Source organism: Coregonus clupeaformis, chromosome 40, assembly GCF_020615455.1.
Source record: "Coregonus clupeaformis isolate EN_2021a chromosome 40, ASM2061545v1, whole genome shotgun sequence".
NCBI classification, from domain to species: Eukaryota; Metazoa; Chordata; class Actinopteri; order Salmoniformes; family Salmonidae; genus Coregonus; species Coregonus clupeaformis.
The window spans coordinates 20,080,297-20,224,475 of NC_059231.1; the positions used below are offsets into that span (position 1 = coordinate 20,080,297).

General features: G+C 43.6%; 3 protein-coding genes and 1 long non-coding RNA gene across 12 annotated transcripts in view; 1 reads left to right on the plus strand and 3 right to left on the minus strand.

Annotated features, from left to right (window-relative positions):
- The window catches only part of LOC121555071 (coiled-coil domain-containing protein 141), a 70,593-nt gene extending 22,736 nt beyond the window's left edge, over positions 1-47,857 (minus strand). The window contains exons 1-23 of one of the 3 annotated variants that reach the window (XM_041868856.2): positions 47,353-47,857; positions 41,172-41,294; positions 36,575-36,766; positions 32,054-32,162; positions 31,301-31,554; positions 30,362-30,481; positions 29,885-30,091; positions 28,505-28,677; positions 28,030-28,171; positions 23,270-23,389; positions 21,634-21,825; positions 20,659-20,835; positions 18,287-18,466; positions 16,285-16,410; positions 15,818-16,006; positions 15,019-15,180; positions 13,223-13,372; positions 1,528-1,668; positions 1,194-1,391; positions 812-995; positions 478-590; positions 248-379; positions 1-54 (exon numbers count right to left, since the gene is read on the minus strand). The exon at positions 1-54 is cut by the window's left edge and continues 131 nt beyond it. In XM_041868856.2, the coding sequence (XP_041724790.2) occupies positions 1-54; positions 248-379; positions 478-590; positions 812-995; positions 1,194-1,391; positions 1,528-1,668; positions 13,223-13,372; positions 15,019-15,180; positions 15,818-16,006; positions 16,285-16,410; positions 18,287-18,466; positions 20,659-20,835; positions 21,634-21,825; positions 23,270-23,389; positions 28,030-28,171; positions 28,505-28,677; positions 29,885-30,091; positions 30,362-30,481; positions 31,301-31,554; positions 32,054-32,162; positions 36,575-36,766; positions 41,172-41,294; positions 47,353-47,457 (3,543 nt within the window). In that variant the 5' untranslated portion in view covers positions 47,458-47,857. Of the gene's footprint in view, positions 55-247; positions 383-477; positions 591-811; positions 996-1,193; positions 1,392-1,527; positions 1,669-13,222; positions 13,373-15,018; positions 15,181-15,817; positions 16,007-16,284; positions 16,411-18,286; positions 18,467-20,658; positions 20,836-21,633; positions 21,826-23,269; positions 23,390-28,029; positions 28,172-28,504; positions 28,678-29,884; positions 30,092-30,361; positions 30,482-31,300; positions 31,555-32,053; positions 32,163-36,574; positions 36,767-41,171; positions 41,295-47,352 lie in introns of all 3 variants that reach the window. The other 2 variants (XM_041868857.2, XM_041868855.2) reach the window with 2 other exon arrangements.
- A 4,912-nt stretch (positions 47,858-52,769) lies between these two features.
- LOC121554952 (SEC14 domain and spectrin repeat-containing protein 1) lies at positions 52,770-114,793 on the minus strand. 4 transcript variants are annotated; one of them, XM_041868668.2, is made up of 20 exons: positions 114,520-114,793; positions 112,839-112,891; positions 112,599-112,676; positions 108,163-108,271; positions 104,488-104,578; positions 91,424-91,537; positions 74,743-74,856; positions 74,253-74,347; positions 74,054-74,109; positions 70,293-70,396; positions 69,982-70,083; positions 63,575-63,697; positions 62,303-62,497; positions 59,120-59,234; positions 58,718-58,877; positions 58,435-58,516; positions 58,140-58,262; positions 55,080-55,271; positions 54,638-54,768; positions 52,770-54,477 (listed from the first exon to the last, which is right to left on the minus strand). In XM_041868668.2, exons 3-20 carry the CDS (start codon positions 112,651-112,653, stop codon positions 54,189-54,191), a joined length of 2,250 nt encoding a protein of 749 aa, XP_041724602.1. In that variant the 5' UTR covers positions 112,654-112,676; positions 112,839-112,891; positions 114,520-114,793; the 3' UTR covers positions 52,770-54,188. The 4 variants fall into 4 exon arrangements, with proteins under 4 accessions (XP_041724602.1, XP_041724599.1, XP_041724601.1 ...); XM_041868665.2 differs by having other exon boundaries at positions 69,973-70,083; XM_041868667.1 differs by lacking the exon at positions 114,520-114,793 and adding an exon at positions 114,295-114,313 and having other exon boundaries at positions 69,973-70,083.
- Positions 96,810-101,009, plus strand: LOC121554953. Of its 2 annotated transcripts, none has more exons than XR_005997818.1 (3): positions 96,810-96,928; positions 99,531-99,634; positions 100,464-101,009. It is a non-coding gene; the product is annotated as an uncharacterized LOC121554953 (long non-coding RNA). The 2 variants fall into 2 exon arrangements; XR_005997819.1 differs by having other exon boundaries at positions 100,513-101,009.
- Positions 114,794-140,771: 25,978 nt separating the features above from the next.
- Positions 140,772-144,179, minus strand: part of LOC121554968 (zinc finger protein 385B-like) — a 171,856-nt gene continuing 168,448 nt past the window's right edge. For all 3 annotated transcript variants that reach the window (XM_045212106.1, XM_045212108.1, XM_045212107.1), the window contains 3 exons: positions 143,742-143,926; positions 143,174-143,275; positions 140,772-142,798 (listed from right to left, as the gene is read on the minus strand). In XM_045212106.1, coding sequence (XP_045068041.1) covers positions 142,565-142,798; positions 143,174-143,275; positions 143,742-143,926 — 521 coding nt within the window. In that variant the 3' untranslated portion in view covers positions 140,772-142,564. The remainder of the gene's footprint in view (positions 142,799-143,173; positions 143,276-143,741; positions 143,927-144,179) is intronic.

A 144,179-nucleotide genomic window follows, 5' to 3' on the forward strand; every position in this document is an offset into this window, starting at 1 on the left:
GTTCATTCCCATGGTTAGTTCAGGAGTGTGTCCAGTTTCTTTCAGCTCAGACTGCTGAAATCATACATTATAATGTTCAATAAATGCAGGAAACCCACATTTCACACAGTATGAGTAAAAAAAAAAGAAATGTGAGACTGAAAATATATATATATTTTTTTACAGATTACAGATGTTGTCAGAAGTGGAATCCAAAACCCACTGAAGCTAACAAAATGGTGTACTGTTCCCTTATCAATAAACATACCACAACAAGAGACTCCTGGGGGTACATCTCAGCTTTCTCTGTTTCTTGGTTTGATTTTTTCTCTTGTTTGTTTTCCTCTTGTATGTCATTATCCAATTCTTTTATTTCAGGCTCCTGCTTCAAAGCCTCAGTCTGCTGAAATTAGAGAAAAATCACATATTTTCAATAGGCATTTTCCATTAAAATGACTGAGGAAAATAACCAGGCAAAAAAGCTTTTTTTTATCGTACCTGTAGTTTAGCCTCCAAATCCATCAATCCATTACATAGTTCCTTTATCGATTCCACTATCTCATTGTGTCTGATGACAGTTTTCTCCATATACTTCTTTCCCTCCTCAGCACCTGTACATTAAACACAGTTCATACAGTCCTCAATGCCAGTGTCATGGGCGTAACTTCCACTAAGGACAGGGGTACATGTCCACCCACATTTTGAAATAGCATTTATGTACAGTAGGTTATGTAGGCATCATTTTCCTTACCCCACAAAAAGCTGACCCAGACCCTAAAAATTCTGTCTAAAGTCAAGATGGTGGTTTATTGTGTGTGGTCTGTTTCCTTACCATGCAGATGGACAGCCAGTTCTGTGATTTGGCTGATCCTCTCCTCTTGCTGGGGCACAGTGGGCCAAACAAACTTCTCAAACTGCTTGTATAGAATAGACACTGCTTCCCTGGTCTTACACTGGGAAGAGTACTTCCCTACTCTCACAATTGTAGCACTTGCTTCATCACACCAGAAGTTATACTGAAATTCAAAAGCAGAAAAATTGTGAGACAACTGCAGCAGATATTAGGCAAACACAAAATAAGCTATATCCAATTCCTTGAGATTTGTGATGATTTTTGACAAGATGTTTGATGATTTTTTTCACAAAATGTTATTTTTCACAATTGGCAAGTAGAGGGTAAACGATTTATCTTCTTAAGTTTTCTCCATCCACACCTCCTCCATAGCTTGCTGCAGCTTTACGCTCATGTCCAGATTCTGCCTGTACTCCTCCACAGTCTTGTCAAAGTCCCCCAGCTGTCTCTGTAGCTCATTCACAGCATCCTCTATCTCTCTGGGGCTACTGCCTATTAGATGCTTCTCTGTGCTGGAAGTCACTTTGACTGTAAATACCTGCATCCGTTTCTGCAATACCTGAATGAAGATAGAAAGAGAAAGAGGTAAACAAAATATACATGACCTAGGAATAATTTCAAAACCATTGAACAGCAGGGGTTGAGGGAATTGTGATTTTTTTTTTGGGGGGGCTGGGGGACGGGGGGTGTCTCACCTGTAACTTTTCAACAAAAATCTCTATCTGCTGGATTTGGTTTTTCACTGCTTTCAGGTTCCTTGACTTGTCGTTTTTCTTCATATAATTGAACTTCAAGTTGTTGAATTTCTTCTTGAGGTCCTTGAACGACTCTCTCAGCTGAAATGAAAATAATCATGATCTATTAATAACAAATGTTTTCAATCAGAATACAAAACATTTCAATCAGTTAAGACATAAAAGCCTAAAATCATCATAATTCTGTGTTTCTTATCTGCGTTGACATCTAAATCTATTGTAATTCACTCCCTTTGATACAGTTACAGAACATTGAACATGTAACATCTAACAGCACCACCAGAGATATGGAGGAGGGGGAGGGTGGCTGGTTAGTGTATCCTATTTGGCAGGAAAACAGAACAGTGTAGCAGAGCAGGGTTGGATTCAGATTCAGTCAGTGTAGGGATTATTTTGGTGAACTTAATGGCTAAGACTGGAGACGTGATTTATACTGCAGGGCCATTTCTGTCCCAGCCGACGGCTTCTGCAGTGGTGTAGAGTCTCCGAATGGCCAGCTCATGTGTCAGACCAGGACAGCTGCAGCCTAACCAGCCTCCCCCTACATCCAATTTTGGGAACCTCGTATAACTATATTTTTCCCTAGCTGAGATGGGTACATGGGGAGTCTCTGTTTTACTGCAGAGAGAGAGAGAGAGAGAGAGAGAGAGAGAGAGAGAGAGAGAGAGAGAGAGAGAGAGAGAGAGAGAGAGAGAGAGAGAGAGAGAGAGAGAGAGAGAGAGAGAGAGAGAGAGAGAGAGAGAGAGAGAGAGAGAGAGAGAGAGAGAGAGAGAGAGAGAGAGAGAGAGAGAGAGAGAGAGAGAGAGAGAGAGAGAGACAAGGCAAGAAGGGCCTTCTATACCATCAAAAGGAACATAAAATTTGACATACCAATTAGGATCTGGCTAAAAATACTTGAATCAGTTATAGAACCCATTACCCTTTATGGTTGTGAGGTCTGGGGTCCGCTCACCAACCAAGAATTCACAAAATGGGACAAACACCAAATTGAGACTCTGCATGCAGAATTCTGCAAAAACATCCTCTGTGTACAACGTAAAACACCAAATAATGCATGCAGAGCAGAATTAGGCCATTAACCCGCTAATTATCAAAATCCAGAAAAGAGCCGTTAAATTCTATAACCACTTAAAAGGAAGCGATTCCCAAACCTTCCATAACAAAGCCATCACCTACAGAGAGATGAACTTGGAGTCCCCTAAGTAAGCTGGTCCTGGGGCTCTGTTCACAAACACAAACAGACCCCACACAGCCCCAGGACAACAACAACAACAACAACACAATTAGACCCAACCAAATCATGAGAAAACAAAAAGAGAATTACTTGACACATTGGAAAGAACAAACAAAAAAACAGAGCAAACTAGAATGCTATTTGGCCCTAAACAGAGAGTACACAGTGGCAGAATACCTGACCACTGTGACTGACCCAAACTTAAGGAAAGCTTTGACTATGTACAGACTCAGTGAGCATAGCCTTGCTATTGATAAAGGCCGCCGTAGGCAGACCTGGCTCTCAAGAGAAGACAGGCTATGTGCACACTGCCCACAAAATGAGGTGGAAACTGAGCTGCACTTCCTAACCTCCTGCCAAATGTATGACCATATTAGAGACACATATTTCCCTCAGATTACAGCGATCCACAAAGAATTCAAAAAACAAACCCAATTTTGATAAACTCCCTTATCTACTGGGTGAAAAACCACAGTGTGCCATCACAGCTGCAAGATTTGTGACCTGTTGCCACAAGAAAAGGGCAACCAGTGAAGAACAAAAACCATTGTAAATACAACCCATATTTATGTTTATTTATTTTCCCATTTGTACTTTAGCTATTTGCACATTGTTACAACACTGTATATATACATAATATGACATTTGAAATGTCTTTATTCTTTTGAAACTTCTGAGTGTAATGTTTACTGTTAATATTTATTGTTTATTTCACTTTTGTTTACTATCTACTTCACTTGCTTTGGCAATGTTAACATACGTTTCCCATGCCAATAAAGCCCTTAAATTGAAATTGAATTGAAATTGAATTGAGAGAGAGAGAGAGAGAGAGAGAGAGAGAGAGAGAGAGAGAGAGAGAGAGAGAGAGAGAAGAGAGAGAGAGAGAGAGAGAGAGAGAGAGAGAGAGAGAGAGAGAGAGAGAGAAGAGAGAGAGAGAGAGAGAGAGAGAGAGAGAGAGAGAGAGAGAGAGAGAGAGAGAGATAGATAGATAGATAGATAGATAGATAGATAGATAGATAGAGTAGATGGGGAGAGAGAGAGAGAGAGAGAGAGAGAGAGAGAGAGAGAGAGAGAGAGAGAGAGTTTCAAGAAGGAAACATTAAGGAAAGGCTTTTTGTTGTCCCACGGGACTGTACCATCTCATCAAGTAGCTGGAGTTGGGCTTCCAAAAGCAATTACTGTACAGCTACTGAGCCAGACGCTACGGAGACCTAACTGAGACCTTCTGACCCATTGATAACTAATAGAACCAAATTAAATAACCTTTAAAGAACTATAAGCATACCCATCAAGAAAGACTGTAGATACAGAAGAATAATTGGATTGGTTTTCTAAAAATATTGCGCTATTTCAAGATGACAGACGACAAAGATTCCCACGCATAATAGAAATATACTGTATGTGATCGTATACAAATGTAAGCAAGGTTTGAAATGATTATGATTTATTCAAATATTATATCTGTTTGGGCTTCTTGCGGTCAATTTGCAGTCTAGAATTTATGTTCCGGACCCCTGACCATCCGCTCAAGAAAAACATTGGCCTTTAGTTTGCAGAACCAGAGCAGTATGACTCTTGAGAGCAATAGGCACTAGGCCTAGACTGTGCTACTGTAAATTGAGGGTACAGTCTGAGAGCACGATCAGATTTAAATGGAGTCTCACCCCAGCTGATGAGCAGCAGCAACTGCCCCTGCTAATAAAATGCCATCTTGTCTACTCATCCATATTTAGAAAAGGCTGTTGGCTAGTCAAATGGACGTCTAAAGTTGACATTTTTTGCATTTTAGCTAAGCCTAAACCTTTTCCTAACCTGCTACGTTAATTATCCTAACCCGCTGCATAAGTTCTCCTAACCTGCTACGAAAAGTCAATCCTGGTCAATTCTGACATAAGCTGTATCCCATCTAGTCAAAACCCACTGACCCCTACAACACATGGCCTGTCTATTTCATGGAAACTTATGGCACAGCAAAGAGAGAAAAAATACCCTTCTTTCAATTTCTTACCATTACTGCTTAATACTTACTTATGTCATTAATATTAATATTAAATACTTAGTCGTTACTATTAAGAATATATTGATCATATCATCTACTTGAATTGTAATTCAATAGAAAGTCATATTTTTTCTGAATGTATCTTCTCATTCTTTATTCATGCACAACATTTTTTTTGTAGACTGGTCTGTAAGATTACATAAGACATGATCGGAGTTAATTCCATTTCAATTCAGTCAATTCAGGAAGTAAACTGAAATTCCATGCTATTTAATAAGGCAATTGAAATTGGAATTTCAGTTTACTGTACTTCTTGAATTGACTGAATTGAAATTATTGTCACCAACTTTGAAATACAGTGCATTAGGAAAGTATTCAGACCCCTTGACTTTTTCCACATTTTGTTACATTACAGCCTTATTCTAAAATGGATTAAATAAAAAATTGTCCTCATCAATCTACGCACAATACCCCATAATGACAGTGCAAAAACAGGTATTTAGACATTTTTGCAAATGTAAAATAAAAAATAAAAAATGAATACCTTATTTACATAAATATTCAGACCCTTTGCTATGAGACTAGAAATTGAGCTCAGGTGCATCCTATTTCCATTGATCATCCTTGAGATGTTTCTACAACTTGATTGGAGTCCAACTGTGGTAAATTCAATTAATTGGACATGATTTGGAAAGGCACACACCTGTCTATATAAGGTCACACAGTTGACAGTGCATATCAGAGCAAAAACCAAGCTATGAGGTCGAAGGAATTGTCCGTAGAGCTCTGAAACAGGATTGTGTCGAGACACAGATCTGGAGAAGGGTACCACGAAATGTCTGCAGAATTGAAGGTCCCCAAGAACACAGTGGCCTCCATCATTCTTAAATGGAAGAAGTTTGGAACCACCAAGACTCTTCCTAGAGCTGGCCGCCTGGCCAAACTGAGCAATAACGGGAGAAGGGCCTTGGTCAGGGAGGTGACCAAGAACATGATGGTCACTCTGACAGAGCTCCAGAGTTCCTCTGTGGAGATGGGAGAACCTTCCAGAAGGACAACCCTCTCTGCAGCACTCCACCAATTAGGCCTTTATGGTAGAGCGGCCAGACGGAAGCCACTCCTCAGTAAAAGGCATATGACAGCCCGCTTGGAGTTTGCCAAAAGGCACCTAAAGGACTCTCAGACCATGAGAAACAGGATTCTCTGGTCTGATGTAACCAAGATTGAACTCTTTGGCCTGAATACCAAGCGTCAAGTCTGAAGGAAACCTGGCATCCCTATGGTGAAGCATAGTGGTGGCAGCATCATGCTGTTGGAATGTTGTCGTTTTCAGCGGCAAGGACTGGTCAGGATCGAGGGAACGATGAACGGAACAAAGGACAGAGAGATCCTTGATGAAATCCTGCTCCAGAGCGCTCAGGACCTCAGACTGGAGCGAAGGTTTACCTTCAAACAGGACAACGACCCTAAGCACACAGCCAAGACAACACAGGAGTGGCTTCGGGACAAGTGTCTGAATGTCCTTGAGTGGCCCAGCCAGAGCCCGGACGAACATCTCTGGAGAGACCTGAAAATAGCTGTGCAGTGACGCTCCCCATCCAACCTTACAGAGGTTGTGAGGATCTGCAGAGAAGAATGTGAGAAACTCCCCAAATACAGGTGTGCCAAGCTTGTGTCATACCAAAGAAGACTCAAGGCTGTAATCGCTGCCAAAGGTGCTTCAACAAAGTACTGAGTAAAGGGTCTGAATACTTATGTAAATGTGATATTTCTGGTTTTCTAAAACCTGTTTTTGCTTTGTCATTATGGGGTATTGTGTGTAGATTAATGAGGGGAAAAAACAATTTAATCCATTTTAGAATACGGCTGTAATGTAACAAAATGTGGAAAAAGTCAAGGGGTCCGAATACTTTCCAAAATGACTGTAACCTTTTAGCAGTGTCTGGTAAATGTCTAGGTGTGTCTAGGTATGCTCAGCCAACTGTATGGTGTCCTTAATATAGTGGGAACGGAGAAGTATGTCAACCTGTATCAGCGACATGGTGGTGTATGAAATACTGTCACATGTATTCCAAGTAATGATCCAAGCAAGGTGATATATTCATGACATATTTACGAGCGCTCTACTTTCTCTAAGGAGGCAACAGCGGCTCCCTCTGCTGGCCAGATGAAATAACCTAACCAGAAAATAATAATTATGCCCTCACTTCTCAAGTGTTGGAAAATGTGTATTATTCAGTAGAAAGGGCCTTTCTAGGGTATGTATAACCAAGCCATGTGAGGTAACAGAAACACCCTAATGAAAACAACATTTTGATTGCAGTTATTAACAATGAAAACTGATATGGTGGTGAATTAATAAGAAATGGACCCAAAAATGTATATAAAAACAGAGCATCTCAAGTTGTATAAACACTTACATACTGACAACATCGTTCACTAGATGGAGGCAGAGGACAAACACATCTTGGCTGTGCCATAAATGGTGTGTTGGAGTAAAAATAGAGTTCCATGAATAGATTTGGAACAGGAAACATGATAAAGAAACTGCTAAAGATGTGTGTGCAAACTTTAGACTAGTACCACCCACAGGCCTACATATGACATGCAGATATAATCATTATTAGGCCAAGGGAATCTCTAATAAATAGGGGATTGAGGCCCTGGTATTGAGGCCTCTTATTTGGGTTGCGCTTCCACAGCTGATATGAGAGGAATCTGCTCTCCTGACTGGAGTAACATGAGACAAATGGCAGAGACAGGAGGATGGAGGGGGAGGGAAAGAGAGAGGGAGGAGAGGGAGGGAATGTCACTTTGAATATAGACCCTCTAGAGACAAGGATCACAGTCTGTCACGCCCTGACTCAGGGGACGCTTATATGTTGAGTCAGGGTGTGTATATTCCTTGTTGTGCTTGTTCTATGTATGAGGATCTAGTATGTCTAGTTCTATGTTGGCTGGTGTGGTTCCCAATAAAAGGCAGCTGTCGCTCGTTGTCTCTGATTGGGGACCATACTTAAGCAGCCTATTGGCACTGTCTAGTTGTGGGATCTTGTTCCGTGTAAGGTTTGTTTTCTGTACTACCTTGGACTTCACGTTTCGTTTCGTTTATTGTTTTGTCGTGGTGTTTAATAGTTAAAATAAACATGTATGCATATCACGCTGCGCCTTGGTCTGACCCGTCATTCAACGAACGTGACAGAAGATCCCACCAAACAAGGACCAAGCAGCGTGCCGAGAAGGAGCAAACACCTGGAACTCAACAGGAGGTTACGTTAGTAGATGTCCTCCTCGGTTGGGGGAGAATTACGGAGGAGGAGGCCGTCCGTTATCGGAAGGCGATGAAGGAAGATGCCCAGGTAGGAGAGGAGAAACGGCGCCAACAGTGCCGACGACGGAGACCCGAGAGGCAACCCCAAGAAAAAATGTTGGGGGGGCACACGGTGTGGACGACGAGGCAGCAGGAGGCCGTGAAAGGGCGGATCTGCAGGTTAGGAGAGGAGGCCACCATGTTACGGGGGCTGTTGGCTCAGAGGGAGCAGGAGTTATTCGGTCAGAGGGAGGCGCTACAGGAGGCTAAAAGGGAGAAGGAAAAACTAGAGGCACGGCGAGAGGAGCTGGTTAGGCAGCAGAAGGAGCCAGTCCAGTCCGGCCCGTTCCTGCTCCTCGCACCAAGTCAGTGGTGCGCGTCGCCAGTCCGGCCCGGCCCGTTCCTGCTCCTCGCACCAAGTCAGTGGTGCGCGTCGCCAGTCCGGCCCGGCCCGTTCCTGCTCCTCGCACCAAGCCAGTGGTGCGCGTCGCCAGCCCGGCCCGGCCCGTTCCTGCTCCTCGCACCAAGCCAGTGGTGCGCGTCGCCAGTCCGGCCCGGCCTGTTCCTGCTCCTCGCACCAAGCCAGTGGTTTGCGTCGCCAGTCCGGCCCTGCCCGTTCCTGCCCCTCGCACCAAGCCAGTGGTGCGTGTTCCTAGTCCGGTCCGGCCCGTGCCTGCTCCTCGCACCAGACCAGTGGTGCGTTTGTCCAGTCCGGCACGGCCCGTGCCCGTTCCACCGGTGCCTGGTCCGGCACCGGTCAGCTGTTCCACTCCGGAGCCAGAGCAGTCCGCTCCACCGGTGCCTGATCCAGCTCCGGTCAGCGGCTCCACTCCGGAGCCAGAGCAGTCCGCTCCACCGGTGCCTGATCCAGCTCCGGTCAGCAGCTCCACTCCGGAGCCAGAGCTGTCCGCTCCACCGGTGCCCAGTCCAGCTCCGGTCAGCGGCTCCAGTCCAGACCATGACGTCAGCCCCTCTCCAGGTTCGGGGTCTCCCACACCAGGGTCCAGACAGGGCCTGGCGTATCGTGGGAGGAAGGAGAGGAGAAGCAGCGCGCCGAGGTCCAGACCAGACCAGGGGCGCAACAGGGAGGCGGAGAGTGAGAGGTCATCACGCCCGAGGCGGAATGCCCACCCGGCCCCTACCCTGTTATGTTTATGTTGTGCGGTCGGAGTCCGCACCTTTGGGGGGGGGGTACTGTCACGCCCTGACTCAGGGGATGCTTATATGTTGAGTCAGGGTGTGTATATTCCTTGTTGTGCTTGTTCTATGTATGAGGATCTAGTATGTCTAGTTCTATGTTGGCCGGTGTGGTTCCGAATCAGAGGCAGCTGTTGCTCGTTGTCTCTGATTGGGGACCATACTTAAGCAGCCTATTGGCACTGTCTAGTTGTGGGATCTTGTTCCGTGTAAGGTTTGTTTTCTGTACTACCTTGGACTTCACGTTTCGTTTCGTTTATTGTTTTGTCGTGGTGTTTAATAGTTAAAATAAACATGTATGCATATCACGCTGCACCTTGGTCTGACCCGTCATTCAACGAACGTGACAGAAGATCCCACCAAACAAGGACCAAGCAGCGTGCCGAGAAGGAGCAAACGCCTGGAACTCAACAGGAGGTTACGTTAGTAGATGTCCTCCTCGGTTGGGGGAGAATTACGGAGGAGGAGGCCGTCCGTTATCGGAAGGCGATGAAGGAAGATGCCCAGGTAGGAGAGGAGAAACGGCGCCAACAGTGCCGACGACGGAGACCCGAGAGGCAACCCCAAGAAAAAATGTTGGGGGGGCACACGGTGTGGACGACGAGGCAGCAGGAGGCCGTGAAAGGGCGGATCTGCAGGTTAGGAGAGGAGGCCACCATGTTACGGGGGCTGTTGGCTCAGAGGGAGCAGGAGTTATTCGGTCAGAGGGAGGCGCTACAGGAGGCTAAAAGGGAGAAGGAAAAACTAGAGGCACGGCGAGAGGAGCTGGTTAGGCAGCAGAAGGAGCCAGTCCAGTCCGGCCCGTTCCTGCTCCCCGCACCAAGCCAGTGGTGCGTGTTCCCAGTCCGGCCCGGCCCGTTCCTGCTCCTCGCACCAAGTCAGTGGTGCGCGTCGCCAGTCCGGCCCGGCCCGTTCCTGCTCCTCGCACCAAGCCAGTGGTGCGCGTCGCCAGCCCGGCCCGGCCCGTTCCTGCTCCTCGCACCAAGCCAGTGGTGCGCGTCGCCAGTCCGGCCCGGCCTGTTCCTGCTCCTCGCACCAAGCCAGTGGTTTGCGTCGCCAGTCTGGCCCTGCCCGTTCCTGCCCCTCGCACCAAGCCAGTGGTGCGTGTTCCTAGTCCGGTCCGGCCCGTGCCTGCTCCTCGCACCAGACCAGTGGTGCGTTTGTCCAGTCCGGCACGGCCCGTGCCCGTTCCACCGGTGCCTGGTCCGGCACCGGTCAGCTGTTCCACTCCGGAGCCAGAGCAGTCCGCTCCACCGGTGCCTGATCCAGCTCCGGTCAGCTGCTCCACTCCGGAGCCAGAGCAGTCCGCTCCACCGGTGCCTGATCCAGCTCCGGTCAGCTGCGCCACTCCGGAGCCAGAGCAGTCCGCTCCACTGGGGTTTAGTCCAGCTCCGGTCAGCGGCTCCACTCCGGAGCCAGAGCAGTCCGCTCCACCGGTGCCTGATCCAGCTCCGGTCAGCGGCTCCACTCCGGAGCCAGAGCAGTCCGCTCCACCGGTGCATAGTCCAGCTCCGGTCAGCGGCTCCAGTCCAGACCATGACGTCAGCCCCTCTCCAGGTTCGGGGTCTCCCACACCAGGGTCCAGACAGGGCCTGGCGTATCGTGGGAGGAAGGAGAGGAGAAGCAGCGCGCCGAGGTCCAGACCAGACCAGGGGCGCAACAGGGAGGCGGAGAGTGAGAGGTCGTCACGCCCGAGGCGGAATGCCCACCCGGCCCCTACCCTGTTATGTTTATGTTGTGCGGTCGGAGTCCGCACCTTTGGGGGGGGGGTACTGTCACGCCCTGACTCAGGGGACGCTTATATGTTGAGTCAGGGTGTGTATATTCCTTGTTGTGCTTGTTCTATGTATGAGGATCTAGTATGTCTAGTTCTATGTTGGCCGGTGTGGTTCCCAATCAGAGGCAGCTGTTGCTCGTTGTCTCTGATTGGGGACCATACTTAAGCAGCCTATTGGCACTGTCTAGTTGTGGGATCTTGTTCCGTGTAAGGTTTGTTTTCTGTACTACCTTGGACTTCACGTTTCGTTTCGTTTATTGTTTTGTCGTGGTGTTTAATAGTTAAAATAAACATGTATGCATATCACGCTGCGCCTTGGTCTGACCCGTCATTCAATGAACGTGACACAGTCCTAAAAGCCCCAAGCTTGAGCTCTTGATCTGGTCCCTGTGTTTGATAAATTGAGCTCTTGATAAGGGGCCTGTGCTAGATAAATTGTGCTCTTGATCTGGGGCCTGTGTTAGATAAATTTAGCTCTTGATCTGGGGCCTGGGTTAGATCAATTGTGTTCTTGATCTGGGGCCTGGGTTGGATAAATTGAGCTCTTGATCTGGGACCTGGGTTAGATCAATTGAGCTCTTGATCTGGGACCTGGGTTAGATAAATTGAGCTCTTGATCTGGGACCTGTGTTAGATAAATTGAACTCTTGATCTGGGGCCTGGGTTAGATGAATTGTGGTGCATAACCCTGTTCCTGGAGAGCTACCGTCCTGTAGGTTTTCACTCCAACCCTAATCTAGCGCAGCTGATACTAATAATTAGCTGGTTGAATCAGGTTAGCTATAACTCGGGATGTAGCTCTCCAGGAACAGGATTAGAGTTAAAACCTACAGGAGGGTAGCTCTCCAGGAACAGGGTTGGAGTTAAAACCTACAGGAGGGTGGCTCTCCAGGAACAGGGTTGGAGTTAAAACCTACAGGAGGGTAGGTCTCCAGGAACAGGGTTGGAGTTAAAACCTACTGGAGGGTAGCTCTCCAGGAACAGGGTTGGAGTTAAAACCTACAGGAGTGTAGCTCTCCAGGAACAGGGTTGGAGTTACAACCTACAGGAGGGTAGCTCTCCAGGAACAGGGTTGGAGTTAAAACCTACAGGAGTGTAGCTCTCCAGGAACAGGGTTGGAGAGCCCTGACCTACACTAATAGACTAATTGATATAAAGCCAAAGGGTTGTTTCACCATCCAACCTTAGTGATCTCCTCCTTGAAGCTGTGTGTGTGTGTGTGTGTGTGTGTGTGTGTGTGTGTGTGTGTGTGTGTGTGTGTGTGTGTGTGTGTGTGTGTGTGTGTGTGTGTGTGTGTGTGTGTGTGTGTGTGTGTGTGAGCGAGAGAGGGTTTGACCTCAGATCAATTGAGCTCTTGATCTGGGACCTGGGTTAGATAAATTGAGCTCTTGATCTGGGACCTGTGTTAGATAAATTGAACTCTTGATCTGGGGCCTGGGTTAGATACATTGGGGTGCATAACCCTGTTCCTGGAGAGCTACCGTCCTGTAGGTTTTCACTCCAACCCTAATCTAGCACACCTGATACTAATAATTAGCTGGTTGAATTAGGTTAGCTATAACTCGGGTTGTAGCTCTCCAGGAACAGGGTTGGAGTTAAAACCTATGGGAGGGTAGCTCTCCAGGAACAGGGTTGGAGTTAAAACCTACGGGAGGGTAGCTCTCCAGGAACAGGGTTGGAATTAAAACCTACGGGAGGGTAGCTCTCCAGGAACAGGGTTTGGAGTTAAAACCTACAGCAGGGTAGGTCTCCAGGAACAGGGTTGAAGTTAAAACCTACAGGAGGGTAGCTCTCCAGGAACAGGGTTGGAGTTAAAACCTACAGGAGGGTAGCTCTCCATGAACAGGGTTGGAGTTAAAACCTACAGGAGGGTAGCTCTCCAGGAACAGGGTTGGAGTTAAAACTTACAGGAGTGTAGCTCTCCAGGAACAGGGTTGGAGAGCCCTGACCTACACTAATAGACTAATTGATATAAAGCCAAAATGTTGTTTGTCCAACCTTAGTGATCTCCTCCTTGAAGCTGTGTGTGTGTGTGTGTGTGTGTGTGTGTGTGTGTGTGTGTGTGTGTGTGTGTGTGTGTGTGTGTGTGGCGAGAGAGAGAGAGAGAGAGGGTTTCACCTCAGTGATCTCCTCCTTGAAGACACAGTAGTACATGTTGCTGATGAGGCTCTCTTCACACCTGTTGGCCTCAGCACTCCAGTTCACACAGCCTCTCTCCAGTCTCTCCAGACGCTCCTGCAGACGCTGCACAGAGAAACCTGAGGCATGCTGGGATGGCAGGAGAGAAAATGTTTGTATCATAGGATAATGATCAGGAAATGTAACAATCTTCAAAAGTATACTTCTAAACTCAGCAAAAAAAGAAACGTCCCTTTTTCACGACCCTGTCTTTTAAAGATAATTCGTAAAAAATCCAAATAACTTCACAGATCTTCATTGTAAAGGGTTTAAACACTGTTTCACATGCTTGTTCAAGGAACCATAAACAATTAATGAACATGCACCTGTGGAACGGTCGTTAAGACAATAACAGCTTACAGACGGTAGGCAATTAAGGTCACAGTTATGAAAACTTAGGACGCTAAAGAGGCCTTTCTACTGACTCTGAAAAACACCAAAAGGAAGATGCCCACGGTCCCTGCTCATCTGCGTGAATGTGCCTTAGGTATGCTGCAAGGAGACATGAGGACAGCAGATGTGGCCAGGGCAATAAATTGCAATGGAGACAGGACGGACAGCTGATCGTCCTCGCAGTGGCAGACCACGTGTAACAACACCTGCACAGGATCGGTACATCCGAACATCACACCTGCGGGACAGGTACAGGATGGCAACAACAATTGCCCGAGTTACACCAGGAACGCACAATCCCTCTATCAGTGCTCAGACTGTCCGCAATAGGCTGAGAGCGGCTGGACTGAGGGCTTGTTGGCCTGTTGTAAGGCAGGTCCTCACCAGACATCACCGGCAACAATGTCGCCTATGGGCACAAACCCACCGTCGCTGGACCAGACAGGACTGGCAAAAAGTGCTCTTCACTGACGAGTCGCAGTTTTGTCTCACCAGGGGTGATGGTCGGATTCGCGTTTATCGTCGAAGAAATGAGCGTTACATCCTCCTCCCTCATGTGGTACCCTTCCTGCAGGCTCATCCTGACATAACCCTCCAGCATGACAATGCCACCAGCCATACTGCTCGTTCTGTACGTGATTTCCTGCAAGACAGGAATGTCAGTGTTCTGCCATGGTCAGCGAAGAGCCCGGATCTCAATCCCATTGAGCACGTCTGGGACCTGTTGGATCGGAGTGTGAGGGCTAGGGCCATTCCCCCAAGAAATGTCCAGGAACTTGCAGGTGTCTTGGTGGAAGAATGGGGTAACATCTCACAGCAGGAACTGGCAAATCTGGTGCAGTCCATGAGGAGGAGATGCACTGCAGTACTTATTGCAGCTGGTGGCCACACCAGATACTGACTGTTACTTTTTATTTTGACCCCCCCTTTGTTCAGTGACACATTATACAATTTCTGTTAGTCACATGTCTGTGGAACTTGTTCAGTTTATGTCTCAGTTGTTGAATCTTGTTATGTTCATACAAATATTTACACATGTTAAGTTTGCTGAAAATAAACGCAGTTGACAGTGAGAGGACATTTCTTTTTTTGCTGAGTTTATTTATTATTTATTATTTCATTGGTATGCATTGTGCCTGTGAAAAAAAAAGTAAAGTTTTAAAAAAAGTAAAGTCCAGCACTTGGTGCAAGGGGAGTGCAAACATGCTCTCAGGGTCAAGACAAACAAACAACAGCGGTGAATGATGAGGTGTTGCCTTGCAGTCGCACCGACAGTGTTACTGAGAGATGGCCAACTTGTACAGGTGTCTGACGTGGCTGTGTGTGTGTGTGTGTCTTCTCACCGACTGTTGTACAGTGTTGCTGATATCTCCTCCCAGAGAGATAGCCAGCTTGTATAGGTGTCTGACGTGACTCTGTCTGTCCTGGTGTTGGATCAGCTGGATCTTAGCCTGGCTCGTCTCACTGAACCCCGTCACAGGCTCCAACATTAACAGCTTATCCAGCTGGGGACAAAACAATGAACCAATTAGGAGGCTGTTTATTTATTGCTATGATCCGAATCTATGTGTGTTTAATGATGTTTGCATATCACCAGCTGTTCAAGAATTGATTATAAAATTAGTAAGTAATGAGGTCTATTAGTGTCTTCTGTGTTATCTTGTCTGGGAAACCTGCAAAGCATGCAAAGTATTAATCTCTTATGGTACATTTCTGGCTGAAAAGGTCTGCGAGGAATCTCCAGGGTATCTCTTAACTGATATCCTGTGTTCTTTGGTGTCTACAGAAAAGCTAGATAGGTAAGTAACTCTCTGATAGTTACAATATTTATGTGACATTTCAATCTGAAAATGTCTGTGAAGGGCAGGGAGCTTTGATCTATTCTAAACTGATCCCATGTGTTCTCTCAAACACACAGCAAATATAGTTTTCCATGCCAGACCCAGACACAATGACTCTGAAGAGACTATAGCAAAGATAACACCCTCCCTGATATTTACAGAATGTAAGACTATGGGTGCGTCCCAAATTTCACCCTATTCCCTATATAGTACACCTTATGAGCCCTGGTCAAAAGTAGTGCACTATTCCATTGGGAATAGGGCGGTACACAACCCGCACACTTAGACTATGTGTTGTTACCTCGTCATAGAGCTGGTGGAACTTCACGGCCATGTTGAGGACAGACTCATACTCTTTGATTTTATTTTTCACTCTCTGATGAAGGTGAAGCATCTCTGTGACTTTCTCACTCTTCTCTTTGATAGGAATTCCTTTCAGCGCCAACAGTTCTGATGTCTTCACCATGTATTCTACCTCTGCATTCAACTGCTACAGGGGACATACAGTAAATAGAGATATAGTAGAATAATAATGCATATTTACCTATAGGATATCACATAATGGACCAGAACACAAATGTAGGCATGGTGTCATGCTACTTAGAGCCCCTGTAAAGATACTGTATAGATAAGGTCAAGTGTATACTAACTAACTACTAACACAGACTATTGGTACTATTGTAAAAGTATTATACATAATCAGACATAATAATGTTGTGATTTCTTCTACCTACTGTGTATGACATGCCAATAGGCTACAGTTCTTACCAGAAACTGGGGCTTAGCTAGGTTAAAGTTCTCCAGTAGCTTGGACACAGTCTGAAGATCACTTCCCAGATCTACTTTAGAGGTCGGGACAAGAACCTCCTCTACATTCTTTAGGTCATGAACAGTCTGTAAAAAAAAACTCAATAAAAAAAAAATAACACTTCTGTTCCAACATTGTATTCAGGGGGTTGTCTTAACACTAAATGAGATTGCACTTATGATAAATTGAGAATACATTTGTTGTGATTCAGGATATAGAGTACCAGTCAAAAGTTTGGATACACCTACTCATTCAAGGGATTTTCGTTATTTTTACTATTTTCTACATTGTAGAATAATAGTGAAGACATCAAAACTATGAAATAACACATATGGAATCATGTAGTAACCCAAAAAGTGTTAAACAAATGAAAATATATTTTATATTTGAGATTCTTCAAAGTAGCCACCCTTTGCCTTGATGACAGCTTTGCACACTCTTGGCATTCTCTCAACCAGCTTCAAGAGGAATGCTTTTCCAACAGTCTTGAAGGAGTTCCCAAATATGCTGAGCACTTGTTGGCTGCTTTTCCATACCATCTCAATTGGGTTGAGGTCGGGTGATTGTGGAGGCCAGGTCATCTGATTCAGCACTCAATCACTCTCCTTCTTGGTCAAATAGACCTTACACAGCCTGGAGGTGTGTTTGGGTCATTGTCCTGTTGAAAAACAAATGATAGTCCCACTAAGCACAAACCAGATGGGATGGCGTATCGCTGCAGAATGCTGTGGTGGCCATGCTGGTTAAGTGTGCCTTGAATTCTAAATAAATCACTGACAGTGTCACCAGCAAAGCAACCCCACACCATAACACCTCCTCCTCCATGCTTCATGGTGGGAACCACACATGCGGTGATCATCCGTTCACGTACTCTGCGTCTCACAAAGACACGGCGGTTGGAACCAAAAATCTCAAATTTGGACTCATCGGACCAAAGGACAGATTTCCACCGGTCTAAAGTCCATTGCTCGTGTTTCTTGGCCCAAGCAAGTATCTTCTTCTTATTGGTGTCCTTTAGTAGTGGTTTCTTTGCAGCAATTCGACCATGAAGGCCTGATTTTAGGATGTCTTAAAGTAATGATGGACTGTCGTTTCTATTTGCTTATTTGAGCAGACTGGCCAATAAAAAGAAAATATTAAGATGGGCAGTCTGAGATATGGCTTTTTCTTTGCAACTCTGCCTAGAAGGTCAGCATCCCGGAGTCGCCTCTTCACTGTTGACGTTGAGACTGGTGTTTTGAGGGTACTATTTAATGAAGCTGCTAGTAGAGGACCTGTGAGGCGTCTGTTTCTCAAACTAGAAACTGTAATGTATTTGTCCTCTTGCTCAGTTGTGCACCGAGGCCTCCCACTCCTCTTTCTATTCTGGTTAGAGCCAGTTTGCGCTGTTCTGTGAAGGGAGTAGTACACAGCGTTGTACGAGATCTTCAGTTTCTTGGCAATTTCTCGCATGGAATAGCCTTCATTTCTCAGAACAAGAATAGACTGACGAGTTTCAGAAGAAAGTTATTTGTTTCTGGCCATTTTGAGCCTGTAATCGAACCCACAATTGCTGATGCTCCAGATACTCAACTAGTCTCAAGAAGGCCAGTTTTATTGCTTCTTTAATCAGCACAACAGTTTTCAGCTGTGCTAACATAATTGCAAAAGGGTTTTCTAATGATTAATTAGCCTTTTAAAATGATAAACTTGGATTAGCAAACACAACGTGCCATTGGAACACAGGACTGATGGTTGCTGATAATGGGCCTCTGTACGCCTATGTCGATATTCCATAAAAAATCAGCCGTTTCCAGCTACAATAGCCATTTACAACATTAACAATGTCTACACTGTATTTCTGATTTTACGTTATTTTAAATGGACAGAAAAATTGCTTTTCTTTCGAAAACAAGGACATTTCTAAGTGACCCCAAACTTTTGAACGGTAGTGTACATTATATATACTTATTTGTATTGTACCTTTTTCAGTTGTTCTTTGTATTTCTTCAACTGTTTCTTGACGGACTTCATCTGACTGACGTGGAGCTGCCAGGAGGTCCAGAGGTCTGACAGATCCACCTTCTTCTTGTTCAGCTCCTCCATGGTCTTCTCCACCACACCGATGGCTGCGCTCACATTCAGATTCAGGTTCTCACTCACCTGACAATGTCAACATAAAGAATCCATTGGTATCAGGTACTGGATCTTATCTGTATCCTACAGCCCTTACGAAGGGCTCCTGGATGTTGGCGGAAGTTATTATTCCAAAGCAATGCTAACCATACTTATATGAAAATGCAATAATCAATGGTTGTAAGGTTTGTCTAATTTTGGCATGACCTCTGTTTTGGCATCATTTAGTTTTAAAAAGCAAAAAACTCCACAGTCAGGAACTTGCTGTTACGTTTGTCCCCCACGCTGTCATTTGAACCCAGAATCCAAAACATCACCAAGTCAGCCTTCTTCCACCTCAAAAACATCTCACGACTCAGACCCTCTCGCACTGAACCCACTGCTGAAACCCTGTTTAGTTCACCTCCCTGGTTAGTCTGTCCTTATATTTTGTGTACTTTTATATACTTGCTTATTTTAATGTGTGATTGTATTGCTTTTTATCCTGCTGATTATCTTGTGTATGTAAAGTGACTTGGGTGTCTTGAAAAGCGCTTAAAATAAAATGTATTATTATTACTTGTTAATTCTAAGATATACAGTGCATTCGGAAAGTATTCAGCCCCCTTGACTTTTTCCACATTTTGTTACGTTACAGCCTTATTTTAAAATTGATTAAATTGTTTTTTTCCCCTCATAAATCTACACACAATACCTCATAATGACAAAGCAAAAACAGTTTGTAGACATTTTTGCACATTCATAAAAAATAAAAAATATAAATATACATTTACATAAGTATTCAGACCCTTTACTCAGTACTTTGTTGAAGCACCTTTGGCAGCGATTACAGCCTTGAGTCTACTTGGGTATGACGCTAGAAGCTTGGCACACCTGTATTTGGGGAGTTTCTCCCATTCTTCTCTGCAGTTCCTCTCAAGCTCTGTCAGGTTGGATGGAGAGCGTCACTGCACAGCTATTTTCAGGTCTCTCCAGAGATGTTCGACCGGGATCATATCCGGGCTCTGGCTGGGCCACTCAAGGACATTCAGAGACTTGTCCAGAAGCCACTCCTGCGTTGTATTGGCTGTGTGCTTAGGGTCGTTGTCCTGTTGGATGGTGAACCTTCGCCCCAGTCTGAGGTCCTGAGCGCTCTGGAGCAGGTTTTCATCAAGGATCTCTCTGTACTTTGCTCTGTTCATCTTTCCCTCAATCCTGACTAGTCTCCCAGTCCCTGCCATTGAAAAACATCCCAACAGCATGATGCTGCCACCACCATGCTTCACCGTAGGGATGGTGCCAGGTTTCATCAGACCAGAGAATCTTGTTTCTCATGGTCTGAGAGTCTTTAGGTGCTTTTTGTTAAACTCCAAGCGGGCTGTCATGTGCCTTTTACTGAGGAGTGTGGCCACTCTACCATAAAGGCCTGATTGTTGGAGTGCTGCAAAGATGGTTGTCCTTCTAGAAGGTTCTTCTATCTCCACAGAAGAACTCTGGAGCTCTGTCAGAGTGACCATCAGGTTCTTGGTCATCTCCCTGACCAAGGCCCTTCTCCCCTGATTGCTCAGTTTGGCCAGGCGACCAGCTCTAGGAAGAGTCTTGGTGGTTCCAAACTTCTTCCATTTAAGAATGATTGAGGCCACTATGTTCTTGGGGACCTTCAATGCTGCACACATTTTTTGGTACCCTTCCCCAGATCTGTGCCTCGATACAATCCTGTCTCGGAGCTCTACGGACAATTCCTTCGACCTCATGGCTTGGTCTTTGCTCTGACATGCAATGTCAGCTGTGGGACCTTATATAGACAGGTGTGTGCCTTTCCAAATCTTGTCCAATCAATTGAATTTACCACAGGTGGACTCCAATGAAGTTGTAGAAATATCTCAAGGATGATCAATGGAAACAGGATGCACCTGAGCTCAATTTCGAGTCTCACAGCAAAGGGTCTGAATACTTCTATAAATATTTTTTTAATGTTTTTATTTTTTGCAAATATTTCTACAAACCTGTTTTCTCTTTGTCATTATGGGGAATTGTACGTAGATTGATGAGGAAAACAATTAATTTAATCAATTTTAGAATAAGGCTGTAACGTAACAAAATGTGGAAAAACTCAAGGGATCTGAATACTTTCTGAATGCACTGTATGTGCAGACAGAAAAGCAATAGCTTATAGGAAGGCTCAATGTTAGCATGGATAACAGTGCATGGAGGGGTTGAGGCTTAATAATGTCTCTCACCATGTTTGAGGAGTTGATGTAGTTGTTTCCTAGGTCCAGTGTGGTGAGGAAGCGTTCCAACATGGATTGCCACTTAGCGTCAGCTATCTCCTTAGACGTTACTCCACTCTCCTCATTCTCCTCCTCCTCTGGCTTCCTGTTATAGCTCTCATGTAGACTCTGCATCTGTTCCTCCACCTGAACCAGCATTGGAGTCACACATGTCAGAATATTACATTTTAGCAGTGTTGTGGCGTAGTAAACTACAAGTAGTTCAACTAGTAATTTAACTACTTTTTGCAGTAGCTTAGTGGTAGTTAAACTAAATTCAAATCTAGGTAGTGTTTTCAGTACTTATTTACTTTTTTTGCCATGTAGTTGTGCAGCTAACTACTGGAGCTACACACTACTCTTCTTGCAAAAGGAAAATAAAATATGGGTGAAGTAGGCAATCATTTACTTTCTTTTTTGGCATCCGACCTGCCTAATTCTCACTTGAAACATTGATTTTGTGCTTAATAGGCTAAATTACACATTCTGTTAACATATGACCCCAAAGTGAACTGTTCTTGCAAATTGTCTTCTATGACATTTCAGATTTACATATGATAATCTTTCATTAAGAGGTTTGGATGTAGTGAACTACTTTTTCAAAGTAACTTTAGATAAGTAAACTATATCTTTCTTAAGGGTAGCTTTGGTGTAGCTTAACTTCTTCCAGGGTTAAGTAACTGGCATCTTCGTAAATTATATTTTCAGAGTAGCTTCCCCAACACTGCATTTCAGATTGATTTCCATTTCAGTTAATGACACATTTCATTTGAATTCCCCTGTGCTTTCAACATAATATTAATGAAATACATAAAAACTTAAATGTACACTGTACATAATTATGTAACATTATTTAGTCAGATACCACTGTACCAAACTAACTATACAGATCTATAAAAACCATGAGCTTCCTAAGTTTCATCAAATTATGTAAGAGAAAATAACCTCCTCAGCAATTCGCAAGAAGCCCACGTATGGTCGGATATTCTCGATGCGAGATGTGATGTTTCTGGTGACTGTCTTCAGCTCCTCTTCTAGCAGTGATGCTTTGTTGGAGAACTCAGTGGCTTCAGGACACTCCAGTGTTCTCAGTTCCTTTATCAGTTCTGCCATGGCCTCTGCCTCACTGACTGTTTCCTGAGAACCAAATTACCAGGGTTGAGAAAACTCTATGGTAACACATACACTATTTTATACACAAAAGTATGTGGACACCCCTTCAAATTAGTGGATTCGGCTATTTCAGCCACACCTGTTGCCGACTGGTGTATAAAATCGAGCACACAGCCATGCAATCTCCACAGACAAACATTGGCAGTAGAATGGCCATACTGAAGAGCTCAGTGACTTTCAACGTGGCACGCTCATAGGATGCCACCTTTCCAACAAGTCAGTTTGTCAAATCTTGGCCCTGCTAGAGCTGCACCAGTCAACTGTAAGTGCTGTTATTGTGAAGTGGAAATGTCTAGGAGCAAAAACGGCTTAGCCGCGAAGTGGTAAGCCACACAAGCTCAAAGTACGGGACCGCCGAATGCTGAAACGCGTAGAAATCGTCTGTCCTCGGTTGCAACACTCACTATAGAGTTCCAAACTGCCTCTGGAAGCAACGTCAGCACAATAACTGTTAGTCGGGAGCTTCATGAAATGGGTTACCATGGCCAAGCAGCCGCACACCAACCTAAGATCACCATGCGCAATGCCAAGCGATGGCTAGAGTGGTGTAAAGTTCGCCATTTTTGGACTGGAGCGGTGGAAACGCATTCTCTGGAGTGATGAATCATACTTTACCATCTGGCAGTCCGATGGACAAATCTGGGTTTGGCGGATGCCAGGAAAATGCTACCTGCCCGAATGCATAGTGCCAACTGTAAAGTTTGGTGTAGGAGGAATAATGGTCTGGGGCTGTTTTTCATGGTTCGGTCTAGGCCCCTTAGTTCCAGTGAAGGGAAATCGTAATGCTACAGCATACAATGACATTCTAGACGATACTGTGCTTTCAACTTAGTGGCAACAGTTTGGGTAAGGTCATTTCCTGTTCCAGCATGACAATGCCCCCGTGCACAAAGCGAGGTCCATACAGAAATGGTTTGTCGAGATCGGTGTGGAAGAACTTGGTTGGCCTCAACCCCATTGAACACCTTTGGGATGAATTGGAACGCCGACTGCGAGCCAGGCCTAACCGCCCAACATCAGTGCCCGACCTGACTAATGCTCTTGTGGCTGAATGGAAGCAAGTCCCAGCAGCAATGTTGCAACATCTAGTGAAAAGCCTTCCCAGAAGAGTGTAGGCTGTTATGGCAGCAAAGGGGGGACCAACACCATATTAATGCCCATGATTTTGGAATGAGATGTTCGACGAGCAGGTGTCCACAAACTGTTGGTAATGTAATGTGTATACTTTAGTACAGTACAAGACAGGGTTAGGTCCATTAGAATGAATTCAATTCAGGAAGTAAACTGAGATTCCTGAATTGAAATGGAAGTGACCCCCAAACTTTGTACAAGAGCTGTGTAAATAAACAAAAGGGACGTATATCTGAATAGGGTTGAGTAAGTGTACAGGTGTTATATCTGACTCTACCTGTGTCTGTGAAGAGAGTTCCAGGTGTTTGTTGAGCATGTCTTCAGACTGGGAGAGCAGGGAGCCTGGCTCAGTGTTGCTGGAGAGGACACCGTTGCTGCTCTTTAGCCACACTGAGATCTGGGACAGAAACACATTACTTTTACTTTACTTTATTAGTTCCACAATTCATTCAAATGCAGTCAACTGAAATACATGGACATTTACACACACATGAAAGCATTAGCAGTTGATCGTAGGCTGTCAACTAGCCTTGCTACGCGTTTGAGAATGGGCTGTAATCTGACTTTAGATACGCTTAACTGGTCCTTTGTAGCTCAGTTGGTAGCGCATGCCCCTTGTCAACACCAGGGTAGTGGGTTCAATTCCTGGGACCACCCATACATAAAATGTATGCACGCATGTTGTAAGTCACTTTGGATAAAAGACTCTGTTAAATGGCATATATACAGTGGGGAGAACAAGTATTTGATACACTGCCAATTTTGCAGGTTTTCCTACTTACAAAGCATGTAGAGGTCTGTAATTTTTATCATAGGTACACTTCAACTGTGAGAGACGGAATCTAAAACAAAAATCACATTGATTTTTAAGTAATTAATTTGCATTTTATTGCATGACATAAGTATTTGATACATCAGAAAAGCAGAACTTAACATTTGGTACAGAAACCTTTATTTGCAATTACAGAGATCATACGTTTCCTGTAGGTCTTGACCAGGTTTGCACACACTGCAGCAGGGATTTTGGCACACTCCTCCATACAGACCTTCTCCAGATCCTTCAGGTTTCGGGGCTGACGCTGGGCAATACGTACTTTCAGCTCCCTCCAAAGATTTTCTATTGGGTTCAGGTCTGGAGACTGGCTAGGCCACTCCAGGACCTTGAGATGCTTCTTACGGAGCCACTCCTTAGTTGCCCTGGCTGTGTGTTTCGGGTCGTTGTCATGCTGGAAGACCCAGCCACGACCCATCTTCAATGCTCTTACTGAGGGAAGGAGGTTGTTGGCCAAGATCTCGCGATACATGGCCCCATCCATCCTCCCCTCAATACGGTGCAGTCATCCTGTCCCCTTTGCAGAAAAGCATCCCCAAAGAATGATGTTTCCACCTCCATGCTTCACGGTTGGGATGGTGTTCTTGGGGTTGTACTCATCCTTCTTCTTCCTCCAAACACGGCGAGTGGAGTTTAGACCAAAAAGCTCTATTTTTGTCTCATCAGACCACATGACCTTCTCCCATTCCTCCTCTGGATCATCCAGATGGTCATTGGCAAACTTCAGACGGGCCTGGACATGCACTGGCTTGAGCAGGGGGACCTTGCGTGCGCTGCATGATTTTAATCCATGACGGCGTAGTGTGTTACTAATGGTTTTCTTTGAGAATGTGGTTCCAGCTCTCTTCAGGTCATTGACCAGGTCCTGCCGTGTAGTTCTGGGCTGATCCCTCACCTTCCTCATGATCATTGATGCACCACGAGGTGAGATCTTGCATGGAGCCCCAGACCGAGGGTGATTGACCGTCATCTTGAACTTCTTCCATTTTCTAATAATTGCGGCAACAGTTGTTGCCTTCTCACCAAGCTGCTTGCCTATTGTCCTGTAGCCCATCCCAGCCTTGTGCAGGTCTACAATTTTATCCCTGATGTCCTTACACAGCTCTCTGGTCTTGGCCATTGTGGAGAGGTTGGAGTTTGTTTGATTGAGTGTGTGGACAGGTGTCTTTTATACAGGTAACGAGTTCAAACAGGTGCAGTTAATACAGGTAATGAGTGGGGAACAGGAGGGCTTCTTAAAGAAAAACTAACAGGTCTGTGAGAGCCGGAATTCTTACTGGTTGGTAGGTGATCAAATACTTATGTCATGCAATAAAATGCAAATTAATTACTTAAAAATCATACAATGTAATTTTCTGGATTTTTGTTTTAGATTCTGTCTCTCACATTTGAAGTGTACCTATGATAAAAATTACAGACCTCTACATGCTTTGTAAGTAGGAAAACCTGCAAAATCGGCAGTGTATCAAATACTTGTTCTCCCCACTGTATATGTTTTTACTTTTATGCACCTCTCCCACTGACAGTGAATTATATTATGCAAAAGTCTAACTTGCACATGCTTATGTCAACTCTGAATTCAGCCCAATGAGACTAGCAGTCAGCTGACACATCAATAGGAACAGGGTTGAAAAAAAATGATGGACCTAATCATAGAATTACATATAGAATCCCTATTAATTTAATTGCATCTCTGTGAGCCTAATAGTACATATGTATTGTTTTACTTTTAAAATGTATTAGGCAAACCTTTTAATGTGACATAAACACAACCAGTCATGATGTTTTCATCTGATTGTCAAAAAATCACATCACAAGGCTCCTATGCAAGCCTGGCTACCTGCGCACATTCGTCCACTATAGAATTATTCCCGCTGTCCCGCATCCAAACAGTGCAAAATGCACCCACCATTTGATGAATGGAAAGATACATCTGTTACAAAACTCCAAAAAGTGTAATGAATGACATGCAGTGGTTGTCACTCATTAATAATTACATTCATAATAATGCTTCATTCACATTAACCATAAGCACTCCGTTACGTTATACCGGATGGCATTCATTTCTATGGGGACTGTCCACAACGGAATGGAATCACAATGCCCCTTTGCAGTTGAAAGCTCCGTTGCGAGACGGACGCTGCATACTTTGAATCTTTCCAAGCTCTGCGTCTTCGTCAGTCCAGCCAGAGTCCGTTGAAGAACAGGAAGTTACCAAACCACAGAAGAAGATGAAAATATAAAACCTTTGTCAAAGTTTCCAAAAATTGCAGTTGTTTAGAAGGAGTGCAAATGTGAATTGAGTTATTGCACACACGCACTTCACAAAATAGGCGTTCCCTAACGGAAATATGCAAACGAATGCTAGAACGTGCCAATAGGATCTCGCTAGCTCGTGCTTGGCTCTGCCCACCTCCTTGCTTATTCTGCCCCCAATGGCTAATTTGTTCCCATTGGAAACGACAGGCTGTGGTCTGTCTTAGTTATACAAATATTTGGTATAGCCATAACCTAGCTTTTAGCTAGCCTGCTGCTCTGTAAGATAGCTTGACTTGCTAGAAAGTTATAGAACAAGTTATAGAAACAACTAAAAAATTTTTATTATCAACTGAAACAATATCTTTCTCTTGAATGAAAAGGTAATATTTTGCAATCTCCCAAAATATTGTTTGTACGTCTGGTGGGGTAAGTGTGTGTGTCAGAGCTGTGTGTAAATTGACAATGCAAACAATTTGGGATTTTCAACACATTAATGTTTCTTATAAAAATAACTGATGCAGTCAGTCTCTCATCAACTCTTAACCAAGAGAGACTGGCATGCATAGTATTTACAGTATTTGCTTTGTCATTATGGGGCATTCTGTGTATATTGATGAGGGGAAAAAACAATGTAATCAATTTTAGAATAAGGCTGTAACATAACAAAATGTGGAAAAAGTAAAGTGGTCTGAATACTTTCCGAATGCACTGTATATCAGCCCTCTGATTACAATGAAGAGCAAGACGTGCTGCTCTGTTCTAGGCCAGCTGTAGCTTAACTAGGTCTTTCCTTGCAGCACTCGACCACATGACTGGACAATATTCAAGATAAGATAAAACTAGAGCCTATAGGACTCGCTTTTTGGAGTGTGGTGTCAAAAAAGCAGAGCATTTCTTTATTACAGACAAACCTCTCCCCATCGTACAACCATTGAATCTATATGTTTTGACCATGACAGTTTACAATCTAAGGTAACGCGAAGTAATTTAGTCTCCTCAACTTGTTCAACAGCCACACCATTCATTACCAGATTCAGCTGAGGTCTAAAACTTAGGGAATGATTTGTACCAAATACAATGCTCTTAGTTTTAGAGATGTTCAGGACAAGTTTATTACTGACCACCCATTCCAAAACAGACGGCAACTATTTGTTAAGGGTTTCAGTGACTTCATTAGCTGTGGTTGCTGATGCGTATATGGTTGAATCATCAGCATGGACACACATGCTTTGTTCAATGCCAGTGGCAGGTCATTGGAAAAAGTACAAAAGAGTAGAGGGCCTAGAGAGCTGCCCTGCGGTACACCACACTTTATATGTTTGACATTAGAGAAGCTTCCATTAAAGAAAACCCTTTGAGTTCTATTTGATAGATCGCTCTGAATCCACGATATGGCAGAGGTTGAAAAGCCATAACACATACGTTTTTTCAACAACAGGTTATGGTCAATAATATCAAAGGCTGCACTGAAAACAGTACAGCTCCCACAATCTTCTTATTATCAAATTCTTTCAACCAGTCATTTGGGTCAGTGCAGTACATGTTGAGTGCCCTTCTCTACGTATAAGTATGCTGAACATCTGTTGTTAATTTGTTTACAGAGAAATAGCGTTGTATTTGGTCAAACACAATTTTTTCCCACAGTTTGCTAAGAGCTGGCAGCAAGCTTATAGGTCTGCTGTTAGAACCAGTAAAGGCCGATTTACCACTCTTGGGTAGTGGAATTACTTTGGCTTCCGTCCAGGCCTGAGGACAAAGACTTTCCTCTAGGCTCAGAATAAAGATGTAACTCAATAAAAAGATAGCTAAGGGTACATCCCAAACGGCACCCTTTTTCCTATATTGTGCACTACCTTTGACCAGAGCCCTATGGGCCCTGGTCAAAAGTAGTGCAATATAAAGGGAATGGGGTGCCATTTGGGACAAAACCTAAGGCTTGAGTGTACCTTGTCCATGAGGTCTTCACATTGGGACACCAGCTGCTGTCTCTTGGCTGCCAGTGCTTGGTGAGCATGGCACTCTTGGCTCAGAGCATCAACCCGGTCTCTGACATATCCTAGCATCCTTTTCACGCCTTCCACTTGGGTACTAGAAATACAGTAAGAGGCATGTCTGCTGTGAAATGCTCCATGTACTAATCATATTATCTGCATTCTTGATCCATCCATCTATTAATATAAAGGCCTATTTTGCACACACGGCATTGCATATAACAAGTATATTTGATTTCAGAATACAGTGATAGCAGTGACATCTTTACTATTGAAATCACATGTTACTCAAAATCTCTGTTTGCCAAACCAGTGATAAGCAGGTTGTGGTTATTATTGACCATAGCAGGTTTTAAACTTGACCAGAGTGGTTTTGACGTTTTGAGTCTGAGGACTAAGGATGTCCTAATATGGATGCCGTGCACCTTACCTCTGTGGGTTGGCCTTATGCAGTATGAGCTGTCCTCTCTGAAGAGGGTCGGTGGCTGACTCTTTGATGCTTCGCAACAGCTCCTCATGCTTTTTGGCCAACTCAGGCAACCATAGTGTCTGGGTCTTCAACCCCTTAAGTTTACTCTCAACAGTTCCCAGGACCTCAAAAGCCTGACAAAACATGAATGAGAGGATAGGACAATATACATTAAATATTAATGTTAACATGATAGATGGTTCAGCAGAAGTCCTGAATAAATGTAATGTTGCTCATTATAATAACAGTGATAATTCATGATGCAGTAGATGGCACAAATAGTATACCCTTATTGTCCAGTAGAGGGCAGCATGTTCAAATCAAATTAAAGTCACTAGTTCCCTACTCTTGTGTAGAGTACCTCCAAGACAGTTGTAAGCACTTAGTACTGCAATAATAATTACACTCTTCACATATTTGTCGGGCACATGATATTACATGTATAGTAGCTACCTTGTTGGAACTACTAAAGAAGGCTTTCCTGAAGGTGATATGTAATACAAGCCTACAGTAGCTACACTAGGTACCTGGTTGGCACTGCTAAAGAAAGAGGCACATGATTTGTACAGTATTCTAGCTACCCTGTTGGCATGCTAAAGAAGGTGGCACATGATATGTACATTAGGTCGTGTGAAACCGTAACGATTTGGCAGTAGCAGATTTGTTTGCGTTGTTTTAATCTTCCTACATGGACATGTCAACTAAATAAAGACTAACTGCAGCTATCTGGCAAGAGAGCATATTTTTGGATGGTCTGACTATATCCTACAAGTTTAGCCTCCATTTCTTTGTTAAAGCGACAGTACCTTATTGGCAGTGCTTAAGAAGGTGGTACCGGTACCCCCTGTATATAGCCTCATTAGTGTTATTTTATTGTTTACTTTTTTTTACTTTAGTTTATTTTGTAAATATTTTCTTAACTCTACTTTCTTAAAACTGCATTGTTGGTTAAGGGCTCGTAAGTAAGCATTTCACGGTAAGGTAAGACCTGTTGTATTCTGCGCATGTGACAAATACAATTTGATTTGATTTGATTTGATGATATGCACAGTTACAGTAACTATCTTGACGGCACTGAAGGCATTTCTCTCATTACATGTACACTAGCATAGATATAGAACCGTTTTATCTATATGTACACTAATCAGTAATTACCTTGTTGGCCCTGATCATTTATGGCCACAAAACATGTAGAGAAGGCACTGTCCCTTGTTGGCACTGTTAAAGAAGCCATTGCTCTCCTGTAGGTGATATGTATTGTTGCACTAGCTACTTTCTACTGCTGATTCAGTACCTACTCTCCTAAGCGGGGTTATATACAGTAGTCAGTTGTGTCTGTACCTTGTTGGCGCTGCTGAAGAAGGCGTTGCTCTCCTGTAGCTGTGCCAGCCGGCCCATCATGAGGTTCCAAAAGTGTTTGTGCAAGGCTTTGAGAGCCACACTCCTCTCAGAGACATGGCCCGTCTCAGCCTCAGCATGGCCTTCTGCTTCCCCCACTAGCAGCTCTGAAGACTGAACTAGCAGTTTCTCCACCAACACACTCCAGTCCTGCAGAACAGGACGCAAGCACGCACACACACGCACACAGACACACAGGGAATATTAGATTGGCTGTAGATCAAGTATGTTTTCTATACTAAAGTCACTTAGCTGTCGTGCTCATGGCCCCAGCATTATAATAGTCACAAATATACAGTACAATTGGACATGCCCTAATATATAAGTTTTATGTTATAGCTTTGTTGTTTACTGTTGAAAATATCAGTCAACCACTTGGCAAATATGTCCCAAAGTGTATTCATATTTAAAGTATCATACCTTGGCTTTTTCTTCAAACTCTTTGTATTCCTGAAGGAGCTCTTTATTTTCTGTGAGAGTTGAGCCCAAATTATCTTTTTCAAAGTACAAGTCAGCTTTGTTTTTGAACCAGTGGGTTACCTGAAAAAAATACCATACATTATAACTGCAGTCAGGACATTAATGCATTTATACTTGGGTACTTATGTAAATTATTTCAAAGGAAGAGTTATATACTGCATGACTGCTCTTCCTTACACTAAGCAGTAGATAGAATATTAAACCCAGAGGCATCTGTACTTCCAGCATCTTAACACATGACCCCATATGGCTCAACAAGCCAGAAGGTATCATATTTTTCTAGGTAGGCATTCCCTCATTTCAATATCAGATGCACTTTCTAATACCATACTTATTATCCAACTGTTGTCACGCCCTGGCTCTGGGGACTCTAATATGTTGAGCCAGGGTGTGTAAAGTCTATGTGTGTTGTTCTAGGTTTCACATTCTGGTATTGTGGTTCTATGTTGGCCAGTGTGGTTCTCAATCAGAGGCAACGTGATTCAGCTGTTGCTTGTTGTCTCTGATTGAGAACCATACTTTAGCAGCCTGTTTCCCCACAGAGTTTGTGGGATCTTGTTTCTAGTCTGTTTATGTTAGACCGTGAACTGTCACGTATCGTTTGTTGTTTTGATCGTGTCTCTAAATAAAGAGTATGTTTGCCTGCAACGCTGCGCCTTGGTCCTCCTCTGTTCCCGACGAGCGTGACAACTGTCATGCCACAGAACATTTGTTTCTACTCTACTTGGGGGCAGGCAACTCATGATGAGTTCAGATTTTTTTGGGCCCCCACCCCCATCAAAGTTGCCATCCCTGAGGTCGGTGAAAGTTTTAAGTCAAAAGGAGATTTCTGACACAGATTGATCTTAGATAGACATTTCCTGACATTTTGTGACTCACTTCCTGTTCCTGGCGATCCCATTGGTAGATGTTGAGGATCACTTCCAGGTCAAGGAGCTGCTGCTTCATGTGTTGATCCACCTGTCTCCTCCTGTCCTGCAGTATCTCCATCAGACTCTCCACCCGGCCATAGCTGCTGTCAGCCCCTCTCAACGCATCACTCCTCTGAAGACCCTCCTCAGTCTGAAACTCTCTCAGGAAGTCTAGAAGATCACAACTCTTATTCAGAACCAACATTGACTTCTCCAGGAGGCCTGGGGGAAGAGGGGAAGGATGGGGAGGTGTGGACGACAGAGGAGAGAGAGAGCAAGAAAGCAATAGAGAAAGAGAGAGAGAGGGATTGGTTTATTTACTATTACTTGGAGGCATTACATAGTGCCAATAGCAGCAAAAAGCTGAATTACGTGATACCATTTAAACGTTTCTCATTAGAAAGACACTCTTGTTAAGAACCAGCATTGACTTCTCCAGTAGACCCGAGGGACAGATATGGGCCAGAATAAGAAAAGATGATTACATGCACACATACAATGTATTTGAGCAGGTGCTGGACGTCAAAACAATATGGACCTGATGAAAACCTAAGTGGTCAAAACATTGTCACCAACATACCACATGGGAGCATAGATTGTAATGTGCATAATCTCTTTTTTGATTTGCAAAAGATATGGGCCAAAACAGAAATAATTAATGAATTAGTCCAGCTTTGGGTCGTGTAAATGCTGTACTATAGATGTATGAACATATACCCACCTCTCTTCATAACGCTGTGTTTCATGAGCAGTTCTTTCAGACACTCAGTGTCTGCCAGCTCATGCCCTCTGCTCTGGAACTCTTCTGCCCCATCTATTCTGATAGCAAACTGAAGGAGGTGGAGGAAGACATAGTTAATCTATCTGTATAATTAGACAACAGTGAAGGAGATGGAGGAAGACAGTTCATATATCTGTATAATTAGACAACAGTGAAGAAGATGGAGGAAGACAGTTTATATATCTGTATAATTAGACAACAGTGAAGAAGATGGAGGAAGACAGTTCATATATCTGTATAATTAGACAACAGTGAAGGAAATGGAGGAAGAAAGTTAATCTACCTGTATAATTAGACAACAGTGAAGGAGGTGGAGGAAGACATAGTTAATCTATCAGTATAGTTAGACAACAATGAAGGACGTGGAGGAAGACATAGTTAATCTATCAGTATAGTTAGACAACAGTGAAGGACGTGGAGGAAGACATAGTTCATCTATCTGTATAGTTAGACAACAGTGAAGGAGGTTGAGGAAGACATAGTTAATCTATCAGTATAGTTAGACAACAGTGAAGGAGATGGAGGAAGACATAGTTCATCTATCTGTATAGTTAGACAACAGTGAAGGAGGTTGAGGAAGACATGGTTCATCTATCTGTATAGTTAGACAACAGTGAAGGAGGTGGAGGAAGACATAGTTCATATATCTGTATAGTTAGACAACAGTGAAGGAGGTTGAGGAAGACATGGTTCATCTATCTGTATAGTTAGACAACAGTGAAGGAGGTGGAGGAAGACAGTTCATCTATCTGTATAGTTAGACAACAGTGAAGGAGGTGGAGGAAGACATAGTTAATCTATCAGTATAGTTAGACAACAGTGAAGGAGATGGAGGAAGACATAGTTAATCTATCAGTATAGTTAGACAACAGTGAAGGACGTGGAGGAAGACATAGTTCATCTATCTGTATAGTTAGACAACAGTGAAGGAGATGGAGGAAGACATAGTTCATCTATCTGTATAGTTAGACAACAGTGAAGGAGATGGAGGAAGACATAGTTCATCTATCTGTATAGTTAGACAACAGTGAAGGAGGTTGAGGAAGACATGATTCATCTATCTGTATAGTTAGACAACAGTGAAGGAGGTGGAGGAAGACATAGTTCATATATCTGTATAGTTAGACAACAGTGAAGGAGGTTGAGGAAGACATGGTTCATCTATCTGTATAGTTAGACAACAGTGAAGGAGGTGGAGGAAGACAGTTCATCTATCTGTATAGTTAGACAACAGTGAAGGAGGTGGAGGAAGACATAGTTCATATATCTGTATAGTTAGACAACAGTGAAGGAGGTGGAGGAATACAGTGTTAATCTATCTGTATTGTTAGACAACAGTGTAATTTAGCCTAATTTAAACGTGTTAACCCTCGCGAGGCTGCCGGCCCAGACGGCATTCCTAGCCGCGTCCTCAGAGCATGCGCAGACCAGCTGGCTGGTGTGTTTACGGACATATTCAATCTCTCCCTATCCCAGTCTGCTGTCCCCACATGCTTCAAGATGGCCACCATTGTTCCTGTACCCAAGAATGCAATGGTAACTGAACTAAATGACTATCGCCCCGTAGCACTCACTTCTGTCATCATGAAGTGCTTTGAGAGACTAGTCAAGGATCACATCACCTCCACCTTACCTGTCACCCTAGACCCACTTCAATTTGCTTACCGCCCCAATAGGTCCACAGACGATGCAATTGCCATCACACTGCACACAGCCCTATCCCATCTGGACAAGAGGAATACCTATGTAAGAATGCTGTTCATTGACTATAGCTCAGCATTCAACACCATAGTACCCTCCAAGCTCATCATTAAGCTTGAGGCCCTGGGTCTCAACCCCACCCTGTGCAATTGGGTCCTGGACTTCCTGACGGGCCGCCCCCAGGTGGTGAAGGTAGGAAACAACATATCCACTTCGCTGATCCTCAACACTGGGGCCCCACAAGGGTGTGTGCTCAGCCCCCTCCTGTACTCCCTGTTCACCCATGACTGCGTAGCAATGCACGCCTCCAACTCTATCATCAAGTTTACAGACGACACAACAGTAGTAGGCTTGATTACCAACAACGATGAGACAGCCTACAGGGAGGAGGTGAGGGCTCTCAGAGTGTGGTGTCAGGAAAATAACCTCTCACTCAATGTCAACGAAACAAAGGAGATGATCGTGGACTTCAGGAAACAGCAGAGGGTGTACCCCCCTATCCACATTGACAGGACAGCAGTGGAGAAGGTGGAAAGTTTTAAGTTCCTCGGCGTACATATATCTGACAAACTGAAATGGTCCACCCACACAGACCGTGTGGTATAGAAGGCGCAACATAGTCTCTTCAACCTCAGGAGGCTGAAGAAATGTGCCCTGTCACCTAAAACCATCACAAACTTTTACAGATGCACAATTGAGAGCATTCTGTCAGGCTGTATCACCGCCTGGTACGGCAACTGCACCGCCTGCAACCGCAGGGCTCTCCAGAGGGTGGTGTGGTCTGCACAACGCATCACCGGGGGCAAACTACCTGCCCTCCAGGACACCTACAGCACCCGATGTCACAGGAAGGCCAAAAAGATAATCAAGGACAACTACCACCCGAGCCACTGCCTGTTCACCCCGCTATCATCCAGAAGACGAGGTCAGTACAGGTGCATCAAAGCTGGGACCGAGAGACTGAAAAACAGCTTCTATCTCAAGGCCATCAGACTGTTAAACACCCATCACTAGCTCAGAGAGGCTGCTGCCTACATACAGACTTGAAAATCACTGGCCACTTTAATAAATGGAACACTAGTCACTTTAATAATGCCACTTTAATAATGTTTACATATCTTGCATTATCCATCTCATATGTATATGCTGTATTCTATACTATCTATTGCATCTTAGCCTATGCCGCTCTGACAATGACATTGCTCATCCATATATTTATATATTCTTATTCCATTCCTTTACATAGATTTGTGTGTATTAGATATTTGTTGTGGAGCTGTTAGATATTACTTGCTAGATATTGCTGCACTGTTGGAAGCACAAGCATTTCGCTACACTCACAATAACATCTGCTAACCATGTGTTTGTGACCAATACATTTGATTTGATTTAGTATGTGCTCTGAGTTTGCACATTTATTCATGGAGATCTCCAAAGGCTTCGTACATTAACAATAGATTTAATAAAGAAGTAAAACATAGAAAAAGGAGCACTGTTTGGTCTGTGATGAAACATGTAAAAGGACAGACAGAACAAACAGTTCTGCTATTTGTTTAATTCTCAGTCACATCCACAGTGAGGTTATCCAGGGGGAACCATCTGCTTCCTTTATCTTTCACACTACCGCTCATCATGTTTCATAATCATCACACCAACTCAATGTGCTGCTGCTTTGTGCGGCAGCACCCAGGGTGGCCAGCCTTTAGAGCGTGGGTAAGTTAAAGCACATAGGCCTACATTATCACAAAACGCAACGCTGTTTGTGGACTAATGGCATGGAAACTGCACCATTGTGACACTGGCAGTAAATTCCCCTGATATCTAATTGCAGTACAAACAGCCCCTTCTCAGTTACAATGTTATCTACGTTGACACAAATGCTAACAAAGCTGATAAAACAATGAACTGTTTTCTTTTGTCTTTTGAAGTAAACTTCACAGGAGGAAACAGATGCACTAACAGTAACACGACCGTAATAATATATTTCCTCCAACAAACAATGATCATGAAAAACACAGAACTGGTTGAAATTCCACTTTCTAACAGGCTTAGTACAATGAAAACCCCTGTGGCATTGCCTACATGTACATGAACTGAAAAACAGCTCTGATCTGTTAGGGTCTATGTCTGGTCTATGTATGCTCCATGTCTGTTCTATGTAGCTATAACGGTCTGTTTGTTAGCCCGGCTCATACATCAAGTGCCCCGTCAAAGAACTCTTGAGGCCAGGTGTAGCAGTGACCAGCACTTCTCTAGCAGTGAGCTCAGGGTCTATGTATGGTCTATGTAGCTATAACATCTCCTTTCTGTTAGCCTTCCTACCTCGAGGGCCATGTCAATGAACTCGGAGGCCATGTGTAGCAGTGACCAGCACTCTAGCAGTGAGATCATATACCCCTGAGTGGCGCAGTGGTCTAAGGCACTGCATCGCAGTGCTAACTGTGCCACTAGAGATCCTGGTTCGAATCCAGGCTCTGTCGCAGCCGGCCGTGACCGGGAGACTCATGGGCGGCGCACAACTGGCCCAGCGTCGTCCAGGGTAGGGGAGGGAATGGCTGGCAGGGATGTAGCTCAGTTGATAGAGCATGGCGTTTGCAACGCCAGGGTTGTGGGTTCAATTCCCACGGGGGGCCAGTATAAAAAAAATATGTATTCACTAACTGTAAGTCGCTCTGGATAAGAGTGTCTGCTAAATGACGTAAATGTAATGTATGCTTTATGTAACTATAACAGCTCTGTTTCTGTTTGCCCAGCTCCTACCTCGAGAGCCCTGTCGAAGAACTCGGATGCCAGGTGTAGCAGCGACCGGCGCTTCTCTAGCAGTGAGATCAGGGTTCTCCAGGCATCGCTCAGCGAGTCAGCCATGGCCTCGTACACCTCCCCTTCATCCTCCTTCTCCTCTGCCGTCCTGTCTGCCTCCTCCAGCAAGGCCCACACACCTGCTTCATGTTTCTGGAAAGAGAGAGAGTGTAGTGTCTGAGGGATTATGACTTTGCTAATGTTTCAAAGTGGAACCTGAGAGGATGTTTATTCAGTTTTAGGGGGAGCAGTTTTAGAGGGACACCCCATAGAACAGAGGAAGTCTGTTGTGTGGAGACAGGTGATTGGTCAGTATGGGAAACCACCCATATCCTGGTAAAGATTATAAGTACTGGTTTGAGACAAAGAAGATCAGAACAGACATATTATTTTGGGACACTGTTCTCCAGATGCTGCAGACGTCTGTAAACTTATGCTGAAATCTTGTGATATAAATAAAACGTATAATCAAAGTACAGTATAAGCGGACTCCTTGGTTTCACAGCATAATTAGCAACATTTACTCTACACAACAAGAGGATCATACAAAAAAAGACAGAAGTCTGTAAGATATACTGTACCTAGTTCATTCAAGTATCTTCTCTGCATTATACATATATGTGGTCCTCTGTAGCTCAATTGGTAGAGCATGGCGCTTGTAACGCCAGGGTAGTGGGTTCGATCCCCGGGACCACCCATACGTAAAAATTTATGCACACATGACTGTAAGTCGCTTTGGATAAAAGCATCTGTTAAATGGCATATTATATTATTATATTATACAGGCCTCCTTTTTTGGATTCTCACTCATGTTTCTGACACAGAGGAGGCATTCTGTTTAGAGCACTGCCTTATAAAAAATTGTTGCATTACCATATACTTGCATGTAAATTAACATTGTAAATGGACCGCTTTTTTTGCTGGCTACATTCTTATTAGCAAAACTGCCTTACAACGGGCTGGCACCAATTTGTACAGTGAGCTCCAAAAGTATTGGAACAGTGACACATCTTTTGTTGGCTCTGCACTCCAGTACTTTGGATTTGAAATGATACAATGACTGTCAGCTTTCATTTAAGGGTATTTTCATCCATATTGGGTGACCCATTTAAAATAACAGCACTTTTTGTACAAGATCCCCCCATTTTAGGGGACCAAAAGCATTGGAACAAATTCACTTTTGTGTATTAAAGTAGTAAAAAGTTAAGTACTTGGTCCCATATTCATAGCACGCAATGACTACATAAATCTTGCGACTTTACAAACTTGTTGGATGCATTTTCGGTTGTGTTTCAGAGTATTTTGTGCCCAATAGAAATGAATGGAGTCACTTTTATTATAAATAAGAATATAATATGTTTCTAAACATCTCTACATTCATGTGGATGCTACTATGATTACGGATCATTCTGAATTCATCGGGAATAATGATGATTAATAAAGTTACAGAGGCATACAAAAATCATCTAACCAGTTATTGTAATGGTGAGAGGTTAGCTTGTCTTGGGGGTAGGATATTTGTGCGTCTGTAACTTTATCAATCATAATTATTCACGATTCATTCAGGACTAGCTGTAATCATGGTAGCATCCACATTAATGTAGAAGTGTTTAGAAACATATTTTATTTTTATTTACAATAAAAGTGACTCCAAAATGACACAATACATTATTTACCATTCATTTCTATTGGGCATAAAATAAACTCAAACAAAACCAAAACAAACAGAAAATGCATCCAACAAGTTTGTAGAGTCACAATATTGATGTAATCATTGCATGCTAGGAATATGGGACCAAATACTCAACTTTTGACTACTTTAATACACATATAAGTGAATTTGTCCCAATATTCAAATTAAAGCTGTCAGTCTGTACTTTCATCTCATAGTCATTGTATAATTTCAAATCCAGAGTGCTGGAGTACAGAGCCAAAACAATAAAACATTTGTCACTGTCCCAATACTTTTGGAGCTCACTGTACATTACATGGTCGTTGAGTACAATACTGACATTCTCTGAACATAAAAAACATAAAATTACCATATGCATGTAAATCGACATTGTTAATGGAGCGATTCATTGACATTTTGTTCAATTGCACTATGGTAAGCTACACATTTTAAATGTTCAAAGGCTTGCTATGAGATTGCTGCTGGTAAGCTGAATTAAAAGCATTGGATAAAACAAGGACATGGCAAGTTTGTATTCAAATCTGTTTTGGATTGTTTTTGTGATAAAACCTCTCTGTGATTAGAGCTGTTGTTCAGGGGTTTAAATCTGTAGTCACTCTGATATCTTACTGGAAAATTACATTTTAGTTAGCAGACGCTCTTATCCAGAGCGACTTACAGGAGCTTAGGGTTAAGTGCCTTGCTCAAGGGCACATCGACAGATTTTCTACCTAGTCGGCTCAGGGATTCAAACCAGCGACATTTCAGTTGCTGGCCCAACGCTCTTAACCGCTAGGCTACTGGAACATTGACATTAATAATATCAATTGTTCACATGCTTATGCCAATAATATCATACTTGTATAAAACAAGATGGAACATGCTCAGCACTCAGACATAACTAAAACACCTGCAGTAGGTAAAAATAGTGAATGAGTTCTTGGCAATAGTAATGAATAGCCTGGATCTAAATAGCCATTGTCTATAACAAGGCCGGGGGAAAAGCTTTGAGTGGAAATAATATAAATCAACGTTGAAAGGGCTGCAGTGAACATTCCACCTTCCACCTAGGCTGAGGCAATGAAAGTGACTGAAGTAGTTTGACGCTCCATCTCTGAGACAAGAAAAGCATTGATGGTGTCTCAACGAGTTATAGTAAAACAAGGATGGGACTGAAGAAGCTTTAATCATAGCCTAATGGCCTAAACTCACCAAAGCCGGGAGAGCGAGGTGTGTGTGCGATTTATATTAGAATGCATTGTTTTGAATAATAATGTGGCAACCCGTCATTCAGGGCAGGTGGGACACCTGTTTTGAGCCCCACATTTCTAGCTAAAAAAAAAGTTTTTGGGGCCTTGCCTGTTTTGCATGTTATTTTGGCATTAATACGTGTCACATATCAGTTTGCAAACAATGTACAAATAAATAAATAATGATACTTGAGTTAATAAAGCAGCTTTTTTGCTTTCTTGAGTAAGGCAGCTCCAAAAAGAAGGTGTTTCAGCCTAGCTCAGTGCTTTCTGTGGTGGGGCAGCCAGCCGAAAATACGGAGTGTAGGTGTTGGTAATGTTCTCTAGTTGTGCCGTGATTGGCTCAGTGTACCGTCACTCATGGGGACACTACGTCACCGGCAAGTCTAAGGGTAGAGCTCGAAAATTCAAGCCCCTTGGGTGCTGCCATAGAGTTACATTAGAAGTGCCCATCCAAGAAGTGTCAAGGTCATTGGCCACAGATAAAATGACGTCAAATCACATTATATCTACAGTAGCTTTGATTGGACTGATCATGTCAACATCATACTTTCAAAATCTTAGCTAGCAGTCATCATCATGAATCAAGTCGACAATCTATTGGCAAATCGTTTTTAATCCTTGTCATATCAAGAGAAAAAATGAAGAGAAATTATAGATAAAACGTATCGGTGCTCATCGGCCATTGGACATAAACATTACACAAGTTGGAAATCACATATTCAACAATGAGTGGTTTGGAAGGAATCAGTGGCTTACTGCAAGCATTGCAAAGCAATCACTAGCCTGCTATTCAGTGGAGTGGCTGTGTGGTCCCAAGTCTGGGATTAAGGGTCTCTTTTCCAAGCTTAAAATGACAAACGTTCAACATTGGCCATGATGTCAATGAAGCATGATTTGTGCCGCACTCAAAACAACTTAACTCATATTCTCAATGGGCAGCTCATCCTCATGGCCTACCATGGTCTCATTAGAATATGTCAAAATAGTGACATATCAATAATAGAATAGAGTAGTTATATGTTCGCATGTCAAAATAGTGGCATATCAATAATAGAACAGTGTAGTTCTATGTCACCTGAGCTGACATATTAGTTATAGCTCACTTGTGGTGCCATTTTTATATATATTTGTTGAATATTCTTTTAGCTTACGGCACCTGGTATTCCCAGGTGGTCTCCCGTCCCGGTACTAACCAGGTGTGACCCTGAACAGGCGTGTTCAGGGTGGTATGGCCACAAGCGTATTCCCCCACCCCCCCCTCCGTTTGCTCCTTGAATTAACTCCTCTGCAACTCCTCAATGGGCTCGGGAGAGTCGAAGGTCGAGTCATGCATCCTCCGAAACAAGACCCGCCTGGCTGCCTACTTCATATCACACTGCTCGCTTGACCCGGATGTCTGCTGCACCAATGTGTCGGAGGAAACACTGTTAGACTGACGACCGGAGTCAGCTTGCAGGCGCCCAGCCTTGTCACAAGAGCACGATGAGCCAAGGAAAGCCCCACCGGCCAAACCCTCCCCTACCCCGGACCAATTGGCTGTAGTGGCGCCTCTGCACTGCGGTGCAGTGCTTTTGACCGCTGGACCACCCAGGACCCCCCTGGTGGTGACATCTATTTCCAATGAGATGATTACCTTGAGTTTGATCAGGAGCTGCTCGTGTTCATGCAGTAGTTTCTTGGTTTCATCCTGGTTGCTGCCGATCTCCAGCAGGTTGGGATTGGCTTCAGTCAACTGCAGCTGCACCAGTGCCCCACACTACAAAACACACACAGCGTTTGTTTTCTCCCTTTTGTTCTCAATACATATTTATTATTATACACTGGGTGGGTCCAACCCTGAATGCCGATTGGCTGAAAGCCGTGGTATATCACGGGTATGACAAAACATTTATTAGTACTGTTCTAATTACGTTGGTAACCAGTTTATAATAGCAACAAGGCACCTCGGGGGTTTGTGGAATATGGTGAATATACCACGGCTAAGGGCTGTATCCAGGTACTCTGCGTTGCGTCGTGCATAAGAACAGCCCTTAGCAGTGGTACATTGGCCATATACCACACCCCCTCGGGCCTTATTGCTTAACCATACATTAGGAGTAAATGTCCTGTCTGTATCCATTGGATCAATTGATGTACTACTAAGTATCAAAGAGACTCATCAAAGTTAGAACCAGCAGGATGCCGAGGTCTGTTTGTGTTTACCTGCAAAGGCCATGTAACATGTTGTTTATGCTCTGACTGCAAACAGGGCAGGTTGGTGTAATATTATACCTGTGAACACCCACATGGTCCCCCTGTGAATTTCACAGTGTGTAAACAGCGTATGGAAATGTCGTCCGCAACGTGGGGCTCCTTTTCCAATATATTGTGCTGTCCCGGGAACGCCATCAGTGTTTGCATCCCAAATGGTGCCCTATTCCCTATATAGTGCACTACTTTTCACCAGAGCCCTATGTACCCTGTTCAAAAGTAGTGTACTATGTAGAGAATAGGGTGCCATTTGGGACACATTCCCAGGACAATGTCAATCCAGTAACCTGGGGTATTCCTTTAATGTAATGACTTACTGATACCTCTCTGGGTGACACATATTAACTTAAAGTCAAGCTTTTTGTGGAAGTGTCACCCTGAGTGTAAAGAGCACCAACAGCTGTTGCTGTAGCCTATATGACAGTATTACTACATAATGCCTGTATATATTTGGATAGACAGTACAGTAATTGATTTGTCAATGACAACCGTGGTTGTTCCAGCTACAAAGTGTTCATACTACCAACAACTGTTAAACTATATTACAAGATTTATACATAGTGTCACAAGCATTACAGTAGCCTATGTTGTTTCAGATGTAAGGAAACTTTCACTGAGACAATTATTCATATGTCAAAGAAAACGGTGGTTAGTCATGTGGTTGCAGCCACAGAGTGTGCATGGGCACTGTAACTGTGACGGTGCTGGCGGTAGAGATTAGGCCTATTTCCTACTCTGCATGCTTTGCCCTTTAATCAATGCATGCCTTGGATTGCAGCCGTGGCTGGAGCAGTCACTTTAAAGGAACCTCGAAATGCAGAGGAACGGCGTTACCATTACCCCCTTCCCCTTCACGGCCAAAATTGGTCAGCAAAATTGGCGCCAGAGGATACAACAGAGGACAAAAACATCTCTCTCTTCAAACAGAACATACAGTGAGGGAAAAAAGTATTTGATCCCCTGCTGATTTTGTACGTTTGCCCACTGACAAAGAAATTATCAGTCTATAATTTTAATGGTAGGTTCATTTGAACAGTGAGAGACAGAATAACAACAAAAAAAACCAGAAAAACGCATGTCAAAAATGTTATAAATTGATTTGCATTTTAATGAGGGAAATAAGTATTTGACCCCCTCTCAATCAGAAAGATTTCTGGCTCCCAGGTGTCTTTTATACAGGTAACGAGCTGAGATTAGGAGCACACTCTTAAAGGGAGTGCTCCTAATCTCAGCTTGTTACCTGTATAAAAGACACCTGTCCACAGAAGCAATCAATCAATCAGATTCCAAACTCTACACCATAGACCAAAGAGCTATCCAAGGATGTCAGGGACAAGATTGTAGACCTACACAAGGCTGGAATGGGCTACAAGACCATCGCCAAGCAGCTTGGTGAGAAGGTGACAACAGTTTATTATTCGCAAATGGAAGAAACACAAAAGAACTGTCAATCTCTCTCGGCCTGGGGCTCCATGCAAGATCTCACCTCGTGGAGTTGCAATGATCATGAGAACGGTGAGGAATCAGCCCAGAACTACACGGGAGGATCTTGTCAATGATCTCAAGGCAGCTGGGACCATAGTCACCAAGAAAACAATTGGTAACACACTACGCCGTGAAGGACTGAAATCCTGCAGTGCCCGCAAGGTCCCCCTGCTCAAGAAAGCACGTATACAGGGCCGTCTGAAGTTTGCCAATGAACATCTGAATGATTCAGAGGAAAACTGGGTGAAAGTGTTGTGGTCAGATGCTCTTTGGCATCAACTCAACTCGCCGTGTTTGGAGGAGGAGGAATGCTGCCTATGACCCCAAGAACACCATCCCCACCGTCAAACATGGAGGTGGAAACATTATGCTTTGGCAGTATTTTTCTGCTAAGGGGACAGGACAACTTCACCGCATCAAAGGGACGATGGATGGGGCCATGTACTGTCAAATCTTGGGTGAGAACCTCCTTCCCTCAGCCAGGGCATTGAAAATGGGTTGTGGATGGGTATTCCAGCATGACAATGACCCAAAACACACGACCAAGGCAACAAAGGAGTGGCTCAAGAAGAAGCATATTAAGGTCCTGGAGTGGCCTAGCCAGTCTCCAGACCTTAATCCCATAGAAAATCTGTGGAGGGAGCTGAAGGTTCGAGTTGCCAAACGTCAGCCTCGAAACCTTAATGACTTGGAGAAGATCTGCAAAGAGGAGTGGAACAAAATCCCTCCTGAGATGTGTGCAAACCTGGTGGCCAACTACAAGAAACGTCTGACCTCTGTGATTGCCAACAAGGGTTTTGCCACCAAGTACTAAGTCATGTTTTGCAGAGGGGTCAAATACTTATTTCCCTCATTAAAATGAAAATCAATTTATAACATTCTTGACATGCGTTTTTCTGGATTTTTTGTTGTTGTTATTCTGTTTCTCACTGTTCAAATAAACCTACCATTAAAATTATAGATTGATCATGTCTTTGTCAGTGGTCAAACGTACAAAATCAGCAGGGGATCAAATACTTTTTTCCCTCACTGTAGGCTTTTCCTTCTCCTCTGTTTCTGTGTTTTATCATATCTAATATCTTGTGCATTTGAACTTTCCCATAAATTTAACATGTTTTTACCATGTATTTACCATGCATTTACCGTGTATTTACCATGCATTTACCATGTATTTACCATGCATTTACCATGTATTTACCATGTATTTACCATGCATTTACCATGTATTAACATGTATTTACCATGCATTTACCATGTATTTACCATGTATTTACCATGTATTTACCATGCATTTAACATGCATTTACCATGTATTTACCATGTATTTACCATGTATTTACCATGTATTTACCATGCATTTAACATGTATTTACCATGTATTTACCATGTATTTACCATGCATTTACCATGTATTTACCATGCATTTACCATGTATTTACCATGTATTTAACATGTATTTACCATGTATTTACCATGTATTTACCATGCATTTACCATGTATTTACCATGTATTTAACATGTATTTACCATGTATTTACCATGTATTTACCATGCATTTACCATGTATTTACCATGTATTTACCATGTATTTAACATGTTTTTACCATGTATTTACCATGTATTTACCATGCATTTACAATATGTATTTGACTGCTATGTGGGAAAAGAATAACTTAGAAAAGTAAACTTTTAAAAAATACCTAATACCTAATGTCCACTGTCTTATCACTACCATGGGAAAGCCCTGCAGGGCTGCCTACATGTTGAGATGTACGGTGTTAGTATGTGAGGCATTGAGATAAGCCTGCTGGTTTGGCTGGGAGCTAGTCCTATAAGCATAATGGAGAAACAGAGAGCACTATTGACATCCCAGGACACTAGCTGTAACAATGTGGACTATGCAAGCTTGTGACATCATTGACAACATGAAATGCCTTTCTCTGGTTGTGTCTCTAATGGCTATATTCCCTATATAGGCTAGTGCACTTCTTTTTACCAGACCCCTGGTCATAAGTAGTGCACTATAAAGGGAATAGGGTGCCATTTGGGAAACATCCTCTAATAGCAGCAGCACTTTGGAAAGAAAGAGATCGATGGATGATCACTGTGAGGTCAGTGTCTGTCAGATACAGACAGATCAATAATCTAGCTTGACAGTCACTGAACATTACCATTCCTTGTTGTTATATAGACATAACGCTATGGTAATATTAGACAACATTTTTGTTAAACTGCTTGGAAAGATTGATCTTCTCCATCTCCATCATTGTGGAGTGAACAATCATTTCTGACCAAAGAAGAGTTCTGAGAGGCATATACAGTGGGGAGAACAAGTATTTGATACACTGCCGATTTTGCAGGTTTTCCTACTTACAAAGCATGTATAGGTCTGTAATTGTTATCATAGGTACACTTCAACTGTGAGAGACGGAATCTAAAACAAAAATCCAGAAAATCACATTGTATGATTTTTAAGTAATTAATTTGCATTTTATTGCATGACATAAGTATTTGATCACCTACCAACCAGTATGAATTCCGGCTCTCACAGACCTGTTAGTTTTTCTTTAAGAAGCCCTCCTATTCTCCACTCATTACGTGTATTAACTGCACCTGTTTGAACTCGTTACATGTATAAAAGACACCTGTCCACACACTCAATCAAACAGACTCCAACCTCTCCACAATGGCCAAGACCAGAGAGCTGTGTAAGGACATCAAGGATCAAATTGTAGACCTGTACAAGGCTGGGAGGGGCTACAGGACAATAGGCAAGCAGCTTGGTGAGAAGGCAACAACTGTTGGCGCAATTATTAGAAAATGGAAGAAGTTCAAGATGACGGTCAATCACCATCGGTCTGGGGCTCCATGCAAGATCTCACCTCGTGGAGCATCAATGATCATGAGGAAGGTGAGGGATCAGCCCAGAACTACACAGCAGGACCTGGTCAATGACCTGAAGAGAGCTGGGACCACAGTCTCAAAGAAAACAATTAGTAACACACTACGCCGTCATGGATTAATATCCTGCAACGCACGCAAGGTCCCCCTGCTCAAGCCAGCGCATGTCCAGGCCCGTCTGAAGTTTGCCAATGACCATCTGGATGATCCAGAGGAGGAATGGGAGAAGGTCATGTGGTCTGATGAGACAAAAATATAGCTTTTTGGTCTAAACTCCACTCGCCGTGTTTGGAGGAAGAAGAAGGATGAGTACAACCCCAAGAACACCATCCCAACCGTGAAGCATGGAGGTGGAAACATCATTCTTTGGGGATGCTTTTCTGCAAAGGGGACAGGACGACTGCACCGTATTGAGGGGAGGATGGATGGGGCCATGTATCGCGAGATCTTGGCCAACAACCTCCTTCCCTCAGTAAGAGCATTGAAGATGGGTCGTGGCTGGGTCTTCCAGCATGACAACGACCCGAAACACACAGCCAGGGCAACTAAGGAGTGGCTCCGTAAGAAGCATCTCAAGGTCCTGGAGTGGCCTAGCCAGTCTCCAGACCTGAACCATCTTTGGAGGGAGCTGAAAGTCCATATTGCCCAGCGCCAGCCCCAAAACCTGAAGGATCTGGAGAAGGTCTGTATGGAGGAGTGGGCCAAAATCCCTGCTGTAGTGTGTGCAAACCTGGTCAAGACCTACAGGAAATGTATGATCTCTGTAATTGCAAACAAAGGTTTCTGTACCAAATATTAAGTTCTGCTTTTCTGATCAAATACTTATGTCATGCAATAAAATGCAAATTAATTACTTAAAAATCATACGATGTCATTTTCTGGATTTTTGTTTTAGATTCCGTCTCTCACAGTTGAAGTGTACCTATGATACAAATTACAGACCTCTACATGCTTTGTAAGTAGGAAAACCTGCAAGATTGGCAGTGTATCAAATACTTGTTCTCCCCACTGTATCTAAGCTCTTCTGTTCTGTTCACATGAGTTATCAACAAACTGAAAAAGAATACATGGGTTTTATATAGTGCTTTTCAAGGACCGAAATAAGCTTAAAAAGACAACTAAAGACAGCTAAAGACGACACAAAGACACAACTGAAGAATATTTTAGGAGATCGGTACCTTGAACACAGTAACAATAATCTGAGATTCCCCAGCCTGCACGGCGACAGTGCTGATTGTTGTTGTCGCAGCAGGTTGACCTCCAGTGTCACTTTCGTTAGACATTGTCTCCCCCGTCCAAACTTAACTTCATAAAGTACAAGATGAGCTTTACAGCCCCGACAGTACACTCTTCTCTCTGGATTCTGGAAATCCTAGTCTCTCTCCTGTTCTCTCATTTCAGTCTCTGGGGGCTTCCAAACTCAACAGTCCTTCAATATTTCCTTTGAAGACAGTGACCAAGCAAAAAACAGCAGTAGAGAGACCCCTCTGTCCCCTCGTCCAACAGGCGCTATAAAATCCAATTGGAAGGTCTATGTTTAAGCAGCAGTGTTATGCCCCCCTTCCACTCCCTCCAGTCCCACAGCCGAGCCACAGCACAGCACAACAGATTAGAGCCACTAGCATCAATGTACTGACTGAAGCTCAACAAGCAGGAGACACAGAGCAGAGAGAAGTTGACAGGGCAGAACACGACTGGCCAGTGTGTTAAAAATAGAACCATCCACTAGGATTATCACACTGTGCTGTGCTGGGAGCCATTTGACACACCCATAGTTTGGTGGCTCCGCTCCACTCTGGTCTATCTGCACAACCCTTCCCTCTCCCTGCCTGCCTCTCTCCCAGTCCCACTCGGCCCCTCTTTATTATACGTTTTTCCATTGGTGTCCCCTCTGGTGTCCCCTCTACGTGACTGTAAGTCGCTTTGGATAAAGGCGTCTGCTAAATGGCATTTATTATTATTATTATTATTATTATTATTATTATTATTATTATTATTATTATTATATTATTAAAGCCAAAAGCCAAGCACACTTCACACTGGTATGCTACACTAGTGTTTAAGTATATTTTAAGAGAAAGAAAAGTCCACACTCTCACTGGCTGGCTGCTTCTAATTACCACTACCTTGCCTGGCTGGCTGACTGGCTGGCTAGATAGCCCCTTTAGGCACAGGCAATACTTCTACCAATAAGTAATTCAAAAAGACATATTTGACCACTCTCTCAAACACAGTACATGTCTGTATTATTTATTTTGAGGAAACTGGCATTCTTTAGAGACGTTTTATTTAAAATTCCTCTTGGTTCCCCTTTGGGGAACAAGCCAGTGTGTCAGAGAGTTAGGGGGAGTTAGTATTGTCCTAATGAGAATCAGCTCTTTATTCCCTGACTACAGCACAATGGAAGGAAAAGAGATAGAGAGACAAGGGGAGAGAGAGCGAGAGAGAAAGAGAGAGAGATGGAGGGGAGAGAGTGAATGAGAAAGAGGGCGACAGGGGAGAGAGAGAGAGAGAGAGACAGAGAGAGAGTAACATAGAGAGAGACTAGAGATATAGAAAGAGAGACAGAGAGAGCGACAGAGGGAGAGACTAGAGATATAGAAAGAGAGAGAGAGAGAGAGAGAGAGAGAGAGAGAGAGAGAGAGAGAGAGAGAGAGAGAGAGAGAGAGAGAGAGAGAGAGAGTACATTCTGATACAGTAGGGGAAACAGCAGAGGAACACAAACAGACCTCAGCTTCCTGCTGGCCCAACTTTGATGAGTCTCTTTGATACTTAGTAGTACATCAATAGATCCAATAGAGAGAGGTAAGCGTGTCAGAGAGTTAGGGGGAGTTAGTATTGTCCTAATGAGAATCAGCTCTTTATTCCCTGACTACAGCACAATGGTAGGAAAAGAGATGGAGAGAGAGAGAGAGAGAGAGAGAGAGAGAGAGAGAGAGAGAGAGAGAGAGAGAGAGAGAGAGAGAGAGAGAGAGAGAGAGAGAGAGAGAGAGAGAGAGAGAGAGAGAGAGAGAGAGAGAGAGAGAGAGAAATACATTCTGATACAGTAGGGAAACAGCAGGGGAACACAAACAGACCTCAGCTTCCCAACTTTAATGAGTCTATTTGATAGTTAGTAATATATCAATAGATCCAAGATCCAATAGTGAGAGGTATGTGTTACTCTCCTAAGGTACGGTGATAGATATGTACTGTAAACTGGGTGAAGAAACAAACACAATAGATATGAATGTATGTATGTGCATATGTTGTGTGTGTGTCCAAATGATATAGCCTACTGTAAGGCCAACAGTGGCCCATCATGGGCCTCAGGATACCAGAGATCACCGAGGTCACTTCATATCAAATCAACAACTTTTACAACAACACACAACACATTTTGTTGTGTAGACAAAATACAAAACTTCCCAAACGTCCCCAGTGTACAGTACAAGTACTTCAATCATCTACCCTAGTTGCCAATGTCTTACTAGTATGTCGTGCATAGAAACATTATTTGATATATTTGACAAGATGCAAAATGTCACAAATGTCCACAAAGTACAGTTCTAATGTGCAATATAACATTTGTACTATTTTGCATAGAAGGAGGGGCTTAGATAGAGGACATGCCAGGGTTAAAGGACTGAGAGCTGACTGTTTGTAATGGGCAGCACTGTGGAGGAGGTGAATAATCAAACTGGGTTTCATACTGTGTAGAAATGCTCCATCAACTAGAAAATAAAACCACTGTTCAGTGTTTACACTGCGGGTCGTCACTGTGTGTGTGTGCCACTGCCAAACAACAGTGCCTGACTCAGATACTTGAGGGAAGACATTTGCGTGAAATGTAGCCTACTCAAAGGCATGTCGGGGTGCCTGAAGTCCAAAGAAGTGTAGTGATTGCTAACAAGACAACTTGGATCTGCATGTCATGCTTCCCCATTGTCACTACATTTGCCTGTCTGGAGTGCCAGATTTTGGGATCTCTGGGGGTGCAAGGCAAGGGTTTGCAAAGCAACAAGCAAGCTCAATCAACCACAGCTAAAATATTTTTAATTATTTCAAATAGTATTTGAACCCAGGTCTGTCATGGACTAGTGTTGCGGGCAGGCGGCAGCTGTTAGAGAAGTTAAAGAAACAGCTGAGAAAGTAAGACGCTGTGAGATCAGCCAAGTCGGGGGCACACACACACACACAGACACAGACACAGACACACAGACACACAGACACACAGACACACAGACACACACACACAGACACACATACACAGACAGATCAGCCGAGTCGAGCAGACACACACACACACACACACACACACACACACAGACACACACACACAGATCAGCCGATTCGGGCACAGCCCAGGACAGACTGGGAGGACCTGGAAGGCACCCTCACCCCACCCAGCCATCTGTTGGGGTCTCCTGATAATTCTGTCCCAGCTACCGTCTCTCTGAGCAGCTCAAATGGCACCATATTCCCTATATAGTGCTCTACCTTTAGGGCTCTGGTCAAAAGTAGTGCACTATAAAGGGGATATGTCATCATTTGGGACGCACACTCTGAGCAGCCCCCCCCGGCCGAGAGAAATCAGAGAGGATTAAATATAGGTTCACCATCAGCTTCATGTCATTATAAGCATTGACAACAGCTACAGCAACAGCTATCACCTTCAAGATTTAAAAGCTACTGAGTCAGATGGATTCAAACATTGTAACTTAATGAACAGTATCACCTTTAAGCTGTATTAAAAGATCACCGGGCCTCAAACAGCATTTGGTTTGGAATCCCCCCCCTCCCCCCTCCCCCCTGATTACAAAGCTCACTTTCAATATGTTTACACCTTTGATGTCTGAAAATAAATAGGCCTATTTCTTTATAAGGAAGTGTCTCTTTGTTTCTATAATAGTTACTATGGCTTCACAAAATAACAATAGACATGAACAAGAGAAGACCTAGTAGACCAAAAGCCACCACAACACCCTACTCCCTCTGCTGGTTCACAGACTAAGCTAAGCAGCCAGGGCCTACCCTGCACCTAGATTTGGTACACAACATAGGGAGTCTGTGTGTTGGTTGGACTCCCTGAGTCCCTTGGACTCCCTATTGCTACCCTGCACCATGTTTTAGTATGCCTAGATCAGGGATCATCAACTAGGTCGGGGGGCCGGAACATAATTACAAATAATTTGTAGACTGCAAATTGACCGCAAGAAGCCCAAACATATATCATATTTGACTAAAACACAATCATTTCAAATCATCCTTACATTTGTATAAGATCAGATGTGTCTCTGTATTATGAATGGGAATACTTTGGAACAGATATCCAAAATTAAAATCACTTGGAGCTGATTTCCTGGCGTTTATACAGTCTTTTATGTCCAGCAATGAAAATAATAAAAATGGTCAGGAAACTTGAGGGGCCAAATAAAACTGCGGGCCGCCAGTTGGGGAACCCTGGCCTAGATCCACACATACAACCTTCAAACACACCCTTAAATACCAAAGAACAAATTATACTAAATAAGCAATATTGCTTCTTTACAATGGCCCAACATTACAGAAACCAGACTTCAGTAGTTCTGCCCTAGGCTCTGAAGATAAGCAGGCTATGGGCCTTCTCCGTTCCAGTAGATTAGAACATCCACTTGAAATACAATATATGGATGCTATGCTACTGAAAGAAGTATTGTTGCTGGGCCATTTACAAAAAGCAAAACTGAACAATTTCAGTGTTTTGATACCTTGAAGGTTTGTGTTAGTCGTGGAATGGTTCGAAAAGTAAAGATGGTATGATAACTTTGAAGATGACTCACGATGTGGGTATTTCCCTTCAACTGCTGTGTGAACTGCTGGCTCCCAGACTCCCAGGAAAGCGGGCACTGATAAAGTCAGGAGTTTATCCACCGGTTGGGCGCCATTTTGTCATTTCCGGCTAAGGGGTGTATTCATTGTTTAAATATAAATGCAAATGTCGTGCCAAATTAGGGAATGTTATTTTATGATGCCCATACTCTTTATTCATGGTGAGCTGTTCTTGAGGTAACATGTTCTTACATACCTCAGTCTAATCTGCACCACCCAGCGGCTGCTGTGAGTACACACCCTGAAGATTTGGGAATGTGTGGCAGCTTTATTGAAACCCTTAAAATATCCTATTTAATCGGACAACTGGGCAGCTTTATTGAAACCCTTAAAATATCCTATTTAATCTGACAGCCTTTCATCAGGGCCAAATTACCGAAAGGGCACGCAGGGGGGCCCCCCAACCAATTTGTATTTATTTTGTGGGCCCCCTGGTGGTCAGGTGCCCCCAGATAGCAAAATGTATATAATTGAAGGAACTGCAAAATTATCTCTCAGCCTCATGGCAAAAATTTGTAGAATTGCAGGAAATTAGCTTTAAAACTGCAACATTTTCTCATAGCCTCATGACAAAATGTGTAGAATAGCATTATAAAACTGGGGGCCTGGAGGTCGGTGCCCCAGGGTCCCAAATGCGTCAAATGAAATTGAAGCATGAAGTCATACCTTGTGTATGTGTAAGAGACAACATTGTCTTGTAAGACTTATGAATCGAAAGACAAATAACTACATTCTCTCCAAGAAATCTTTCAAATGTTTGCTTGTTTATTTCGCAGGACCAAGGTTTTCAAGAAATACATGATTAGCCTCGCTAACCTAAAAACTCCACAAGCATTATGACTTTGACTGGTATGTAAAATACCAATATACAAAACAAAATAAATATATAATTAATATTTCAATAGCATGCCTCACAATGCAAAAGGTGTATGTACTGTATGTGTACATTAGAATGACAATTATGAAGAGATTAAGCATAATTCTCATATCACATTTTATTAATAAAAACAAAGCCCTGGATCTACCACTCTAATCTAGGTTTATAACAAAGCTCTGATTTGACATTTTACCTTGATGCACACAAGTGACACAGCCATCTAAATATCTTAAAAGCTGGTTGACTGCACCCATCCATCCACGTAATATACAACAGTCCGTCTATACCGGAAACAGTCGGCTGGGACGTTAGTGCCAAATTCAAAGGCATTTAGAATGAGAATGGATTGATATATTGGCCCATCTTTTTACATTTTTATCTCTCCTTCCAGAAACCACTTGAAAGTACTGCGAACAAGAAACAAAAGAGGGAAAATATAAAATACATTGCTTATAGTCAAACAAGGCAGTTTGACAAGAAAGAGAAAGGCCTAGAAACTCTAAAGCACCGGTAAGGTAAATACAAGGAGAGAGACGGTGCTTTGCTTTCTGTACGTTCTAGAAGGTTTAGTAGAACCATGTAAAAGCTTGAGTCACCTGTCTTAAGGGTTTTTTACACTACTTGTTCTTAACCCAGGCCTAACCTTAACCCTGGGTTAAAACTATCCCTGGGCCAAGTGCAGCGTGAACACAACTTCAGAGGGACAAGCGACAGGCAAGGTAAAGCTTTAAGGGAAATAGTCCATTTCAGAGTTCAGTCCAGTCAGTGCTTTCAGTTTCTTTCTTTTTGTTTCCCTCCTCCTCTCCTCTCTTCTCCATGTCATGTACTGTATGCAATGTAAGTGGATCCTAGAGGACCATATTCTATCTTTAACTGCTATTGGTAGGTTAATATGGCTTGACGAGGCAGAGTACAACCGAGACGGAAGGAATGCGGTCACACCGGGAGATTGACGGGATTCTAGAGATTTAAATTTTAGTCATTTTAGCAGACGCTCTTATCCAGAGCGACTTAAAGTTAGTGAGTGCATACATTGAGATCTGGTGCACGTGATGGTAAGGTGCTGTGTTGACGTAACGTCGAAGGTCAGAGGTGTTCTTTCCTGTCCTCAATGTCTGGAGGACTGCTTGCTGCTGCTGTTATAGGTCTGCAGCCTGGCCCCAGATCTGTTTATGCTCTCTTGTCAACTCCTATGGTCATTGTCACGCCAATGACCATAGGATTTGGCAAGACAGCACAAACTGATCTGGGACCAGGCTAGCTGTTATAAGAGCCCCATTAGCATTCCTAAGTGTCCGTCTCATTCTCCAGTTCTAGTTCCTCCCCATCTTGTAGTTCATTATCCACTTCCTGTAGTTCTTCATCATGTAGTTCCTGGTCGTCTTGTAGTTCTTCATCATCTTGTAGTTCTTCGTCCTGGTCATGTATCTGCTCATACTGTAGCTGCTCGATGTCTTCTTCCTCTTCATCTTCCTCGTGCAGAGTCAGTTTCCTGTCCTCCACCAGCTTCATCTTGTCCCGGATGTGTTCAGCAGAGGACGCCATGTCTCCAGGACTGCCAAAGTACTGCTCGCTCCTGAAGGGGGAACAAAGGGGACAGAAGGACTCAGCAGGGTCATAGATGGGGCTATGGATGCAAGGATTGACAGTCCATGATCAAAATGGCATGCATCATTAGATCTTGCATCTTGGTAAAGCCATGCATGTCTCAGTGTGAAATGTCCATTGTTTCTTACCCGTCTGGGAATATAACAGGGACAGTGAGTCTGTCCAGTAGAGCCTTCCCCACAGTCTCCACCTCCTCATAGGTCTCCTGCTCCACCTCAACTGGGAGATCACCCAGGTCTGGGCTGGCTTGGACCAGCACCTGGGATGGAGGAGACAGGAGGGAATGGAAACAGAGGAGGACCATCAACAAAAAAGTATGTACTCACTGTACTGTTAGTCACTTTAGATAAGTATCTGTTAAGTGGCATACATGCATATCACAATAACTCAACACTTCCCAGCAACAGGGCTCACTGAGTAGAAGTCAGAAGCACAAAGAAGACAAAACCTTGGCAATGTTTGCTAAGAAGAAGGTGTATTCTTTGGCTGTCACAAAGGTACTTCAGTAATACATTAACATCTTCCTGATAATATTAGGTTTCATTTTAATAACTGTCATTCTCTTCCTACCTTCTCAGCTGCGGTGTGGAAGGAGCAGGCCATCTCCAGCCGATGGACCCTCTCCTCGGTGGTGACAGTGAATTGTTTCCAGACCCGGTTGAGGCGTGGCAGGGTGTCACCAGAGGAGCGTGTGGAGCACCGTAGAGACTGACACAACACCACCGTCGCCTGGAGCAGCTGACGGCCGTAGTCATAGGTGCTCTGGACACAGAGAAAGAGAGAGAGAGCCAGGTTAACAATATAGCTAGTACCCTGTAGGGGACAGTGGGGTAAGTTGAGCCATTTTTTACATTCAGCATCACTGCGTCATGGGAAATATAAGTTAGTACTCTTTCTAACAAAGAAATTACATATATTTCAGGATGTTGTGTATCCTTGGAAATAATCATATGTGACTCGTTTCAGGAAACTAGGCGTATGTCGCGCGTCACTACAGGAGCGCCATTTGAACGTAATGCAGAAATGCCTTCTGGAACATGTGAACTTTCATGTGCCTTAATAACAAACTTCTATGCCATCTGTAAATACGAACAAAATAGTTAAATTAGGAGCCTTGTTGGGTTAGCCACGGAAAAAGACAGCAACCTTCCCGCTAGCCATGATTGGCTGAGATAATGAGTGGGCTGGACATGCCGAGAGATGAGTTCGGATTGGTCTTCCATGTAGCTCGCTTCTGTCTATAACATGAGCTGGTCAGTATGTGTAGGTAATCCTTTCTAACACAGATTTTTTGAAAGATATCACGTAGTAGAACTGCATAAGTGTTGCTCTCTATTTTCTGGAGGACCGAGTTTTGAAATCAGTAGAATTAGAGTATGATAGCTAAGGAGATGGAGAAAATGCTGGCGTTTGATTGCAAATATGCAGACGAAGTGGAAAAGAGAACACAGAAGGCTGTTGTATAAAACACCTGTCTCCAGATTACATCTTCAAACTAATGGCAACCATGGCATCCGTGACAGAGAGGGACAAGCGTCCATCCATGTATATGGGTAAGATAGTCTAGCTAGCCACATTTTCATATATTACACGTTTCTAATTTTGTCAGAAAGTCGTTTTCATTTCAAGTTAAAGTGTACTGTTAACTAGCTAGCTAACGTTAGCTGGCTGGCTAGCTAGCTAATGTTACGTGTATGATATGTGTAGTAATATTATTCGTATCTCAGAGGCATTTGCATTGCTAGTTATAGCCTAATATTATCTAGCTAACATTGAACCTGGTTGGTTAGCTACCTGCACATTCAAGGGTAGTAACGTTATGAGTTGGGATTATGGTTCATTGTTTAGCTAGCTAGCTAGCTACATGTCTAAACAAAAGACTCCACTATGCAAGTAACTATTTCAATAGAATGTTTATGATGTCATTGCGACAACTGTCGATAGACGTAGCTGGTAAATTCGCTCTGGCTATCTACTCTGATTTCAGAGCACTCTCGTCTGAGTGTGCCAGAGCGCAGAATGACTGACGAATTTACGAACGCTCAACACCCGTTGAATATGGCCAGTGTCAGTAAACGTTGGCAAAAAAGCGAAGTAAATTGTTGCCAGCAGCACAATTGCAGTCACCAACGCTCTGGATAACATAAAAACAGCCTAACCAGCTCTGCTAGGGCGAGTAAAATGGTCAGTGAGCTGTTCTCTCATTTGTTCTTGGAAGTAGCTAGCAAGCTAGCCAACATTAGCCAGTTAGCTTCGGTGCTTGACTGCTGTTGTTAGGTCAGAACGCTCGTAACAACCCTACTCCTCGGCCAGAACGTCCAGTGTGCACTCTGAACGCACCAAGAGCGAAACGCTCTGAATTTACAAACGGACAATCTGACAACGCTCTGACTTTACGAACGCCCAGAGCAAACCCTGGCACTCCAGATAAAATGTACGAACACACCCGTAGTATAAACCAGCCTTTAGTCTTGAAATCTTTGCTTGTTTAGTACATAGCCTCACATGTGAATCCTTAAAGACATGGGTGGGGCTAAAGCTTAAGAGGGTGTGAACAATACTGAATGGGTGTAGACAAAGAAGAGCGCTCCAGTAGGTACCAAAACATTCAAGGGCCATTTTCTCAAAAGTGAGGTTACAAGTTTATCAACTTTCAAAGCATAATTACTTTCACATTGTTCCTCAACTGTAGTGTATGATATACTATTTTCTAGCTCTTGAGTCTCTACTTTTATCCAATGTAAAAAATACTATTTCAAATGTTGCTACATAAGACCGAATCGAGCCGGTCGGTCACATATTCATGTAAACATTACAGTTCTGAAAACATAGCTTGTCCAAAAAAAGTGGTATCTTGTCATGCGGGACAGGGTAAGTTAAGCCGCCTACCAATTTCTTTACTGAATGAAATACTACCACTACCTTTTTAAAACCATGTCTATCTTTATTTCCCAAACACAATTCAACACAATCACAAATCGCTTTTTATCTTTTAATCACTTTAAGCATCTTTTAAAACAGGCTTAACACCTAACAAACACTTTGTACTTTTTTAAAATACTTTTAACATAGGCCAGGCCCTGTTGTTACCTCATATCCCAGCGATAATGCAATTGGCTCAACTTACCCCAAGGCAAACGTTTTGACTATATTAGCCCACCCACACAGCTACGATGCACTTTTATGCTAGGTTTAGGGCCGCATACTGAAGCTTATAGAGACCCCAACTGATATATAAACAATCTTACAAATATCTACTTCGGTTTAGATACAAGCATCATGAAACCTCTAACACAATACATTTGACTTGGTGAAAATCCATATTTTGGACCTAACTTGCTTCCCACTTTTTCCATGTGGTTTCTTCCTTCACAGACTTCATGAAATTATTACCTCTTCCTAAATATTTGGTCAAATTATTAACTTTGTGTATGGTTTCCTAGTCACAAGGGTGGCTCAACTTACCCCGCTCTCCCCTTCCCCCTCTATCTCTCTTTGAAAGACAAGAGAAAAGAGACAGAGAGAGAGAGGAGGGGGCAGACAGAACAATTGAGGGAGTGACGAGAGCGTGAGAGAGAGAACCCCTCAGTCTTCCTCAAGCTGTCTGAACTCTACTCTTGTAGTATGTACCTGTGCAACATCCACAAACTTCTTGTGTTTCTCCAGCAGCACTTTGGTTTCCTGTGAGTCGTCCCCTAGTCTGATGTGGGTCTTTAGAAGAGCATCAAGGAGCTCACCCAGCCACTCCACCGCCTGAGAGTTAACACAGTGACATGAGCTGGGGTTTACAAGGTATTGTCAACAACAATAACAACATGTCAACAACAACATGTCAATAATAACAACACACTGAAGTTTACAGTCCAGAACCAACAGAGGTCAAACAAACAAACAGAGATGAACAGAAGGAGGCCTATCTACTGACCTGTGATGCATCTTCCTCACACTTGAACAGCTGGACCATCTGAAGCATCTTCAGTCTCCTGACATCCACCATATCCTCACATCTACACAGAACCAAAACTTTACTAATGTCTTAAAACATGACGACAGCCGTTTCCATGACAAGTTCCATGACAACGGCCAAAATTCCACGATATTCCAGAAATTGCTTGACTCATGGAACCTTTGTAAACAACTCCAGCATCATCTTGAGGCCTGTGGCCTTACATCATCAAAAAAAAGATTGAAAAGAAATCTGAGCAAACCTTTGTTTCCGGAGCTGCATGTCCTCCATGACACCTTGGATGTGATCAACGTTGTCTTTGTTCTCGATGGGCACGTCTTTCCCATAGGACCAGGAAGTCTGGTTGGACATCTGATCCATCAGGACCTGACCTTTCTCCCTCAGGCCTACCAGGGCTCCCTCTGGGCAGAAATACACAGCAAATAATACTCCTGAATTACTCAACTAACACTACTGAAAGTTAAATTATTATTATTGCAGTTTTCCATTAGAAAAAAAACAAGAAGAGGGGATATAGTTAAGACTGTCAATGTTTCAGCACAAATACCTTTCTCAAGATCAGTCTTATTATTCTACTATGCAGTTATCCATTGTAGGCTTGGTTTCATAAAATACGGTGAATAATAAACTTAATTGTGCTTACCGACGCTCTTGAGTTTTTCCTCGAGGTGTTTGAGTGTTTGTTGGATGGCAGCCCCGTCAGCAGGCGCCACGTCTGCACAGAGCATGCCCAGTAGACCATCCAGTTGCTGGGACAGCTGGGAGGGTAAACTGGGGCGTTATTACCAAGGCAACAAAGAGCTTTAGTCCAAGCAGTTAGTAGTCTATACTACACTGAACAAAATGTTTAACACAACATGTAAAGTGTTTGTCCCATGTTTCATGAGCTGAAATAAAAGATCCCAGAAATGTCCCATATGCACAAAAAGCTTATTTCTCTCAATGTTTTTGCACAAACTTGTTTACATCCCTGTTAGTGAGCATTTCTCCTTTGCCAAGATAATCGATCCATCAGGTGTGGCATATCAAGAAGCTGATTAAACAGCATGATCATTACACAGGTGCACCTTGTGTTGGGAACAATAAAAGGCCACTCTAAAATGTGCAATAAAAGGCCACTCTAAAACACAATGCCACAGATGTCTCAAGTTTTGAGGGAGCGTGCAATTGGCATGCACATCTGGCATGTAACCACGCCAGCCCAGGTCCTCCACATCTGGCTTCTTCACCTGCGGGATCATCTGAGACCAGCCACCTGGACAGCTGATGAATCTGTGGGTTTGCACAACGGAAGAATTTCTGCACAAACTGTCAGAAACCGGCTCAGGGAAGCTCATCTGCGTGCTTGTCGTCCTCGGGTTTTGACCTGAATGCAGTTCGCCATCGTAACAGACTTCAGTGGGCAAATGCTCACCCTCGATGGCCACTGGCACGCTGGAGAAATGTGCTCTTCACGGATGAATCGCAGTTCCAACTGTACCGGGCAGATGGCAGGTGATGGCACCGTGTGGGTGAGCGGTTTGCTGATGTCAACATTGTGAACAGAGTGCCCCTTGGTGGCGGTGGGGTTAAGCTACGGACAACGAACATAAACCATGGACAACGAACACAATTGCATTTTATCAATGGCAATTTGAATGCACAGAGATACCGTGACGAGATCCTGAGGCCCATTGTCATGCCATACATCCGCCGCCATCACCTCATGTTTCAGCATGATAATGTACGGATCTGTACACAATTCCTGGAAGCTGAAAATATCCCAGTTCTTCCATGGCCTGCATACTCACCAGACATGTCACCCATTGAGCATGTTTGGGTATGCTCTGGATCAACGTGTATGACAGTGTGTTCCAGTTCCCACCAATATCCAGCAACTTCGCACCGCCATTGAAGTGGAGTGGGAAAACATTCCACAGGCCACAATCAACAGCCTGATCAACTCTATGCGAAGGAGATGTGTTGCCCTGCATGAGGCAAATGGTGGTCATACCAGATACTGACTGGTTTTCTGATCCATGCCCCTACCTTTTATTCAGGTATCTGTGAATGCATATCTGTATTCTCAGTCATGTGAAAGACATAGATTAGGGACTAATTAATTTATTTAAATTGACTGATTTCCTTATTTGAACTGTAACTCTGTAAAATCTTTGAAATTGTTGCATGTTGCGTTTATATTTTTGTTCAGTATATTATGACCCCCACCCCTTCACCCCTAGGCACTTATGTAGATCAGGTGACTGGATAAGTGTAAGCAATATGGGTGGTTGTAGCTCTATCTTGCCCTCTGATTGTTGCCATATTGCTTACACCTATCAAATCCTCAAAGATCTACACAAGGGCCTAGGGACCAGGCCTAGGGTTTGACTTTGTGATTTAGAGTGAGAGTCACTGTAGTTCTTATTCTTGGCTTTATACATGTTTTGTAATGATCAGATGAATCAAATCAATCAATCAATCAATCGTTTTGTTAGACTTCAGTGTGGCTTTTGACATTATCGATCATTGTCTGCTGCTGGAAAAACGTATGTGTTATGGCTTTACACCCCCTGCTATAATGTGGATAAAGAGTTACTTGTCTAACAGAACACAGAGGGTGTTCTTTAATGGAAGCCTCTCAAACATAATCCAGGTAGAATCAGCAATTCCCCAGGGCAGCTGTCTAGGCCCCTTGTTTTTTTCCATCTTTACTAACGACATGCCACTGGCTTTGAGTAAAGTCAGTGTGTCTATGTATGCGGATGACTCAACACTATACACGTCAGCTACTACAGCAACTGAAATAACTGCAACACTTAACAAAGAGTTGCAGTTTGTTTCGGAATGGGTGGCAAGGAATAAGTTAGTCCTGAATATTTCAAAAACTAAAAGCTTTGTATTTGGGTCAAATCATTCACTAAACCCTAAACCTCAACTACATCTCGTAATGAATAATGTGGAAATTGAGCAAGTTGAGGAGACTAAACTGCTTGGAGTAACCCTGGATTGTAGACTGTCATGGTCAAAGCATATTGATACAACAGTAGCTAAGATGGGGAGAAATATGTCCATAATTAAGCGCTGCTCTGCCTTCTTAACAACACTATCAACAAGGCAGGTCCTACAGGCCCTAGTTTTGTTGCACCTAGACTACTGTTCAGTAGTTTGGTCAGGTTCCACAAAGAGGAACTTGGGAAAATTGCAGTTGGCTCAGAACAGGGCAGCACGGCTGGCCCTTAAAAGTACACGGAGAGCTAACATTAATGACATGCATGTCAGTCTCTCCTGGCTCAGAGTGGAAGAGAGATTGACTTCATCACTGCTTGTTTTTGTAACAGGTGTTGACAAGCTGAATGTACCGAGCTGTCTGTTTAAACTACTATCACATAGCTCGGAAACCCATGCATACCCCACAAGGCATGCCACCAGAGGTCTCTTCACAGTCCCCAAGTCCAGAACAGACTATGGGAGGCACACAGTACTACATAGAGCCATGACTACATGGAAGTCTATTCCACATCAGGTAACTGATGCAAGCAGTAGAATCAGATTTTAAAAAACAGGTAAAAATACACCTTATGGAACAACGGGGACTGTGAAGAGACACACACAAGAGTATAGACACATGCATACGCACACATTGTGATATTGTTGCATGGTGATATTAAACATTTTGTATTGTATATTGGTAGTGGTGTAATAATGTCATATGATGTACTGTTTTATATTTAGTTTTATATGTAATGTAAGTGCTTTAATATGTTTGGACCCCAGGAAGATTTGCTGCTGCCTTGGCAGCAGCTAATGGGGATCCCTAATAAATACAAATACAAATGATACATACGTCCTGTGCGGTGCCGTGGAACTCGTGTGCTGACTGCAGTACGTTCTGTCTGGACTCCAGTTGGCTGGCCTGTCTGTAACAGACATCACTGAGCTGCTGCTGTAGACCCTTTAACTCCACTAGGTCCTCCTCGTCTCCAGAACTCAGCAACGCTGCTATCTGCTGGTTCAGCTCCACGTATACTGCAAACCACTCCTGTAAATACACAAGCAATAACACATACATTATGATTTGTTGATTCACAAATTAAAAACACAATTGAGCCACACAAGTGAATAACACAATGTTTCACAACTTATTTCCATTGTGGTCCTCTGGCTTTGGCCAGAAAGCAGGAAAACTCTTTCTGATATACAAGCCAATTTATCACAGAGAAGCTCAATACACAGAAGAACCACACACTAAAGATGTTTCTGTATCAAAGCTGTTCAAATTCTGTTCAGACCTACTGTACAGTAATTGAGTTGAATGCTCTAGTGATGTGTTTTTGTGCTGTAGTTATTACCCTGACAACACTTGGACATTTCAGATCAATAGCTCCACCTGCTGAAGGCTGTTGGAGATAACATCACAACAAGGCTCTCTCTCGCTTTAGCCTAACCATCAATCTTTAGCTTTGACCTCGCTCTCGCTTTAGCCTTCCATTAGTTACACCCCACAGCTGCAGCTGCTGCTGCTGCAGTCACTTCCTGGCCTGGCCTGTCTGTCCACGACTCTGGGCAGGACAATACTACATCCAGGGAGGAAAAGTTAAGGGCAAGCTCTAATTTGTGCTTCAAACTCTCTATCTCTCTGTTTTGTAAGTGAAATCACACAAGCTTTTTCCAGATGTAAACATTGTACCTTATTTACTTCAATGGCTTTATTCCATATTTTTGGTCTTGTACTGCTTTAACCGTGCTCCTCAGCCCAGAGAGTAATGACCTATAACAACCAGTTCCAGTACAGTACATCTCCTGGCAGCTAACAGACTCTTCCTAACAATCCAAACCCATATTCATATTCGGTGACCTAATTATTGGGATTGTCAAGATTCTCCACAGGCAAGTGCTTCTACTGCAGAGAGAGAGAGAAAGCAAGAAAGAGAGGCACACACAGAACTAGCAGCTATCTCCCCACCTCTTCTCATGTCTGTGATTATGAACATTGAACAAGGAGTGATGTAATAGAGTTCTGCTGTTGGCAAGCTGTGTCGTGTTGTATTGTATTGCATTGTATTGTGTTGTTTGTTGTTTTGTGTCTGTAGTGTGTGTTGTGTTATTATGTCCTTACGCTGTGTTGGCTCTCTATCTCCTCGTGTTTCTGCTGCAGGGCCTGGGAGGCCCTGATGGAATCTCCGATCCCCCACTGTGTTCGGAGCTGCTCTGTGCCAGGCCCCTCCAGCCAATTCACAACCTGCATAGCAACAAGGAAGAGAAAGACCCCATTAGCACACGCTTCATGACTCACAGACACACACCCCAGGACCAACCAATCAAATACCTTCCAGGTATCTGTGAGGTCGATGATTGGGCACAAATCATTAACAAATCAGTGTGGGATTGGGTTAAAATGGGGTACTTCATTGTTTCGGTTAAAATGCGGTACTTAAAACCAGCAGGTATAATGACTATAAAGAATGTATGAACATTTATAATGTCTTATAATGAGACAAATAGTGTACCATGTGTCAGCACAGAACAAGATTTTGCCAAGTAAATATTGTTCATGTTATATTGTACTAATGTTTTCTGTGTGTCTAAACTGACATCCCAGGACAAGATAAGGAAATATCGAATAACATGATAAATCTAATTCAACATCTGGTTCAAATATATTAAAGCAGTATTTAGGGAGGATCAAGAAGAGGTGTTATAATCCACTGAACTGTGTAAGAGGGGTGATCAAATGGTTCAGTGTGTTGAGTTTGATAGAGCGGTTTTCTTCTGCATCATCTTTTAGCTTGGTGAGGCAATTCTTCTGCCTGTCTCCTATAGAGCTTGGAGCAATACAGCTTACAAACTACTCCCCCACTCACTACACAGCATCTTTACTGCCAGCAGATAAGAACTAGGCCAAACTCCCCAAGCCAAACTAATCCTACTGCTGCCTAGGAACATACAATACCCCAGGAACTAGCTGCACTGGGAGCCAAATTTGAAATGGAAGACATTGAATACATGGAGCAGGGTGGGGAAATAAATCGCATTAAAACACTATTTAGATGTATTTTCGGAAGGGCTGTGGTCACCATTCATGTAATACATTAAATATACAGCTCTGGAAAAAATTAAGAGACCACTGCACATTTTTCTTAAATCAGCATCTCTACATGTATGACAGCCATTCCATTCCAGTGTTTGTTGAATTCCAACACAGGCACATCTCATTCTACTGAATTAGGAACTGATTAGGTGATCACCTGAACCAAATCGTATTTAACGAGGAAAAGTATAAAAACCACTGCTGTGGTCATCACTATCCTCTTGCAATAGGATCAGCTGGATGGCAAAAACAGTGCTAATAGTACCTCAAAAGTAATATTAATCAAAAAATAACTATTGACCATGCCAAAAGAGTTAAAAAGGAACGTTTTCAGTGAGGAAAAGAAGGGTTAAATTCTGGCTTTACTGGCAGAGGGATACAGTGAGCGTCAGGTTGCTTCCGTCCTTAAAATTTCAAAGACGGTGGTTCATAAGAACAAGGTCAAGAGGCAGACATTGGGGACAACTAAACTACAGACCGGCAGAGGGCGAAAACGACTCTCTACTGACCGGGATGACCACCAACTCATTCGAATGTCACTCAACAACCGTAGGATGACATCAAGTGACCTACAAAAAGAATGGCAAACGGCAGCTGGGGTGAAGTGCACAGCGAGGACGGTTCGAAACAGGCTCCTAGGGGCAGGGCTGAAGTCGTGCAAAGCTAGAAAAAAGCCCTTCATCAATGAGAAGCAGAGAAGTACCAGGCTAAGGTTTGCAAAAGACCATAAGGATTGGACCGTAGAGGACTGGAGTAAGGTCATCTTCTCTGATGAGTCCAATTTTCAGCTTTGCCCAACACCTGGTCGTCTAATGGTTAGACGGAGACCTGGAGAGGCCTACAAGCCACAGTGTCTCGCACCCACTGTGAAATTTGGTGGAGGATCAGTGATGATCTGGGGGTGCTTCAGCAAGGCTGGAATCGGGCAGATTTGTCTTTGTGAAGGACGCATGAATCAAGCCACGCACAAGCTTGTCCTGAAAGAAAACTTGCTTCCTTTTGCTCTGACATTGTTCCCCAACTCTGAGGATTGTTTTTTCCAGCAGGACAATGCGCCATGCCACACAGCCAGGTCAATCAAGGTGTGGATGGAGGACCACCAGATCAAGACCCTGCCATGGCCAGCCCGATCTCCAGACCTGAACCCCATTGAAAACTTCTGGAACGTGATCAAGAGGAAGATGGATGGTCACAAGCCATCAAACAAAGCCGAGCTGCTTGAATTTTTGCGCCAGGAGTGGCATAAAGTCACCCAACATCAATATTAGAAATAGCGATGCACAATAGCTGCAAATCAACTAATCTTTTTTTCTAATTTATCAAATTATATTCCATTCTCTTGTTTTTATCATGGACATATTCCCACTAATGTTGTAATTAAGCTTTCACATGTGTGTTTTACACTTTTTATCAAGCTGTTGGTGCTTACTTCCATTTATGCCAAATCATTTGACCGCTGCAGGTTGAGATTCATGTTTCCTAACGTTATTCCTTTACAGTTTTCTGTAGCGAATAGAGAAGACCATATACCCATCACATCCCACATTGGGTTAATGAAGTCCCCATGTTTGTGTAACTCAAATGTGTGTTTGGGGCTGGATTGGGAAGGTGTGAAACGTATCAACAAGAGAAAGAAGCCAATCAATCTTATCGTATACATTCTCTTCAGTTTATGAGCTATCACTCCTCATGCCATGAAGGAGAAAATAATACCAGCATTAAACTTTGATTGATTGAATGGAACTATATCAATGCATTTGAATCATGATGGTCATATGATTGGAAAGTGAAAACAATTCCGATTCCGATTCACGTTTGTCCTACAAGAAGAAATCTTAGCCTTTCTCACACATCACATAGGCCTAAACAACACATATAGAAAACAAAGCAGGAAACAAACAATAAGAACAGTCAGACAAATACCTGTCCTACCCTCCCATCCCACCCCACACCTGCCCATATGGGGAGTTGTTCATAATAGTGATAGCCCCTGGGATGAAACTCCTCCTGAAGCGCACAGTGCACGCCATTTAATTGTCTGATTTCTCCGACCCGATTGGAGATCAAATCAGTGGTGAAGTGGGTGGTCTGGGCTGGAGATCATGTGGCGGGCTTTGCGCTTTATAGTGCATTCATTCAGTAGGTGAGGGGGATCCAATCTGTTTAGATGCCGTGATTTTTTAAATAGTAGGTCTATAGTAGTAGGCCTATAAGAAATGTTTTATACAAACCTTCAGACCATACAGTGCAAAACTTGAAAGAACTTGTGGTTCTCACAGTCAAGCGAAATGAAACAATATATCACTTGTGCACCAGTGTCCTCTGAAGAGGAAACAACGATATGTAGTCTAACAACATCGCTCCCAAAAGGCAGCGTTATGAGGGGCCCCAGGACCTAGTTTGGGAAATCCTGATCTAGGGTGTAATCATTAGTCCAACAGTTGCAAATTAGAGTTTCTATTGGACAAATTCAGCTATGTTTATCCCCGTTTCATTCTGTTTGCTTCCGTTTAAGAAACGTTTTTCAACAGAATCGGCAGAATGAATACACCCCTGATCACACACAAACATTTCACTTTCATAACAGCCACATAAAAACAGCATGATCATTTTGCTCGTTGTATATACAACTATATACGCGCTCTCCACCTCTCACCTTTTCACTTGTGGACTTCAGTGCACAACACATCAGCTGTCTGTGACCAGGCTAAAAAATCTGTCGATGTGCCCTTGAGCAAGGCACTTAACCCTAATTGCTCCTGTAAGTCGCTCTGGATAAGAGCGTCTGCTAAATGACTAATTATTATTATTATTATTACTAACGCGTTAGTAAACCCGCTAAAATCATGCAATACAGTGTACAGTCAGAAAGCAGTTTAGTAGTTACACTGGCGGGCCCTGGAGGGCAATAAATTAATAAAAACCTAAAGCTTACCTTGACTTGGAAGAGTTCCAGTGTTGGATAGCCATAGCCAGCTAGCATCTCTCTCTGTTTGAGCCGGGTGTTTGAGTAGGCTAAACTAGCTAGCTGCAATTGCTAGCTAAGTGAAAGTGAAAAAAAATACAACCAAAATATAGCTCTTTCTCTTGCTTCTTCTTAATTTTTGAATAAATGAATTTGTTCAAAAACTGTTCAACTATTGTCTTTCTCTCTCTTTGAGTCAACTACTCACCATATTTTATGAAGTGCTAGCTAGCTCTAGCTTATGCTTTCAGTACCAGATTCATTCTCTGATCCTTTGATTGGGTGGACAACGTGTCAGTTCATGCTGCAAGAGCTCTAAGAGGTTGGAGGATGTCCTCCGGAAGCTGTCATAATTACTGTGTAAGTCTATGGAAGGGGGTGAGAACCATGAGCCTCCAATGTTTTGTATTGAAGTCAATGTACCCAGAGGAGGACAGAAGCTAGCTGTCCTCTGGCTACACCATGGTGCTACCCTACATAGTGCTGCTGAGTCTACCTTCATTACAAAACAGTGTGTTTTAATACATTATTTAGTGACCTGAATATATTTAGTATAGTTTTATCTAAAAAGGATAACGTTTTATATGTTTCACTATTTTTATTTTTATGAAATTCACCGAGGATGGTCCTCCTCTTCTTCCTCTGAGGAGCCTCCACTGGTGGCTATAAGATGTAAATGGGAAAATAATTGACCCATGAAAAAAATATAAAATAGCTCCCCACTACCATGACATCTATATATTTAATGTATTGTCTCCCGAGTGGCGCAGTGGTCTAAGGCACTGCATCGCAGTGCTAGCTGTGCCACTAGAGATCCTGGTTCGAATCCAGGCTCTGTCGTAGCCGGCCGCGACCGGGAGACCCATGGGGCGGCGCACAATTGGCCCAGCGTCGTCCAGGGTAGGGGAGGGAATGGCCGGCAGGGGATGTAGCTCAGTTGGTAGAGCATGGCGTTTGCAACGCCAGGGTTGTGGGTTCGATAAAATAATGTATGTGCTAACTGTAAGTCGCTCTGGATAAGAGCGTCTGCTAAATGACTAAAATGTAATGTAAATGTATTAATTGAATGGTGACCACAGCCCTTACAAAAATACATTGAAATTGTGTTTTGTTTCACCCTGCTCCATGTATTCAATGTATTCCATTTCAAATTTGGCTCCCAGTGTGGCTTTACTTCCGGGCTATTATGACGCATCTGGCAGTTCCTTCTCTGTATGTTCCTAGACTACTGTCTACTGAACAACATCTTTATCACCATAGCAACAGACAGCTCATTCCCTTACAATCTAGAATCTGTAAAATCTAAAATAGAATCTGTCCATTCCATGGAACACATCTCATCATCTGTTCACTTCCTCATTGGTAGTTTTATCATCCAATATCGTCTGCTTTGCACTGTAAAACATTCAAAATGGTTCTCAACCTGGGGTACTTGTAGCCCTGAGGGTACCAGGCCTATCCACAGGGGGTAGCCTACATTGGGAAGACTCATAAGAACATAGGCCTAATGGTCAGTTGCAAATGAGAGGGTACTTCTGGCAGAGCAATATGTGATTAGGGGTTCAGTGACCAAAATAGGTTAAGAACCACTGTTTTAGATGCTAAAGTAGAGTTCAATCTATTGGCCAATGGGAGAAAAGGCGTTTTCTCTTCATGGTTACAGACAGGAAATTAGGTAGTGCCAAGGAGGAAGTGTGCTGGGATGAAGGCCATGTGTGCTGAGGATGTGTGTGTGTGTGTGTGTGTGTGTGTGTGTGTGTGTGTGTGTGTGTGTAGCCGTGTGTGTGTGTGTGTTTGTAGCCATGTGTGCTGACTGATGAGTAACCCTGCCAGAGACTCGAAGTAAACAGTCTGTCGGAAGTTAGCTTTTCCATCCAGTGGTATGTAACGCTGACTTTGGAACGAGAAGGCCTAACCGAAAAGGTTTTGATATGAGTCGGTTACAGGGACAGTCAGACAATTTATCACCAGGGTCTGGCTTTAAATAAACTGAAGAAGGTGAGAAATTGAAATTGAAAAATAAGTTCCACTGAAGCATCACATTCCCTAGTCCCTGAGCATTACAACCACTGGGCCTTTCTCTGGATGTCTGTTGAACTGATCCTCATGAAATCCTGTGGGTGTGTGTAGCTTGTAAACCTCTCTGAAACAAAGTGCAAAAGACAATGGAAAAAAGAGCAGCTCTCTCTCAGTCTGGTCACTAGGCTGCTGTTGTTGATGGCATTGGGCCAAAGTCAAGGCAGTGCGATGTCTGAAATATCAGTTTGTTGAATCCTGGCCTCAGTCTTTCACTTTGCTGGTGTTTTGGATCCATTAGGGCAGTGTGTGTAGGTTTGTCAGTGGGCTGGTGTTGACGATGTCATAGTGTTTGTGTGCAGTTTGTGAGCTGTGTGTGTGTGTGCGCATGTCTGTGTGTGCCTATGTGTGTGTGTGATATCATAGGGCAGTGTGTGTGCAGTACCTGCATGACCTTGGTCTGTATATCCTCCAGCTGGGATCGTTTGCTGCGTTGGCGACACACCTCCTGGTACTTGGTGTACTGTTCCCTGAGGGAGTCCAGCAGCTTCATGACCTGAAATAATATAACATTTATTTTGTTATCTTGTATATATTGTATATAGTCTTTGTATATATTGTATTTGTATGTTATGTGTGAATTTTGCTGTTATATGTTTACTATATATTTTTTACATCTTATCTGACTTTTTACATCTTATCTGTCCCCCATGGATGACTATTTTACACCTCTGGGAAATATAAAGTTATTCTATTCTATTGTACCTGTGGCTGGGCCAGTAGCTCATCATCCATGGGGGACCAGGCCACACCACCTCCCTCTGCTCCATTAAACCTCCGCTGCTGCAGCTCCGACAGCAACTCATGGCCTGGAGGGGAGAGAGGCGATGCGGATGATCAGAGGGGGAATAGTAGTGACAGGAGGGGAGAGATAATGAATGAGAGAGAGAGAGCAGGAGGAAGTAGAGGGGGGTCGTGGCCAATGGCAAAACAAGTTAGAGGCCCTCCTCTTGGCCACAGAGACAATATGTTGCTGCAATTCTACACATTTTGCCATGGGGCAGAGAGAACATTTTAATGTTTTAAAGCTAGTTTCCTTCAATTCTACATATTTTGTCATGGGTCTGAGAGAAAAAAAATGAAGTTTCGAAGTGAATTTCCTGCAATTCTACACATTTTGCCATGGCTTATGCCTTGTTCTTATGCTATCCAAGTGACTCAAACATTATCACAAAATCAATCGGGGCCCCATGACATGACATTTTTAGAATTTTAGACTCAAAGATGATCTTATTAAAAAATATATACAGTGGGGAGAACAAGTATTTGATACACTGCCGATTTTGCAGGTTTTCCTACTTACAAAGCATGTAGAGGTCTGTAATTTTTATCATAGGTACACTTCAACTGTGAGAGACGGAATCTAAAACAAAAATCCAGAAAATCACATTGTATTATTTTTCAGTAATTAATTTGCATTTTATTGCATGACATAAGTATTTGATCACCTACCAACCATTAAGAATTCCGGCTCTCACAGACCTGTTAGTTTTTCTTTAAGAAGCCCTCCTGTTCTCCACTCATTACCTGTATTAACTGCACCTGTTTGAACTCGTTACCTGTTAAAAGACACTTGTCCACACACTCATTCAAACAGACTCCAACCTCTCCACAATGGCCAAGACCAGAGAGCTGTGTAAGGACATCAGGGATAAAATTGTAGACCTGCACAAGGCTGGGATGGGCTACAGGACAATAGGCAAGCAGCTTGGTGAGAAGGGAACAACTGTTGGCGCAATTATTAGAAAATGGAAGAAGTTCAAGATGACGGTCAATTACCCTCGGTCTGGGGCTCCATGCAAGATCTCACCTCGTGGAGCATCAATGATCATGAGGAAGGTGAGGGATCAGCCCAGAACTACACGGCAGGACCTGGTCAATGACCTGAAGAGAGCTGGGACCACAGTCTCAAAGAAAACCATTAGTAACACACTACGCCGTCATGGATTAAAATCCTGCAGCGCACGCAAGGTCCCCCTGCTCAAGCCAGCGCATGTCCAGGCCCGTCTGAAGTTTGCCAATGACCATCTGGATGATCCAGAGGAGGAATGGGAGAAGGTCATGTGGTCTGATGAGACAAAAATTGAGCTTTTTGGTCTAAACTCCACTCGCCGTGTTTGGAGGAAGAAGGATGAGTACAACCCCAAGAACACCATCCCAACCGTGAAGCATGGAGGTGGAAACATCATTCTTTGGGGATGCTTTTCTGCAAAGTGGACAGGACGACTGCACCGTATTGAGGGGAGGATGGATGGGGCCATGTATCGCGAGATCTTGGCCAACAACCTCCTTCCCTCAGTAAGAGCATTGAAGATGGGTCGTGGCTGGGTCTTCCAGCATGACAATGACCCGAAACACACAGCCAGGGCAACTAAGGAGTGGCTCCGTAAGAAGCATCTCAAGGTCCTGGAGTGGCCTAGCCAGTCTCCAGACCTGAACCCAATAGGAAATCTTTGGAGGGAGCTGAAAGTCCGTATTGCCCAGCGACAGCCCCAAAACCTGAAGGATCTGGAGAAGGTCTGTATGGAGGAGTGGGCCAAAATCCCTGCTGCAGTGTGTGCAAACCTGGTCAAGACCTACAGGAAACGTATGATCTCTGTAATTGCAAACAAAGGTTTCTGTACCAAATATTAAGTTCTGCTTTTCTGATGTATCAAATACTTATGTCATGCAATAAAATGCAAACTAATTACTTAAAAATCATACAATGTGATTTTCTGGATTTTTGTTTTAGATTCCGTCTCTCACAGTTGAAGTGTACCTATGATAAAAATGACAGACCTCTACATGCTTTGTAAGTAGGAAAACCTGCAAAATCGGCAGTGTATCAAATACTTGTTCTCCCCACTGTAGCTCCATGATCTTTTCTACATACTTTGTATCTGGTTTTAGTCGTTTAAGTTTACTATCCCAATGTCTTTTTTCCAATCTTTATTTTATTTTATTAATTTGTATTTTTTTGTGGCGCTGCGAAATGCATATATGGGAAACATTGGAGAGAGACAGAGAGATAGGAGGGTGTACCATGTTGACGATAAGCAGCAAATTCCTATTTGTCATCCATTAAGTTACAAAAGATATCAGATGTGCATTGAGGAGTACTTCAGGGGGAAAGATCGCTATTAATTTATTCATAATACCAACATCAACAACATCCCAACCTCTTTAAACACAAACAGTGAAATATTACACCGGAAAGCCTTCCAAGTCCATTCCTTGACAACAGCACACAACAAATGGGACAGAGAATTCTTCTCATATCATATACATGCTCTTATTCCATCTCATGCTGCATCCCCTAGCCTCCCTGTTGTGGCTGTAACAACACAACTACACAACAACACAAACAACACTGGCACGGCAGCCCAAGCCCTCTCTGTATTCATTATGCATGGCATTCCCTCAGAGATAGAGAGAGAGAAAGAGAGAGAGAGAGAGAGAAAGAGAGAGAGAGAGAGAGAGAGAGAGAGACAGAGACAGAGACAGAGACAGAGACAGAGACAGAGACAGAGACAGAGAGAGAGACAGAGAGAGAGAGAGAGAGAGAGAGAGAGAGAGAGAGAGAGAGAGAGAGAGAGAGAGAGAAAGACAGAGACAGAAAGAGAAAGCGAGAGAGAAAGACTGTGCACGCTTGGCATTTGCTCAGAGAGAGAGAGAGAGAAAGAGAACATCAGGCGTTGTGTAGCCGTCAGACAGAGAAAGCGTCCCAAATTGCACCCTATTCTCTATATCATGCACAACTTTTGACAAGGGCCCATAGGCTTCTGGTCAAAAGTAGTGCACAATGTAGGGAATAGGGTGCCAGTTAGGACTTAACCAGTGTGAGTTCTTCTGTGGGAAGCACAGTACCAGAGACGCGTTGAACTGACCGTCCATTCCACAACCCCCAGACAAAGCTCCTTTTATTGGGCCAGCTCTGCTATGTGCTGGCCTTCCAGGGCTTCGTCCCATATGGCACCTTACTCCCTTTATAGTGCACCTATGGGCCCTGGTCAAAAGTAGTGCACTATAAAGGGAATAAGGTGCCATTTGAGACGTACCCCAGCTCTGCTCTGGCCTCCCGCTCTCTAGCAGAGCTGTCTGTGTAAATAGTTTCATTGTAGTAAAACTGTTCAAGTAACGCACTACTCGCCACTAGGCCTGCAAATAAAACGACTGGGTCTATGTCCCAAATTCCACCATATATCGAACGACTTTTCAACAGGGCCCATAGGGAATAGAGTGCCACTTGGGACGTACCCTCGGAGTCAGTTTACTGAAGGGTTTAGCCGAGTGGAAAAAGTGTTCTCTGCTGGCGGCGTGCACTGCTAACCATGGTGGTTAACATTCTAGCTTCAAATCATCCCTGCATCCCGTCCCATTAAACTTAACAGAGCCCAAACTGGTTTAGAACCACACAGCACTACTTGCTTGGCTACTGGTATTCAGAAGTTTGCATAAAGATTTTACAAAAGTAGAATAATTACCAGTTTGTAGAACTGTTTCAGGATCCAAAGATGGTAGGAAGTTACAATCTGGTGGCCTGGGAGAAAGATAAGTAAGCAATGTCTTTACTGGCCTAAATAAACATGTCATAAACAATATAATGTGTTGCAATTCCAATGCCACAAACAATTCCACAATAATTTGCCTCAATCATTGGGCAACATGTTGGGAAATAAATACCTTTCTTTGTCTAACTGGCTGCTTTTCTCACTGTCATTGATGACCACCAGCTCATCTAGAAGGGATGTGGACTCCTTGGTAAACTTTTCAAAGACCTGAGAAGGAAAACACATTTGTAAATTGTGTGTCATTCAAAACATAACACAAATATGGACACAGGCAGAGATGAACTCAACTTGAACTTGCCTTCCTGAAACTATGAGGCTGATTTTGACATACAAGATATAAGATACTTTATTGCCACACAACCAATTTGGTGGTATTTGTTTGCATTTGTTTGTATTGTCATGGTGTTAATGTAAACATTGGTAATATGTACATTAACTTTATAAGCAAGTAATATGTCAAATCAAAAACGTCTTTGATCTAATCGAAAGCCATTATATCATTTTAGTAGTCTCAGGTTGCAAATCACTTCCAAATAAAATGTGGTGCTTTAAACAGTAATTGTACACAGTCACAGTGGGGATGTATTGCAATGGCGGCTTACCAGTCTTTTGTTCACCCAGTCTATGTGATCGTACACCAGACTTCCCCCAAACTCATCAGTAAGCTGACAGGGCTCGATGTAGCGTGTGAGCTTATTGGCAGATACCAGAATAACCTGGAACAGAGGAGTGGGAGAAAGTATTATATTGTAACTCTATGGAGTCAGAGCTGATTAAATCCCCACTGGTACAAATACTTATTTCATCATGACTAATCCCCTCCAGTTGGAAATACTACCCAAGGTTAGGCATAATAAATGCAACATTTAGAAACAATTGATCAAGCAGGCAGGACAAGGCCTAATCACAGCTGGTGGTCTGTTGCAATTATGACCTCTCGTACTGGGTAAAGAAAGTCCCCACATGAATGTTAAGAATTCAGACTAACTCTAGATAAAGTCCCCTCTTCGACACATCAATGTCGAAGTTCAAGTCAGACTTTCTCTAGATAGGAATCTGGGAATGTGGAATAGGAATCTGGGAGAGGCCTATGCAGACATGTCTCTCTCTAAACAAAGCCTGTTAGCCTCCACAGCTGTTCCTCCTATCTCTCTCTGACTCATCTTTCCTCCTGCCATATAGGCTTGTTACAGGCCTGTTGGTTCTGGTTCACGCTCTCTCTCTCTCTCTCTCTCTCTCTCTCTCTCTCTCTCTCTCACACACACACACACACACACAGACACGCTACAGGCCTGTTCAGATGTATCATGTGGATAAGAGGTAACAGTTGTCCATACAGATGAGAGGAACACCGGACCTGGGTTCAAATACTATTGCAAATATTTCAAATACTTTGAGCATTTGCTTTAGCCTGCCTGGAGTGACAGAAGGCTGGAGTTTGCAGTTTTGCAACTATTATATTGGTTCCATTGCGCTAGCATATTTTAAATGAATTCAAATAGTGTTTGAATCCAGGTGTGATGAGTACAGCTGAGTCAGTCTATCACCACCTGGGATAGACAGGACTAGGAAACATTTCGGACCTCTACACAAAAACACATCCCGGACACTTCCTGTCAGAGAGAAGGAAAATATTGTCATCAGGATCTCCAAATAACGTGACTTCTTGTCTACTCTTATGGGGTTGTAGCTTTTCCCCTGTAGAGATTTTGATATCTGCCTGATGTCATGTGTGGGTTTGTTGAGAAGTAACTGATCTATCTGGCAGCCATACCTGGTTGTTTGGAGTAAAAAGTGCAGGCACCAATGGAGTGTAAAGTGAAAAATAGATGTCTTGTCTTATTACTATGCTGTGATTCCTCACCAGTCTATGCTGTGATTCCTCACCAGTCTATGCTGTGAATATTACTCAGTGAATATCAGATATTACTCAACCTAACCTGTACACAGAGAAATCGCTCATACTCCCCTCACCAGAGAAGATTAAAGTGAGAGCTGCTGCAACGTCAACACATATACAACACGTATAAAGAGATAAGAGAGAGCTTAAGCCCAAATACAAGTGAACCCTCTGTATCCCAAATTCTCAGTAGTCTACGCTAATCTGGGTGGTTTGTTTTTAATCAAAATAAAGCTTTACATAATGTCATACTCTACCTTTAAATATACCGCCGGTATGGTGAACCTGAACATAATACGTCCTAGCTCCAACCAACCGCATCACACGCTGCAGAGACATGACTGCAGAGACCTGACTGCAGAGACCTGACTGGTGTGTGTATGCGTGTATGTGTTCGTGTGTGCATCACAAGCTGAAAGCAGAAACCCTGACTGGAAGGCTGCCAGCCCCTTGCACATATCCGCAAGGTTAGCCGTAGGATGCTAAACACATACTCCATCTAAAACACCACTACCATCAAACCTGAAGGACTATATAGTTAGAGGAATCAACCCTGAAGAACTACATAGTTAGAGGAATCAACCCTGAAGAACTACATAGTTGTGGTCCTAACCTGTACCCCCGCACATTGACTCGGTACCGGTACCCCCTCTATATACATTTACATGTACGTCATTTAGCAGACACTCTTATCCAGATATAGCCTCAATATTGTTATTTTATTTTATTGTGTTACTTTTTATTTTACTTTTTACTTTAGTTTATTTAGTAAATATTTTCTTAACTCTATTTCTTGAACTGCATTGTTAGTTAAGGGCTTGTAAGTAATCTTTCCAAAAATTGTTTACAGACAGATTATTTCACTTATCATTCACTGTATCACAATTCCAGTGGGTCAGAAGTTTATATACACTAAGTTGACTGTGCCTTTAAACATCTTGGAAAATTCCAGAAAATGATGTCATGGCTTTAGACGCTTCTAATAGGCTAATTGACATCATTTGAGTCAATTGGAGGTGTACCTGTGGATGTATTTCAAGGCCTACCTTCAAACTCAGTGCCTCTTTGCTTGACATCATGGGAAAATCAAGACCTCAGAAAAAGAATTGTAGACCTCCACAAGTCTGGTTCATCCTTGGGAGCAATTTCCAAATGCCTGAAGGTACCACGTTCATCTGTACAAACAATAGTACGCAAGTATAAACACATTGGGACCACGCAGCCGTCATACCGCTCAGGAAGGAGACGCATTCTGTCTCCTAGAGATGAACGTACTTTGGTGCGAAAAGTGCAAATCAATCCCAGAACAACAGCAAAGGACCTTGTGAAGATGCTGTAGGAAACAGGTACAAAAGTATCTATATCCACAGTAAATCGAGTCCTATATCGACATAACCTGAAAGGCCGTTCAGCAAGGAAGAAGCCACTGCTCCAAAACCGCCATAAAAAAGCCAGACTACGGTTTGCAACTGCACGGCCAAAGACCGTACTTTTTGGAGAAATATCCTCTGGTCTGATGAAACAAAAATAGAACTGTTTGGCCATAATGACCATCGTTATGTTCGGAGGAAAAAGGGGGCTCCTTGCAAGCCGAAGAACACCATCCAACCGTGAAGGACGGGGGTGGCAGCATCATGCTGTGGGGGTGCTTTGCTGCAGGAGGGACTGGTGCACTTCACAAAATAGATGGCATCATGAGGAAGGAAAATTATGTGGATATATTGAAGCAACATCTCAAGACATCAGTAAGGAAGTTAAAGCTTGGTTGCAAATGGGTCTTCCAAATGGACAATGACCCCAAGCATACTTCCAAAGTTGTGGCAAAATGGCTTAAGGACAACAAAGTCAAGGTATTGGAGTGACCATCACAAAGCCCTGACCTCAATCCTATAGAAAATGTGTGGGCAGAACTGAAAAAGCGTGTGCGAGCAAGGAGGCCTACAAACCTGACTCAGTTACACCAGCTCTGTCAGGAGGAATGGGCCAAAATTCACCCAACTTATTTTGGGAAGCTTGTGGAAGGCTACCCAAAACGTTTGACCCAAGTTAAACAATTTAAAGGCAATGCTACCAAATACTAATTGAGTGTATGTAAACTTCTGACCCACTGGGATTGTGATGAAAGAAAGAAATCATTCTCTCTACTATTATTCTGACATTTCACATTCTTAAAATAAAGTGGTGATCCTAACTGACCTAAAACAGGGACATTTTACTAGGACATGAGTTTAAATGTATTTGGCTAAGGTGTAGGTAAACTTCCGACATCAACTGTACATCCACTGGGCACACACTGGTTGAGTCAACGTTGTTTCCACATCATTTCAATGAAATAACGTTGAACGAACATGGAATAAACGTTTAATTGAAGTCTGTGCCCAGTGGCATATGACTAACAAGGCCAGGAAACACACACATAGGTTTTCTGTTCGCAAGTACATTTATTTATATCGCGATTAGCTTCCAAATTAGAAGGAAAACAACATAGCCTGAGGGTTTTGGTGAATATTGTGATGGCAGATTGGGCAACACTTTAGCCAAACCACCGAAAGACAAACAAAAAGAAAAACATAAGTGAAAACAGACCCTTCCCTTCTCTTCCACAGCCCAGTATGTATCAACTACATCTGGATAGAGACATTTGTACATGAAACCACCTCTTTAATATGTGAGCTGATGTCACGATCGTTTACGGACGAGAAGGACCAAGGCGCAGCGTGATATGCATTCTTATTTATTTACGTACTGAACACACGACAAAACAACAAACGAAACGTGAAGTCCAAGGTAGACAAATAACATACCTCACACGGAACAAGATCCCACAACTAACAGGTGCTAAACGGCTGCCTAAGTATGGTCCCCAATCAGAGACAACGAGCTACAGCTGCCTCTGATTGGGAACCACCCTGGCCAACATAGATCTAAACGATCTAGAAACTAAACATAGAAAACACAACATCGAAACTACACACCCTGGCTCAACATTTAAGAGTCCCCAGAGCCAGGGCGTGACAGTACCCCCCAAAGGTGCGGACTCCGACCGCGCAACCTAAACATAACAGGGTAGGGGCCGGGTGGGCATTCCGCCTCGGCGGCGGATCCGGCTCCGGGTGTGACCACCACTTACTCTCCACCTCCCCGTTGCGGCCCTGGTCTGGTCTGGACCTCGGCGCGCTGCTTCCCCTCTCCTTCCTCCCACGAAGTACCAAGCCCTGTCTGGACCCTGGTGTGGGAGACCCCGAACCTGGAGAGGGGCTGACGACGCGCACCACTGGCTTGGTGCGGGGAGCAGGAACGGGCCGTACCGGACTGGCGACGCGCACCACTGGCCTGGTGCGGGGAGCAGGAACGGGCCGGACTGGGCTGACGACGCGCACCATTGGCTTGGTGCGGGGAGCAGGAACGGGCCGTACCGGACTGGCGACGCGCACCACTGGCCTGGTGCGGGGAGCAGGGACAGGCCGGGCCGGCGACGCGCACCACTGGCTTGGTGCGAGGGACAGGAACAGGTTGGACCGGGCTGGCGACGCGCACCACTGGCTTGGTGCACGGGGCAGGAACAGGCCGGGCCGGCGACGCGCACCACTGACTTGGTGCGAGGGACAGGAACAGGCCGGACCGGGCTGGCGATGCGCACCACTGGCTTGATGCGAGGAGCAGGAACGGGCCGAACCATACTGGGAACACCCACCACTGGCTTAGTGCGGGAATCAGGAACGGGCCGGACCGGACTGGCGACACGCACCACTCGATTGGTGCGAGGAGCGGGACTGGGTTCCTTCATTAACCCCCGCTCCTTCTGCTGCCTAACCAGCTCCTCTCGCCGTGCCTCTACACTTTCCTTCTGCTCCCTCTGAACCAATGACCCCTTAATCTGGCGGCCTCCTCTGCTAAACGGCTGAACCGCTCTATCGCGGACTCCTGCTGCCTCGTCGTCCACGGCGTGAGCCCCCCCTAAAAATGTTTTGGGCTTGTCTCTCCCCCGTGATCATGGCCTCCATCCCTCTTGCCAGACTCTCGCTCATCTCCTCCCAAGTCCATCCTCTCTCCTCGTCAAGCTGCTTGATCCAGGATTGGTGGGATCTTCTGTCACGATCGTTTACGGACGAGAAGGACCAAGGCGCAGCGTGATATGCATTCATATTTATTTACATACTGAACACACGACAAAACAACAAACGAAACGTGAAGTCCAAGGTAGACAAATAACATACCTCACACGGAACAAGATCCCACAACTAACAGGTGCCAAACGGCTGCCTAAGTATGGTCCCCAATCAGAGACAACGAGCTACAGCTGCCTCTGATTGGGAACCACCCTGGCCAACATAGATCTAAACGATCTAGAAACTAAACATAGAAAACACAACATCGAAACTACACACCCTGGCTCAACATTTAAGAGTCCCCAGAGCCAGGGCGTGACAGCTGAGTTTACACCCCAGGGCCCGTATTTGAAAAGCGTCTCAGAGCAGGAGTGTTGATCTAGGTCAGTTTTTCCTTTTAGATCAACACTCCTACTCTGAGACGCTTTTCCAATATGGGCCCTGGGGTGTAAGCTCAGCTCAGAATCCTAATCGAAGTGCTTTGAATCTGAAAGGTAGATCGAGGGGCATTTTGTGTGAGCTCACAATCCTAAATGGTGTAGTTTTAAACTGAAAGGCAGATCAAGCAGAGCATTTTGTGCCAGGGTATAAAACTAGTGGCGTTATTGTTTAGCTGCGTCTCAGTGAGTCAGCTCTCTAGTCTCTACTATAAGTGTTGCTTTGTCTAACTGTGAGATCATTACATTAACACAATAATGTGTCCCCTCAAAATAGAATGGCCATGTTCGAGAACATCAAATCCATGATGTATTGTGGGTCAATTGTGACTGACTGATTTATAGTGCAAGGTGATTTGCAATGCAACGCATGTCAAACAAGCCAAATGGCTAGTCTTTTGAGATTGAGGTGGCAGGCACTACGAGTGAGACTTCACTCTTTCTACAGGGTTTTCATGCCCTGTTACATTCCCATATACTCCGGTATTCATGCCAGATTGGTTCTGGGTAGTAGATGCCATACAGGTCACCCAACCACTTAGTTCAAAGTTCATAGATATTTCATTCTCAACAGTAAAGTTCGATGAATACAAGCACCTGATCCACCCTGTCTAAACTAAAGTACACTACCGTTCAAAAGTTTGGGGTCACTTAGAAATGTCCTTGTTTTCAAAAGAAAAGCAATTTTTTGGTCCATTAAAATAACATCAAATTGATCAGAAATACAGTGGAGACATTGTTAATGTTATAAATGGCTATTGTTATGGAATATCTACATTGGCGTACAGAAGCCCATTATCAGCAACCATCAGTCCTGTGTTCCAATGGCACGTTGTATTTGCTAATCCAAGTTTATCATTTTAAAAGGCTAATTGATCATTAGAAAACCCTTTTGCAATTATGTTAGTACAGCTGGAAACTGTTGTGCTGATTAAAGAAGCAATAAAACTGGCCTTCTTGAGACTAGTTGAGTATCTGGAGAATCAGCAATTGTGGGTTCAATTACAGGATCAAAATGGCCAGAAACAAATAACTTTCTTCTGAAACTCGTCAGTCTATTCTTGTTCTGAGAAATGAAGGCTATTCCATGCGAGAAATTGCCAAGAAACTGAAGATCTCGTACAACGCTGTGTACTACTCCCTTCACAGAACAGCGCAAACTGGCTCTAACCAGAATAGAACGAGGAGTGGGAGGCCCCGGTGCACAACTGAGCAAGAGGACAAATACATTAGAGTGTCTAGTTTGAGAAACAGACGCCTCACAGGTCCTCAACTGGCAGCTTCATTAAATAGTACCAGCAAAACACCAGTCTCAACGTCAACAGTGAAGAGGCGACTCCGGGATGCTGACCCTCTAGGCAGAGTTGCAAAGAAAAAGCCATATCTCAGACTGGCCAATAAAAAGAAAAAATTAAGATGGGCAAAAGAACACAGACACTGGACAGAGGAAGATAGGAAAAAAGTGTTATGGACAGACAAATCGAAGTTTGTGGTGTTCGGATCACAAAGAAGAACATTTGTGAGACGCAGACCAAATGAAAAGATGCTGGTGGAGTGCTTGATGCGATCTGTCAAGCATGGTGGAGGCAATGTGATGGTCTAGGGGTGCTTTGGTGGTGGTAAAGTGGGAGATTTGTACAGGGTAAAAGGGATCTTGAAGAAGGAAGGCTATCACTCCATTTTGCAACGCCATGCCATACCCTGTGGACGGCGCTTGATTGGAGCCAATTTCCTCCTACAACAGGACAATGACCCAAAGCACAGCTCCAAACTATGCAATAACTATTTAGGAAGAAACAGTCAGCTGGTATTCTGTCTATAATGGAGTGGCCAGCACAGTCACCGGATCTCAACCCCATTGAGCTGTTGTGGGAGCAGCTTGACCATATTTGTACGTAAGAAGTGCCCATCAAGCCAATCCAACTTGTGAGAGGTGCTTCAGGAAGCATGGGGTGAAATCTCTTCTGATTACCTCAACATATTGACAACTAGAATGCCAAATGTCTGCAAGGCTGTAATTGCTGCAAATGGAGGGTTCTTTGACGAAAGCAACGTTTGAAGGACACAATTATTATTTCAATTAAAAATCATTATTTCTAACCTTGTCAATGACTACATTTCCTATGCATTTTGCTATATTTCCTATTCAAACTCATTTCATGTATGTTTTCATGGAAAACAAGGACATTTCTAAGTGACCCCAAACTTTTGAATGGTAGTGTAGGTCAACTTTAATTTTCAAGTATTCCCACCCCCCCAATTCCCTTTCATTTCCAATCCCAATAAATTGACCACCTCAGCCATCCAACAGAGCCATCTGGTCTAGCAGGGGAGTTATAATGAGGAAGAGCTAGAAGGGACTGCTGGTCCAGATCAACACAGAACTGTTATAGTGAGGAAGTGCTAGAAGGGACTGCTGGTCCAGATCAACACAGAACTGTTATAGTGAGGAAGTGCTAGAAGGGACTGCTGGTCCAGATCAACACATAACTGTTATAGTGAGGAAGAGCTAGAAGGGACTGCTGGTCCAGATCAACACAGAACTGTTGGAGCAAAAACAACAAGAAAGACCTCTACTGAGCAGTCTCTGGATTAGTTCCAGGACACTCTTTCCACACACACACTTACGTATATAAACACTCACAAAGACTAAGGCATGCACGCACACACGGTCACACATACGATCACACGCGGTCACACACACAGTCACACACACGGTAACACACACGGTAACACACACGGTAACACACACACACACACACACTGGGCTGACAATGCTGAAGACAGTAATGTTATACTGCAGCCTGCATCTGCTCTGGATATACATTACTGTTGCCAAGCAACATGATGACAGTATTAGTCAACGCTGAAGGAGACCAAGCTGCAGACAGAAGGTCAGACTAACTACTACTACCACGTATTCCTCCTTCATACTTCCATTACTATCAGACAAACTAGCATGTACTATCAGACAAACTAGCATACGCCATCATTTCATTACCATCACTCTGTTGTGAGGGGGCTTCTAGCACTAAAATATAAACAGGGAATACTAGCTACATCTCTCCTCTCTTCTATCTCAGAGAACAAAGATAGAAACTTGAGGAGTGTGTGTCCCACCCCTCTATTAACATAAATCCTTCAGGATGTATAGGAAGAGATGACAGAAGCCATATGGGAGGTTGAAATGGAGCACGATGCATGAATATTTAATAAGTAATATTAATCTAGCTCTGAGACAATGGTGACTTACTGCCATAAAGTTATACCTACTAAATCACCACACAGTGCACTTAAAAAAGTATAATGCTGCCATGCTGTCTACCACAACAGACCTTGGTCATCTACCTATCAGACGCAACTGACGAGAGCTTCATTTGCATAGTGGTCTATAACGTATTGTCAGCAATTCCTCTGGGGGTACAGTGCCTTGCAAAAGTATTCATCCCCCTTGGCGTTTTTCCTAATTTGTTGCATTACAAGCTGTAATTTAAAAGAATTTTAATTTTAATTTCATGTAATGGACAAACACAAAATAGTTCAAATTGGTGAAGTTAAATGAAAAAAATAACTTGTTGCAAAAAATTCTAAAAAATAATTAACGGAAAAGGGGTGCGTGCATATGTATTCACCACCTTTGTTATGAAGCCCCTAAATAAGATCTGGTGCAACCAATTACCTTCAGAAGTCACATAATTAGTTAAATAAAGTCCACCTGTGTGCAATCTAAGTGTCACATGATCTGTCACATGACCTCAGTATATACACTACCGTTCAAAAGTTTGGGGTCACTTAATTGCTTTTCTTTCGAAAACAAGGACATTTCTAAGTGACCCCAAACTTTTGAACGGTAGTGTATACACCTGTTCTGAAAGGCCCCAGAGTCTGCAACACCACTAAGCAAGGGGCACCACCAAGCAAGTGGCACCATGAAGACCAAGGAGCTCTCCAAACAGGTCAGGGACACATTTTTTGTAACGATCCCGGCTGTCTGAGTCGGGTCCTGTCTGGTGACTAGTGTTCCTGTTCGTAATCTCCAGTTTCCCGAGGGTTCGGGAACGCTCCGGGGAGCGCTCTTGTTTTCCGCACCTGCATCCCATCAGCAATCTGCACACCTGGTCCTGATCATCACCCTTCTTAGGCTCTGGCCGAACATCCAGTTCCTGCCGGATCGTTAGCCATGAACAGTAGGTGTATCAGAGTATCAGTCCTAGAGCGTCTAGCGTTAGTTTTGTTGTTTGGTACCTTGTTGGTTTATTGTTACTTACCTCCGTTTTTGTTCCATCTGCAGTCACTCGTCCGGAACCTTCACCCTACCTCTGCCTGATGGTCGGCGGCTGCCGAGCCATCACTGGACCAACAACTGCACCCTCAACAACTCATCCACGCCGCCCGCTCTGTCCCTGGATTATTCTGCACCTTTTTGAATCTGTAATAAACCCCTCACCTTCGTTCAACTCTCCTTGTCCTGGTCTGCTTCTGGGTTCTGTCTGAGGGAACCGTGACAGAACGATCCGGCCAGTAATGAACCCAGCGGACCTGGATTCTGTTCGCCATGCCATTACCCAGCAGGAGAAGATGTTGGGCCATCATAGCACGGTACTACAGGAGATCGCGTTGTCAGTTCGGAACCTTTCTACCGGTCTGACGGAGGTCCAGAACCAACGCCAGTGTCCGGTGGAGGACCCACTACCGGTTTCACCCATCTCGCCTGCCGCTTCTGAAGTTGTGTCCCTCCGTGAGCCCAAGGTTCCGACGCCGGATAAATATGAGGGGAGCTGGGAAGATGCCGTTCCTTCCTTATGCAGTGTGGATTAGTGTTCGATCTACAGCCCTACTCTTATGCCACAGACAAGGCTAGGATAGCCTTTGTGATTGAGTTGCTGCGTGGTCGAGCGCTGGAGTGGGCTTCAGCCGTTTGGGAACGACAGGATCCCTGCATGGCTTCATACCAGGGGTTCACGGCCGAGATGAGGAAGCTCTTCGACCATTCCGTCCGAGGGGAGGGGACGCAGCTAGGCGCCTGTTTTCTCTTCACCAAGGAACTGCGCAGCGTGGCCGACTTCGTGATCGAGTTCAAGACGTTGGCTGTGGAGAGTGGGTGGAACGAGGAGTCTTTGCAAGCGGCCTTTTACCAGGGTCTGTCGGAGCAGCTCAAGGATGAGTTGATCTCCTATCCGGAGCCTAGTGACCTGGACAGCTTGGTAGCCTTGTCTATTCGGGTGGATAATCGAGTCCGAGAGCGAAGGAGGGAGAAGCAATGGGGTCCGTCCAATCGATCAGCTTCTCAGTTCCCAGTCGGGTCGGGTGGTGGACCAGAACACGTCGATCATTCTCCACCACAAAGGATTAGTGGAGAGGACCTCTCTCCCGATTCTGAACCCATGCAAGTGGGGCGGCACGGGTTAACCAAGGAGGAGCGTCAACATAGACGTAAGACCAACTGCTGCCTCTACTGTGGTCGCTCGGGACATTACATCTCCACTTGTTCCCCGGCGGTCGTCAAACTGCCCGGCTCGCTAAAGTTGGGAGGACTTTTAGCGAGCCAGTTTCAACCTCTCAGTACCTCTGTCAGACCCCGCTTCCCGGCTACCCTTGTGAACAGGAATCAGAGCTTAGCGCTTAACGCTTTTGATCGATTCAGGTGCCGATGGAAGCTTTCTTGATGCCGAGTTGGTGGAACAGCTGGGGCTTTCCAAGGAGCAATTGCCGGAAGCCATTAGGCGACCACTCTGAACGGCAGTAGTCTGGCACGTATCACGATGAGGACTGAACCGGTTAAGATGCGGTTGTCGGGGAATCATTCTGAGATGATTTCATTTTTCATTCTGCCGTCTTCCCATGTTCCTCTGGTCCTTGGATACCCCTGGCTGAAGGAACACAATCCCACGTTCGATTGGGTGACGGGCAAGGTAACGAGTTGGAGCCTTGATTGTCATGCTAACTGTCTCAAGACTGCCTGCCCCCATTCGGTTCCCAGTCAGGTGATTGAGGCTAAACCCCCAGATTTGTCCCTGGTTCCCGAGACATATCACGATTTGGGGAAGTTTTCAGTAAGCAGAAGGCTCTGTCACTCCCTCCCCCACCGACCATATGATTGTGCCATCAACCTGGTCCCTGGAGCTGTCTACCCCAAGGAAGGTTATACAGTATCTCCCGACCTGAACGTGAGGCGTTGGAGACCTACATCAAGGAGTCCCTAGCTGCTGGTCTCGTTCGTCCCTCGTCATCACCCCTGGGGGCAGGATTCTTCTTTGTGGGTAAGAAGGATGGCTCTCTTCGACCGTGTATTGATTATCGGGGGTTGAATGACATCACGGTCAAGAACAAGTATCCCCTGCCCTTGATGAGTTCTGCCTTCGACTCCTTACAGGGTGCTACGGTGTTCACCAAGCTAGACCTACGCAATGCGTATCACCTGGTCCGGATCAGAGAGGGGGACGAGTGGTTGGCGGGTTTCAATACACCGATGGGTCGCTTCGAGTATCAGGTGATGCCGTTTGGACTGACCAATGCTCCAGCGGTATTCCAGAGTATGGTGAACGACGTCCTGAGAGATATGATCGGTCTCTTCGTGTTCGTTTACCTGGATGACATTCTGATCTTCTCGAAGGAACCTTCCGACCACGTCCAGCATGTCCGGCAGGTTCTGCAGCGATTGTTGGAGAATCGCCTGTTCGTGAAGGCCGAGAAGTGCGAGTTTCACGCCCACACGACATCCTTTCTCGGGTACATCATCTCCAGGGGAGAGATTAGGATGGACCAGGAGAAGGTTAGAGCGGTTCTGGAATGGGCCCAGCCCGGTACGAGATTGCAGCTCCAGAGATTTTTGGGGGTTTGCGAATTTCTACCGCAGATTCATCCGGGATTACAGCCGTGTGGCCGCTCCATTAACTGCCTTGACTTCCAGTATCAGGACCTTCAAGTGGAATCCGGAGGCGGATCGGGCGTTTCTGGATTTGAAGAGGCGATTCACCAACGCACCGATTCTCTCTCAACCGGACACGGGCCGTCAGTTCGTCGTTGAAGTGGACGCGTCTGATGTGGGAGTTGGCGCCATCCTGTCGCAGCGATGCTCCACGGACAGTAAACTCCATCCCTGCGCCTACTACTCTCGTCGCCTTTCGCCTGCGGAGAGGAATTACGATGTGGGTAACCGGGAGCTTCTCGCGGTGAAACTTGCCTTGGAGGAGTGGCGCCACTGGTTGGAGGGGCGGAGCAACCGTTTATTGTCTGGACTGACCACAAGAATCTTGCTTACGTGCAATCGGCTAAACGTCTCAACTCCCGTCAGGCCAGGTGGGCGTTGTTTTTCGGACGATTCAAGTTTTTCCTGACGTTCCGACCTGGATCTAAGAACGGCAAGGCGGACGCCTTGTCCCGGATGTTCTCCAAGACGGAGGAGAGTGGGTCCAAGACCGAGACAATTCTCCCCCGGAACTGCGTCGTGGGAGCAGTTATGTGGAAGATTGAGGAGGAGGTGCTGGCGGCCCTTCGGACTCAGCCCGGTCCCGGTAACGGTCCACCCGGTCGGTTGTTTGTGCCGAGTCGGTTCGTCCTGCTGTCCTCAAATGGTCCCACGCCAGCAAGATGGCTTGTCACCCTGGCGTGGCTCGGACAATGGCGTTTCTTCGCAGACGTTTTTGGTGGCCTGCCATGGCCGAGGATACTCGGGGGTTTGTTGCTGCCTGTCCAGTGTGTGCGCAGAATAAGAGTACCAATCGGCCCAGCTCTGGACTACTTCACCCCCCTTCCTATTCCCCGGCGACCATGGTCGCATCTGGCCCTGGACTTCGTCACTGGGTTGCCCGCTTCTGAGGGGAACACGGTCGTTCTGACTATCGTGGACAGATTCAGCAAGTTCGCCCACTTTGTGCCAATTGCCAAGCTTCCCTCTGCCTCGGAGACGTCCGAGATCCTGGTTAGGAGGTTTTCAGGGTCCACGGTTTGCCCAGTGATATCGTTTCCGACCGTGGCCCTCAGTTTACCTCTGCTGTCTGGAAGTCCTTCTGTTTGGCCATTGGAGCTACAGTCAGTCTCACATCTGGTTTTCACCCCCAATCCAATGGTCAGGCGGAGAGAGCCAACCAGAAGATGGAATCCACGCTACGCTGTCTGGTCTCTTCCAACCCCACCTCTTGGGTCTCTCAGTTGCCTTGGGTTGAGTATGCCCACAATACTCTTCCTACATCTGCCACTGGGATGTCTCCCTTCCAGTGCCTGTATGGCTACCAACCTCCCCTGTTTCCTTCTCAGGAGAAGGAGCTCTCAGTGCCTTCTGTTCAGGCCCATATTGTCGTTGCCACCGGACCTGGCATCGGGCCAGAAAGGCACTCCTTAGAGTTTCGGACCGGTATCAGCTCCAGGCGAATCGTCGCCGGATCCCCGCTCCCACCTATACCATCGGAGATAGGGTTTGGTTGGCCACACGGGATCTTCCGTTACGGACTGAGTCTAGGAAGTTGTTACCGAAGTTCATTGGTCCGTTTGTGGTGGAGAAGGTGATCAATCCAGTGGCAGTTCGACTCAAACTACCGAGGACGCTCAGAGTCCATCCCACCTTTCATGTCTCCTGCCTCAAGCCTGTCTTCCTCAGTCCTCTGTTGCCTCCTCCGCCTCCTCCTCCTCCTCCTCGGATGATCGGAGGTGGTCCTGCCTACACGGTGCGGCGCATCATGGATTCCAGACGGCGGGGCCGGGGTTTCCAGTATCTCGTGGACTGGGAGGGGTATGGTCCTGAGGAGAGGAGTTGGATTCCGCGGCGACAGGTCCTAGATGCGGACCTCATCAGTGACTTCTACCGCCTCCATCCTGGCGCTCCGGGGAGTCCGCCCGGTGGCGTTCGTCGGAGGGGGGGTACTGTAACGATCCCGGCTGTCTGAGTCGGGTCCTGTCTGGTGACTAGTGTTCCTGTTCGTAATCTCCAGTTTCCCGAGGGTTCGGGAACGCTCCGGGGAGCGCTCTTGTTTTCCGCACCTGCATCCCATCAGCAATCTGCACACCTGGTCCTGATCATCACCCTTCTTAGGCTCTGGCCGAACATCCAGTTCCTGCCGGATCGTTAGCCATGAACAGTAGGTGTATCAGAGTATCAGTCCTAGAGCGTCTAGCGTTAGTTTTGTTGTTTGGTACCTTGTTGGTTTATTGTTACTTACCTCCGTTTTTGTTCCATCTGCAGTCACTCGTCCGGAACCTTCACCCTACCTCTGCCTGATGGTCGGCGGCTGCCGAGCCATCACTGGACCAACAACTGCACCCTCAACAACTCATCCACGCCGCCCGCTCTGTCCCTGGATTATTCTGCACCTTTTTGAATCTGTAATAAACCCTCACCTTCGTTCAACTCTCCTTGTCCTGGTCTGCTTCTGGGTTCTGTCTGAGGGAACCGTGACATTTTTGGAGAAGTACAGATCAGGGTTTGGGTTATAAAAAAATATCAGACACTTTGAACATCCCACGGAGCACCATTAAATCCATTATTAAAAAAATTGAACCAATATGGCACCACAACAAACCTGCCAAGAGAGGGCCACCCACCAAAACTCACGGACCAGGCAAGGAGGGCATTAATCAGAGAGGCAACAAAGAGACCAAAGATAACCCTGAAGGAGCTGCAAAGCTCCACAGCGGAGATTGGAGTATCTGTCCATAGGTCCACTTTAAGCTGTACACTCCACAGAGTGGGCAGAAAAAAGCCATTGCTTAAAGAAAAAAATAAGCAAATACGTTTGGTGTTAGCCAAAAGGCATGTGGGAGACTCCCCAAACATATGGAAGAAGGTACACTGGTGAGATGAGACTAAAATTGAGCTTTTTGGTCATCAAGGAAAACGCTATGTCTGGCGCAAACCCAACACCTCTCAACAACCCGAGAACACCATCCCCAGCATTGTGGTGGCAGCATCATGCTGTGGGGATGTTTTTCATCGGCAGGGACTGGGAAACTTGTCAGAATTGAAGGAATGATGGATGGCGCTAAATACAGGGAAATTCTTGCGGGAAACCTGTTTCAGTCTTCCAGAGATTTGAGACTTGGACGGAGGTTCACCTTCCAGCAGGAAAATGACCCTAAGCATACTGCTAAAGCATACTGCTAAAGCAACACTGGAGTGGTTTAAGGGGTGAATAGTTATGCACGCTCAAGTTTTCTGTTTTTTTGGTCTTATTTCTTGTTTGTTTCACAATAAAAAAATATTTTGCATCTTCAAAGTGGTAGGCATGTTGTGTAAATCAAATGATACAAAACCCCCATAAAAACTATTTTAATTCCAGGTTGTAAGGCAACAAAATAGGAAAAATGCCAAGGGGGGTGAATACTTTCGCAAGCCACCGTATGTTGGTAATTGATAGGCTAAATTTGAGGGCTGTTGTGGAGCAGGAAAGCACAAAAAAATCACTAGAAAATCACTAGCCATTGCAATAACAACAAATCACATGAGTTGGCTATATAGCACAAACAGATCTTGGCCCAAGATAAAAAACACCATTGCTGAAGGGGTTCATGAGGCCAAATATAATACTGACTGAAGCAAAATAAAAAGCATAATCTCTCTACCTCTATCAATTTGTATGCCGCCCAACCACCAACATTAAAATCATTGGTTTGTGAAGGAAAGTCAATTGAATTCTGGTCATAATCTGTCCCTCTGGGAGGTGAAGGCGGATAGGATTCTGCTGCTCAGAGATGCAACATTATTAGGAGAGAGAGAGAGAGAGATCGAGAGAGAGAGAGCGAGGGGGAAGAAATAGAGGGAGAGATGTGGAGAGATAGAGAGAGGAGCGAGAGAGAGGGGGTAGTGAGAGAGAAGGAGAGAGAGAGATAAAGACAAGACACTCACCTCAAAGCCTAGTCTGTCCTTCTCCTTCCAGAAGCAGAAATGAGTGACCTTCTTGTCCCAGAATTCATCAGGCTTCACCACACACACCAGGGACACCTCTGCTGGAATCACATTCTACAGAAAATGGGATGATATCAAAAGAAAATAGTATTTCTTTAGCAAAATGGTATAGGCTTTGGGTGGTTTATTAGACACAGAAATAAACAGAAAGTGTTGTCCCAAAACACTTTTAGGTATGATTCTATTTGAAAGTCTGCTTACAAACATCTTGGAAACCATCAGTAACTGTATGTTAACATAACATAAAACTACTTTTGTTAATTTATCTAGTACACTCTTAGAAAATAACGTGCTATCTAGAACCTAAAACGGTTCTTCGGCTGTCCACATAGGAGAACCCTTAGAAGAACCCTTTTTGGTTGCAGGTAGAACCATTTTGGGTTCCATATAAAACCCTTTCCACAGAGGGTTCTACATGGAACCCAAAATAGTTATTTCTATCTGGAACCAAAAAGGGTTCTCCTATGGGGACAGCCAAAGAACCCTTTGGAACCCTTTTTTCTAAGAGTGTAAAAAATATACAGTGGGGAGCACAAGTATTTGATACACTGCCGATTTTGCAGGTTTTCCTACTTACAAAGCATGTAGAGGTCTGTAATTTTTATCATAGGTACACTTCAACTGTGAGAGACGGAATCTAAAACAATGCACTGATATCACATCTGATATCTTTTGTAACTTAATGGATGACAAATAGGAATTTGCTGCTTGTCGTCAACATGGTACACCCTCCTATCTCTCGTTCTCATATATGCATTTCGCAGCGCCACAAAAAAAATATAAATTAATAAAATAAAATAAAGATTGGAAAAAAGACATTGGGATAGTAAACTTAAACGACTAAAACCAGATACAAAGTATGTAGAAAAGATAATGGAGCTACAGTGGGGAGAACAAGTATTTGATACACTGCCGATTTTGCAGGTTTTCCTACTTACAAAGCATGTAGAGGTCTGTAATTTTTATCATAGGTACACTTCAACCGTGAGAGACGGAATCTAAAACAAAAATCCAGAAAATCACATTGTATGATTTTTAAGTAATTAATTTACATTTTATTGCATGACATAAGTATTTGATACATCAGAAAAGCAGAACTTAATATTTGGTACAGAAACCTTTGTTTGCAATTACAGAGATCATACGTTTCCTGTAGATCTTGACCAGGTTTGCACACACTGCAGCAGGGATTTTGGCCCACTCCTCCATGCAGACCTTCTCCAGATCCTTCAGGTTTCGGGGCTGTCGCTGGGCAATACGGACTTTAAGCTCCCTCCAAAGATTTTCTATTGGGTTCAGGTCTGGAGACTGGCTAGGCCACTCCAGGACCTTGAGATGCTTCTTACGGAGCCACTCCTTAGTTGCCCTGGCTGTGTGTTTCGGGTCGTTGTCATGCTGGAAGACCCAGCCACGACCCATCTTCAATGCTCTTACTGAGGGAAGGAGGTTGTTGGCCAAGATCTTGCGATACATGGCCCCATCCATCCTCCCCTCAATACGGTGCAGTCGTCCTGTCCCCTTTGCAGAAAAGCATCCCCAAAGAATGATGTTTCCACCTTCATGCTTCACGGTTGGGATGGTGTTCTTGGGGTTGTACTCATCCTTCTTCTTCCTCCAAACACGGCGAGTGGAGTTTAGACCAAAAAGCTCAATTTTTGTCTCATCAGACCACATGACCTTCTCCCATTCCTCCTCTGGATCATCCAGATGGTCATTGGCAAACTTCAGACGGGCCTGGACATGCGCTGGCTTGAGCAGGGGGACCTTGCGTGCGCTGCAGGATTTTAATCCATGATGGCGTAGTGTGTTACTAATGGTTTTCTTTGAGACTGTGGTCCCAGCTCTCTTCAGGTCATTGACCAGGTCCTGCCGTGTAGTTCTGGGCTGATCCCTCACCTTCCTCATGATCATTGATGCCCCACGAGGTGAGATCTTGCATGGAGCCCCAGACCGAGGGTGATTGACCGTCATCTTGAACTTCTTCCATTTTCTAATAATTGCGCCAACAGTTGTTGCCTTCTCACTAAGCTGCTTGCCTATTGTCCTGTAGCCCATCCCAGCCTTGTGTAGGTCTACAATTTTATCCCTGATGTCCTTACACAGCTCTCTGGTCTTGGCCATTGTGGAGAGGTTGGAGTCTGTTTGATTGAGTGTGTGGACAGGTGTCTTTTATACAGGTAACGAGTTCAAACAGGTGCAGTTAATACAGGTAATGAGTGGAGAACAGGAGGGCTTCTTAAAGAAAAACTAACAGGTCTGTGAGAGCCGGAATTCTTACTGGTTGGTAGGTGATCAAATACTTATGTCATGCAATAAAATGCAAATTAATTACTTAAAAATCATACAATGTGATTTTCTGTATTTTTGTTTTAGATTCCGTCTCTCACAGTTGAAGTGTACCTATGATAAAAATTACAGACCTCTACATGCTTTGTAAGTAGGAAAACCTGCAAAATCGGCAGTGTATCAAATACTTGTTCTCCCCACTGTATATAACCCTGTAGTGCGTCACAGTTTTTTCATTAAATCCTGCAGTGAATTTCCCCAGACAGTGGCAGGCAGATTGTACATTTCATACTGTCATCCTATCTATCCTGGTCCTGTTTCTACAGAGGTCTATAGATAGCAGGGGACTGGAGATTTCTGCCAAGAGCATTTTATACTGTATAGCCAATCTGCAGTGACAAAACCAGGTCAGGGCAGACAGGGCAGAATGCAGACTGAAGTAGACCTGGGTTCAAATAGTATTTGAAATCTTTCAAATACACTGAGCGTTTGCTCTCGCCTGCCTAGAGTGCCAGTTTTGGGACTCTTCTATTGGTTCATTAAGCCAAGGAAGCTCAACCAGGCACAGCTAAAGTATTTGAAATTATTTCAAATAGTATTTGAACCCAGGTCTGGGGCAGGCAGACTGCAGACTACAGCAGAGACAGACAGAGCTCAGCTTGTCTGTTGATGTAGGCCACACTGCAGAGTGGATGGTCAGAGCCTGGGTCCTGTTCATTAGGCATCAAATGGACAAAACTGACTGAAACAGGGAGGGACAACCTGGACTTGCTAATTTTTCGTTGTCAAATGTTTGGCTACAGTTTGCCCTAATGAGCCCAACCCAGAGCCTGGACTTCAGGGGAAAACGTTGTTTAAAGGTATAATTAGGCAGATGGAGAAATTACACAGCCCAGTCAGGAGATCGATTAGCCTACTCTTCTTGAAACCTAATCAGCTTAGATTCCCTTTTGTCTTAATTAGTTCTCACTTGATTGCTGGCGATGCATTTGATCTGAGATGTCTATTTATTTTATTATTTTAGTTTATTTGTCAGGGACCATGCACAATGCATATTGCACCAGATGTAACTACATAGCCCAATCACTGTAATGTTTTATGGCACAGACAGAATGCAACATCTGGGTTGGACCACCATTTTATTTCTCCTCCAAGGCTTTTTGTCATGTTCTGATTGGCAGAGAGCTGTTAATGTGGTGGAGGTAGGCCTAGATGGTTCCCCTGTGGGAACTTCATGTCCACATCTGTCTGCTTCTCACTCAGACATCTGCTCCTCTATTGTATACTGTGCTAATTAATCATTAACCTTTTACTGCAGTGGACTAAATCAGGGTCACACAGAGTGTTCTTGGTAGTCTTAAACAAATCTACTTTTACAACAAAAGTATACTCACACACATGGTTATGGGCTTAAAGAAAAGAAGACACCTGTACCATGTCAGATATAGAGTTGAAATGTATTAAATGTTGAGTTTGCATCCCAATATTACACTTTATATACATCACAGACTGCGTTTAAAAACATATATGTTTATGAATTATGAAATAATGAAAAATATTAATAACATTCCACCCATTTGGTCACTAGGTCATTTGACTGCAGGAAACGGCTACATCATTACAATCATGAATATTCACAGGGATAATTATAGTCATGGGTTTTAAAGTGTTAAATCTACTGAACATTGTTAAATAGGCCATTGGGAACAGAACAGAACACATCATCATGTTAAAGTATTTTGATATCCTCACTCTAGGGCTGGGCAATATATCAAATTAATTTTCATTAATGTTTTAGCGCGATATTCCAAATGCCTGTATCGCTAGTTTTTTTGTAGCGTTTATGTCTTTTTGGCCTCGTCTCCTTCGCTCCTTCTGTGCTGTGTCCTTCCCACTCACACACAGACACCAATCCCCTCCCTCTGCCACTCAGAACAACCACGACGAAAGATTAGAGCTCTGCTACCCGACCCGAGCCCCACATTATACGTTGGGTTGGGAAGGGTAGGGTCTATTTTTTCATCAATAACTAAGGTACGGACAGGGCTCGGGTATCACTAAATTGATCACTAACATTTTGAAGCTGAACCATTTGCTCGTGCTCAGTCATATCTAACTAAGATCATAACATGGCGTCAAAAGTGCTTCAACCTCGTCAAATATAAAACAGGAGCAATTATTTCACAGAAAATAATAACGTTCCTTGATTTTTCTCAGAGTTTAGAGTGGCAAAAAGTAGCTAACCGCTCACTGCTCTGTCATCTCTTGTCCTTCAGCAGAGCAGCCTAAACCGAGCCATTGCTATGGATACTCAGACTTAGAGCGCCATTAGCTGCCTGCTCGGAGGGAGAAAGTGACAGACAGACAGGAGCAGCTAATGGATTTACTAAAGGAGGAAGTTATCGTGTCATGCTTTACATTTGGCAGAAGCAATTGAGCCTGGGTAGGGTAGGGCCTGAATGTCGCGGGCATGGGTAGGGCTCAGGCTTAAAATTAATGCCAGTGCAGGGCTCTACTATAAGATCCCTTCTTCCTCTCTGACAATAAGCAGTTTTAACTCGCTATTTGCATTTTAGGTTTGGTCCAACAGAATCGGTCAAATGGACACCGGAACACATTTAGATATTATTTTACTGTTGATGGATTCTGTTAAAATGTAACATGTTTCAAGTTAAACTGTAGTTTGTTTGTATCCTGTTTAGTGAATGATTACTGTGAGTATTAATTGAGTTTAGGCCATGAAACTGTGTGTATGCTAATTTGGAAAGGTTGACCTAATCAGATAAGAGGAAATTTCCTAGGATCAGGGAGCAGGGTCAGGCCCAGGACAATGAAGATGGACGGGGTGTGATTCTGACATCTAGCTAACCAAAGAGAGGACCATGGACATTCCACAGGGGAGAGAAGGGAAACTCATTGGGTTCATAAAATGTATAGCTGGGGAGGTGACACCTACAAGAGGGTGGTGGCCAAAATGAGGGAGGAGTATAAGATGTGTTGTGAACTTTCTAAATGTATGCACTCAGCTGACGGCATCCTTGGTAATAAACACTTGAAACTTCTCTTGCGATTGGCGTCACGAAAAGGATTCACCCTTGAGAGACAGACTTGGTGGGAAGGAGAATCGGTAGTGGAGGTGGCCGGCCTAAAATAAAAAAGGTAAGCTAGTTTCTTACCAATACCTCCTGTGCCCCGTAAGGGCCATCTACCCTTTCTGTTTTATCCCTCAGTCATGTTTTTTTTTTAGGTTGCTGAAAAAAGTATCTGTAGGAGAGTGAAGTTTCAATTTGTTTATGTGAAACCATTGTTGGCGGCAGGGGTACCCAGAAATAGAGTCTGGTCATCATAAGGGTGCAGACTATTGGTAGTAGTTTTGAAATTGGGGGAAGGACTGTGACTAGGACATATCCGAACTGTCTTGCACAGGTCTATAGAAGGTCTCCGGGTGGGGGCCTAGGTGCTCCGGTAAGGGCATTATGGTTGGGTTGTATCATCGTATGGTCTGGGGTGGGAATTCCCAATACAGAGGCTCACCATAATGTGCTGTTGTTCAGGGGGTCGTTCAACGCAGACGGGTCATATTAGGTGATCTATTCGGGTAGGGAGGCATCCCTATCAGAGAATAGATGTGCGGTTGTGCCGTGTTCCCCGCAAAGACAGGGTTCAGGGGATCCTGGAGTGGAGGCTTGTATTTAATATTAGGTTTTCATGGGTGAGAGCTGTATTTAATGCAAGTATCCACAAGTGAATATATATATATACATTTGTAGAAATAACTAGATAAATAATTGGAACATTTGTGAGAAGAAAATAGTAACAAATAAATACAATTCAGAAGTTCCAATTGCTAAGGTAATAGAGTTATTGAGTGATGACCCAAGTATTGTGGAAGGTTTTTCTCTAAAAACGGTACAATATAACCCTACTTTGGGGATTAAAGTAATTTTAGAAGAAGGTGCTACTCCCTATTGGGAAAAATCCAGGGTTCCAATTTATGAGTGGGAGGGGGAAGGGAAACAGTGTGTAGTATTTTCAGCACTCGAAAGGTAAATTTTTTATAAAAACCGGTGGAGACAGGGTAAAAGAGCTTTGTGGTAACATGGCAACTTCACCTGAAAACTCCACAGATCGGTGGGCCCAAGCAATAAAAAAGTTGGGTGAGGATGCTGATGAGGAGTGCAAAAGCATGTATAGGAGTTGTCACCGTAAGTTTCCAGTATTTCCAGATACAGGGAAGGACGTCCCTGAGGATATATTGAGGGAGGTAATTATGGGATGTTTTGCACCAGGGGTGAAAACACGTCGTCAAAAGTGGGCTCCGATGCTGTGGAGCAAATGGTTATCTCTGAAACAAAACACTCTGGTACAGAAACATAACCATGTTACTAAAGAATTAACAGAGGCCAAGAAAAAGCTGGAATGGACTCAAAAAGAGCTAGGAAAGGTGGTTAAGGAGGTTAAAATATTGACTATTGAAATGGAGGACATGCGAAGAGATATGTGGGTGGCAATTGAAGAGCCAGAGAAACCATAAATCTGGAAAGCCTGCCAGGGGTGAAGAAATTGGTTGTTTTAAGTGTGGGAGTACGACACATTGGATAAGAGAGTGTCCCAAATGGACACAAGACAGCCCTAGGGGGGAAGATCAAAGGCTGAGGCCATCTGCCCCAATAGCCATAAAAGGTCAGCTGGTGGAGAAATGTTCCCGTCTAACAACAGGGCAGAAAAAGGCTCTGCTAGGAGCAGCCAGAAGGAGGAAGGATGATTCTGAAGCATAGGGGTGGTTGACCTCTGTGCGTCAGTGGTAATAAAAGGCATTGATGGGTTTTATATGGAAGGTACCGTTGGAGGTCGCGGGACATTTAACTTTCTTATAGATACTGGTGCCGAAATGTCACTGATTTCTTTTAACTCTATCACAGAACATTTTCAATTTGAGGCTGAAGCACCCTATCATGGGATTTCAGGAGTGCAACAAACAGCACGTGTCACTATTCCATTGCCGATTGACTTTGGTTGTGTAACAGTGACAGCAAAATTAAGAGTAGCTCCAGTCAAGGAAGCTATATTGGGTTTAGACATAATGGCTATGTTCCCTGGAGCATGGGTGTTTACACAAGGGAAGATGGAGTACCTACCACGAGTACGACGGGTAGAAGATGCAAAACTTGATTCAAAATGGGATAAATATGACTGTTGGGCAAAATATGGATTCGATTGCGGGTTTTTGAAAGACTGTGAACCAGTGGTTGTGGAGGGGGAGCCTCCTCCCCGACAGAAACAGTACCCCATCCGGAGGTATGCCGAGATAGCTATAGGAGAGGATGTGGCAGTATTGGTGGAGAGAGGAGTTTTGGTGAAACAGGCAAGCTGCTGTAACAGTCCTATGTTTCCTGTAGCGAAGGGTGAAGGATATAGGCTAACAGTTGACCTTAGGGGTGTGAACAATAGAGCAAAAAAAAAGTAGCACCCATAGTAGCTGACCCTTCCACCATTCTGTCTTCCATCCCACCATCTGCTAGCATTTTCTCAGTAATTGATTTGAAGAACGGTTTTTGGGCCGTGCCAATTCACGAGAACTCACAACATTGGTTTGCGTTCATATGCAATGATGAGCAGTATTGTTTTCGCCGTTTGCCAATGGGGTATGCTGCTGCCCCTGCCCTGTTTCACAGCGCTGTTAGGAAAGCTCTGGAGAACTGTCAGTTCACGGGAGGTTCCACTATGATTCAATATGTGGATGATTTGTTAATATGTTCAGATTTTCAGACAGCCCATGAAGAGGATCTTGACATCCTCTTGAGACACCTAACAAAAGTTGGTCTGAAGGCGTCCCGTGAAAAGGCACAAATTGCGCTCCCAGAGGTAACATACATGGGACACATTAAAATCTAAAACACATATGGTTTTCATAGGGGTGTGGGGGATGGGTATGCCGTGGGATGAGAGATGTGATCCAGATCTGAGTAATGGTAAGTATTACCCGCCAGTCAATACTGTCGCACAACATAAGGAGGCAATAGATAAGCTGGTCAGGAAAACGTTAGGAGAGGACTGGGAAAATGGCAGAGAATATCTCACAAACTCAATCATAGATCTAACGGTAAAGCCGGTGACGCAAGTCACTGAGAGTGACAGAGTTAAAGCGGGAGCAATAATTACTGCTGTTACATTGGGGGTAATAACAAAAATAGACTTTTAAGGTTGTGGGAGGTGCTGTTGGAACAGCATGGTATTGGACTATTGATCAAATAAGGCAGGATGGGCAGTGTTGGCAGTTACGGGAGTAGCTCTGGTGACATTGTTAGGACTCCATATAGTAAAAGCTTTGTTGTTGAAACGCATCTATAGTGCGGATCTGCCACAAGAGGAGGTGAAATTGAATCAGGCTTTAGGGTAGCTTTAGGAGGTGAACGCAGTGAGGACGGCTTGGCTGAAAAACATATCTTGTGATGCTGTAGCCCTTGATGGAAGACTGATGAAAAGCATAATGGGGATATTTAGAGCCCTTAGCAGAAAAGCATATCAGTGGGCATAGTGTCCAGGACTAGCAGGAGATTGTGTCAGTCGGGTTCCTCAAGCTGTGTTCAGAGATTTAGTTTATACATGTATCTACATAGAAGCTTATGATAATCAGTAGAATTTAGGATTGTTTTAACTCATGAGTGTTTTTTTTGTGTGTGTTTTTTTCTAGTATTTTCTATTTTCTCTATCTATCAAGTATGTTTCTATTACACTCTCAGGTCTGGAGAAAACCAAGGAAGAAGAAAGTCTACAGCAGGCAGTTGAAATGATTGTTTAGTGATATTAAACAATAAAAAGTGTTTATGGTTTAATAGGGGGGACTGATGGATTCTGTTAAAATGTAACATGTTTCAAGTTAAACTGTAGTTTGTTTGTATCCTGTTTAGTGAATGATTACTGTGAGTATTAATGGAGTTTAGGCCATGAAACTGTGTGTATGCTAATTTGGAAAGGTTGACCTAATCAGATAAGAGGAAATTGCCTAGGATCAGGGAGCAGGGTCAGGCCCAGGACAATGAAGATAGACGGGGTGTGATTCTGACATCTAGCTAACCAAAGAGAGGACCATGGACATTCCACAGGGGAGAGAAGGGAAACTCATTGGGGTCATAAAATGTATAGCTGGGGAGGTGACACCTACAAGAGGGTGGTGACCAAAAGGAGGGAGGAGTATAAGATGTGTTGTGAACTTTCTAAATGTATGCACTCAGTGACGGCATCCTTGGTAATAAACACTTGAAACTTCTCTTGCGATTTTGGTATCAATTCCTTATTGCAAAGAGGTTGCAATAGCATTTTTCTATTTAACAGTGTAATAGACCCTTTTTATGTCTCAACTCCCCAAATGTAAAACAGAGCAGACCATAATAAAACAGGAGTATCAATGTACATGATTGTGGAAAATGTATGCTTAGTTTCCGCTAGCAGCATTTCCGGTAACAGTTTCTGGTAACATGTATGCTGTTATGTGCTAGCAGCTGTCTAGTCTGTGTTTTATAAATGTGCAATGAGGATAAGAAGTCACATTTATATAAGGAATTGGCAACTCGTTCTCATTCTGAGAAATAAGCATCTTCTTATCCAGGTAGGCCACATCTAAACAAAGTGAACAGGCTATGTTGTTCAAACAGTTGGAGATGGACAGGGGGATGTTTTCATAACAGTTCAACTGTTCTACCTTGTTAGCAAGCAAATACATCCAAGGTGGCTAGACTTTGAATATAAAGATTAGCTGGCTACTCACTAGCACGTGGGCTTGTGCTTGAGAGATTGTTTATGAGACCTGTGTTACATTTCTATAATGCCTGATACCAGAAGTTGGTCATTATTAGTGGATGTGCATTGTCCATGGTTCTGGTTAAATTAGTAAAATAAATAAATCATGTTCATAGACAGACTTGACAGCTAGATTAGTAATTATTGCAAAAAAAAGCAGGTTAAACTATTTTTATTTATTGTTTTATTTAACCTTTATTTAACTAGGCAAGTCAGTTAAGAACAAATTCTTATTTACAATGACGGCCTACACCGGCCAAACCCGGACGACGCAGGGCCAATTGTTCGCCGCCCTATGGGACTCCCAATCACGGCCGGTTGTGATACAGCCTGGAATCGAACCAGGGGGTCTGTAGTGACGCCTCAAGCACTGAGATGTAGTGCCTTAGACCGCTGCGCCACTCGGGAGCCCATTTTGATAAAATAATTAAATTATTAGTGGTAGTGGAAGGCTTATATTTAGCATAGATATAATTTTACAAGCCCTGAATTCATTAGATTATTCCTGACTGTTTGAAATGCTAGACAATCTTGTTTCTAAAATTAGCCGCCGATATTGTCGCAACCCCTATTACCAGCCTGTTCAAACTCTCTTTCGTATCGTCTGAGATCCCCAGAGATTGGAAAGCTGCCGCGGTCATCCCCCTCTTCAAAGGGGGTGACACTCTAGATCCAAACTGTTACAGACCTATATCCATCCTGCCCTGACTTTTGAAAGTATTTGAAAGCCAAGTTAACAAACAGATCACCGACCATTTCGAATCCCACCGTACCTTCTCCGCTATGAAATCTGGTTTCCGAGCTGGTCATGGGTGTACCTCAGCCACGCTCAAGGTCCTAAACGATATAATAACCGCGATCGATAAAAGACAGTACTGTGCAGCCGTCTTCATTGACCTGGCCAAGGCTTTTGTCTCTGTCAATCACCGCATTCTTATTGGCAGACTAAATAGCCTTGGTTTCTCAAATGACTGCCTCGCCTGGTTCACCAACTACTTCTCAGATAGAGTTAAATGTGTCAAATCGGAGTGCCTGTTGTCTGGACCTCTGGCAGTCTCTATGGGGGTGCCACAGGGTTAAATTCTCGGGCCGACTCTATTCTCTGTGTATATCAATGATGTCGCTCCTGCTGCTGGTGACTCTCAGATCCACCTCTACGCAGACAACACCATTTTGTATACATCTGGCCCTTCATTGGACACTGTGTTAACAAACCTCCAAACGAGCTTCAATGCCATACAACACTCCTTCCGTGGCCTCCAACTGCTCTTAAACGCTAGTAAAACTAAATGCATGCTCTTCAATCGAACGCTGCTTGCACCCGCCTGCCCGACTAGAATCACTACTCTCGGCGGGTCTGACTTAGAATATGTGGACAACTACAAATACCTAGGTGTCTGGTTAGACCATAAACTCTCCTTCCAGACTCACATTAAGCATCTCCAATACAAAGTTAAATCTAGAATCGGCTTCCTATTTCACAACAAAGCCTCCTTCACTCATGCTGCTAAACATGCCCTCGTAAAACGGACTATCCTACCGATCCTTGACTTCGGCGATGCCATTTACAAAATAGCTTCCAACACTCTACTCAGCAAATTCGATGTAGTCTATCACAGTGCCATCCGTTTTGTCACCAAAGCCCCATATACTACCCACCATTGTGACCTGTACGCTCTCGTTGGCTGGCCCTCACTACATATTTGTCGCCAAACCCACTTGCTCCAGGTCATCTATAAATCACTTCTAGGCAAATCCCCGCCTTATCTTAGCTCATTGACACCATAGCAACACCCACCCGTAGTATGCTTTCCAGCAGGTATATCTCACTGGTCATCCCCAAAGCCAACACCTTCTTTGGTCGCCATTCCTTCCAGTTCTCTGCTGCAAATGACTTGAACAAACTGCAAAAATCTCTGAAGCTGGAGACACTTATCTCCCTCACTATCTTTAAGCATCAGTTGTCATAGCAGCTTACCGATCACTGCACCTGTACACAGCCCATCTGTAATTAGCCCACCCAACTACCTCATCCCCATATTGTTATTTACATTGTTATTTATTTTGCTCATTTGCACCCCAGTATCTCTATTTGCACATCATCTTCTGCACATCTATCACTCCAGTGTTAATACTAAATTATAATTATAATTATTTTGCACTATGGCCTATTTATTGCCTTACCTCCATAACTACATTTGCACACACTGTATATAGATGTTATATTGTGTTATTGACTGTACGTTTTGTTTATTCCATATGTAACTCTGTGTTGTTGTTGTTTTTAACTGCACTGCTTTGCTTTATCTTGGCCAGGTCGCAATTGTAAATGAGAACTTGTTCTCAACTGGCTTACCTGGTTAAATAAAGGTTAAATAAATAAAAGTATTGACCTTTAATTGTGCAACAAAGCTTATTTAGAGAAAACATTTTTTTAAACTATATACATTTATATAGTGAATCGCCCATAAATGTGAAAAAATCAAGATGTGATTTTTAGGCCATATCACCCAGGTCTACCACACTGCTCAGCCCTCCCCTACAGACAGTATTTTTTGTACAACAAAGCATGGCATTGGAATCGTCTTCCTATCTAGCCTGGGTGTGTGTGATCAGGAGTCTGTTATAGCAGACTGCTATAATCTCCTGACTGTTTCTATGCAGAGTAGAACACAGACAGTAGTGTCTTTGACCTAAAATGTATATGAGTCATCATTCTGTCAAACTGTAGATGATATTATTAGTATTCACTCCATATGACTGTAATGTATTCCACTATACATTCCAAAGGCAGTAGTTTGACAGGCGTTCTTCCATTTGATACACAGAAATATGGACTTCTCGTCTCGCTGCAGTGTGGGGGTAAACTGTGGTTTTATCCTTAAAGGAACACATCTGCGCTGATTATCAGTTCCTACCTGCAACATGAGCACCACCGTCTTCACTATGTTCCACTGAGACTTCCGTCCATCCACAATGACTGTGAAGCCTCTTGCTTTACACTTGTCACTGAAGAGAGGAGAGAAGATAGGAGAAAAAAGACATGGTGATTATGTCTACGTGTAATAATGTGTGCTCTTGCTCCATGAATCTGACACCAAGGATCCCAATCTGGCCCTTAAATAAGATATGCAGATGAAGCAAGCATGCCTACAGCAATTTAACCCACAACCTTGGTGCCATGCTCTTACCAACTGAGCCACACAGGACAGTAAAGCCAAGATAAATACTGAACAGAAAGTGTGTGATCATCATGTAGGAGACATAAGCTAACATAGCATGATCCTTCTTAGCATATTATTTTGGTAATCTCTCCTACAGACTAATGTAGCAGAACTAGCTCAATCCAAATAGAATGCTGAGAGGCCAATGAGTGCACAATATTGTTGCTATGCAAGTGCTTTTTCAAAGGCAATGGAGCCACCTATCCTTTGCTCAATGTATACTGAACCAAAAAATAAATGCAACATGCAACAATTTCAAAGATTCTACTGAGTTACAGTTCATATGAGGAAATCAGTCAATTGAAATAAATAAATTAGGCCCTAATCTATGGATTTCACATGACTGGTAATACAGATATGTACAGTGGGGAAAAAAAGTATTTAGTCAGCCACCAATTGTGCAAGTTCTCCCACTTAAAAAGATGAGAGAGGCCTGTCATTTTCATCATATGTACACGTCAACTATGACAGACAAATTGAGAAAAAAAAATCCAGAAAATCACATTGTAGGATTTTTAATGAATTTATTTGCAAATTATGGTGGAAAATAAGTATTTGGTCACCTACAAACAAGCAAGATTTCTGGCTCTCACAGACCTGTAACTTCTTCTTTAAGAGGCTCCTCTGTCCTCCACTCGTTACCTGTATTAATGGCACCTGTTTGAACTTGTTATCAGTATAAAAGACACCTGTCCACAACCTCAAACAGTCACACTCCAAACTCCACTATGGTCAAGACCAAAGAGCTGTCAAAGGACACCAGAAACAAAATTGTAGACCTGCACCAGGCTGGGAAGACTGAATCTGCAATAGGTAAGCAGCTTGGTTTGAAGAAATCAACTGTGGGAGCAATTATTAGGAAATGGAAGACATACAAGACCACTGATAATCTCCCTCGATCTGGGGCTCCACGCAAGATCTCACCCCGTGGGGTCAAAATGATCACAAGAATCCCAGAACCACACGGGGGGACCTAGTGAATGACCTGCAGAGAGCTGGGACCAAAGTAACAAAGCCTAACATCAGTAACACACTACTCCGCCAGGGACTCAAATCCTGCATTGCCAGACCTGTCCCCCTGCTTAAGCCAGTACATGTCCAGGCCCGTCTGAAGTTTGCTAGAGTGCATTTGGATGATCCAGAAGAGGATTGGGAGAATGTCATATGGTCAGATGAAACCAAAATATAACTTTTTTGGTAAAAACTCAACTCATCGTGTTTGGAGGACAAAGAATGCTGAGTTGCCTCCAAAGAACACCATACCTACTGTGAAGCATGGGGGTGGAAACTTCATGCTTTGGGGCTGTTTTTCTGCAAAGGGACCAGGACGACTGATCCGTGTAAAGGAAAGAATGAATGGGGCCATGTATCGTGAGATTTTGAGTGAAAACCTCCTTCCATCAGCAAGGGCATTGAAGATTAAACGTGGCTGGGTCTTTTAGCATGACAATGATCCCAAACACACCCCGGGCAACGAAGGAGTGGCTTCGTAAGAAGCATTTCAAGGTCCTGGAGTGGCCTAGCCAGTCTCCAGATCTCAACCCCATAGAAAATCTTTGGAGGGGAGTTGAAAGTCCGTGTTGCCCAGCGACAGCCCCAAAACATCACTGCTCTAGAGGAGATCTGCATGGAGGAATGGGCCAAAATACCAGCAACAGTGTGTGAAAACCTTGTGAAGACTTACAGAAAACGTTTGACCTGTGTCATTGCCAACAAGGGGTATATAACAAAGTATTGAGAAACTTTTGTTATTGACCAAATACTTATTTTCCACCATAATTTGCAAATAAATTCATAAAAAATCCTACAATGTGATTTTCTGGATTTTTTTTCCTCATTTTGTCTGTCATAGTTGACATGTACCTATGATGAAAATTACAGGCCTCTCTCATCCTTTTAAGTGGGAGAACTTGCACAATTGGTGGCTGACTAAATACTTTTTTGCCCCACTGTATCTGTTGATCACAGATAAAAAATGGGCCTCACAATGGACCTCAGGATCTCGCACTGTATTTTTGTGCATTCAAATTGCCACCGATAAAATACAATTGTGTTTGTTGTCCGCAGCTTATGCCTGCCCATACAATAACCCCTCCGCCACCATGGGGCACTCTGTTCACAACGTTTACATCAGAAAACCGCTCACCAACACGACGCCATACACGTGGTCTGCGGTTGTGGGGCTGGTTAGACGTACTGCCAAATTCTCTAAAACAATGTTGGAGGTGGCTTATGGTAGAGAAATGAACATTAAATTATCTGGCAACAGCTCTGGTGGACATTGCCAATTGCATGCTCCCTCAAAACTTGAGACATCTGTGGCATTGTGTTGTGTGACAAAACTTCACATCTTAGAGAGGCCTGTTATTGTCCCCAGCACAAGGTGCATCTGTGTAACGATCATGCTGTTTAATCAGCTTCTTGATATGCCACACCTGTCAGGTGGATGGATTATCTTGGCAAAGGAGAAATGCTAACTAACAGGGATGCAAACAAATTTGAGCACACAATTTGAGAGAAATAAGCTTTTTGTGCATTTTGAACATTTCGGGAATCTTTTATTTCAGCTCATGAAACATGGGACCAACACTTTATATGTTGCGTTTATATTTTTGTTCAGTGTACAATTAAATTATTTCTAATCAGAAGCCCCAGACACTTACCCAGGCGACTATTTCGGTTTTGCTTAAAAAGGACAAGAATGCCCTAGAATGTGGCTCGTACCGCCCTATAAGCCTCTTGTGCTGCGATTATAATATATTCTCACTAAGGTCCTCTCACACTGTTTAGAGACAGTGATTCCTAATAGAATGAACTCTGACCAAACCAGCTTTATCTCAGGTAGGCAATCTTTCTATAATATGCGCCGGCTATTTAATGTTCTTTATTCTGCCCACTCAACTCCACAGCCAGAGGTCAGAGGTCGTCATCTCTCTGGATGCTAAGAAGGCTTTCGACCGGGTTGAGTGGGAATATCTATTTAAAGTACTAGAGAGATTTGGGTTTGGCCCGTCATTCCTTTCCTGGATTAAGATTTTGTACTCGTCCCCAGTGGCTTCTGTTCGCACCAACAATGTTATTCACACTTTCACGTGTGTATCAAGAATGGTCCACCACCCAAAGGACATCAAGCCAACTTGACACAACTGTGGGACGCATTGGAGTCAACATGGGCCAGCATCCCTGTGAAACGCTTTAACACCTTGTAGAGTCCTTGCCCCGACGAATTGAGGCTGTTCTCAGGGCAAAAGGGGGTGCAACTAAATTTTAGGAAGGTGTTCCTAATATTTTGTACTCTCAGTGTATGTGTCTAGAAATGTATATAAGTCAATGGTGATAATACAGGGTGTGCCAGTAATGGGATCTTACCTGGGGATGTCAAGGAGATAGTCCAACGTGGAGCTGAGCTCCTCCATACTGGTCTGTTCTGTACATAGTGGAATGGTAAGGATTAGCCCACTGCGTCTGTCCTTGCCTCCTGTGAATGTGAAACATCCAGAAAATGAACTCTTATTCACCTTATTCAAATCTATTTTGCAAGAGAGACCTGGTGTATCTACCGTAGTGGGTGTACCCATGAATGTACCAGTCAAATTGCTATGGTCAGAGGTTCCAAGGCCGTTTTACTCCTAATTCTATGGTATCTACAGGCAGAACCAAGTATTCCAAGTACGGCCTGCCAAGAATCATCTATTAAAAGAGGAGTTGCGTCTTGTAAATGCCAAGGACAACGGTAATGATGGTGGGAGCTCTGCCTCTGGATGCATCCCAAATGGTGCCCTATTCCCTTTGTAGTGCACTACTTGGCCGCTGAGACAAAAGTTTGTTGTTTCCTGCAATTCTACATATTTTGTCATGGGGATGCCGTGTTCTTATGCTTTCTGAGTGACTCAAACATTATAACAAAATCAATGGGGGCCCCATGCCATGACATTTGGGGAATTTTTGATTCTCCCTGACTCTCAATTTTTTATTTTGGTGATTGTTAGTTCTCAAAGTTTATCTTATTTAAAAAATATATAGCTCCATTATCTTTTCTACATACTTTCTATGTGGTTTTAGTCATTTAAGTTTACACTGAAAATGCTTTACCATCCCGATAATCGGGGTGGTAAAGCCTTTGTATATATATTGTTTTATTCATCATATTGTTTGGAGTAGCGATAGGGAAACACTGATTACTGTTGTTTGTCCCTCTTGAATAGTCTGAATAAATCTAACATAAATCTAGATATCTGTAAAAAATGTTGAAGTTTTTGCCGAGGAGGTCTTAGTCGCGCAATTTTACATCTAGCTAAGATGTTGGGTGCAGTACTTTTCAAGTGAAAAAATGTGCTTGAAAACTAGTAGTGCACTGCAGACAGTAGGACCTAGTTGCTGCTGTGCTCTCTAATATCTCTCGTTGAATGACAGCAAACACTTCATTGAAGAATCCCGTCCATAGTTCCCACCCCTACTGTTGACCAATCACCGACGAAGGGGCATAGACTTCGGCTACCGAACTACAACTTGCCTCAAGAAAAAACTGTGTGTGCACGAACAGCCGAAAAACAACCTGCCTAACACAAAAACTAACCAAAAGTCACAAGCGCTATGATTTTCCTGAAACAATTATGCGTCTATTTGAGACCTTTACCAGTCTGGAAATAACAACAAAACAATTTTAAACTAGCAGAAGTCTTTATATGACGCTCACTGGCAAATGTTGAAGTATTCAAACATTTATGTCTAAACTATATATTTTTTTAAATTAGAAACTCAATCTCAAGAGCTAACAAAATCAGTGTGAAGTATATAGCGTACAGCAGCTCAATCTAAAACAATGTTCTCTTAGTAGAAAACAAGAAAATAATAGCTATTACCATCAGAACAAATTCCACATTTGTCAATATTTGTGAACTGAACTATTAGCTTTCATTAGACTTCCAGTGTCACAAGTAGAATAAAGATATATTATATTCTAATACCACAAGCCTACGTTTTTTTTGTGTATCTAGTGCTTAGTAAGTCAATGAGAACTTCAACAGTATTCTGAACACTCAGCATCTCTGGAAAGTCCCTCCCTGATGCAGTCCTGGTGCTGTGACCTTCAAATCAGAGTCATCAACATGATGAGAAACCTAATTCTGTCAGCAGCAGGCAGGGCAGAACAACAGGCCATTATCATTCACCTTCATCACAACACACTGCCTGCCAGCGCCAAGAGTAGAAAGGGGTATTTAGCAGCCCACCAAGGACTAGCTACTACACTCCTAGACCAAGGACTACAGTGAGGGAAAAAAGTATTTGATCCCCTGCTGATTTTGTACGTTTGCCCACTGACAAAGAAATGATCTGTCTATAATTTTAATGATAGGTTTATTTGAACAGTGAGAGACAGAATAACAACAAAAAGATCCAGAAAAACGCATGTCAAAAATTTTATAAATTGATTTGCATTTTAATGAGGGAAATAAGTATTTGGCCCCCTCTCAATCAGAAAGATTTCTGGCTCCCAGGTGTCTTTTATACAGGTAACGAGCTGAGATTAGGAGCACACTCTTAAAGGGAGTGCTCCTAATCTCAGCTTGTTACCTGTATAAAAGACACCTGTCCACAAAAGCAATCAATCAATCAGATTCCAAACTCTCCACCATGGCCAAGACCAAAGTGCTCTCCAAGGATGTCAGGGACAAGATTGTAGACCTACACAAGACCGGAATGCGCTACAAGACCATCGCCAAGCAGCTTGGTGAGAAGGTGACAACAGTTGGTGCGATTATTCGCAAATGGAAGAAACACAAAAGAACTGTCAATCTCCCTCGGCCTGGGGCTCCATGCAAGATCTCACCTTGTGGAGTTGCAATGATCATGAGAACAGTAAGGAATCAGCCCAGAACTACACGGGAGGATCTTGTCAATGATCTCAAGGTAGCTGGGACCATAGTCACCAAGAAAACAATTGGTAACACACTACGCTGTGAAGGACTGAAATCCTGTAGCGCCCGCAAGGTCCCCCTGCTCAAGAAAGCACATATACAGGGCCGTCTGAAGTTTGTCAATGAACATCTGAATGATTCAGAGGAGAACTGGGTGAAAGTGTTGTGGTCAGATGAGACCAAAATCGAGCTCTTTGGCATCAACTCGCCGTGTTTGGAGGAGGAGGAGGAATGCTGCCTATGACCCCAAGAACACCATCCCCACCATCAAACATGGAGGTGGAAACATTATGCTTTGGGGGTATTTTTCTGCTAAGGGGACAGGACAACTTCACCGCATCAAAGGGACGATGGACGGGGCCATGTACCGTCAAATCTTGGGTGAGAACCTCCTTCCCTCAGCCAGGGCATTGAAAATGGGTCGTGGATGGGTATTCCAGCATGACAATGACCCAAAACACACGGCCAAGGCAACAAAGGAGTGGCTCAAGAAGAAGCACATTAAGGTCCTGGAGTGGCCTAGCCAGTCTCCAGACCTTAATCCCATAGAAAATCTGTGGAGGGAGCTGAAGGTTCGAGTTGCCAAACGTCAGCCTCGAAACCTTAATGACTTGGAGAAGATCTGCAAAGAGGAGTGGAACAAAATCCCTCCTGAGATGTGTGCAAACCTGGTGGCCAACTACAAGAAACGTCTGACCTCTGTGATTGCCAATAAGGGTTTTGCCACCAAGTACTAAGTCATGTTTTGCAGAGGGGTCAAATACTTATTTCCCTCATTAAAATGCTAATCAATTTATAAAAAAATTTACATGCGTTTTTCTGGATTTTTTTGTTGTTATTCTGTCTCTCACTGTTCAAATAAACCTACCATTAAAATTATAGACTGATCATGTATTTGTCAGTGGGCAAACGTACAAAATCAGCAGGGGATCGAGTGGCGCAGTGGTCTAAGGCACTGCATCGCAGTGCTAGCTGTGCCACTAGAGATCCTGGTTCGTATCCAGGCTCTGTCGTAGCCGGCCGTGACCGGGAGACCCATGGGGCGGTGCACAATTGGCCCAGCGTCGTCCAGGGTAGGGGAGGGAATGGCCGGCAGGGATGTTGGTAGAGCATGGCGTTTGCAACGCCAGGGTAGTGGGTTCGATTCCCACGGGGGGCCAGTATGAAAAAAATTAATAAATAAAAAAACTAACAAACAAAAAAAATATGTATGCACTCACTAACTGTAAGTCGCTCTGGATAAGAGCTAACTAACTGTAAATCCAGAGCGACTTACAGTTAGTGAGTGCATACATTTTTCATACTGGCCCCCCGTGGGAATCGAACCCACAACCCTGGCGTTGCAAGCGCCATGCTCTACCAACTGAGCTACAGGAGACTACTACACTACAATACACTACACTCCCTTCAGAGGCTAGAGAGGGAGGAGGACACATCAATAACACTGCAACTTCAAATGGTTGTGTCCTTGTACAACTATGATGATTAAACAACTTGATGAAAGTGAGAGTTAGATGTGTGGTACACATAAAGTTGACAATCCTGGGATTATATGAGCCTGCATACCTTGAAGTTCATTTTTTAGTCAACTCTACTTCTTTGATAATGCTCACTCTCACTGCTGTACTGTTATTTCACTGACTGGAATTGTTCAATAAGCAGCACAGAAAGTGCTTGGGCCAGCTGCATGAGCTAGGACCAATGCATAATAGTAATACTATAATTACTAGTAGTAATTAGTAGATGTGGTACAACTGTTGGGCTTTTCTATGTAAAGATGATCACTGGTAATGTTACACTTTTACAATGCAGTGAAGGTCATTCCAAGAAGCCATCTCTGTTAACAGTAAACATAAACATCTTTGACTGATTGGAGCATGTTATTACCTGACAAGAAGGCTAGGCGTTTCTTCAGAATGGGCAGTATGTTGGTGGCCTCCATCCTGCCAAGTTCCACCCTTCAGTCTGAAAAGTAAAGATGTAGGTTATAGCAAAGCAGGTGATGCACATAATAATAATTACATGATCACACACACACGCACGCACACATACAACATAGCATATAGTACTGTGATCACTTTGTCAATTAAAAGCCAAATGGTACAATGAAAAGCCAAGATGCTTTACCTTCCTAGAAATCACAGGTACCTCCTTCAAACCTTTCCTTCTGGGCCCATGTTCTGTAATGAGGACACAGAGATAAGAACAAGTCAACCCTATAGATAAGCAGTAATTAGCTCAATATTGACAATCATATTGACAAACGAATCATCCCCTAATGTGGAATCAAGACATAGCGTATTACTTTCTGAGAACAAAACAATCTCCAGGCACTTATGTAGGCTACAGTATCAAGTTATGAAGTAGGAAGAAGGAAGTGTGTAACTGTTCTGTTCTATTCCGTTAGCTTCAAATACACTAATGAACTTAGTTGATTCTGCAAAACAAGCGGTGGGAGGATTACCTATCTGGGCTGTTAACAATAACATGTCTTGTCTTAACTGAACTGAATGATACACAAACCACTGCAGTACATCATCATACCCTTTTGGTCAAATCTGTTCTCAGCACAATTGTTAGACTGCAGAATGATAGATTTACTTGGTTGCTGGCCAAAACAGTGTGGGGAAACATTTGAAACCCATTAGTAGATTGCAATGCAGCAAACTCTGACTTACTGCACAGTACTGAGCCACCTACTGGCATATTATCATAGATGACATGCCAAATGACACCCTATGGGCCCTGGTCAAAAGTAGTGCACTACATAGGGAATAGGGTGCCATTTGGGATGAAGACCTGGTTTACTGTCCCTTCTTCTCTCTAACTTGCATGTAGCCTAGTGTAACTTTGGGTTCATCCAGGCAACAGTTATCAAAGCACTATAACCATTAATAATTAAATAATCTTGTCCTTGTGTCATATAATTGTAGAAAATGTTGGATTTGCTTTTTCCTGGTAAGTTAGTGTCTTTGAGCTATTATATCTAGATCAAATATGTGCATGATGTGTAAAGTGTGTTGACTGCCAGAGGCTACTGTAATTAGCCAAGGGATAATCTCACTCATATTCTCATACTCCAAGAATTTGGAGGTTGTAATTGATGACAATAACAAGGCTACTTATTTTGATAAAAGGCATAATATTGTCAGTTTCAATATTAGACTGCTACCAAATAATTGATAATAGTTTCCCTTGCTTTCAAAGGTAGGCTACAGTAATTCGATATTGATGACATTTTCAATGACATTACCAATGGCCACGACGCATAGGCTAGGTATGAAAGGGGCGTTTATGAGGATAGGCAATACTAGGCATGGTTGAGAATAAACAGACATACATTTTCTTACATTTAGGTTAAATTGCAAGTTTCGATATTAGGCTATGCTAATTTGTAGGCAGATCATTGTAGAATGGTTTTATAGCCAGGCACACAGCTATAGCCACGAGACAAAAGCCCTGAAATCGAATGACCCACCTCCATGGCCTGTTCATCGCTAGAGCTCGTTTCGAAAATTCTATAATGTAAGACCCTCTTCACGATGTATGAAATGTATGATGATATACCTACACATTTGCTCACCCGTGCTGAATAAGAAGCAGCGTTTGTATCACTGTAGCAGTAGCACGAGGTTTTCCCCCCAACAACTGGCTAGTGGCTACACAACCAATGGAAGCAATTATACACTGTTGCAGTAGAGTAGGCTATTGCAGACACAATTACATTGAATCCTGCTCTAACCGTGTTCCCATTATAATCCTTGATAATGATGCATTGTAGCGACTGAAGGGACGATTTCGTTCTTACCTCAGACGAAACAGGACGAAGTATGTACCATTATACGATGCTGAATCAATGTAGTCTGTAGGAGGAGCAGCAGTAGGCAGCTGTTCCTTCTGGAAATCCCACTTTTTATCTGAGTTCCACTGATTTCTTGGACTGTAGCCTACGCGATCACATCTACGTGATCACATCTTTCAAGCCTTTAGACACCGTTAGAAAAATGTTTCTATCATCAAAAGTTACAACTCAGCCATATCGACACTGGATTTGCTATTGAAATATGGTTTGTTTTCAGGGGGCTGGGCTTTTACTACAGAGGCCACTCCCAAACGGACAATACTTGCTCTCTCTGCCCGGTAGGAAGGGATTCAACGTGCCGTTTTCCATTCAAATGAAAAAATTGAAACTTTTTATGATTATGTATAATGACAGTGAGGGTAAAAACATGTTATTGTTTAAAAAGGGAAGATTGCAGTCAAACGGGTATATTTTATATTAGAGGTTTTATAAAGCTTTATAAACGTTATAACATGTTTCTAAATAGTATATACACATGTTATTATTAATTTAGAGGCAGCAGGCTAGGTAACGCTACCCTAAAATGGTTTATAAGGGGTATAGGGCAGGCTATAAACGTACAAGTAGTTTATAAACTGTTAACTAGTCTTGTAAATGTATGGATAGTTTATACAGCTGTAATTAACAGTAGGCCAGGTAATTATAGTCACTATTATAATAATAATAAATGTATTCATTCATGTGTAATTGTGTATTTGTTATTTAGATGCAACTGAGGAAGATAAGAAACACTGACACAAGTAAGTCTGTTCTCTGATAAATGCTGAAAATGTACAGTACCAGTCAAAAGTTTGGACACACCTACTCATTCAAGGGTTTTTCTTTATTTTTACTATTTCCTACATTGTAGAATAATAGTGAAGACATCAAAACTATGAAATAACACATATGGAATCATGTAGTAACCAAAAAAGTGTTAAACAAATCCAAATATATTTTATATTGGAGATTCTTCAAAGTAGCCACCCTTTGCCTTGATGACAGCTTTGCACACTCTTGGCATTCTCTCAACCAGCTCCAAGAGGAATGCTTTTCCAACAGTCTTGGAGGAGTTCCCACATATGCTAAGCACTTGTTGGCTGCTTTTCCTTCACTCTGCGGTCCAACTCATCCCATACCATCTCAATTGGGTTGAGGTCGAGTGATTGTGGAGGCCAGGTCATCTGATGCAGCACTCCATCACTTTCCTTGATCAAATACCCCTTACACAGCTGTCACGAACCGGCTCAAGGAATACTCAAAGTATATATTTATTAACTAAAGTAAACTAAATCAAATAACAATGGTGTGTGTAATCAGTAGTGTAAGTGAGTGTTTGCATGCATAAATGTAATATGGAAAAGTGTTGAGAGGTGCCAAAGCAAACAACCAAAAAGGCCACAAAAATACCACAACCAAAGTCAAAGTATCTGCCTGGAGAGAGTCTCCTCAATGAATGTGGAAGAGGTCCATTTATGCTGGGACACACCCGGCCCAGGTGTTTCCCATGTAGCTGACGACCCTCCCAACTCCGCCCACCGGCATCCTAATAAGGAAACAAGAGCAAAGAGAGAATACGGCAGACAGAGTGGGAGGGTCGTCACACCCCCCCCCCACAAGGACCCCGGACCAACGTACCAGCCCCTGCGTCCCAAACCGACAAATTGTACATGTTCACACCTCCACTTGCCCCACCCATCATCCTCCTCTCCAGACCTCAGCAACCTTTACACAGGAAGCAACCTTTAAGAGGAAAGAAGAACATAAGACTAGGAGGGGACAAACAGGAAAGATAGAACATGACAAAATCAAACAATGTCAGTTTGTTCCATCCGATTTACTGACCAAGATACAGGGAGAAGCCCAACTGGAGAAAGAAGGCTCTGCTATTTTACTCTCCAGCATGTACCTGACCTCAGCATCCAGACAACGCAGTTTCTCTGAAGAAACTCTATAGAACCGTTGACGAATGGGGTCAGCATCTCCAATGTCAATATCATGTTCTATTAAGTTTGTACGTGTTGGTGTATCAGAAAACAACCCTGGAAATCTCTGAATCAGACCAACCATCTCTTTCCGCCCATCAACAGGTAGATGAGTAAGAAGGCTATCTAAAATCTCCAGTGTCTCTGAATTTTTCAATCTACCCTGCAGTATGCAATCGTCGGGACCAGAAACATCTTCCTGCTCCTGCACAGACCTAGCATGACCAGAACCCAGGGAATAAACAGTATCAGCCAAAAGAACAGCCTTACCGTCCTCTGTAGACTCCCCCTGTTCAGTCTCAGAGGAACGTGCATAATAGGGTTTTAACAAATTTACATGGCACAGTTGGTGTGCTTTCCTCCGTTCTGGAGTGGCAACTAGATAATTTTGCTCAGTGTACTGGCGCACCACTGTATATGGACCTTGAAACGGAGAACCAACAATTGGCAGCAGAGCCAGAACCTGATCACCTGGACTAAAGTGACGAGGCTCAGTTCGCCGATCATATATGCTCTTCATCCTGTCCTGTGAAGATTATAGCTTCTCTTTAGCCATTTCACCAGCGGCATACAAGCGTCGCCGAAAATCACACACATATGATAACAGGGACTGAGGAGGCTCGGGAGACTTCCAGTCATCCTGGAGAACAGATAAAAGCCCACGCACCCTATGTCCAAACACTAGGTCATTTGGGCTAAAACCTGTGCTCTCCTGTGAAACCTCCCTAGCAGCTAACAGTAACCAAGGCAACCCCTCCTCCCAATCCTTATCCATCTCAGTACAATAAGCTCTCAACAAAGACTTAAGTGTTTGATGGAAACGTTCCAGTGCTCCTTGACTTTGGGCATGATAAGCGCTAGACAAGTTGTCTTTACTATGGAGTTGTTGGAGAACCTGTCCAAAGAGATTAGAGGTGAAATTAGATCCTTGATCACTTTGAATGACCTTAGGGATTCCAAACAGTGAGAAAAACTGAGTCAAAGCTTTTAACACAGACTTAGTCGTAATAGACCGGAGAGGATAGGCAGCAGGAAACCTAGTGGTCTGACACATCACAGTCAACAAATAATTACTACCCTTTCTAGAACGAGGCAGAGGACCAACACAGTCAATAATCAGATACTCAAAAGGTTTACTGAGTACAGGAATAGGGAACAGTGGTACCGGCTTAATAGCTTGATTAGGTTTACCAGTTAATTGACAGGTGTGACAAGTTTTGATGAAATCAGAAACATCCCTCTTTAATCTTGGCCAAATAAAAGGTCGTAATATGCGATTGTAGGTTTTTCTCACACCCATATGCCCAGCAACGTCGTTGTGAGAAGTTGTCAGCACCAACTCACGAAGCTTAACTGGTACCACAACCTGACTAATCGCCTCCCCCAGAAAACAACTACTATGAGACATCCACTTTCTCATCAGGACCTCCTCTTGGAGAAAATAGCCCTGTGCGACATCTCCCAACTGTTCCACAGGCACAATTTGGTCCCGCAACTCTTCTAATGTAGGGTCAGTCCGTTGCGCCTCGATTAAATCGGAGCGGGATACAGATAACGGGATAACAGGGAAAACAGTAACAGACTTCTTTATGGTATTCTCGTTAGCCAGTTCCGTGACCAAGTCGTCAGGGATCATAGAACGCGTCACTGCACACGCAGAAAACACCTCTGGGAAATTCTGCGCACTCTCATCAGGAATCCCTACAATTGAAGGCTTAGTGGAAACCACTAAAGATGGAAACACGATAGGCCACACACGCTCCCCAGCCAAGTTATTTCCAAGGATCACGTCAATACCCTCAATAGGCAATGAAGGACGCACCCCCACAACAACCTCACCTTTCACCAGTCCACAATCCAACATCAGTTTATGCAATGGAACTGACAGAGTGTTCAAACCTATTCCCCTAATTAGAACACTATTCCCCGAATCAGTCTCCGCAGAGAAGGGTAACACAGATTCCAACACAAATGATTCAGAGGCACCTGTGTCTCTTAGGATCTTTACTGGCACTAGGTTCTTACTTCCTAACATAGACACAAAACCCTCCGTAACGAAAGGTAAATAGTCGGGATCAATATAGCCCTTCACATGGCTCTGGGCATGAGACAATGCGTCAGGAGTGAACTGATGTGGAACAGGCGCTGCTAACGCTGTAGGCCTCGATTTACCATAAGCACCTGTACTGAATTTACCCCTAGACCTAAGAATCGGACATTCATTTTTCCAATGACCTAATTCTCGACAGTAGTGACACTCTTGACCAAAGTCAGTTTTACCACGGGTATCAGGCTCAACCCCAGTTGAATGAAACTCTGCCCGGGAACCGAAGTATCTCGGCGAGCGAGGCCCAAATCTCTGCGAACGCCCCCACTCACTCCGAATACGGGGTTCTGCAAAAAAAATGTGTGAGTCAACACATATTCATCTGCCAAAACCGCAGCTTCAGCGACAGTCTTTATTTTTCGTTCGTTAATGTACGTCGCTATACGATCAGGGATTGTGTCCTTAAATTGTTCTAACATAATCAGATCACACAGCCCTTGGAAAGTCATAACTGCAGAGGCGGAACACCAGCGATTAAACTGTGAAGATAATATTCGCGCAAACTCAACATGAGTCTGCTGATCATCCCTTTTTAAAGTTCTAAATCGTTGGCGGTAAGACTCAGGGACCAATTCGTAACTCTGTAACACAGCCGTTTTAACCTTATCATAACTGACACTGTCGGCTACACTAAGAGCTGAATATGCTTCTTGCGCTTTACCAGTCAGCACACACTGCAACATCAAAGTGCGATCAGAATCAGGCCAACTCCTAGCGTCAGCAACACGCTCAAACAACGAAAAGAATGTCTCCGGGTCCTTTTCATTAAACTGGGGCAACAACCATAAATTCCCAACAATATCAAATGTGTCTGGATTACGACCAAAAGAGGAACGACCCCTAGGTAACTCTGGATCACCTTCCCAGAGCAAACTCTCCCCTGAGAGCTTTCCTTCCCTAACCAACTCTAGTCGCTCTTGTTGCAGCTTGATTTTAGCACGCTCCATATCCTGTTTAAATTCCAATTCCCTTTCATATTTTACACGATCATGCTCCATTTTAGCTTGTTCATGCTCCATTTTAGCTCTTTGTCCATTTTGTTCATGCTCTAGCTGTAACAGAAGCAGTTCTTTCTGCTGTTCAAAAAGAAGACTACTATGACTAACCGATGGAGCGGTCATTGTAACATATCGGGGAGACAACGTGTCCTCAGCAGAGGCTGCCCAAGTGGTAACATCCAGAATACCACTCTCCATCAAATTGGCCTTCAATATTAACCTAATAGAATTTTTTAGACGTTTATCACTAATTTCAACCTTGTAGTGTTCAGCAACCTTCAACAGCTGTTCTTTAGTACATCATTCTAACAGTTCTTCTGATGGAAAGCGAATGAACTCGGCATAATCAGGAAAAAAAAAAAATATATATATATCTCATAATAATCTTGCTCAACCCCTCTGCTGAGCACACCAGACACAAGAGAAATGACAATCACACCGAGCACCACAGAAGAGAGCTGGGATATGGAGCTTCCCCAAAACCTACAATAACTCAACCCTAGTCTTCGTGCAGATTCGCGGTGGGTAATTACGCACTGTAGCCCGCTGGCAAGGAATTAAACCCCCCAGCACGCTGGTAGATTCCCCCAAGCCACGGATGTGCCCCCGAGACAACTGCTCAGTCCACAGACACCACACAAAAATAACAAACATTTAACCATGCCCAACGTATCCCAAAACAAAACACGTCACTAAGCCTATCAGGGGAAAAGCTATAGCTCCGGGTAGCAAATGTCACTACCCTACCCAATCTCCCACTGAGGTACACAGCCGATTGTACTCACCTCCTCAGACCGATGTCCCAACAGCGAGTAGAGCAAGAGTTTCCAGGCTGGGCAGGGACTGGAAACTAACCAATGTACTCTCTCCAACGCAGTACACAACCCAAAGGCAACCAATACTGGGCCTATCAAACTCAAACAAACTAACAAAATTTACAAAGAAAGACCCTACAGAATTGAACATTAACTCCACGTTCTCCCAAACACAACCAGTTCAAGATCCCGGACGAACCCCCACTTGTCACGAACCGGCTCAAGTTCGTAACAAAAGGGAGACACGTGGAGACAAGGAATACTCAAAGTATATATTTATTAACTAAAGTAAACTAAATCAAATAACAATGGTGTGTGTATTCAGTAATCAGTAGTGTAAGTGAGTGTTTGCATGCATAAATGTAATATGGAAAAGTGTTGAGAGGTGCCAAAGCAAACAACCAAAAAGGCCACAAAAATACCACAACCAAAGTCAAAGTATCTGCCTGGAGAGAGTCTCCTCAATGAATGTGGAAGAGGTCCATTTATGCTGGGACACACCCGGCCCAGGTGTTTCCCATGTAGCTGACGACCCTCCCAACTCCGCCCACCGGCATCCTAATAAGGAAACAAGAGCAAAGAGAGAATACGGCAGACAGAGTGGGAGGGTCGTCACACAGCCTGGAGGTGTGTTTTGGGTCATTGTCCTGTTGAAAAACAAATGATAGTCCCACTAAGCGCAAACCAGATGGGATGGCGTATCACTGCAGAATGCTGTGGTAGCCATTCTGGTTAAGTGTGCCTTGAATTCTAAATAAATCGCAGAAATTGTCACCAGCAAAGCACCCCCACACCATCACACCTCCTCCTCCATGCTTCACGGTGGGAACCACACATGCGGAGGTCATCCGTTCACCTACTCTGCGTCTCACAAAGACACAGCGGTTGGAACCAAAAATCTCAAATTTGGACTCATCGGACCAAAGGACAGATTTCCACCGGTCTAATGTCCTTTGCTCGTGTTTCTTGGCCCAAACAAGTCTCTTCCTCTTATTGGTGTCCTTTAGTAGTGGTTTCTTTGCAGCAATTCGACCATGAAGGCCTGATTCACACAGTCTCCTTTGAGCAGTTGATGTTGAGATGTGTCTGTTAATTGAACTGTGAAGCATTTATTTGGGCTGCAATCTGAGGTGCAGTTAACTCTAATGAATTTATCCTCTGCAGCAGAGGTAACTCTGGGTCTTCCTTTCCTGTGGCGTTCCTCGTGAGAGCCAGTTTCATCATAGCGCTTGATGGTTTTTGCGACTGCAGTTGAAGAAACTTTCAAATGCATTTTCAGGATTGACTGACCTTCATGTCTTAAAGTAATGATGGACTGTCATTTCTGTTTGCTTAATTGATCTGTTCTTGCCATAATATGGACTTGGTCTTTTACCAAATAGGGCTGTCTCCTGTATACCAACCCTACCTTGTCACAACACAACTGATTGGCTCAAACGCATTAATTACAAATTAACTTTTAACAAGGCACACCTGTTCATTGAAATGCATTCCAGATGACTACCTCATGAAGCTGGTTGAGAGAATGCCAAGAGTGTGCAAAGCTGTCATCAAGGCAAAGGGTGGCTACTTTGAAGAATCTCAAATATAAAATATATTTTGATTTGTTTAACACTTTCTTGGTTACTACATGATTCCATATGTGTTATTTCATAGTTTTGATGTCTTCACTACTATTCTACAATGTAGAAAATAGTAAAAATAAAGAAAAACCCTGGAATGAGTAGGTGTGTCCAAACTTTTGACTGGTACTGAATGTTTTGAAAATGTCCTCCCAAGTCAACAATCAAACTAAGTTCCAACAATATACTTCGCATATGGTCCTTTAATTTAAATAAATTACATGTTTAATATGTGTTTTCTATAGTAATGAGGTGTGCATCATGTTTAGGATTAATTTGTCTATGAAGAACCACTAGATGTCTCTGCCTGTTCAATTTCAATTCAAAGCTGTGATAAAATGTTCCCTGCTCAAATGCAGTAATTCAGCACTAGTTGCAGTTCTAATTCAGGGCAGGCATAGAGATTTGTTGACTGAAGTATTCTGTTGTTTTTATATGACACAACATACAACATGTTGACTGTCTTTCTGACCCTAAGTACCTAATTTACAAAAACTGCATTAGTACTTTAAAAACAATTTCAAAGATTTTACTGAGTTACAGTTCATATAAGGAAATCAGTCAATTGAAATAAATTAATTAGGCCCTAATCTATGGATTTCACATGACTGGAATACAGATATGCATCTGTTGGTCACAGATACCTTTAAAAAAAGGCGACCACCATTTGACTCATGCAGTGTAACACATCTCCTTCGCATAGAGTTGATCAGGCTGTTGATTGTGGCCTGTGGAATCTTGTCCCAATCCTCTTCAATGGCTGTGCGAAGTTTCTAGATATTGGTGGGAACTGGAACACACTGTCGTACACGTCGATCCAGAGCATCCCAAACATGCTCAATGGGTGACATGTCTGGTGAGTATGCAGAACTGGGACATTTTCAGCTTCCAGGAATTGTGTACAGATCTTTGCGACATGGGGCCGTGCATTATCATGCTTAAACATGAGGTGATGGCAGTGGATGAATGTCACAACAATGGTCCTAAGGATCTCGTCACAGTATCTCTGTGCATTCATATTGCAATTGTGTTCGTTGTCCATGGCTTATGCCTGTCCATACCATAACCCCACCGCCACACACGCTGTCTGCCATCTGCCCGGTACAGTTGAAACCGGGATTCATCTTTGAAGAGCACACTTCTCCAGCGTGCCAGTGCCCATCGAAGGTGAGCATTTGTCCAATGAAGTCGGTTACGACGCCGAACTGCAGTCAGGTCAAGACCCTGTTGAGGACGACGAGCATGCAGATGAGCTTCCTTGAGACAGTTTCTGACAGTGTGCAGAAATTATTCGGTTGTGCAAACCCACAGTTTCATCAGCTGTCCAGATGGTTGGTCTCAGACGATCCCGCAGGTGAAGAAACCGGATGTGGAGGTCCTGGGCTGGTGTGGTTACACGTGGTCTGCGGTTGTGAGGCCTGTTGGACATACTGCCAAATTCTCTAAAACGACATTGGAGGTGACTTATGGTAGAGAAATGAACATTAAATTATCTGGCAACAGATCTGGTGGACATTCTTGCAGTCAGCATGCTAATTACAATTTCCCTCAAAACCTGAGACATCTGTGGCATTGTGCTGTGTGACAAAACCACATTTTAGAGTGTCCCCAGCACAAGGTGCACCTGTGTAATAATCATGCTGTTTAATCATCTTCTTGATATGCCACACCTGTCAGGTGGATGGATTATCTTGGCAAAGGAAAAATACTCACTAACAGGGATGTAAAGACATTTGTGCACAAAATTTGAGAGAAATAAGGTTTTTGTGCGAATGGAACATTTCTGGGATATTTTCTTTCAGCTCATGAAACATGGGACCAACACTTTACATGTTGCGTTTATATTTGTGTTCATTGTACATCCACATATCTATACGATGACTTAGTATTTCAAGTCAAATTGATAAGAAGGGCCTTGTGTAAAATATGATTGACTGATTTTGGTAGAGAAACTACTTTGTAGAAAGTACCATTGCGTTCAGTGGTAATGATGAGATGCTGGGCTGAAGAGAAAAGGCCTATACTATGTTTCCTGTGGCAATCTGCAGTGATTGTGTGGATGTAGGCCTATACGTACTGTAATTGCTGCCTATCTCCCTGTCGACCAAACAGATGGAATGTAACATGAAGTTGTGTGGGCTGTATGTTTAGCTAAACCTGAATGAGTCGTAGAGTGATAAACGTAAAGTTGTGTTGGTTGTATGTTTAAACCTGACATCAACTCAGAGTGTTAAACATGGAGGTGTGTTGGCTTTCAGATCAGACAGAGATAAGTATTTGGAGGTACTTAGTTATCTCAGAGGAGGCAGTAGGCACAACTCATATGAGTAATACCTGCCAAGCAAAAGAAGGCTTTATACTACATTTTCGGAACTGAACAGAAAGCCAGGATTATACAGTATATCACTGGATTAGGAAAAGTGACTAAATATGCAGTGTCAAGAATAATATTCAATTTTTCGTTAAAATAGGTACATTCCTGTATCATAATTACAGTTATTGGGATCTCTATCCAATCTACCTAGGAACAGTTCAAGTACAAGTGGACTGTCATTAGTCTAGTGTGTGTGCGTGCGTGTGCATGTGCGTGCGTGTGATTATAAAGATAACTACAGTATTAATTTGGCAGATGAAATCCCTATGTCCATGACTTTACAGGTTTTGCAGCTCTCATGCTCTGGGATAAGTGGGATCCATGGTGGATAATGTCTGTAAAGCTTTACACGCTGGCTGTCTGTGGGTATTTATATAAGCAGTGTTGAGTCCTTATGACCAGAACATTAATACAGTATACTGTTGAAATGTTATTACTGGCACTATGACAAAAGGACAAAATACATGATAGAATGTTATAATGTTTGTTTCAATTTGGCACTGAAGACCCAAGGGACTGGGAGTCATACAATTAATATCTTATTTAAAATATATCTTCAGTCCTGTCCTCCTAATTTCATCACAAGCACTAGTGTCATTGGATGTGTAGCCTCGGAAGACCAGGCTTCTCATGTACAGATATTTGGAAGGACTATAGAATATGTAACTATGGTTTACCAGCATGATAATAACATAAAGGACAGTGTAATAATAATAACTGGTATGTATTGGTCACATACACGTGTTTAGCAGATGTAATTGTGGGTGTAGCGAAATGCTTGTGTTTCTAGCTCCGACAGTGCAGTAATATCTAACAAGTAATATCTAACAATTTCACAACATATACCTAATACACACAAGTCTAAGTAAAGCAATGGAATTAACTAAGATACAGTAGAATAGTATAGAATACAGTATTTACATATGAGATGAGTAATGCAAGATATGTAAACATTATTAAAGTGACTAGTGATTTCTAATCTATGTATATAGGCAGCAGCCTCTAATGTGCTAGTGAAGGCTATTTAACAGTCTGATGGCCTTGAGATAGAAGCAGTTTTTCAGTCTCTCGGTCCCAGCTTTGATGCACCTGTACAGACCTCGCCTACTGGATGATAGCGGGGTGAACAAGCAGTGGCTCAGGTGGTTGTTGTCCTTGATGATCTTTTTGGCTTTCCTGTGACATCGGGTGCTGTAGGTGTCCTGGAGGGCTGGTAGTTTGCCCCGGTGATGCATTGGGCAGACCGCACCACCCTCTGGAGAGCCCTGCGGTTGCGGGTGGTGCAGTTGCCATACCAGACGGTGATACAGCCGACAGAATGCCCTCAATTGTGCATCTGTAAAAGTTTGTGAGGGTTTTAGGTGCTAAGCCACATTTCTTCAGCCTCCTCAGGTTGAAAAGGCGCTGTTGCGAGGGTGGGCCATTTCAGTTTGTCAGTGATGTGTACGCCAAGGAACTTGAAGCTTTCCACCTTCTCCACTGCAGTCCCGTCGATGTGGATAGGGGGGGTGCTCCCTCTGCTGTTTCCTGAAGTCCACAATCATCTTCTTTGTTTTGTTGACGTTGAGTGAGAGGTTATTTTCCTGGCACAACACTCCCAGAGCCCTCACCTCCTCCCTGTAGGCTGTCTCGTCATTGTTGGTAATCAAGCCTACTACTGTTGTGTCATCTGCAAACTTGATGATTGAGTTAGAGGCGTGCTTGGCCACACAGTCATGGGTGAACAGGGAATACAGGAGAGGGCTGAGCACGTTCCCTTCTGGGGCCCCTGTGTTGAGGATCAGCGAAGTGGAGGTGTTGTTTCATACCTTCCCCACCTGGGGGCGGCCCGTCAGGAAGTCCAGGACCCAGTTGCACAGGGCGGTGTTCAGACCCAGGGCCTCGAGCTTAATGATAATCTTGGAGGGTACTATGGTGTTGAATGCTGAGCTATAGTCAATGAACAGCATTCTTACATAGGTATTCCTCTTGTCCAGATGGGATAGGGCAGTGTGCAGTGTGATGGCGATTGCATTGTCTGTGGATCTATTGGGGCGGTAAGCAAATTGAAGTGGGTCTAGGGTGACAGGTAAGGTAGAGGTGATATGATCCACAGACGTAACATAGTAAATGTAAATCAGTGACACTCAATTAGTATGATATGTTACGTTCGGTATGGTTACATAAGACAGAAGGTTGTTTGTTCGAATAACATCACGGACAACTTTAGCATTTTAGCTCATTAGCAACTTTACAACTACTTACTACTTTTTTGCTACTTTGCAACTACTTAGCATGTTAGCTAACCCTAACCTTAACCCCTAACTCCTAACCTTAACCTTCAGCCTAACCTTAAACCCTAACCTTAACCCTGACCCCTAACCCTTACCTTAACCCTAACCTTAACCCCTAACATCTAGCCTAGCTAATGGTAGCCACATAGCTAAAGTTAGCCACAACAAATTTGAATTCGTAACATATCATACTAATTCTAATTCGTTACATATTCGAAAATGGATGATGGACATCCACAAATGAATACATACCATTTGAAACATAACATATCACACTCATTTGAGTGTCACAGATTTACGTTTACTATGTTACGTCTACCCCTGAGTCGAGGTTCATATGAGGTGTCAACTAGGATAATGTACGTACTGTTAGCTATACGATGATCTTGACGTTAATATTCTTTAAGCTTTGTCATCATGACTTAAATCACTACGGTAACGTTATCTATTTCAAATAATCACTTAACAAAATATATTTTGAAGTACAGAAAAGTGATATGGAATTGATACATTCTTTATGAACCTTTCCATGTCCAGTAGTATCTCATAGTAATCTGTCATTTTAAATTCACGTTCTCCTTTCCCTCCGAGCTAAGGATGAGATGGGCATCAACCAGTTAAGGTTAAACTTACCCGCCCTGTGTCATCTGTGAGCTAAGACCATGTCAAAAGACCAAGCTTATTCATCAGTGTCATGTTGCAACTGTCTATGGTAGTCCTAAATGAACGTATGTAAACATACCTGAACTGCAGACTGATAGAGACATCACAGTGGTGAAACTAGAAGGGGAGAGGAGTATCAGTTCATACTGCAGAAAGCATGTATATATGGCGTTTTGTATGTATATGGCTAAAATGTATGTATATTGCTTTTGCAATTATTTGTTAATTATATACATGGTAACACGTTACTTGACACCCAGTGTCATAACACGTTATGACACGGTCATAACCATGTCTTAGTATGTCATAACAGCTGACATAACTTGTCATAACCTGTCATAATATGGTCATAACACTGTCATGACCCATTTATTTACACCTGTTGTGACATATATTGCGTTATTTTATGGCTGGTTATGACACCTACATAAGAGTGTCAAAACCCACATTTATTCTAATTAGTTTTTTCCCTGCCAAGAAGTTTCCATTCGTTTGAAAATGTGTTTCTTAGATCCTTTGTTGTTGTTGTTGTAAGGAATTCTTTACAGTAGAAAACCTGTAGAAAATACACTTTATAAGACGCATTATGACCATCCTGTGTCACTTTACTTGGACTAAGAAAATACACTTTATAACAATGTTAAGTAACATTATGACCATCTGTAAGGGTTGGGGTGAGGTGTGACCCAGGTGCAGTGCAGGATATACAGTAGGCAGTAGGCATAGATGGTGAAACAAGGATCTTTACTGGTGGTCCCGAAGCCAAAAGACAAAAATAATGGACGTTTTTTTTTGGGGGGGTAGATCAGCTTAATATTGCAGATAGATTGTAACTTCCATCAATGTAATTGTCTGCATCACTTCCAATCCCCCATGTTTTTTTATATATATACTCCCCTTTATTACTTTTCAACCCCACCATCCTTTCCCTACTTGGGGTAAATTAGTGAACAACAATGCCCAGGCCTCTACTTCCAGCCTATACTTACTATCTACACCTTATGGACACAGTCAATTTTACAATAATTATATTTTATTTGTTTTTGCTCCTGAACTTCTTCTACTCTCAACCTCTCCGATCATTTTCATGATGTCCATCCGGTTTGCTTCTATATGCCATATCTTTCTAACTGTGCTCTTTCCCAAAAGCTCCCAACATACAACCTATATACTTATTATGGACACAGTATGCTTACATTATTAGTTATCTTGTTATTATTTGTTGTTATTAGTCCCATCCTTCAACTCCATTCAACACCTCCCATCTATCTCTTAACACCATCCATATAGGATTTCTATTTGCCATATATATTTCAACCGTACTGTGATGTTTTACAAAAGTTCTGAACCTTTCTATTCTCATTGCTTCTACAGATTGTGAATTAAAAATAAACATTTTTGCTAAAAGTATTATTATATTATTAATCGATTGACTATGACTTTTCAGATCACCCAGTAATGCTATCTGCAAGGTTAGCTCCACGTAAATATTGTAATCCTTTAGCCATTCCTGGACCTGTGTCCAAAAACAAGCTACAAATGGACAGAACCAAAACATGAACACTGTGCCATGGGATCGGTACGTCAAAAATCTCTTCCCAACTATTTTGCAATCTATATGGGACGGCTGTCAATCCTTTGGTCCTTAAGTGAAACTGATATACTTTTTTATTTATCACAGTTTTCCTTAACCAATTATGTTCTTTAATGCAAGGCCGACAGACAAGTTCCTTACTTTCTCCCCCTTCCACTTTCCTCTTCCACTTTTGCGGTAAGGCTGCAATTATTTGGTTGTAATTTTGGGTAGAGCAGACATTTCCATATGTTTTTGTTAGCTGCATGTGCGACATAACTCCACCAGTCCTACCGATGATATCATTTACGAAGATTATACCTTTTTTAAACATTCTGTCAAAAGTTTTTTTGTCAATTAGTATATTTGAATTTAACCACAATATTTATTGCATTATTTGTTCTGTCGTTTCTGGAGGATTAAATTGAAATTGCAACCAACTTTCTATGGCTTGTTTTAGAAATAGTGATATTTGGGAGATGATTTCCTTTTCAAATAACTGAAAATGAGTGGTTGTAATCTGAATAAAGGGAAAAAGGCCATTCTTGAACATTGGGTGAGACAATCTTACTAATTTGCTTGAGAACCAGTTCGGATTTAAGTATAACTTTTGTATGACTGAAGCTTTTAGTGATAGGTCTAATGCTTTAATATTTAATAATTTCTGTCCTCCGAATTCATATTAATTATATAAATAGGCCCTTTACATTTTATCTGGCTTGCCGTTCCAAATAAAATTGAATATTTTTTCTCATATAATTTAAAAAACTGTTCGCTAGGCGTAGGCAAGACCATAAGCAAATAGGTAAACTGGGATAATACTAAAGAGTTAATCAGGGTGATTTTTCCACAAATTGACAGGTATTTACCTTTCCATGGTAGTAAGATCTTATCTATTTTTGCTAACTTTCTATTAAAATGTATTGAAGTGAGATCATTTATTTCCTTTGGGATATGTATTCCGAGTATATCCACATCACCATCAGACCATTTTATTGGTAAACTACATGGTAATGTAATTTTTTTTTTTTTGTGATCCAATACGTAATATAGTACATTTGTCATAATTTGGTTGTAATCCAGAGAGGTTAGAAAATGTATCTAGATCCTCTATGAGGCTGTGGAGGGATTCTAGTTGTGGATTTAAAAGAAAACATGAATCATCAGCGTACAATGACACCTTTGTTTTTAAGCCCTGGATTTCTAATCCTCTGATATTATTATTGGATCTGATTTTAATAGCTAACATCTCGATGGCCACAATAAATAGATATGCCGATAGTGGACAACCTTGTATCACTCCTCTTGACAGTTGAAAACTTTCTGAGAAATAGCCATTATTTACTATTTTACACCTAGGGTTACTATACATGATTTTGACCCATTTTATAAGAGATTCTCCAAAATTGAAATGCTCCAGGCATTTATATATAAACCCCAGTCGTACTTTATCAAATGCCTTTTCGAAGTCTGCTATGAATAGCAGGCCTGGTTTCCCATATTTTCCATAGTGTTCTATTGTTTCCAATACTTGCCTTATATTATCTCCAATGTATCTTCCATGTAAAAAACCTGTCTGATTAGAATGAATAATATCCGACAATACCTTTTTAATTCTATGCGCTATACATTTTGCTAGAATTTTTGCATCACAACACTGAAGTGTAAGGGGCCTCCAATTTTTTAAATGGACTGGATCTTTATATTTTCCACTTGTATCCTGTTTCAGTAATCATGAGAACAGACCTTCTTCTTGAGTGTCAGATAATCTACCATTTACATATGAGTGGTTAAAACATGCTAATAACGGTCCTCTTAGTATATCAAAAAAGGTTTGGTAAAATAATGGACTTATCACAATAAAAGAAAGGCGGAGCAAATAAGTCTCCAAAAACCAGCTGACAGCCAAAATATGAAATACTACCTAAGACTGAAACAAATAACAAAACAGGGAGAACACTTCTCAAGTACTTGTACATAGATCTCCGATCAGACACTGAGTAGTACTGCTGGACATAGAGAAACTAGCAGAGAAAACTGAGCAAGGGAACACAGGGAAGTGAGGGCATAAATACACAGGTGAACCGATAGACACAGGTGACACCAATAGGATGATGATTAGTCCCGACTGTGAGTGAGGAGGTCCCTAAGGTTGTCGGAGGATAACACCTAGTGGTTCGCTCCGGAACTGCGACCCCCTCCTGTAACAGTGCCCACCCCCCACCCCCCGACGAATGGCCCCAGCCGTTAATCGCGGCTCCTCAGGGTGGAGGTGACGGAATGTTGTTATCAACCCTGGGTCCAGAATGTCCCTCCTGGGCACCCAGGACCGCTCCTCCGGCCCATAACCCTCCCAGTCCACCAGAAATTGGAGACCTCTCCCCACCCACCGGCAGTCCAGGATCCGGTCCACAGTAAAAGCTGGCTGCCCTCCGACGAGGCACAGCGGGGGAACATGACGAGGAGGGGGAGCCAGGGGACAGGTGGCGACAGGCTTGAGGAGGGACACATGGAATGTGGGTTGCACCCGCATGGTGGGGGGAGTTACAGGCGGTAGGCCACTGGGTTGACTCGCCGGACCACTCTGAATGGCCCGACGAACCAGGGGGACAGCTTCCTGGACTCCACGTGGAGTGGAAGATCCCGCGTGGAGAGCCACACCCTCTGTCCCGGGCGAAAGACTGGGGCCGGGTGACGCCTGCGGTTGGCCTGATGCGACTGACTGAGGCCCACTTAAGCGCCGCCCGTACCTGCCTTCAGGTGCGGCGACAGCGACTGATGTGTGCCTGGACCGACGGGACCGCCGCCTCCTCCTCTTGCTCGGGGAATAGGGGGGGGGGTTGGTACCCGTATTGGCACTGGAACGGGGACAGGCCGGTGGACGAGCAGAGAAGGGTGTTGTGGGCATATCCCGCCCACGCCAGTTGCTGACTCCACGTAGCTGGGTTGCTGGAGGCGTAGCACCTCAGCACACCCTCCAGATCCTGGTTGACGCGCTCCGTTCGACTGGGGATGGAAGCCGGAAGACAAGTTGACGGATGTGCCGAGGCAGGTTGCAAACGCCTTCCAGAACCTGGAGGCGAACTGAGGGCCCTGATCCGACACCACATCTTGGGAAAGGCCATGGACCCGGAAAACATGCTGCACCACCAACTTAGAGTTTGGGAAGGGGAATGAAGTGGGCAGCCTTCGAGAACCGGTCCACAACAACCAGGATTACTGTTTATCCATCAGAGGGGGGTAGGGCGGAAATTAAACCAGGGGCACTTGGCGATAGGCAGGGGTCGGAGCAGCCCTGCCGTGGGCTGACGTGAGCTGTTCGTGCACGCGCACACCGGGCAAGCAGCCACGAAGGCGCATATCCCCCTCAGCAGATGGCCACCAGAACCTCCTATGCAGGAACTCCAACGTCCTGGCGCCCCCCGGATGGCTGGTGAGTTCGGACGCGTGCGCCCACTGAAGCAGTCATGAGCGCGCAGCCTTGGGTACGTACATCCTCCCCGATGGACCTCCGCCCGGATCGGGCTCCCGCCATAGCGCTGCTCTGACCAGCCTATCAATTTCCCACGAAACTGGGGCAGCAATCAGGGTGTTGGCTGGGTCCATCCGTAGAGCCCCCTGGGTGACGATGAACCCCAGGAAGGAGACTGTCTCTGTGTGGAACACACACTTCTCCGTCTTGACATTGAGTTGGTGACGGAGAAGGCGTTGGAGGACCTGCTGAACGTGCTGCTGGTGTTCACTCATGTCCTTCGAAAATATTAGGATGTCATCCAAATACACGAAGATGCTATAGTCAAGGAGGTCCTGGAGCACGTCATTGACCAACGCCTGGAACACCGCAGGCGCTTTGACTAGAACAAATGGCATGACTTGGTACTTGTAATGCCCACTGGGTGTGTTAAAAGCAGTCTTCCACTCGTCCCCCTCCCGAATCCTCACCAGGTTGTAGGCATTACGTAAGTCCAGCTTGGTGAAGACCCGGGCTCCCTGCAACGACTCGAATGGTGTCATCATCAGGGGGAGTGGGTAGCGGTTCTTAACCGTGATGTCGTTGAGCGCCCTGTAATCAATGCACGGCTGCTGCCCACCGTCCTTTTTCCCCACGAAGAAGAAGCCTGCGCCCGCGGGTGAGATAGAGGGATGGCTGTGACCCTCGACGAGTGCTCCCTCATGGCCAGCGTCTCTGGCCGGGACAAGGAAAACAATCATCCTCGTGTGGGCAATGTGCCTGGCAGGAGATCGATAGCGCAGTCGTAAAGCCTGTGAGGAGGTAGGCCCTTGGCACGCCTCTTACTAAACACCTCCCCCAGATCCCAATACTCTCGGGGAACGCCTGCTAGGTCTGGGCCGGTGACGGAGTCTGTAGCCTCCGTCCTCCAGGTGGCAGCCGCCGCTAGGGGACCTGGGGAAGAGGTGAGGACTGGTAGGTGGTCTGAGACGGTGGTTTGGGTTGATGAGTGGTCGGTGGAGACCGGAACAGGACGGGGGCGGAGCCTCCCTCCAGGATGAGCTGCCCCATGAACCAGTCTATCCGGGGTTTGTGGGCGACCAGCCAGGGGTGCCCGAGGACGAGGGGACACTCCGGAGAGTCCACAATGAAAAACTGGATATCCTCCCATAGCCCCCCCGCCACCCGGACACGCACAGGGACAGTGCGCCGGGTGATGAAGCCCGACCCCAACGGCCAAACATCCAGGCCCATGACCGGAACCGGCTCGGAGAGGGAGAGTAACGGAACGCTCCACCCTCTGGCCAGCCCAGCATCCATCAGGTTTCCCGCAGCCCCAGAATCCACCAGTGCATGCACCCAACGCGCAGTGTTGAACCCTGACAGGGAGAAAAGTCTGGGAGTCTCTGGAGTACAGGCAACATCCGTGGCGCAGACGCCTCTGCCTCTCCATCCTGGACAAGCGCCACCCCCAGCTGCATAGTCTCCTCCTGAGGCGTCTCCTCCCTGAATCGGCGGAAAGCCTCCGGGTTGATAGGGGGATGCGGGGGCGCACCTTGCGTCAATCCTCTCTCATGCGCCCTCTCACGACGCCGATAGTCTACCCGCACCAAGTGTCCGACGAGGCCGTCCAATCGCTCAGGCAGCTCCCTGAAGGAGAGTTCGTCCTTCATCCCCTCCGATAGCCCCTGGGCGTAAAGGACCACCTGATTGGCCTCCTCTCATCCTGCCTCTCGAGCCCGGGTCCGGAACTCCACGGAGTAGTCCGCCACCGAACGGTCAGCCTGCCGACAGGCCGTGAGCCGCCTCCCGGCCTCGTGCTCCGACACCACATGAGAGGTAGCCCAGGAAAGGGCCCGACCCGTCAACAGATTGATGATGTAGGCCACCCGGCCCTGCTCCATCGGGAAGGAGGAGGGTTGTAGGCTGAATACTAGGGAACACTGGGTGAGGAATTCTCTGTAGCCCTCTGGACGTCCGTCATACCTCTCCGGAGGTGGTAGGTGTGGTTCACGCTGGGTCCATATTAGCTCAGTTTTCTGTAAGGGTTGGGGTGAGGATATACAGTAGGCAGTAGGCAGAGATGGTGAAACAAGGATCTTTATTGGTGGTCCCGAAGCCAAAATACAAAATAACAGACTTATCACAATAAAAGAAAGGCAGAGCAAATAAGTCTCCAAAAACTGTCTGACAGACAAAATACGAAATACTACCTAAGACTGAAACAAATAACGAAACAGGGAGAACACTTCTCAAGTACCTGTACATAGATCTCCGATCAGACACTGAGTAGTACTGCTGGACATAGAGAAACTAGCAGAGAAAACTGAGCAAGGGAACACAGGGAAGTGAGGGCATAAATACACAGGTGAACCGATAGACACAGGTGACACCAATAGGATGATGATTAGTCCTGACTGTGAGTGAGGAGGTGCCTAAGGTTGTCGGAGGATGAGACCTAGTCTTTCGCTCCGGAACTGCTACCCCCTCCTGTAACAACCATCATAATCATATAAGCCAGATAGGCCTATCTTGGACATGCCCTTATATCAGTCATCAGTCAAAAAGTGGGTGTCTTGTCCTGCTCCAGAAATCTGCTCCTGCATTCATCCCAGTCATCAGCAACAGAGCATTGGGGTAGGTGCATGTCTGACATCAATGTGTGTGCAATTACAATTATAATTTAATATGGTCAATAAAAAAAATTAAACATAAACATAGTGTTGACACGTAGGCTATGGTGTAATGGAATGTTTTGCCTTGTGTGGTAGGTTTTGTGGGTTTTGACACTATTATGTAGGTGTCATAACTAGCCATAAAATAATGCAATACCTGTATATGTCACAACAGGTCTAAATATATGTGTCATGACAGTGTTATGACCATATTATACAATGGGTGGGTCTAATCCTGAATGCTGATTGGTTAAAACTGCATTCCAGCCGGTTTCTATTCCTCAAGTTACCACCAGCTAAATCTATGACGTTAAAATGCCTATTTACTCTGTTCCGTCTGACTGCGCAATCCACTGTCTCATCAGCCCAGCCAGGCAATTTATGAACTTGATCTCCACTATAAAATGCATCTAGATATTATCTCACATTTCTTTTCGATTAACATTTAGTTTTCAACAGCGGAGATTGTTATAAAACTTGGTGTCTGTCTCTCCGACATTTGCAGCATTGTTTCAATATTCAAATTGGATCTCCAGCTGTCGCATAGTAATGAACCGAGACAGACAGGCAGGCAGCTTTTATCAGCCAGTCGAAATCATGCATCAGCATCATTTTTATGAATATATACAAATAAATATCAATAGAAAACAGGTACAACGAAACGAAGTGCAGCTAGTTTGCAGTCTTTTCAGCTTCAGTTTGAAGTGATTGTGTTAGCTGTGTTGTTGGCTAGCTCCTCTGAACAACAGTGTCCTGACGAGAGAGCACATTTTCTATGCCAGGTGAAAGTGTGCCTCCTTAGCTCATTGTTATGGATGTATCCAAATAAATGTCACCAGAAAACAGCTAAAACAAATGAAAATGCAGCTACTTTGTTGTTATTCTGACTGCACTGTTTGACTGTAAGCTAGCCGTAGTTGGCTAGCTAGCAAGCAAGGGATAATAATGTTTCCAGCCAGTATGGCAATAGAACATTTAGAACGAGCGACTGGGTCGAGTCCATAGATACAGAACAAAAAGACTTAACGACTGGGTCGGGTCTCTGGGAACTGAACCGATAGAATGAACGAACAGCTGGCTTGGGTAGCAACCCTAGATTTGCGTCAGGACTATATCTTGTGGAAGGATAAAATATTATGAATAGATTAATCAAAATAATGTTTTTAATGACAATATGTAAATCATTATCTGAATATTTTGGTAACCCGTTGTATAAAAGTGATAATGCCCTCAAAGCTTGTGTTTGGAGGATATATTGGCACGGTTTGCTAACAATACCCGTGCCAATATATTCTCCAAATACCGGCTTCTCGGGCATTATCACTCAATTATAACAGTTATGTCAGCTGTTATGACATATTATGACATGGTTATGTCTGTTTCATAATGTGTTATGACGCTGGGTGTCAAGTAAAGTGTTACCCATACATACACACACGTCACAACACAACTGACTGGCTCAATGAGTAGGTATATATGTATATATATATATACAGTACCAGTCAAAAGTTTGGACACACCTACTCATTCTAGGGTTTTTCTTTATTTTTACTATTTTCTACATTGTAGAATAATAGTGAAGACATCAAAACTATAAAATAACACATATGGAATCGTGTAGTAACCAAAAAAGTGTTAAACAAATCAAAATATATTTTATATTTGAGATTCTTCAAAGTAGCCACCCTTTGCCTTGATGACAGCTTTGTACACTCTTGGCATTCTCTCAACCAGCTTCATGAGGTAGCCACCTGGAATGCATTTCAATTAAAAGGTTTGCCTTGTTAAAAGTTAATTTGTGGAATTTATTTCCTTCTTAATGCGTTTGAGCCAGTCAGTTGTGTTGTGACAAGGTAGGGTTGGTATACAGGAGATAGCCCTATTTGGTAAAAGACCAAGTACATATTATGGCAAGAACAGCTCAAATAAGCAAAGAGAAATTACAGTCCATCATTACTTTAAGACATGAAGGTCAGTCAATCCGGAAAATGTCAAGAACTATGAAAGTTTCTTCAAGTGCAGTCGCAAAAACCATCAAGCGCTATGATGAAACTGGCTCTCATGAGGACCACCACAGGAAAGGAAGACCCACAGGAAATGAAGACCCAGAGTTACCTCTGCTGCAGAGGATAAGTTCATTAGAGTTACCAGTCTCAGAAATTGCAGCCCAAATAAATGCTTCACAGAGTTCAAGTAACAGACATCTCAACATCAACTGTTCAGAGGAGACTGCGTGAATCAGGCCTTCATGGTCGAATTGCTGCAAAGAAACCACTACTAAAGGACACCAATAAGAAGAAGAGTCTTGCTTGGGCCAAGAAACAATGGACATTAGACCGGTGGAAATCTGTCCTTTGGTCTGTTGAGTCCAAATTTGAGAGTTTTGGTTCCAACCGCTGTGTCTTTGTGAGACGCAGAGTAGGTGAACGGATGATCTACGCATGTGTGGTTCCCACCGTGAAGCATGGAGGAGGAGGTGTGATGGTGCTTTGCTGGTGACACTGTCTGTGATTTATTTAGAATTCAAGGCACACTTAACCAGCATGGCTACCACAGCGTTCTGCAGCGATACGCCATCCCATCTGGTTTGCGCTTAGTGGGACTATCATTTGTTTTTCAACAGGACAATGACCCAACACACCTCCAGGCTATGTAAGGGCTATTTGACCAATAAGGAGAGTGATGGAGTGCTGCATCAGATGACCTGGCCTCCACAATCACCCGACCTCAACCCAATTGAGATGGTTTGGGATGAGTTGGACCGCAGAGTGAAGGAAAAGCAGACAACAAGTGCTCAGCGTATGTGGGAACTCCTTCAAGACTGTTGGAAAAGCATTCCAGGTGAAGCTGGTTGAGAGAAGACCAAGAGTGTGCAAAGTTGTCATCAAGGCAAAGGGTGGCTACTTTGAAGAATCTCCAATATAAAATATATTTGGATTTGTTTAACACTTTTTTGGTTACTACATGATTCCATATGTGTTATTTCATAGTTTTGATGTCTTCACTATTATTCTACAATGTAGAAAATAGTAAAAATAAAGAAAAACCCTGGAATGAGTAGGTGTGTCCAAACTTTTGACTGGTACTGTATATTGATGAGTGATGTCGTAACACGGATGAACATATGTTAGATAGTGTTGTTTATTGCCAGAGTCAAGCAACATCTAAACTAGGCAAATGTACTGTAGCTGGACATATGCTGCTGCTGGCATAGTACACAATGTTTCCAGATTAGATAACCTCATATGCCTCATATTAGATAATATTCATATGCTGAATATTAACTTGAATATGTATATAATGTAATGATATTTTTTTAATCAATAGGACATAATGGATTACTCTGCACAAATCTTAATAACTGAATTTTGCAGGAGAAGAACCTAAAAAGTGTTTAATGTAAATTAAGAGTAATATCTTCAGTTGCATATGAAATCATTTTAAAAATGTATAATCGACATATGATATCTAACTCTATCTTAACATATTAATTTAGCAGGAGATATTAGAACCTAAAATGTGTTAATTAAGAAATGTGCTTTATAATACTTTAAACATTGACTAATTAAGTAATCAGTCTTCTTATAATATCAAGGAATAACTCAATACGAGTGATACGTTTAGGTATTTAATAAAAACAAATAAAATGTTTAACAAACAAACAAATGATAAAACAATTACATATCTCAAATAAAACTGAATGTATGCATCAATCGCATCAATAAACAATCTGAAAATAAATACTGTACATGTCACACAGAGTAGATGATAATATGATTAACTTATATCTCTTTCAATGAACATCCCTTTTATTGACAATCTCTACATCAGGTCTCCTTTATAAACTATATTCAGTTAATTAATTAATTAAATAATTACAATTATTTTTCAGTTGTGGAAAATAAAATTGTGATATGGGTGCAAATCATCCAAATATAAATGTATTTGAAAAGATACATTTCAATTTCAGTGTATCTTGTATATTCTGTCATGGAGTGGATTGCTTTTTTTTCAACTTAAAAAATACAAATACCTCTGTCTGTCTCTCTGTCCCCCTCTGTAACATACTGCACAACTAGTATTGCAACTTGGAAAGGGTGATACAGACAGGGTTCGGGTCAATTCCATTTCATTTCAGTCAATTCATGAAGAAAACAGAAATAAACTGAAGTTTACAGATGTAGGATCTTAATTTGATCAACCTATTGTTGCAGGGAATCTTTTAAACTTTGGGGTTTAAAAAGCCTTAAAAAGTTAGTAATTTCCACTTAAAAATGTCAGACTTTATTTGTCTTAACAAAAACTCCTGCTAAAATGTCCATTAATTATAATCCACAGAATAATTCACGTCCGGTTGCTGCAGGATTATTTCGAGAAACTGGTCAAACATCTGTACTTCCTGAATTCACTGATTTGAAGTGGAATTGACCTCAACCCTGGATACAAGTGATGAAAACTAATAGATTCTACTATTTCTCTAAGAAATGAATGACTGATGATTACATAATATACTGCAGAAACCATGTACTGTAAGGGTCGAGTCCTGACTTGAGATCTGCACACTTAAAGCATGAAAAACACTGAGAATCTCACTGCTGATAGACTGCCGATAGGTACTTATGACAGTGGGAGGCCGTTCCTTGTCTTGCTAGAACAAAAGAGGTACCTGCTGTGTGCCGATCCAGTAGTGACGAACCTACCATTTCTACATGTAGAATCGCAATGCTCATCAGTGACAACAACTTGACTTTGAGCCAATCAGAGCACGAACCCCCATGTTGTGACAACAAGAAGGAAAAAATAGGGCATTTTCTCTGTATATCCACACGAGCTGGTCACACTTCATATACAATGTAGGCTGTGGGATGGTAGCTAGCTAAGTGCACAGACACAATGCATACAACACTAAATAATTCCTCCAAGCGAACCACTGTATCTGGTATTGACATTATAATTAAATCACAATGGATTAGCTAGTTTACATGAAACAGCTGCCTGTGTTAGCTGCCGAGTTAGTGCAGTGTCCTTAGCTAGTGAGCTATGTTATGCTAGCTATGCTAACGTTAGCTATCGAGCTAAACTTTTGGCTATGGGCTAGTATGTAGGATGTCCACCCACTCTGGGCAAATTGCGCTTCGTGATGACATTTCACTTCCTTATGTTATAAAATACATCTTACCAAGACAAATAGGATTCTTCATGTTCTGACTCGTTCAGTGGGGTCTTTCTCTAACATACTGAATCATTAACATTGTATCCAAAAAGTCGGATTTCGTAACCTAATACATCCGATAATAAGCACTGAGCTCTGTTGTCAGAGCCGTGCAGCTTTCTTGCCGAAACGTTTGAGAATTTTACATTTTGTGGTCATCTTCCAAGTTGTTTCCGCGGGTCGCAAATGGCAAATTTAGCATGACACGAGCTGAATTAAATGTAAAAGGCTTTGAAAATAAAAAGCTTGCGGTATACTTAGTGCTCCATTGACATGTCACATAGATACGCTTGTTTTTGTGAGAAGTCTTCCGAAAAATTATATGAACTTTGCATTTATATAATAATAATAATAATATGCCATTTAGCAGACACTTTTATCCAAAGCGATTTACAGTCATGCGTGCATACATTTTTAGGTATGGGTGGTCCCGGGGATCAAACCCACTACCCTGGCGTTACAAGCGCCATGCTCTACCAAGTGAGCTACAGAGGAACAGTGTATACTAAAATATGAAAATACTACTTGTCATGTCTCAAAATCGATATCCATCTTACCTCTGTATTGTTTTACGTCCTCCGGATTGGATAAGAAAGATGACGAGTTCCACGGTGAACCTGTCAGGTAGCCTTAATTCTTGCACAGCATCCAGCCTAGCTGACGCAATGCTATTTTCCTGATTTTTGACCCCTTTTTTCTCTGGCTTCCATTGATTTAGTCGGCCTAATTTGAACCATCCTACAAGGATAAAATCTCCAATAAATTTTGTACGGATTATGATAGAGACATGAGGTTTGGACCATTGTTTGTTTTTGTTTTGAGGATTATATAAACAATTAACATATTATTTTACCCATTGGTCAAAATATGCGTTTTGATTGGACTCCCTACAGTATGGGATTATGGTTTCTTCGTCATCTTGCTAGGTAGTTATCTAGCTGTGGCCATCTGGCTAATATCAACAAGGGCTTTCTACAAAATAGCAACATTAGCGCAGCAGCTAACATTGGAATCTAGACCATAAGCAACACACATGGACATGCATTGCCAAACAATACTACTGCCATCTTCTGGTTTGGAGTACTTTAACAAGGCTGAGTGGCTGACGACTTCAAGGTCTTTGCTGTGTGAACACAAAATATATTGGCAGGCAAACGTTTGACAATCCTACCAGTGTGTTTGAGCTTTAACTAAAATGTTCTTGAACAGACTTGAAGTCTCCCATTGACATACATCTATCTCAAGTTAAAATCTGTCTCTTACTGAGAAACCAAGAGAATGGTTTCTCTCTCTGAAGTGGAGGAAATTAGAACACTGTTACTAAACAATACTATGGCTATCTACTGTAAATTGAAGCCAGACTATTTGATGATCATAACAGAGATTCAGCTTTTTGCCTTACACAATCCAGGACAGAACAGAGGTCAAAACTGCATTACAGTGTTAACATACAGTCCATGACTCATGACATCAAGCAACAACTGAAAATGTGCAATGATACCCTTTTCACACTACTGGGCCAGACCAAGCGGAGCCAAGCTGAACTGCTCTGATCTGATTCCACATCCCCTGTAGTTGCTTAAACCGTGCTGGAAAGGACAATGTGAGAAAAAAATATGCAAGCCAGCCCAGTGCGGTTCAGGTTGGCCATATAGTGTAACCAGGTATGACTGTCCTTCTGTCTGGGGGCTGTTATGATGAACACTGTCATACACATGTAGCTGTCCATTAATTTAATCAAATAGGAAGACTATGGTAATTCAAGTCATTCAGGAAGCAGTTTGATGCTCTTTATTATTACACAAGAATCCAATACTTAGACCCTCAGTGGTCTTAGCGAGCCCACTGTACCTCTGTACTTCATGCTTCAGGGCAACGCACGCAGACAGGCAAAGTTAAACAAGTTCAATCAAATAAATACACTGTTGTTCGTTCAAGCTTCGCAGTGTAGTAGTCCTCTCAGTTCAGTGCACCGGGGAGGTACTGTCTGTAGTAGGACGTCATCCACTCACTGTTCCACGTGGTCAGAGGTCACCTGTTTGTCAACTCATGTCAGTATCCCCTTTGTGTTACTTCTGGCTCCCTGGCTCCATACCGTTATACAGGGTTGTGTCCATTAGGGCACACCGTAGCGAAAACGGGAGATAAAAACAAGCATTAATTAGTGGACGAGCTCAGATAGTACCTCCCCGTTTCACTCAGTTTCTGCCATTTTCTTCCATTCTCTGCCTACTGAACACGACCCTGGTGTCACGACCCAGGAATTAATACGGGGCGAAAAGTATAGAGCCGGTGGTGGGCCGGATGGGCCCTGGAGCAGCCCGGAGGAAGGAGCCCATGGAGCTCATGGAGCCTGGGAGGCCAGCAGTCTGAAAGATGGAAGTGTTGGGCCGCGGGTGCAGGGCGATGGAGGGGACAGTGGTGGGGCAGAAGGGGTTGGAGAGGAATGCGGCAGGGGAGATAGGCTTCACCAGGTCCTTCTGAAGAGCCAGCTTGGCCTGAAGAAGAGGAGAGGAGAGGAGAGGAGAGGAGATGAGAGGAGAGGAGAGGAGAGGAGAGGAGAGGAGAGGAGAGGAGAGGAGAGGAGAGGAGAGGAGAGGAGAGGAGAGGAGAGGAGAGGAGAGGAGAGGAGAGGAGAGGAGTTAAATGAGAAATAAAATCTATTCATAAAGAAATAATTCGTATTGATTAGCTACACAAACAACAAGCCATTATTTTCCATGAGCATAAAGGCCTGTCTTTAAGCCCACTGATGCATCAATATTCCTAAATGCTGTTTTAAGAAACTGCCAATAAATGTATTAACGATTAATCCCTGAAGTCGAATCAACTTTTCTTGAGGGGCTTTGATTAGGAACATATATGATACATACGGCCAGGACTGTGGAGCTGCGTTGCTGTTTGTTGTAAGGGCTGTATTTGGGCTTCATCGGTTTCCCAGCCACTCTGTCCTTGTGCCTTCTGCTGGAGATGTGCTGACAAAATACAACAAAAAAGATCAGTGACGTTACTGTGTGTGAATCCCTATGGGAACCTGGTCAAAAGTAGTGCACTATAAAGGGTATAGGGTGCCATTTGGGACACACCTTTTGGTGAGCCAATTATAAAAAGCCTGTAAGGTCCCTTCAAGCTGTAACAAGACAAGCACGGCATACTTGAGTTCCCAAAGTGAAATCAATTTCACGTTAAAAGAAAATGTTTTAAAGGTGAATTCTAGGATTTTAAATAAGTGAGTTCCCAGAATGTGTTTTCCCCAATTCCCCCTCTGACCATACTGTATTGTGATTGACCTAATCTCGGCACCAATAAATCTCACAAATCTTGCATGCGCGCTGGCTGCTGATCAGCTAAGATTTATTTATTCATTTGTGCACAAGAAAATTAAAGAGAGGTAAAAACCCAAAGGGCTGGAAAGGCCTGTCACGAGACACTATGGTGTACCTGTTTGAGCTGTATTTCTGAGTTGACATGGACGTCACAGATCTCACAATGGAACGTCTTGTTCTGCAGTCCGGAGCCTTTCAGCACGGTGGTGGCCTGGACTTTGAGCTTGGAGCCTGGTCTGGGATAGGCCTTAATTGGGCCTGCGCCGTTCCTCGCCTCAAGCATAGTTTTGTGTTTAGAACCTTCAGGGAACAGAAGAAAGGGAAAAACATAATGAAGTATATTGCACACGGAAAATACCATAAATAAAACATACAAAGAACACCATTTAATTTGTTTGGATTAAAAGTAGAACAGATTTTGTTTTCCCATCCAAAATTCTCATAGGTCTCACTGACCTCACTATAACTACATAACAGCCGTACGTGCCAATGTTAGCTAACAAACATCTGACATATTGAGCCCTTCTGCTTTTAACACAATTATGATGGCTAG

Bases quoted from the DNA above. Each gene is read 5' to 3' on its own strand.
- LOC121554952 (XM_041868665.2), bottom strand. From the start codon at position 112,653: ATGGAGGCCACCAACATACTGCCCATTCTGAAGAAACGCCTAGCCTTC. The intron at 58,517-58,717 runs GTTTGCTCAGAT...GGTTCTGTGTAG, and splicing joins ATGCAGCTCCGGAAACAAAG to ATGTGAGGATATGGTGGATG. The intron at 55,272-58,139 runs GTACATACTACA...CTCTGTGTCCAG, and splicing joins AGTTTGTGGATGTTGCACAG to AGCACCTATGACTACGGCCG.